This window comes from Rutidosis leptorrhynchoides, chromosome 1 (assembly GCF_046630445.1).
Source record: "Rutidosis leptorrhynchoides isolate AG116_Rl617_1_P2 chromosome 1, CSIRO_AGI_Rlap_v1, whole genome shotgun sequence".
Lineage (NCBI taxonomy): Eukaryota > Viridiplantae > Streptophyta > Magnoliopsida > Asterales > Asteraceae > Rutidosis > Rutidosis leptorrhynchoides.
This window is the reverse complement of record NC_092333.1, coordinates 418,303,651-418,447,829: the sequence shown is the minus strand read 5'-3', so window position 1 is coordinate 418,447,829 and position 144,179 is coordinate 418,303,651. Positions and strand designations below refer to the sequence as shown.

At 33.6% G+C, this 144,179-nt stretch overlaps 3 protein-coding genes and 1 pseudogene across 3 annotated transcripts; 3 read left to right on the top strand and 1 right to left on the bottom strand.

The window, feature by feature from the left end:
- The first annotated feature begins 39,817 nt into the window (after nt 1-39,817).
- LOC139872056 (3-oxoacyl-[acyl-carrier-protein] synthase I, chloroplastic-like) lies at nt 39,818-44,231 on the top strand. Its single transcript, XM_071859864.1, has 7 exons — nt 39,818-40,402; nt 41,737-42,168; nt 42,437-42,610; nt 42,766-42,879; nt 43,297-43,398; nt 43,488-43,554; nt 43,944-44,231. The coding sequence occupies exons 1-7, from the start codon at nt 39,938-39,940 to the stop codon at nt 44,009-44,011; spliced, it is 1,422 nt and encodes a 473-aa protein (XP_071715965.1). The 5' UTR covers nt 39,818-39,937; the 3' UTR covers nt 44,012-44,231.
- A 2,526-nt stretch (nt 44,232-46,757) lies between these two features.
- Nucleotides 46,758-51,683, top strand: LOC139872051 (DNA replication licensing factor MCM3-like). Its single transcript, XM_071859853.1, has 16 exons — nt 46,758-46,830; nt 46,923-47,029; nt 47,114-47,322; nt 48,282-48,412; nt 48,494-48,732; nt 48,814-49,050; nt 49,186-49,340; nt 49,415-49,623; nt 49,709-49,874; nt 49,956-50,149; nt 50,322-50,381; nt 50,481-50,570; nt 50,654-50,817; nt 51,085-51,165; nt 51,283-51,424; nt 51,508-51,683. Exons 1-16 carry the CDS (start codon nt 46,765-46,767, stop codon nt 51,565-51,567), a joined length of 2,310 nt encoding a protein of 769 aa, XP_071715954.1. The 5' UTR covers nt 46,758-46,764; the 3' UTR covers nt 51,568-51,683.
- A 4,522-nt stretch (nt 51,684-56,205) lies between these two features.
- LOC139901942 (tyrosine decarboxylase-like) lies at nt 56,206-118,303 on the top strand (annotated as a pseudogene).
- A 3,098-nt stretch (nt 118,304-121,401) lies between these two features.
- LOC139872045 (eukaryotic translation initiation factor 1A-like) lies at nt 121,402-122,230 on the bottom strand. Its single transcript, XM_071859838.1, has 2 exons — nt 121,729-122,230; nt 121,402-121,635 (listed from the first exon to the last, which is right to left on the bottom strand). Exon 1 carries the CDS (start codon nt 122,165-122,167, stop codon nt 121,730-121,732), a length of 438 nt encoding a protein of 145 aa, XP_071715939.1. The 5' UTR covers nt 122,168-122,230; the 3' UTR covers nt 121,402-121,635; nt 121,729.
- Nucleotides 122,231-144,179: the final 21,949 nt, after the last annotated feature.

The window sequence follows — 144,179 nt, the reverse complement described above, 5'->3', positions numbered from 1 at the left end:
TTTTCTTTTCAATATTAGTTCATTTGGACGAAGCCTAACATATCAGAAGCCTTGTTTTATCATTTTAGAGTGCTACCTTGACCCTAACTCGTATCGGGATCAACCAATGTCATAAATCATCAAAATTCTTTGCAGATCATTCTTCCGATACAAATTCGCGCATCTTGGCTTATCACTTGTAGATCACCTTCATTATCTTCGATTCTAGAGCGTTTTAAGTGATATTGCGATAGATATATATGATGTTATTGAGCAATATCAAACCTCGACCAAATTCCAATGATTCACGAACCATTAAACGAACAAAAAAGATTATATATACGCATATATATTATAACTTGATAACGTTAACGAAATATTAAGTATAAATACTTTACAATATAGTATTTGGTTCCATATGTTTGTCGATGGAATTCCATAGTAATCAATTGATGTAGTTTTCTACTGTACGAAAACACTTTTTCATATAACAGGACTTGTTTATCCAAACTGCCTTTGAATAAACAAACGTAAGTTGAATACTGGTTGAAACGTGTATTTAAAACGTGTTCATTAAATATATGTGTTTTCAAATTAAGTCTACGGTAGTAACACCCGCCTAGTGACGCAATTGATATTTAAAAACGATTAGTACTTGCATCTATTTAAATTCTTAAAAAGAAAAATGTTACGCGCTAAACTATTTTCCTAAATGAAATAAAAATAAACTTTGAAAAATAAATAGTTTTGAAAAACTAAATGTTATATTGTTAGATGAAAGATTTTGGACACAAATTTAGATTTCTAAAAATGTATATATATATATATATATATATATATATATATATATATATATATATATATATATATATATATATATATATATATATATATATATATATATATATATATATGTATATATATATATATATATCTATATATTTTAACCTCATCATAAAATGTCTTAATTTAAAATAAAATATTTTGGTAAACAACGAGTCACTGATTTATAGAAGCAAATGACCACGACGCTCAAATTTTATAAGATACATTTTTACAAAGTAATTTATTGATGAATAAATCAAATTATTACTAAAGGTACACGTCGCGTAACGTAAAAGGCTAGTTTTCTAAACGTACAAGAGTGCGCTCAAAAAACTGAAAGTGGTACATGAGTCGTGAGACCACGTCCGTGTCATTTTTGTAAAAATTATATTTTTATCATGAACGTAAATATAATATAATATATAATTAATTATATAAATTAAATATATTATAAAATCTATATATAAAAAAAATTGGTAGATGTTCATATATTAGTATGACTCGATGTGTGGCCGTAATTTGCGATACTCATTTACTTTATCACTCCGTAATTTCGGAGTTAATGGGTCCAGAAAAAATTCTATAAATCTCGAAGTTGATTTCACAATTCATATATCCACTTATCTCCTTGATTACTCCGTAACATTTATTTAATTTATTATTTTATTTATTATTAAAGATTATTATTATTAATCTATTGATATTAATATTAGTAGTAATATTATCAGTATTATACATAAAATATTACGACGAGGTTATGAGCGAGTTATTTCAAGACAAGTTTTATGAGTAGGATAGGGTTAAGAAAATTATGGGTTATAGCTATGGAGGTGATGGGTATGGTTCATGGGTATGCTCGTGAGGTCAATCTAGTGTTTATTATCTCCGTTGCGTTTACGTACCTTTCCTGCAATATTGAATCTCAATAATTATATGTGAGTACTCATAATTTAATTTTTACATACTAATAGTGTATCCCTGACTAGTGGTCGAGTACATAGGATTATGCATGCTTGTATTTTTGATATTGCCATTAGATATGATATGTTGAATCCTGAATTAGTTACATATGCGGTTGAGATAAGGTATAAGATATGCATGTCGTTGGAAAGCTAGCGAAAAATTAAGAACTTTTCATTTAGATGTCGAATGGTTTCGATGAACGGATTAGAAGTTATAACTAATTGAATTTTTGTAAAAATGATTATTATTATCGTCGTTATTATCGTCGTTCTAGTTTTATCAAATTATTATTATTATTATTATTATTATTATTATTATTATTATTATTATTATTATTATTATTATTATTATTATTACTATTATTATTATTATTATTATTATTATTATCATTATCAATAAAAAGTATTATCATTAAAAATTGTTATTTTTATCGTTAAAGTTATAATTAGTATTATTATTATTATTAAAATAGTTATTAGTAATATCATTATCATAATATTTATTATTAGTATTATTATACTTAAAACTAATATTTGTAACACTTAATTATTTTGATTACTATTATATTCATTAAAATAAACGTGTTATAAAAGACGATTTAAGAAGCTATCAACAAATTGATTAGGAGATAATGAGTATGGGTATCATGATGAAATTTAAAATATTGAAAGACATTGATTTAGATAAAATTATCGTTTTTCATTATTTTTATCACTGATATTATTAAAAGTATTATTAACATTTAAAAATATCATTTTTATGAAAATTATTATTTTTAAGAGGAATACCATTGTTAATCAAAAAATTTATTATTATTATTATTATTATTATCGTTTTATCATAATTTCATTCTTAAACATAAAAATTAATATTTTTATTAATAAGATAATACTAATTATTATTACAAAGTAACACAACTTTTATCTACTATTATTACCAATGTTAATTTATCAAATAAATAAGTAATACAAATAATATAATTACCTTAATGAAATCTATCATAATATTTTCATGAACTCTATAAATTTTATTACTTAAGGTATATAAAAGTATATTTTTATTATAATAAATGAATTATATTATTTACTCTAATAAAATCTTTTAAAAAAAAAATTTTAAAAAAATATAAACGACGATATTTAAACTATATAATAATCATGTATAAATTTTGGAAATCATTTTTGAGTCAAATTGACTTTTGTGACTTTTGCATATTAGTCTCGAGCATTAGGATTGTGGTACACTATGACTTGACTTAAATTGTTAAACAAATATTGACCAACATATAAATATATATGCTTAATTTAGGTTCGTGAATCTGAGGCCAACCCTGCATTGTTCAATATAGTCATATGTATTTTTACCACAAAATACATTAGGTGAGTTTCATTTGCTCCCTTTTACTCTATACATTTTTGGGACTGAGAATACATGCGCTGCTTTTATAAATGTTTTACAAAATAAGCACAAGTTCATGAAACTACATTCTACGATTGTTTTGTTATACCGGATATCTGTACTTATTATTATTATGCTTGGTAACCTAAGAATTAGTGAAAAACACTAATTGACGCGAATCCTAAAGGTAGATCTACGGGCACCAACCACCCCCACTTTCGAATAGTGGAAATGCTTTAGTACTTCGAAGGGTTCTTGTCATACATTTGAATAGTGGAATGTATGATGCCAGATATCTTAAGCACTCTATGTTAAGGTCGGTTACCAGGCGACTCATCGTATGAATGATTTTTGCAGTTGTAATGATCCTGCGCATTTAATTAAATGAAATTTTGTGGCTTATTAAATATTATAATTATTATATAGAAATTAAATCAATGAACTCACCAACCTTTTGGTTGACACTTTAAAGCATGTTTATTCTCATGTATTAAAGAAATCTTCCGCTGTGTATTTGCTCATTTTAGAGATATTACTTGGAGTCATTCATGACATATTTCAAAAGACGTTGCATTCGAGTCGTTGAGTTCATCAAGATTATTATTAAGTCAATTATAGTTGGATATATTATGAGATGGTATGCATGTCATCAACTTTCGATGTAATGAAAGATTGTCTTTTCAAAAACGAATGCAATTTTTGTAAAAATATATCATATAGAGGTCAAGTACGTCGCGATGTAATAAAATTTTGTGAATCATTTGTAATCGATATGGACTTCGTCCGGATGGATTAGGACGGGTTACCACAGCAGATACGCTAAGATATGAATTTATCTATACACTATTCATGCAATCAATGCAGTAAGATGTGTCCAGACTAAGAATGATAAGCAGGTAATTTCCTAAGGATGATAAGCAGATGATTTCCGACTAGAAATGATAAGTAAAACTTTTGACATGCAGACACGGTCGAATTCCAGACCCACTAATGCATCTAAACAACTACCTGTTAGACACACTAATGCAAGACCTGGTTCGCTAAGACCACCGCTCTGATACCAACTCTAACGACCCATCCTAATCCATCTGGATGAATACATTACAATTGGTTACATCGCGAGGTACTTAACCTCTATATGATACATTTTACAAACATTGCATTCGTTTTTAAAAGACAAACTTTCATTACACTGAAATTTGATGGCATGCATACCATTTCATAATATATTCAACTATAATTGACTTAATAATAATCTTGATGAACTCAACGACTCGAATGCAACGTCTTTTATAATATGTCATGAATGACTCCAAGTAATATCTCTAAAATGAGCAAATGCACAGCAGAAGATTTCTTTCGTACCTGAGAATAAACATGCTTTCAAGTGTCAACCAAAAGGTTGGTGAGTTCATTAATTTATCATAAACAATCATTTCCATTATTTTAATAGACCACAAGATTTCATTTTTCCATAAATATGTATCTCATATCAGGCATTTCGCAAACTGCAAAGAGATAAAAATCATTCATATGGTGAACACCTGGTAACCGACATTAACAAGATGCATATAGAATATCCCCATCATTCCGGGACACCCATCAGATATGATAAATTTCGAAGTACTAAAGCATTCCAAATTCCAGAATGGGGCTTGTGGGGCCCAATAGATATATCTTTAGAATTCGCATCAATTAGGCGTGCACTAATTCTCAAAATTAGTGATGTTCCTTAATTCTTAGGCTACCAAGCAAAAAGGGGCATATTCGGCTTCGATCATTCAACCATATAATGTAGTTTCAATTACTTGTGTCTATTTCGTAAAACATTTATAAAAATTTCGCATGCATTCTCAGCTCAAAAAAATATAAAGGGTAAAAAGGCAAATGAAACTCACAATACTGTATTTTGTAGTAAAAATACATATGACGACATTGAACAATGCAGGGTTGGCCTCGGATTCACGAACCTATATCATTTGTATATTTATTAATATACATAATTGTAACTGAACCAATTTATTTATTATATCCTTAATTTATATCTTATGTATATTTAATTTACATATTTTATTTAACTAGTGGTTATCTTTCATTATAACATATTAATAATAATAATTTATATTAGGGTTTATATATGATAAAATATATATGTATATTAATTGATATATTTTATATATAGCTTAGTTACTATCTTTTTAATAATAAAATTATAGTGATATGTAATATTAATATTCTTGTAATGTATTTTTATATAAAAATATTTACTTGTAATAATACTAATAATAATAACTATGAATATAACAATTTTACTACTAATGATAATAATGATAATAATAATAGTCATAATCATAACAATAATCATAATACATATATTAATAGTAAAAAGGATAAAATTAATAATAACCATATTAATAATACTAATAATACTTTATGATATTACGTAGCAATAGCAATAATGATAATAATATTAATTATGTTAAGGATGATAACAATAACTTATCACTAATAACAATACTTAATAATAATAATAATAATAATAATAATAATAATAATAATAATAATAATAATAATAATAATAATAATAATAATAATAATAATAATAATAATAATAATAATAATAATAATAATATATGAAGGATACAATTTACAATAATCTCAATAATACTTATAAATGTACTAATGTTATTATCATTCTTAATACTTATAAATATAAATATGTTATTATTAATAATAATAGTTATAATACTTAACAATAACATTAATAATATTAATCTTTGTATTAATAACGATACTTAAAATGATAAAATTAACAATAATTATATAAATAATACTTATACTAATACTAATGATAGTAATAATTATAATACTTATAAATATGGTATAATAATAATAATTAATTATAAGTATGGTAATAATAACAGTAATAATAATAACATTAATAATAATCATAATAATTAATAATAATAATACTAATAATAATAATAATAATAATAATAATAATAATAATAATAATAATAATAATAATAATAATAATAATAATAATAATAATAATAATAATAATAATAATTAAGAGTGTATACCCTTTAAAAGTATTTTCCAAAAAAAGGGTTGCGCGAGACGAGACTCGAACCCAAGACCTCTCGTTAAACCGAACCCACAACAAACCATCTGCTCCAATCCGTTTATCTGTTTTAAAACCCACCCTAAATATTTATATCCTGTATATCTATCTGTTTATGTTCTTCATCACCATACATCACGACCAGAGATAGAATTCAACCCGTGAACAACCAAATTCCTAACAGCGAGTTTTAAATTCAATTTAAGTCTCTTAATTGTAACAGGCATGTCTTGGGTATAAGTGGCGTGGATTATTAGAGAACATAAAAAAAAATTGACAGATAAAGCTCGCTTAAAAGCTTGATGAACTCTAACTTCAATCTCGATTTCTAGCAGCTTTTATCTTATGATTATAACATGAAAAATGTCTTAAATCATTTAGAGAAACTTTTGAAATTATCAATTATAATAGAAATTACCTCAAGAACTTCAATTTGATTTTTGAACGATGTTTGACTTTTTCTCATAAAAACTTTGACTTCAAAAATTCATAAACATACGAAGGAATTAAAGGCTGTAATTTTACAGATAGCTCAAATGGGTTATTCTCAACACTTCTGCATTATTTGATTTTGAAATTGATTAGAAATCGAGCTGTTGATTAAAGCATATAAAGAACAGAGCAGGCTGTGTTCTTCGTTGTTTTATTTTTAAATTAAACAAAATTAAAACTGTAAAAAAAGGTTTTTGTAAATTAGTTGGTAGTGTAGGTCGACTGGTATTCATTTAACAATGCCATTGATTTAGCTTTAAATCAAATAAGTTAAGTGACAGATAGTACACAGATAAGAAAAATAAGGAAAAACAATAAAAGGAAGAAAGTGACCTCAAACTGAATTTGGAAGGTACCGTGATCTTAAATTCGTGATTTGTACGATTAACTAGAACGTTTATCAATTAAGGAGACAGGAAACAAAATTTAGAACAATGAGATTGTGATAGGAACAGAATGTGTATTTTCCTTATATATATATATATATATATATATATATATATATATATATATATATATATATATATATATATATATATATATAAATTGTTGTATTTGTATTGATATATGTATATGTATAATCGTATTTTACATATATATGTTTTTATAAAATTTGATTTTTATATATCTAGTTATATATATCAGTTTATATATATAATTCTTAATTTTTTTGATAATTACTACATATATTAATAATATTACTAATAATTAATAATATTACTAATAATATTATTGATAGTAGACTTAAATGATAAATAATAATATAATAATAATGCAACTTAAACATATCAATTTTCTTTATATATACATATTTTATATTAGAAGTAATAATATTACTAATACAAATATTAATATTAATATTAACAAAAACAATTATAATGAAAGTAATGATAATAATATTAATATATCAATTTATTCAAGCTTGTAACTTAATATACTACTATATAATACTGCTACATGTAATAATTTAGATATACAAGTTATATATATACTAATTTCATATCTATATATTTTATATCAGAAATAGTAATATTAATAATACAGATATTAATATTAATATTAATAATAATGAAGATAACAATAATAATATATAACAATTATGTTTAAACTTGTAATTAAATTCAATATATTACTATTATATATTATTATTTATGTCATATGGATAATATATTCTATGATAATATATCTTGAATATTTAATTCAATTCGAATGATTAAATTGTATTTTATTATTTCAAACTATTATATATACTATTATTTATTTATATATATATATATATATATATATATATATATATATATATATATTATTTATAACAATTGTTCGTGAATCGTCGGGAATTGTCAAAGGTCAAATGAATCTATGTAAACAGTTCAGGGTTTTCGAGTCTCAATTTAATAGACTTTGCTTATCTTATCGAAACCATATAAAGATTAAGTTTAAATTTGGTCAGAAATTTTCGGGTCGTCACAAAATCTCTCACGGTTGTAATGCTTCATTTATTACTTTAATTCCAAAAAAGCGGACCCGATGTGTTTAAAGGATTTTCACCCGATACGTCTTATCGGTAGCTACTACAAGATTGTGGCGAAGATCCTTTCCACTAGGCTTAGAGGGGTGATCGATAAAATTGTAGGGATCGAACAAAGTGCTTTTGTTAAAGGTAAATCTATTCTAGATAGTATAGTTATCGGTAATGAACTTGTAGAGGATGTAAAGAGAAGGAATGCGAAGTGTTGTATTTTCAAAGCAGATATAGAAAAGGCATTTGATAGTGTGAATTGGAAGTTTCTTTTAGACATCATGTACAATATGGGTTTTGGGGAAAAGTGGAGGCGATGGATGAGAACTTGTTTTGAATCGGCATCTATCTCGGTTTTGGTAAACGGGTCGCCTACTAATGAGTTTAAACTTCAATGGGGCATTAGACAAGGTGATCCTCTTTCACCATATTTATTTATTATTTCTAGCGAAGGTTTGAATTTGTTGACGAATATAGCGATTAGAGATGGGTTATTGCGGGGAGTAGGCGTTGGAACCGACAAAGTTAATATCTCCCACTTGCAATTTGCCGACGACACCATTTTATTTGGTGATTGGGGAAGGAGAAATATAAGCAATATTCACAAAACATTAGCATGCTTTGAGAAGATGTCGGGTTTGAAGGTAAATATGGCTAAGAGTTCGCTTTTTGGAATAGGAGTTCCATATGCTGATGTTGAAAATATGGCATGTGTTTTTGGGTGCAATGCGAATAAGCTGCCCTTTACATACCTTGGCATGCCAATCGGGCAAAACATGAATTAAAAAGAGGCATGAGAATTGGTGTTTAAAAAATTCAGAAAACGGTTGGAAGGCTAAAGCGTTGTCTTTCAGTGGTCGGTTAACCCTCATCAAAGCAGTGCTTAGTAGCTTACCCCTTTATTACTTCTCGTTGTTTCGGGCTCCCTCGAGCGTCCTCAATCTCCTCGAAAGTATCTGCTATAAGTTTTTCTGGGGCGGGTCGGGGGAAAATTCTAAACTTGCTTGGGTAAAATGGGAGACTATACTTAGTCCTTACGGGGTGGGTGGGTTAAATATCGGGTCTTTAAAATCAAAAAAACATTTCTCTTTTAAGAAAATGGTGGTGGCGCTTTAGGGTTGAACAAAACTCTCTATGGGTCAACGTAATCAAAAACATTTATGGGCGGGACGGGGGGTTGGGTCATCTCAGTACTAACATCTCTGTTCGTGTCAATCATCATTCAGCGTGGTGGAATATATTAAAAATCAGTGCAGATTTCAGCAAGTTGGGCTTAAACGTTGAGGCACTTTTCGAAAGAAAAATTGGTGGCCGCCATGATATTTCATTTTGGGATGACTTATGGCTTGGGATAACCTGCCTTTAGGATGATTTCCCAAGACTGTACAGACTGGACAGGTACAAGGAAACACATGTTTCTGATCGGGTGGCAACAGTAAACGGGTCACTATGTTGTTCGTGGGATTAGTGCAGAGCTCCTTCAGGCAGACTCAATCGTGAGATTGATAGGCTGACGAATCATATTTTGGTTAACGCAAGTATTGGGGAAGGTAACAGTGTATCGGTTAACAAATTGAATGGGAAAAGTGTGTATGTTACAAGTCTAGTTGCAAAGATTATTGACGACAAATTTTTAGCCGGGAACCAAAGTAACACCGAAACCCTTCGTAACAAATTCTTACCGCAAAAAATTGGTATATTTGTTTGGAGGGCTTTGAGATCTCGTATTCCGGTTAGGGTTGAACTTGAGAAACGTGGCATTGAAATCGATTCTAATCATTGTCCCACGTGTGATAACGATTTAGAGTCGACGGAGCATGCTATATTCTCGTGCAAATTTGCAAAAGAGATTTGGGAAGGTATTTTTAAATGGTGGGGAAAATCTTTTCCTAGCAATCTCTCTATTGGGAACTTTATTCATGGTAACGGTATCGTTGGCCTTTGGGGTTCTTCTAAAACAATATGGCAAGCAATCGAATGGGTAACTGGATATCATATATGGAAAAATAGAAATCAAAAGGTATTTAAGAATGATAGTTGGGCGGCTCCGAAAATTGTTAGCGAAATCCAAGTTAAATCGTTTGAATGGATCAAGAATCGTTCGGGTTTAAATACATTTAAGTGGCTACAATGGCTTCTCAACCCAAGCTCGCTTTGTTTTCCTCTTCAAAATAATTGTGATCCGGGTTGAGCTACTGTTCGTGTATATTTTTGTGTCATGTCGTGTATGTATATGTGAATATTCTGGGTCATAGCTAGTGCATTTAGGTTGTGAGGTTTTCTTACATACTGTGATTGTATATATGCTGTAGGTGGGTTGCAAATGCTCCATTGCACCCACTCTAACTCTCTGTACAGATTTTTTTTTAATATTTTGGCTTTTCAAAAAAAATTGCTTATAAAATTTGTTCATTTTAGTAATTTTACATGCTAAGTTATCAAATAATTCGATTTATCCAAACACTCAAAAAATTGGTTATCTAATTATTACGAAATTAAAGAGCATAATCAAATCCAAACATCATTTAAAAAAATCACGTTTTGATATAGCTGATTATCTGATTATGATTATCTAAAACGCATAATCAATTTTCAAGAAGCCAATCCAAACACCCCTTATATACTATTAGTCAAATAAATATAATGTAAAAATTTGACTGATACAGATTTAAAACAAAGATCAATATACAAAAAAAATCAATATTACTACACTTTTGATCTAAGTGGCGAAAATGTGCAAAAAAGCAAGAGCACAGGGACAATATGAGTAATATACAGTATATACTCATGTACAACGATTATTTTTTCAAGACTAAACGAAATACAAAATGTACGAGAATGATTTGATTATAGACCATGGACCGTACTAAAAATCCTCGGGTATGTTCGTTTCCGGTCCGGTTCGGTCCGGTCTTCGGGTTTTTTCGGTTCTTCCCGTACCATGCACACCCCTAGTTGCAAGAGTTGTATAAAGTTTCTTTGCATTAATGCTAACTCTACGTAAAAACAATATATATATATATATATATATATATATATATATATATATATATATATATATATATATATATATATTGGTAAGATCAAGAGGGAAGTAACCATTCGGGGGGAAGCGGGGGGAAGCAAAAACTTTTTTTTTTTCTTTTTTTGAAAAAACTTTGTTCACGAACATTATAGATGAGATGAAAATATGAACATTTAGTAGAGACACTTTGTGATAAATGTTTTTATTTTGGCGGGAAAACGCTCGAAGAAGTAATATATAACAATTATCGTGTTTTTCGAGCGTATTTTGAGGTTTTAGCTATTGGGGTTTAGATATTAGGGTTTAGATATTAGGGTTTATAGGGTTTAGATATTAGGGTTTAGAAATTTAGGGTTTAGGGTTTAGATTTAGGGTTTAGATTTAGGATTTAGATTGAGTTTTTAACACGAACGGTTTAGAGTTTAGGGTTTAGGGTTTGGTGTTTTGGGTTTATGGAATAAACCCAAAACACCAAATCCTAAACCCTAAACCCTAAACTCTAAACCCTAAACTCTAAATCGGGCTAAATTTTACTTCACAAAATATGAAGAAAAAAAAAACGTTCATATTCTTCACGAACAATATTATCTTGAATGTTATTTTTGTCGATCGTTTTCCCGCCTAAATAATAACATTCATCACGAAGTGTCTCTTCTAAATGTTCATATTTTCGTGTGATCTTGATGCCGGGAAAAAAAATTTCAAAAAAAAAGAATTTTGCTTCCCCCCGCTTCCCCCCGATTGGTTACTTTCCCATTGATCCTGCCCATATATATATATATATATATATATATATATATATATATATATATATATATATATATATATATATATATATATATATATATATAATTTTTTCCGTTTTTTGAAAAAACTTTGTTCACGAACATTATAGATTAGATGAAAATATGAACATTTAAAAAAGACACTTTGTGATGAATGTAATTATTTTGGCGGAAAAACGCTCGAAAAAAAAAATAAAAACATTTAATGCATTGAATGTTTTCCTGCTGAGTGTTTTTTAAGGGGTTAGAAATCAGGGTTTAGAAATTAGGGGGTTATAAATTAGGGTTTAGCTATTAGGGTTTAGAAATTAGGGTTTAGGGTTTAGAAATTAGGGTTTAGATTGAATATTTTAACACGAACGGTTTAGAGTTTAGGGTTTAGGGTTTTGGGTTGAGGGTTTACGGAGTAAACCCGAAAATCCAAAACCCTAAACCCTAAACTCTAAATCGAGCTAAATTCGAAAAAAAAACACTTCACACATGATGAAAACAAAACGATGCAAATAAACTCAGCAGTAAAACATTCACTGCATTGAATATTTTTTATTTTTTTTCTTCGAGCGTTTTCCCGCCAAAATAATGACATTCATCACAAAGTGTCTTTTTTAAATGTTCATATTTTCATCTAATCTATAATGTTTATGAACAAAGTTTTTTCAAAAAACGAAAAAATAAAAAAATAAAAAATTTGGTTCCTCCTTCCCCCCAAAAAAGTGCTTCCCTCTTGATTATGACCCTATATATATATATATATATATATATATATATATATATATATATATATATATATATATATATATATATATATATAGTGGCGAAAATACATCGGGGCAGGGGGCGCCCGCCCCAGTGGATTTTTTTTTTCAGTATAAAAATTTGGGTTTTTCGACTTTGCCTCCGGTAGATTTTTTTTTTGCCCCAAAACCTACATATTTTGCCCAAAAACCTTTGAATTTTGCCCAAAATTCTTCAATTTTTGCCCCAAAACCTTCAAATTGTGCCCAAAAACCTTCAATCTTTGCCAAAAAACCTTCATAATTTGCCAAAAACCTCAATTTTTTGCCACAAAACCTCCATATTTTGTCCAAAAAATTGCTACGGTTTTAATTTTTTTTTCCCCAGTTAAAAAAAATCCTAGTTCCGCCACTATATATATATATATATATATATATATATATATATATATATATATATATATATATATATATATATATATATATATATATATATGTAGCGACCCGACCAAATCATGTTTGACGGCGCCGTCTACTTAGGTCCCGTTACGTGGTCATAAGTCTTTAAAACAACGTTTGACCAAAAGATGTCGCATTCATTTCAAAAGTAAAGATTGTTCCCTAGTTTACAAGAATTGTTCATCCAAAAGTTACGTCACAAAGTTAAGTACAAACGAAATCCTATACGACACAGTTTTAAATAAAGTCAAAAGACGCTCCATGTATGCACATATACTCGACATCCAATGCAAGTATCAAATAATGAGCGGAAGCATGTATCATGTATCGTTCAAGGACCTGAGAAAAACATAGAAATCTGTCAACGAAAACGTTGGTGAAATCATAGGTTTAAGTAAGTAAGTACAAGTGAACCACAAGATTTGCATCAATGAAATAATAGTAATACATTCCAAAAGTTTGTTTCACGAGCACCCAATTATCAATGCTTAACATTCCTTCCATAGAACCCCATCTCTTAGTGCTAGAACATACACTATTTCTCGAAAATATATTTCATTCGTAAACGGTAGCGAACCGTTTGAATGAGGGTTTGTCAAACCCATATGGATCCACACAACATAAGTTCTCGCTTACACCCGGCAAGTGTAACTAATGATAATCGAATTGAGGATTTTGTTCTAAACTCGTATGTAGAATGTTTGTTTTCCTGTACTTGTGTTCACTTAGTAAAGAAATGTTTATGTTTTCTCATCCCAAATGTAAGTTCAAAAAGAGTAAAAGTGGGACTATGATCTCACCTTGAGTGCACGAGTAGTAAAGTACTTCAACAAGTAAACGTGTGCAAAGAACAATGCTAGTCTTGACCTAAACAATAGGTTGTATCAATAACGGTAAACACGATAGGTCAAAGATGTTCAATTAGTCCTATGGCTCGTTAAGACTCGATCATAATAGCATGTGAATCAAATTGTCAAGTTTCATGCAAGATACAAGTACAGAAACAAGTTAGGAAGGTTGCATAATCATTTGGTTAAGTTTGACAAAAAGTCAAACTTTGGTCGGTCAAAGTCAACGAAAGTCAACACGTTCGGGTCGGGTCCCGAACTATTTTTCTGAGGTTTTTATTCATATATAAGCATGTTAGAACAAGTCTCATGTGAATCGGAGGTCCATAGTGTGCCAAACATTTTTCGTATTTTGACCAAAGAGGTCAGAGCCTGGACACGGCTTATGCCGCGCCGCGGCCCACAATTGTCGCGCCGCGACAATACACGGGAGCTGGTACCTGGCCAGTTTCAAATGTTCAAGTCTTGATCCAAAATTCGTTTTAGCACAAAATGCAAACCGTAAACATTTAGAACTCGCACCTTATATCGTTGGAAAGCTCTTTTGACAAGGAACATAACTAAACATGTTTCATCAAACAAAAACATCACTTCCAATGACCGATTTCTCGTCATGTGATCATTTAAAGTCCATTTTCAAGTTTCAAGTTCACAAAATGCATTTTAAGTTTCGGGAATCCAATTCACACATATGATATGCCGTTTTGAAGGTAATGAAACATGCATTACAACTAAATACTAACAATTAACATTTCATGGTATTCAAGCATCAAAAAGTTCATCTCAAGAACGATCAAACCCTAATCAAGAATCACAAAATCATTAATCATGTTTTTGAAGTTTTACAAATCAACCTACACATCAAAATGAAGCTAGTGATACTAGTAACACAATTAAAACATGAACTTTAACAATTTAACAACATTTAATCTTCCAAAATCAAAGATTAAGCAAACCCATTTTCAAGTGTTCAAACTAGTTACTCAAAACAACAAATCGAACAAACAAAACATATATTCATGTTATACACGAGCCATAGACACTAATTAACACTTTTATAATTCAAAAACATCAAGAACACAAAATCTAGTAATTTTAGAAAGTTACCCAAATGAGATGAAATTGGTATCAAGTCGAAGAGGATGAAGAGAGGATTCCAAATATGTAATTTGTTTTGATGTTAGCCTCCAAATCCGAAATTAGATGATGAATCTTGGTTGAGTTCTTGAGAGGAAAATGGAAGTATGAAAAGAGAGAAAGAGAGAAAATGAGAGGAGGAGGTTGAAGGTTTGACTAGTTGACCTAGTCAAATCTTTGGCCTCTTTGCAAGTTTAGTCCCTCTAGTTCGGGTGCGGGTGCGTGAATTACCTAGACGAGATATTTTTAAAACACGTATTAACGGGAGATGTTATAAATATATAACGGGATTTAAATAGTTAAACGGAAAAGTAAACGGAAAAAGGCGGGATGTTACATTACCTACTCCTTAAAAGAAATTTCGTCCCGAAATTTAAGTAGGCGTAGTAGTCGTTGTTTCTTCCTCGGAATCCTGCGTTTCCGGAATTGGGAATAAATGAGGGTATTTCTTTTGCATTTGATCTTGCCTTTCCCAAGTAAACTCGGATCCTCTTTTGGCGTTCCAACGGATTTTAACAATCGGGATTCGGCTTTGTTTCAATGTCTTGACGGAGGTGTCCACAATTTCAACCGGTTCCTCCACAAAATGAAGCTTGTCATCAATAGTAAGTTCCTCGAGAGGGATGACGATATCGGGTTCGGCAAGACACTTTTTCAAGTTAGATACATGGAAGGTAGGATGAACGGAGTTCAATTGAGGCGGAAGATCTAAACGATAAGCAACGTTTCCAATACGCTCCAAGATTTCGAAAGGACCAATATACCGCGGATTTAGCTTCCCGCGTTTCCCAAAACGGATTACACCTTTCCAAGGTGCAACTTTTAACATTACTCGGTCACCGACTTGAAATTCGAGGTCGTTGCGTCTTTTGTCGGTGTAGCACTTTTGACGACTCCGGGCCGTCCGGAGCCTATCTCGGATTTGTACGATCTTCTCGGTGGTTTCGTGAATGAGTTCGGGTCCGGTGATTTGCACGTCGCCTACCTTGGCCCAACAAAGAGGTGAACGACATTTGCGGCCATATAGCGCTTCAAAAGGTGCGGCTTTAATACTCGCGTGATAACTATTGTTATAAGAGAACTCGGCGAGAGGTAAGTGCTTGTCCCAAGCTTTTCCGAAATCAACCACGCAAGCTCGTAACATGTCTTCCAAGGTTTGAATTGTACGTTCGCTTTGTCCATCGGTTTGAGGATGATATGCGGTGCTCATGTCTAAACGCGTTCCCAATGCTTCTTGCAATGTACCCCAAAATCTAGAAACGAAACGGCCATCTCGGTCGGAGATAATCGATAAAGGTACACCGTGTCGGGCTACGATCTCCTTAATGTAAAGTTGTGCAAGTTTCTCCATTTTGTCCGTTTCTTTCATGGCAAGGAAATGTGCGGATTTGGTGAGACGGTCAACAATAACCCAAATGGTATCATAACCGCCCGTCGTTTTTGGTAGTTTGGTGATAAAATCCATCGTTATTCTTTCCCACTTCCATTGCGAGATCTCGGGTTGTTGAAGTAGTCCGGATGGTCTTTGGTGTTCGGCTTTGACTTTGGAACATGTCAAACACTTGGAAACATAAGTAGCTACGTCCCTTTTGATGTTCGGCCACCAATATAGTTGTTTAAGGTCGTGGTACATCTTATTGGCACCGAGGTGAATCGAGTATCGTGACTTATGGGCTTCATCTAAAATAAGGCTTCGTAGGTCCCCATAACTAGGCACCCAAATCCTTCCAGCGAAATATCGGAGTCCGGTCTCCCTAATTTCGAATCGAGAGACGAGAATGTTCAAGAGCTCGTGTGAAAGGTTTTCATCCTTGAGGGCCTCATCTTGGGCTACACGAATTTGACTATTGAGGTTGCTGTGAATGGTAATGTTTAAAGCTCGGACACGAAGAGGCACCGCTCTTTCTTTTCGACTTAAGGCATCGGCTACTACGTTTGCCTTCCCGGGATGGTAACGAAGCTCGCAATCGTAATCGTTCAAAGTTTCAATCCACCGTCGTTGTCTCATGTTTAGTTGCTTTTGATCGAAAATGTGTTGGAGACTTTTGTGGTCGGTAAAGATAGTACTCTTGGTTCCATAAAGATAGTGTCTCCACATTTTAAGTGCAAAGATAACGGCTCCGAGTTCGAGATCATGCGTAGTGTAGTTTCATTCATGAATTTTGAGTTGTCGGGAGGCATAAGCAATGACTTTCTTTCGTTGCATCAATACACACCCAAAACCATGTTTCGAGGCATCGCAATATACAACAAAATCATCATTGCCTTCGGGAAGTGACAAGATAGGAGCGGTGGTTAGCTTTGTCTTCAAGATTTGGAACGCGAATTCTTGCTCGGTCGCCCAAATGAATTTCTTTCCCTTGTGAGTTAATGCGGTTAGAGGACGTGCAACCAAAGAGAAGTTTTCGATGAATCTACGATAGTACCCGGCGAGACCCAAGAATTGACGAATGTGAGTCGGAGTAGTAGGAGTTTCCCATTTACTAATGGCTTCAATTTTTGATGGATCGACTTTAATATCTTGGTCACTTACAACATGACCAAGAAATTGAACTTCCTTCAACCAAAATTCACACTTGGAGAATTTGGCATAGAGTCTTTCTTGTCTTAAAAGTTCAAGCACAAGTCGGAGGTGTTCCTCGTGTTCTTCTTCGCTTTTTGAATAGACCAAAATATCATCGATGAACACGATAACGAATTTGTCAAGATACGGTTTGCACACGCGGTTCATAAGATCCATGAACACCGCCGGTGCGTTGGTGAGACCAAATGGCATTACAAGAAATTCATAACTACCATAACGAGTTCGGAAAGCGGTTTTGGAGACATCTTCCCCCTTAACCCTTAATTGATGATAACCCGAGCGGAGATCGATTTTTGAATATACGCAAGACCCTTGTAATTGATCAAAGAGGTCATCGATGCGAGGAAGAGGATATCGGTTCTTAACCGTCAATTTATTTAGTTCACGATAATCAATGTACATTCGTAGGGATCCGTCTTTCTTTTTAACAAACAAAATCGGAGCGCCCCAAGGTGAATGGCTAGGTTGGATAAAACCACGGTCAAGTAGTTCTTGGATTTGACTTTGCAATTCTTGCATTTCGGATGGAGCAAGTCTATACGGTGCACGTGCTACGGGTGCGGCTCCCGGAATAAGATCGATTTGGAATTCAACCGGTCGATGAGGTGGAAGACCCGGCAATTCGTCGGGAAATACATCGAAAAAGTCACTAACAATAGGCACATCATCGATATGCTTCTCATCGGACTCGACTTTCTTAACGTGGGCAAGGATCGCAAAACAACCCTTACGGAGTAGTTTTCTAACTTTAAGGCACGAAACGAGGTTGAGTCTGGTGCAACTCTTATCGCCATAAACAATCAAAGGTTCACCATTCTCGATAGGAATTCGGATTGCGTTAAGATCACAAAGGATGTGAGATTTCGTTTTGACTAACCAATTCATACCGATTATTACATCAAAGCTTCCTAGTTCCATGGGTATCAAGTCAATTTCAAATTCCTTACCCAAAATGTTTAACGTACACCCCCGGTAATATGTGTCGGCACTTAATTGTTTCCCGTTAGCCACTTCAATGGTATAAGTGGTATCTAATGGAAGAGGTGGAGTGCTAAAAGAATGAGTCAAAGTCTTGGATACAAAGCATTTATCGGCACCCGAATCGAATAAGCAAGAGACATAAGAATTGTTGAGAAGAAACGTACCCGTGACTAGTTCAGTGTCATCCCGGGCTTCCTCGGTGTTGATGTTGAAAGCTCGGCCGCGCGTGTTGGGGTTATCTTTCTTCTTTGGGCATGCATTTCTATAATGACCCATTTGGCCACATTCGTAACAAGTGCCCGTCTTTGGTGCATTGGGCCACTTTCGAGCGATGGGAGTGGCACTTTTACAATCTTTGGCCTTATGACCAATTCCTTGGCACCGATGGCAAATTAGCTTACTACATTCACCAAAGTGATGTTTGTTGCATTTGTTACAAAGAGGTAGAATTCCGGCATAACCCTTCTTGCCGTCGGAGGTGAAAGATTTCTTGGCAAAGTTGTTGTTGCTTGATTGGGGAGCTTCCCATTTTCTTTTGTTGTTACCCGACTTGTCCTCGACTTTAGGTGCCGGTACTACGATTTCGTCCACTGTCTCTATCAATTGGCGGGCCATGTTCAAAGCTTCTTGATGATTAGGGGGTTTGGATGACATTACTCCGTGTTTGATGCTCTTTGGAAGACCATCCATGTAAAGTTCAACCCTTAAAGCTTCGGGGTTCACAAGATTTGGGCACATCAAGGCTAGTTCGGAAAATCGTTGATTATAAGCCTTGAGATCATTTCCGATCGCCTTTAAAGTTCTTAGCTCTTGTTCGAGCCTTCGGGTTTCTTCACGAGGGAAATATTCGACAATCATCTTTTCCCTCAAGTCGGCCCAAGAGAGGGCGTGAGCTTCATCGGTACCCACCGATTGTACATAAGTATTCCACCATGTAAGAGCGACACCGGCGAAGGTGTGAGTGGAGTATTTGACCTTGTCTTGGTCCCGACAACCGCTTATGCTAAAGACGGCTTCCGTTTGCTCAAAACATCGGGTGAGCATGACCGGTCCCCCGGTCCCATCGAAAGTGTGAGGTTTGCACCCCATGAAAGCTTTATAGGAGCATCCCTCGTTTGAGTTACCAGCCCCATTGTTGTTGTTGTTGTTGTTGTTGTGGTTGTTGTTATTGTTATTGTTGTTAGAAGAGTGACCGGCCATGGCCGCATCTACGGCGGTAGCTATCATCCGTTCGAGAGCTTGTTCGGGAGTTTCATTGCGGCGTACACGACGAGGAGCCATTGTTCCTTCAAGACACAAGAATATCATTGATTAGTATTTTCAATAATACTAACCGTGATATAGAATAAAGATAAAGAGAAGTTTTTCCTCGACTCGCCTTAAATTCTTTATGCCATAATGTCGGAACGTTCATATGAGTCACCGTAATATAATCCCGGAAATTATATTACCCTGATTCATATGTGCATTCGACATCATTTCATATTGTAGTGACCCGAACTTTTCCATGTTTATATATATTAATTGAGATTGATATTTATATGATTAAATGTTTCCAACATGTTAAGCAATCAAACTTTTTAAGACTTGATCAATTGAAATATGTTTCATATAGACAATTGACCACCCAAGTTGATCGGTGATTCACGAACGTTAAAACTTGTAAAAACTATATGATGACATATATATGGATATATATATATAGTTAACATGATACTATGATAAGAAAACATATCATAAAGTATATTAACAATGAATTACATATGTAAAAACAAGACTACTAACTTAATGATTTTTAAACGAGACATATATGTAACGATTATCGTTGTAAAGACATTTAATGTATATATATCATATTAAGAGATATTCATACATGATAATATCATGATAATATAATAATTTAAAATCTAATTTGATATTATAAACATTGGGTTAACAACATTTAACAAGATCGTTAACCTAAAGGTTTCAAAACAACACTTACATGTAACGACTAACGATGACTTAACGACTCAGTTAAAATGTATATACATGTAGTGTTTTAATATGTATTTATACACTTTTGAAAGACTTCAATACACTTATCAAAATACTTCTACTTAACAAAAATGCTTACAATTACATCCTCGTTCAGTTTCATCAACAATTCTACTCGTATGCACCCGTATTCGTACTCGTACAATACACAGCTTTTAGATGTATGTACTATTGGTATATACACTCCAATGATCAGCTCTTAGCAGCCCATGTGAGTCACCTAACACATGTGGGAACCATCATTTGGCAACTAGCATGAAATATCTCATAAAATTACAAAAATATGAGTAATCATTCATGACTTATTTACATGAAAACAAAATTACATATCCTTTATATCTAATCCATACACCAACGACCAAAAACACCTACAAACACTTTCATTCTTCAATTTTCTTCATCTAATTGATCTCTCTCAAGTTCTATCTTCAAGTTCTAAGTGTTCTTCATAAATTCCAAAAGTTCTAGTTTCATAAAATCAAGAATACTTTCAAGTTTGCTAGCTCACTTCCAATCTTGTAAGGTGATCATCCAACCTCAAGAAATCTTTGTTTCTTACAGTAGGTTATCATTCTAATACAAGGTAATAATCATATTCAAACTTTGGTTCAATTTCTATAACTATAACAATCTTATTTCAAGTGATGATCTTACTTGAACTTGTTTTCGTGTCATGATTCTGCTTCAAGAACTTCGAGCCATCCAAGGATCCATTGAAGCTAGATCCATTTTTCTCTTTTCCAGTAGGTTTATCCAAGGAAATTAAGGTAGTAATGATGTTCATAACATCATTCGATTCATACATATAAAGCTATCTTATTCGAAGGTTTAAACTTCTAATCACTAGAACATAGTTTAGTTAATTCTAAACTTGTTCGCAAACAAAAGTTAATCCTTCTAACTTGACTTTTAAAATCAACTAAACACATGTTCTATATCTATATGATATGCTAACTTAATGATTTAAAACCTGGAAACAAGAAAAACACCGTAAAACCGGATTTACGCCGTCGTAGTAACACCGCGGGCTGTTTTGGGTTAGTTAATTAAAAACTATGATAAACTTTGATTTAAAAGTTGTTATTCTGAGAAAATGATTTTTATTATGAACATGAAACTATATCCAAAAATTATGGTTAAACTCAAAGTGGAAGTATGTTTTCTAAAATGGTCATCTAGACGTCGTTCTTTCGACTGAAATGACTACCTTTACAAAAACGACTTGTAACTTATTTTTCCGACTATAAACCTATACTTTTTCTGTTTAGATTCATAAAATAGAGTTCAATATGAAACCATAGTAATTTGATTCACTCAAAACGGATTTAAAATGAAGAAGTTATGGGTAAAACAAGATTGGATAATTTTTCTCATTTTAGCTACGTGAAAATTGGTAACAAATCTATTCCAACCATAACTTAATCAACTTGTATTGTATATTATGTAATCTTGAGATACCATAGACATGTATACAATGTTTCGACCTATCATGTCGACACATCTATATATATTTCGGAACAACCATAGACACTCTATATGTGAATGTTGGAGTTAGCTATACAGGGTTGAGGTTGATTCCAAAATATATATAGTTTGAGTTGTGATCAATACTGAGATACGTATACACTGGGTCGTGGATTGATTCAAGATAATATTTATCGATTTATTTCTGTACATCTAACTGTGGACAACTAGTTATAGGTTACTAACGAGGACAGCTGACTTAATAAACTTAAAACATCAAAATATATTAAAAGTGTTGTAAATATATTTTGAACATACTTTAATATATATGTATATATTGTTATAGGTTCGTGAATCAACAGTGGCCAAGTCTTACTTCCCGACGAAGTAAAAATCTGTGAAAGTGAGTTATAGTCCCACTTTTAAAATCTAATATTTTTGGGATGAGAATACATGCAGGTTTTATAAATGATTTACAAAATAGACACAAGTACGTGAAACTACATTCTATGGTTGAATTATCGAAATCGAATATGCTCCTTTTTATTAAGTCTGGTAATCTAAGAATTAGGGAACAGACACCCTAATTGACGCGAATCCTAAAGATAGATCTATTGGGCCTAACAAACCCCATCCAAAGTACCGGATGCTTTAGTACTTCGAAATTTATATCATATCCGAAGGGTGTCCCGGAATGATGGGGATATTCTTATATATGCATCTTGTTAATGTCGGTTACCAGGTGTTCACCATATGAATGATTTTTATCTCTATGTATGGGATGTGTATTGAAATATGAAATCTTGTGGTCTATTGTTACGATTTGATATATATAGGTTAAACCTATAACTCACCAACATTTTTGTTGACGTTTAAAGCATGTTTATTCTTAGGTGAATATTAAGAGCTTCCGCTGTTGCATACTAAAATAAGGACAAGATTTGGAGTCCATGTTTGTATGATATTGTGTAAAAACTGCATTCAAGAAACTGATTTCGATGTAACATATTTGTATTGTAAACCATTATGTAATGGTCGTGTGTAAACAGGATATTTTAGATTATCATTATTTGATAATCTACGTAAAGCTTTTTAAACCTTTATTTATGAAATAAAGGTTATGGTTTGTTTTAAAAATGAATACAGTCTTTGAAAAACGTCTCATATAGAGGTCAAAACCTCGCAACGAAATTAATTAATATGGAACGTTTTTAATCAATAAGAACGGGACATTTCAGTTGGTATCCGAGCGTTGGTATTAGAGAACCAGAAAATTTTCATTAGTGTGTCTTATCGAGTTTGTTAGGATGCATTAGTGAGTCTGGACTTCGACCGTGTTTTCTTTAAAAATGATTGCTTAACATTTTTGTTGGAAACTATATATTTTTAACATATGAATATTATGTGATATATTAATCTCTTAACGTGTTTGATATTATGTGATAGATGTCTACCTCTAGAACAAGTCCCATTGACTCACCTAATAATAATGAAGAGTCAAATGTAAATTGGAATGATTTGTGGACTGATTCACAAGTTCCCGAAGAGGAACCGGAAGAAGAGTCGGAACCGGAAGAAGAATCGGAACCGGAAGAAGAATCGGAACCGGATGAAGAAATAGAACCGGTGGGGGAAATAATAAAACGGTTAAGTAAAAGAAAATCCTCAACCAACCAACCAAAGTTAATTATGGTCAATGGTGTTTCCGCCAAGGAAGCAAAATATTGGGAGGATTACCAATTCTCCGATGAATCGGATTCCGACGAGAATTCCGATGATGTTATAGAAATTACCCCAACTGAATTTAAAAAGGCAAAAGAAAATAATAAGGGAAAGGGCATAAAAATAGAGAAATCTAATTCCAACCCCGATGAACTTTATATGTATCGTCAACCCCCGAAGTCCTTAAGTTGTAACAATGACCCGGGAACCTCTAAACCACCAGGTTTTTCTAAACCAATGTGGACAACGACGGCTCGTATTAGGGGAACATCATATATCCCTAGAAACTTGGCAAAACGAACCAAAACCGAAGAAGAAGAAACGAGCGAGTCGGAATAAGATAGTTGTATTCGTGTGGTGTAATATATGTAATATAGTGTTCTTATGCTTTATGATATATGTAAAAATTGCTTGTATTAATAAGTATTTTTTTATGAATCTAACTCTTGTCTATTTTACAGTTTAAAAACACAAAATGGATAGACAACCCAATATTTTAAGAGACCTACCCGGAGACATGATTGATGAAATCTTGTCTAGAGTCGGCCAGAATTCCTCGGCACAACTATTTAAGGCGAGATCAGTTTGTAAGACATTCGAAGAACGTTCCAAGAATGTCTTGGTTTATAAGAGACTTTCGTTTGAAAGATGGGGGATATCACATTGGGAAACCCATAAGTTACGATGTGTTTACTTTGACGCATATATTGCGGGGAACCCAAATGCTATTTTACGCAACGGGTTAAGAAATTATTTTGACTCAATATATCCGAATATTGGACTTCGTGATTTAGAAAAAGCGGCTAACATGCAACATAAAGAAGCATGTTATGCTTACGGATTAGTAATGTTCGCTTCTCACCAAAGTGAGAACAAGAACATCGGGCTACAACTATTAAACAAAACGTTTCCACAAGTGACGGAGTCGGTAATTGGGGTAAGAAATGAGGTTTTTAGATTATTACGGGACTGTTGGACATTACGTAACCCTCGTCCCTTTGATGACGTTACAACAGGCTGTCTTATCAACGGCCATAACGGTTATGTTGCACAAGACCAAGGATGGGAAGTAGTCCTAGTAAAACCAGAATGCATGACTTGTTTCTGGACGTATGAATTACGTGTCTTTATTGTCTTTGCTGAACGACTTGTGTACTAGCTAGAATTGTCTTCACAACTATCTTGTATCAAAGTTATTGTGTGCTATATTTCATGCTTTATGTAAAATAAGCGGTATTGTAAGTTTGTAAAATATTGTATAAAAGTTTGAACGCGAAATATTATTATAATCAGTTTTTCATATAGAATTGTAGTAGTTGAATTGTATATTAGCTACTAAGTATGAACTTAACGGGTAGGTACTACCCGAATTTAAACTTATAAAACGCTAATATGAAGAAAAAGCTTTTATAAATGAGTTCATATTATGCTACGAAATACTATTAACTACTCTTAATATTCTGTATGATTAACTTGTTCCATTTGACTATTTTGAAGGAAATGGCACCGACTACTCGACACACCGTGAATATGAATGAAGAGGAATTCCGTACTTTTCTAGCTTCAAACATAGCCGCAGTACAGGCTGCGCTACATACCAACAATAACCTTGGATCTGGCAGTACAGGAAATCGTGTAGGATGCACCTACAAAGAATTCACTGCCTGCAAACCTTTGGAATTTGATGGAACCGAAGGACCGATCGGATTGAAACGGTGGACCGAGAAGGTTGAATCGGTGTTTGCCATAAGTAAGTGTACTGAAGAGGACAAAGTGAAGTACGCTACGCATACCTTCACAGGTTCTGCGTTAACATGGTGGAATACCTATCTAGAGCAAGTGGGACAAGATGATGCGTACGCACTACCGTGGTCAGCATTCAAGCACTTGATGAACGAGAAGTACCGTCCCAGAACCGAGGTCAATAAGCTCAAGACAGAACTTAGAGGGTTACGAACCCAAGGATTTGATATTACCACGTACGAAAGACGATTCACAGAATTGTGCCTATTGTGTCCGGGAGCATTCGAAGATGAGGAAGAGAAGATCGACGCGTTTGTGAAAGGATTACCGGAAAGAATCCAAGAAGATATAAGTTCACACGAGCCCGCCTCCATACAACAGGCATGTAGAATGGCTCACAAACTAGTGAACCAGATTGAAGAAAGAATTAAAAAACAGACTGCTGAAGAGGCCAATGTGAAGCAAGTCAAAAGAAAGTGGGAGGAAAACGGTGATAAGAATCACCAATACAACAACAACAGCAATTACAACAATAATCGCAACAATTATCCCAACAATCGCAACATCAATCGCAACTACAACAAACGGCCCAACAACAACAACAACAACAACAACAGCAACTACAACAATCATCCCAACAACAATAATAACCGCAACAACAACAACAATCAGAAGCAGCTATGCCAAAGGTGTGAAAAGAATCACTCGAGGTTCTGCACCAAATTTTGCAACAAGTGTAAAAGAAATGGTCATAGCGCGGCGAAGTGTGAGGTCTACGGACCAGGGGTTAATAGAACGAAAGGAACAAATGGTGTCGGAATGAGTAATGGCGGAGCAAGTAGTGTCGGAGCAAGTTATGCCAATGTAGTTTGTTATAAATGTGGAAAACCAGGCCACATTATTAGAAATTGCCCGAACCAGGAGAACACGAATGGACAAGGCCGTGGAAGAGTTTTCAATATTAATGCGGTAGAGGCACAGGAAGACCCGGAGCTTGTTACGGGTACGTTTCTTATTGACAATAAATCTGCTTACGTTTTATTTGATTCGGGTGCGGATAGAAGCTATATGAGTAGAGATTTTTGTGCTAAATTAAGTTGTCCATTGACGCCTTTGGATAGTAAATTTTTACTCGAATTAGCAAATGGTAAATTAATTTCAGCAGATAATATATGTCGGAATCGAGAAATTAAACTGGTTAGCGAAACATTTAAGATTGATTTGATACCAGTAGAGTTAGGGAGTTTTGATGTGATAATCGGTATGGACTGGTTGAAAGAAGTGAAAGCGGAGATCGTTTGTTACAAAAATGCAATTCGCATTATACGAGAAAAAGGAAAACCCTTAATGGTGTACGGAGAAAAGGGCAACACGAAGCTACATCTTATTAGTAATTTGAAGGCACAAAAACTAATAAGAAAAGGTTGCTATGTTGTTCTAGCACACGTCGAGAAAGTACAAACTGAAGAAAAGAGCATCAATGATGTTCCCATTGCAAAAGAATTTCCCGATGTATTTCCGAAAGAATTACCGGGATTACCCCCACATCGATCCGTTGAATTTCAAATAGATCTTGTACCAGGAGCTGCACCAATAGCTCGTGCTCCTTACAGACTCGCACCCAGCGAGATGAAAGAACTACAAAGCCAATTACAAGAACTTTTAGAGCGTGGTTTCATTCGACCAAGCACATCACCGTGGGGAGCTCCTGTTTTGTTTGTCAAGAAGAAAGATGGTACATTCAGGTTGTGTATCGACTACCGAGAGTTGAACAAACTTACCATCAAGAACCGCTACCCACTACCGAGAATCGATGACTTATTTGATCAACTACAAGGCTCGTCTGTTTATTCAAAGATTGACTTACGTTCCGGGTATCATCAAATGCGGGTGAAAGAAGATGATATTCCAAAGACTGCTTTCAGAACACGTTACGGTCATTACGAGTTTATGGTCATGCCGTTTGGTTTAACTAATGCACCAGCTGTGTTCATGGACCTTATGAACCGAGTGTGTGGACCATACCTTGACAAGTTTGTCATTGTTTTCATTGATGACATACTTATTTACTCAAAGAATGACCAAGAACACGGTGAACATTTGAGAAAGGTGTTAGAAGTATTGAGGAAGGAAGAATTGTACGCTAAGTTTTCAAAGTGTGCATTTTGGTTGGAAGAAGTTCAATTCCTCGGTCACATAGTGAACAAAGAAGGTATTAAGGTGGATCCGGCAAAGATAGAAACTGTTGAAAAGTGGGAAACCCCGAAAACTCCGAAACACATACGCCAGTTTTTAGGACTAGCTGGTTACTACAGAAGGTTCATCCAAGACTTTTCCAGAATAGCAAAACCCTTGACTGCATTAACGCATAAAGGGAAGAAATTTGAATGGAATGATGAACAAGAGAAAGCGTTTCAGTTATTGAAGAAAAAGCTAACTACGGCACCTATATTGTCATTGCCTGAAGGGAATGATGATTTTGTGATTTATTGTGATGCATCAAAGCAAGGTCTCGGTTGTGTATTAATGCAACGAACGAAGGTGATTGCTTATGCGTCTAGACAATTGAAGATTCACGAACAAAATTATACGACGCATGATTTGGAATTAGGCGCGGTTGTTTTTGCATTAAAGACTTGGAGGCACTACTTATATGGGGTCAAAAGTATTATATATACCGACCACAAAAGTCTTCAACACATATTTAATCAGAAACAACTGAATATGAGGCAGCGTAGGTGGATTGAATTATTGAATGATTATGACTTTGAGATTCGTTACCACCCGGGGAAGGCAAATGTGGTAGCCGATGCCTTGAGCAGGAAGGACAGAGAACCCATTCGAGTAAAATCTATGAATATAATGATTCATAATAACATTACTACTCAAATAAAGGAGGCGCAACAAGGAGTTTTAAAAGAGGGAAATTTAAAGGATGAAATACCCAAAGGATCGGAGAAACATCTTAATATTCGGGAAGACGGAACCCGGTATAGGGCTGAAAGGATTTGGGTACCAAAATTTGGAGATATGAGAGAAATGGTACTTAGAGAAGCTCATAAAACTAGATACTCAATACATCCTGGAACGGGGAAGATGTACAAGGATCTCAAGAAACATTTTTGGTGGCCGGGTATGAAAGCCGATGTTGCTAAATACGTAGGAGAATGTTTGACGTGTTCTAAGGTCAAAGCTGAGCATCAGAAACCATCAGGTCTACTTCAACAACCCGAAATCCCGGAATGGAAATGGGAAAACATTACCATGGATTTCATCACTAAATTGCCAAGGACTGCAAGTGGTTTTGATACTATTTGGGTAATAGTTGACCGTCTCACCAAATCAGCACACTTCTTGCCAATAAGAGAAGATGACAAGATGGAGAAGTTAGCACGACTGTATTTGAAGGAAGTCATCTCCAGACATGAAATACCAATCTCTATTATCTCTGATAGGGATGGCAGATTTATTTCAAGATTCTGGCAGACATTACAGCAAGCATTAGGAACTCGTCTAGACATGAGTACTGCCTATCATCCACAAACTGATGGGCAGAGCGAAAGGACGATACAAACGCTTGAAGACATGCTACGAGCATGTGTTATTGATTTCGGAAACAGTTGGGATCGACATCTACCGTTAGCAGAATTTTCCTACAACAACAGCTACCATTCAAGCATTGAGATGGCGCCGTTTGAAGCACTTTATGGTAGAAAGTGCAGGTCTCCGATTTGTTGGAGTGAAGTGGGGGATAGACAGATTACGGGTCCGGAGATTATACAAGAAACTACCGAGAAGATCATCCAAATTCAACAACGGTTGAAAACCGCCCAAAGTCGACAAAAGAGCTACGCTGACATTAAAAGAAAAGATATAGAATTTGAAATTGGAGAGATGGTCATGCTTAAAGTTGCACCTTGGAAAGGCGTTGTTCGATTTGGTAAACGAGGGAAATTAAATCCAAGGTATATTGGACCATTCAAGATTATTGATCGTGTCGGACCAGTAGCTTACCGACTAGAGTTACCTCAACAACTCGCGGCTGTACATAACACTTTCCACGTCTCGAATTTAAAGAAATGTTTTGCTAAAGAAGATCTCACTATTCCGTTAAATGAAATCCAAATCAACGAAAAACTTCAATTCATCGAAGAACCCGTCGAAATAATGGATCGTGAGGTTAAAAGACTTAAGCAAAACAAGATACCAATTGTTAAGGTTCGATGGAATGCTCGTAGAGGACCCGAGTTCACCTGGGAGCGTGAAGATCAGATGAAGAAGAAATACCCGCATCTATTTCCAGAAGATTCGTCAACACCTTCAACAGCTTAAAATTTCGGGACAAAATTTATTTAACGGGTAGGTACTGTAGTGACCCGAACTTTTCCATGTTTATATATATTAATTGAGATTGATATTTATATGATTAAATGTTTCCAACATGTTAAGCAATCAAACTTTTTAAGACTTGATCAATTGAAATATGTTTCATATAGACAATTGACCACCCAAGTTGATCGGTGATTCACGAACGTTAAAACTTGTAAAAACTATATGATGACATATATATGGATATATATATATAGTTAACATGATACTATGATAAGAAAACATATCATAAAGTATATTAACAATGAACTACATATGTAAAAACAAGACTACTAACTTAATGATTTTTAAACGAGACATATATGTAACGATTATCGTTGTAAAGACATTTAATGTATATATATCATATTAAGAGATATTCATACATGATAATATCATGATAATATAATAATTTAAAATCTCATTTGATATTATAAACATTGGGTTAACAACATTTAACAAGATCGTTAACCTAAAGGTTTCAAAACAACACTTACATGTAACGACTAACGATGACTTAACGACTCAGTTAAAATGTATATACATGTAGTGTTTTAATATGTATTTATACACTTTTGAAAGACTTCAATACACTTATCAAAATACTTCTACTTAACAAAAATGCTTACAATTACATCCTCGTTCAGTTTCATCAACAATTCTACTCGTATGCACCCGTATTAGTACTCGTACAATACACAGCTTTTAGATGTATGTACTATTGGTATATACACTCCAATGATCAGCTCTTAGCAGCCCATGTGAGTCACCTAACACATGTGGGAACCATCATTTGGCAACTAGCATGAAATATCTCATAAAATTACAAAAATATGAGTAATCATTCATGACTTATTTACATGAAAACAAAATTACATATCCTTTATATCTAATCCATACACCAACGACCAAAAACACCTACAAACACTTTCATTCTTCAATTTTCTTCATCTAATTGATCTCTCTCAAGTTCTATCTTCAAGTTCTAAGTGTTCTTCATAAATTCCAAAAGTTCTAGTTTCATAAAATCAAGAATACTTTCAAGTTTGCTAGCTCACTTCCAATCTTGTAAGGTGATCATCCAACCTCAAGAAATCTTTGTTTCTTACAGTAGGTTATCATTCTAATACAAGGTAATAATCATATTCAAACTTTGGTTCAATTTCTATAACTATAACAATCTTATTTCAAGTGATGATCTTACTTGAACTTGTTTTCGTGTCATGATTCTGCTTCAAGAACTTCGAGCCATCCAAGGATCCATTGAAGCTAGATCCATTTTTCTCTTTTCCAGTAGGTTTATCCAAGGAAATTAAGGTAGTAATGATGTTCATAACATCATTCGATTCATACATATAAAGCTATCTTATTCGAAGGTTTAAACTTGTAATCACTAGAACATAGTTTAGTTAATTCTAAACTTGTTCGCAAACAAAAGTTAATCCTTCTAACTTGACTTTTAAAATCAACTAAACACATGTTCTATATCTATATGATATGCTAACTTAATGATTTAAAACCTGGAAACAAGAAAAACACCGTAAAACCGGATTTACGCCGTCGTAGTAACACCGCGGGCTGTTTTGGGTTAGTTAATTAAAAACTATGATAAACTTTGATTTAAAAGTTGTTATTCTGAGAAAATGATTTTTATTATAAACATGAAACTATATCCAAAAATTATGGTTAAACTCAAAGTGGAAGTATGTTTTCTAAAATGGTCATCTAGACGTCGTTCTTTCGACTGAAATGACTACCTTTACAAAAACGACTTGTAACTTATTTTTCCGACTATAAACCTATACTTTTTCTGTTTAGATTCATAAAATAGAGTTCAATATGAAACCATAGCAATTTGATTCACTCAAAACGGATTTAAAATGAAGAAGTTATGGGTAAAACAAGATTGGATAATTTTTCTCATTTTAGCTACGTGAAAATTGGTAACAAATCTATTCCAACCATAACTTAATCAACTTGTATTGTATATTATGTAATCTTGAGATACCATAGACACGTATACAATGTTTCGACCTATCATGTCGACACATCTATATATATTTCAGAACAACCATAGACACTCTATATGTGAATGTTGGAGTTAGCTATACAGGGTTGAGGTTGATTCCAAAATATATATAGTTTGAGTTGTGATCAATACTGAGATACGTATACACTGGGTCGTGGATTGATTCAAGATAATATTTATCGATTTATTTCTGTACATCTAACTGTGGACAACTAGTTATAGGTTACTAACGAGGACAGCTGACTTAATAAACTTAAAACATCAAAATATATTAAAAGTGTTGTAAATATATTTTGAACATACTTTAATATATATGTATATATTGTTATAGGTTCGTGAATCAACAGTGGCCAAGTCTTACTTCCCGACGAAGTAAAAATCTGTGAAAGTGAGTTATAGTCCCACTTTTAAAATCTAATATTTTTGGGATGAGAATACATGCAGGTTTTATAAATGATTTACAAAATAGACACAAGTACGTGAAACTACATTCTATGGTTGAATTATCGAAATCGAATATGCCCCTTTTTATTAAGTCTGGTAATCTAAGAATTAGGGAACAGATACCCTAATTGACGCGAATCCTAAAGATAGATCTATTGGGCCTAACAAACCCCATCCAAAGTACCGGATGCTTTAGTACTTCGAAATTTATATCATATCCGAAGGGTGTCCCGGAATGATGGGGATATTCTTATATATGCATCTTGTTAATGTCGGTTACCAGGTGTTCACCATATGAATGATTTTTATCTCTATGTATGGGATGTGTATTGAAATATGAAATCTTGTGGTCTATTGTTACGATTTGATATATATAGGTTAAACCTATAACTCACCAACATTTTTGTTGACGTTTAAAGCATGTTTATTCTCAGGTGAATATTAAGAGCTTCCGCTGTTGCATACTAAAATAAGGACAAGATTTGGAGTCCATGTTTGTATGATATTGTGTAAAAACTGCATTCAAGAAACTGATTTCGATGTAACATATTTGTATTGTAAACCATTATGTAATGGTCGTGTGTAAACAGGATATTTTAGATTATCATTATTTGATAATCTACGTAAAGCTTTTTAAACCTTTATTTATGAAATAAAGGTTATGGTTTGTTTTAAAAATGAATACAGTCTTTGAAAAACGTCTCATATAGAGGTCAAAACCTCGCAACGAAATCAATTAATATGGAACGTTTTTAATCAATAAGAACGGGACATTTCACATATAGTCAAGGTGGCGTGTCAATCAAATTAAACAACGTGAGATTAAGATGAACTAAGAGTAGATACGAGTAGAAGCGTTCGAGTATAAATGCACAAGTAGTCAAGTAATTCCTACTTCAAGTCTATATGCCAGTTGTAGTCTAGACTCACCAATGTACCCTATGACTCAGGGTCGACACCAATGAACTCTAAATCCCTACAACCAACGCTCTGATACCATCTGTAGCGACCCGACCAAATCATGTTTGACGGCGCCGTCTACTTAGGTCCCGTTACGTGGTCATAAGTCTTTAAAACAACGTTTGACCAAAAGATGTCGCATTCATTTCAAAAGTAAAGATTGTTCCCTAGTTTACAAGAATTGTTCATCCAAAAGTTACGTCACAAAGTTAAGTACAAACGAAATCCTATACGACACAGTTTTAAATAAAGTCAAAAGACGCTCCATGTATGCACATATACTCGACATCCAATGCAAGTATCAAATAATGAGCGGAAGCATGTATCATGTATCGTTCAAGGACCTGAGAAAAACATAGAAATCTGTCAACGAAAACGTTGGTGAAATCATAGGTTTAAGTAAGTAAGTACAAGTGAACCACAAGATTTGCATCAATGAAATAATAGTAATACATTCCAAAAGTTTGTTTCACGAGCACCCAATTATCAATGCTTAACATTCCTTCCATAGAACCCCATCACTTAGTGCTAGAACATACACTGTTTCTCGAAAATATATTTCATTCGTAAACGGTAGCGAACCGTTTGAATGAGGGTTTGTCAAACCCATATGGATCCACACAACATAAGTTCTCGCTTACACCCGGCAAGTGTAACTAATGATAATCGAATTGAGGATTTTGTTCTAAACTCGTATGTAGAATGTTTGTTTTCCTGTACTCGTGTTCACTTAGTAAAGAAATATTTATGTTTTCTCATCCCAAATGTAAGTTCAAAAAGAGTAAAAGTGGGACTATGATCTCACCTTGAGTGCACGAGTAGTAAAGTACTTCAACAAGTAAACGTGTGCAAAGAACAATGCTAGTCTTGACCTAAACAATAGGTTGTATCAATAACGGTAAACACGATAGATCAAAGATGTTCAATTAGTCCTATGGCTCGTTAAGACTCGATCATAATAGCATGTGAATCAAATTGTCAAGTTTCATGCAAGATACAAGTACAGAAACAAGTTAGGAAGGTTGCATAATCATTTGGTTAAGTTTGACAAAAAGTCAAACTTTGGTCGATCAAAGTCAACGAAAGTCAACACGTTCGGGTCGGGTCCCGAACTATTTTTCTGAGGTTTTTATTCATATATAAGCATGTTAGAACAAGTCTCATGTGAATCGGAGGTCCATAGTGTGCCAAACATTTTTCGTATTTTGACCAAAGAGGTCAGAGCCTGGACACGGCTTATGCCGCGCCGCGGCCCACAATTGTCGCGCCGCGACAATACACGGGAGCTGGTACCTGGCCAGTTTCAAATGTTCAAGTCTTGATCCAAAATTCGTTTTAGCACAAAATGCAAACCGTAAACATTTAGAACTCGCACCTTATATCGTTGGAAAGCTCTTTTGACAAGGAACATAACTAAACATGTTTCATCAAACAAAAACATCATTTCCAATGACCGATTTCTCGTCATGTGATCATTTAAAGTCCATTTTCAAGTTTCAAGTTCACAAAATGCATTTTAAGTTTCGGGAATCCAATTCACACATATGATATGCCGTTTTGAAGGTAATGAAACATGCATTACAACTAAATACTAACAATTAACATTTCATGGTATTCATGCATCAAAAAGTTCATCTCAAGAACGATCAAACCCTAATCAAGAATCACAAAATCATTAATCATGTTTTTGAAGTTTTACAAATCAACCTACACATCAAAATGAAGCTAGTGATACTAGTAACACAATTAAAACATGAACTTTAACAATTTAACAACATTTAATCTTCCAAAATCAAAGATTAAGCAAACCCATTTTCAAGTGTTCAAACTAGTTACTCAAAACAACAAATCGAACAAACAAAACATATATTCATGTTATACACGAGCCATAGACACTAATTAACACTTTTATAATTCAAAAATATCAAGAACACAAAATCTAGTAATTTTAGAAAGTTACCCAAATGAGATGAAATTGGTATCAAGTCGAAGAGGATGAAGAGAGGATTCCAAATATGTAATTTGTTTTGATGTTAGCCTCCAAATCCGAAATTAGATGATGAATCTTGGTTGAGTTCTTGAGAGGAAAATGGAAGTATGAAAAGAGAGAAAGAGAGAAAATGAGAGGAGGAGGTTGAAGGTTTGACTAGTTGACCTAGTCAAATCTTTGGCCTCTTTGCAAGTTTAGTCCCTCTAGTTCGGGTGCGGGTGCGTGAATTACCTAGACGAGATATTTTTAAAACACGTATTAACGGGAGATGTTATAAATATATAACGAGATTTAAATAGTTAAACGGAAAAGTAAACGGAAAAAGGCGGGATGTTACAATATATATATATATATATATATATATATATATATATATATATATATATATATATATATATATATATATATATATATATATATATATATATATATTACTTCAGACTTGTAAAGGAGTTATTAAAGATCAGACGCAAGCTACACTTGGTTCATATGGTTCGGTTTTTACATACGATGTCGAAGTTGATTAGATCTTATAAAGTTTGTCATTCAACAAGAGCTTTTACAAAGTTGTTATTCAATGAGAGCTTCCATTCAACCACTTCGACAATGAAAAGCTTACGGGGATAATCAAAGCATCGATTGTAATCGCAATATTAAAGAGTAAGTCGTACTACTCTTAAATGTGATGCTTTAAATTATGGCAAGCCGCTAAAAATGATATAATTGATTTTTTTTCGAAAATATAAATATAATATTTCTATAACTTGAGATGTTTGGACCGCACCACATGGAACGACCAAATCTTATTTAGCCGTTACCGCTCATAGGTATAATTCATATTCGTGGTTATTAATACACGGACAATTGCTTATAAACTGTTTGGTTATCCGCATACGAGTAATAATTAAAGAAAATTTTGCATGACACTCTAGTTGAATACCACATCCGTTTCATTATACATGTCCACTTACTTTTTACAAACAATTTTACAAAATTTCACTAACTTCATTCTACACCAATCAGAAATCTTCTCTCTCTAAAATAATATCATTCTGATTTGTTGAAACACGAATAGGACATTTGATATAAAACAACCCAAAATGAAAAGGTGAACATTTGAAGTGGAATGGAGGGAGTATAATTTATCTGATAAAAGTTTACAATTTCGCTAGATAGTGCATCTAATATAATAGTTCTATGAATATGTTCAAATTACGTTTAAATTGATCTTAAGTGGTGTTTTTTTAATCCAATTGTGTTGCTCATGTTTAAATTTTGTCCGTGCAAAATTGCTTAAAATATAATAGTGAATTAGAAACTAGATTTAGGAATTTATTAGTAAAACTGTAAAAGCAACCAACGAAAACATAACTATATAACTTATCGACATCGATGTGGTGAATCTTAGCTACGATCTTGTTTTGATAATGATACTAGTTGCAATTCTACTTGTATTATGTTTGAAAATATATTATGAAAACGTGAATTTAAATGGGTTTTAAATATAGATTACTTAATAAATGTTTGAGCGAGCCGTTTGTAAACTAAGAACGGGATCAACTAGAATCATTAGCAAATTTTTTACAAGTTTTTAAAGAGGTGACGACACAATTATCGGATGTTTATTACCTAACTAACCCATAAATGTAAACCAACTTTATAATATGATGGAAAAATAGCCGACCTCAACTAATCGGCCGTTTAGAAACATGATTTAAGCTATAAAATATAAATTAATAAACTATATGCAAGTTTACCTCTGATTTTACTTGTTTGCCGCAATTAATCCATGTCTAAATAAAATTTAGTAGGGTGAAATTTTTGTTTGAGAGAATACTACAAAATTTAGAGTTAACCTATGGTCTAAATTCTGACGTATGGTGTAAATGAAGATGAACTATATAAATAACCAAATTTGTCGAAATTAACACTTTTGAATAATTCTTTGTAATTTAAGCAATAAAATATGGTCAACAAGAAACCCAACGAATTTCAGGCCGGATCCTCTCGAAGGCTCTGATACCTTAATATAACATTTTATAATAGTTTAAATGAAGATGATAGCAAGCATCAAAGAACAGTGGCACCCACAAGTGAGTTGAAAAACTACAAGGCACACTTTTTACTATCCACCATCGGTCCCAAACATTTTAACAACTTTGACATTTTGGCTTGGTGGAAATAAAAAAAGACTAATATCCAATATTAGCTGCTACGGCTTGTGACTTATTAGTCGGTCAAGCTTCGGTGGTAGCTTCTGAATCCGCATTTTTTATTAGCGGTCGAATTATATCGGTAAAAGATCAAGACTTACTCCCGAATCCGTGGAAATATATGTATGTTTGAAGTATTATTTGGACAGGTAGATATGATACAAAATGAGACAATATTGGAAGGTCATTAGGCGAATACGTTGAAAAAAATTTAATAAGAAAAGAAGAAAAATCCGGAATATCACCTCCAACGACCGAGACCAAATTAGATAAAGATGAATTTGAACCCTTTAACGTTGAATAAAATATAGCGCAAATGTCGGATGACTTATTTCATGATGATTAAACTATAACGAGTGATGGCAATGCCAAAACTCGATATATTTTAATCACTAGTATATTTTCGGGTTATTGTCATGCCTCGAAATGTATTAGGTTTTGTTTAACTGTATTTTTTATAAAAACCATTAATAATTATTTATATTATTTGTAGATGTTTAAGCGTTAACTTCCATTTATATTGTTTCATGTATTTATAGTTGTTTAAGTGTTATAACCTATGCTTATTCTGTTTATATTTATATATTATTGTTGTTTAACTATTATAAAAATCGAACTGTTAATAATTGAATCAGGGAAAAAACAGAGTCGAATCCAGAAAAAAGCGAAAAAATCAATTCTGAAAAAACAACCTCGAATAAACCGATCCAGAAAAATCGGAACCGCAATTGGAAGTAGAAAAAACCAGTTTTTCGAGAACTGATTTTATTTAGATTTTATTTAAGCAAAACTGATTCCAAACCGATTTATGTGCACCTCTACTTGCATGTTTTCGTATGGTGTTCCCTTTTTTAACCCGCCAAATCACAAATCTTCCTTATATTATACTAGCGAAAACATTTTATAAAACAACAATAGTTAGAATTACAACAACAATAAAAGGTAACTCAAGATTAAAATAATATAATCAACTTAACTTTAGCGTTTAAAATTATACTAAATGTACAAAAGTTTCTAGAAAAACCTGTCCAAAAACCCGAACTCGGTTCACAGAAAATCCGGCTCTTCAGAACCGGTTCCGTTTCTCAATGCTCGAACCGGTTCTACCGGTTCCTAAGTTCGGAATATGACTTGGTAAAAACTGTATTTGAAAAAAAATACCTGGTTAATACTGGTTCTCTGCTACTGGTCGAATTCTTTAAGAAATAGAGCCGTTTCTGGTCGTTTTTTGAATTTTTTTTAATGCGTTTGAACTATTTTACCCCACAAGTTTAGTATAAATAGATGGTATTGATTTTGGTTGAAAACACATCAACAAACACTTTCAAATGTCTCTCTAATCTCTTCTCAATTATCTATTTCTTTCCTACTAATCCTAGAGTGTATCAGTCACAATCCCAAGCGTCCGCTTCTGGTTCCATTTTAGTTGAAACATCTTCACGCCAAAATTACACCAACAATAATTTTTCAACGGTTAATGCTACTACTCGAAACCAAGAAATTTGGTCTCATTTCAACTTGTACATTATAAATGATAATAAAAAAGGCTCATTGCAAACACAAATTACCAATTACTAATTATCGATTACCAATTACCAATACAGACGTTATTATATACTTATATACTTGAATATAAAATAAGTGATAAAGAGAGAAGCAGACCTCACTCACCTCACTATGTTCCACACTCAAGATGGAGCGAAAACTTGCTTTGTGTAAACAATGTCCTTGCTCCTTACATGGACTAGTCAAAGACGATGACCTATTACCATAACAACTTAGTTTATTTGCAAAAACGTCAGTATAATTTAATTATTTAACAAATTTCATTTTGTTGTTTTAATATAAAAATATTATTAAAATTAAACATTAGACAATTGTATTCTTGCGTTGGCCAAACATTTGACAAAAAACCAAGATTTGGTAAGATACTAAGATCTACTTGTACTCTACTAATTTATTCGACTAAAAACACTCGACGAGCACACACACAAACACCATATCCTTAAACCCAAACAGTCTCCCTCAAAACATCCGTCAAATTCAAATCCACCCAAAACCAACAATCTCACTCAAATCTTTCAATTTCAATTATTAAAATCATCATCATCATGCAATCTCAAGCTCTTCTTCAATCCACCCCACTTCGGGTCACCCCACTTGACCCGATTCACAAAACCATCAATCTCAAATCACCATCATTCACTTCCACCACCACCACCACCACCACCCGTCGCCGCGCCGTCATATCCGCCGTCGCTAACGCACCCAAAAGAGAAAAAGATCCGAAGAAACGGGTCGTCATTACGGGTATGGGTTTAGTATCCGTATTCGGAAATGATGTGGATACTTACTATGATAAGTTATTAGCTGGTGAAAGTGGAATCGGGTTGATTGACCGGTTCGATGCGTCAATGTTTCCGACCCGGTTCGGTGGTCAGATTCGTGGGTTTAAAGCAGATGGGTATATTGATGCTAAAAATGATAGAAGACTTGATGATTTTTTAAGATATTGCATTGTTGCTGGTAAAAAAGCTCTTGAACATGCTGATCTTGGTGATGATAAACGCAACACGGTTTGTATATGTATATATTTAATTTAATCATTTAATTAATATTATTGTTGTTTTTTGAATCTGGTTGTTATTTGGGAAATGTATATTGCATGAGTTGAATTTTATGAATGTATGTTGAAAAATTTAAAGTTTTGATTTTGTGTTTAAATTGAGTAAAATTTACTGAATGAAAGCTGTGTTTGAGTGATGCCCATTAAGCATGAATGCATTAGTTGTAAAGATTAAAACTTTTCAAGTAAGATTAAAGCTTTTTAAGTGTTAAAGATTTTAACTTTTAATTGCTAATGGTTGTTACTCTATTAATGTTAAAGATTTGAACTTTTTAGTGTTACAAATTTAAACTTTTTTAGTGTTGAGATTTAGACCTTCATACTGTAAAATATTTGAACTTTTTTAGTGTTAAAGATTTAATCTTGCTCAATAAGATTAGAATTTAATGAGTTTCACTGTAAAGATTTGAACTTTATAGTTGAAGACTATGATTTTTGATGTTCTCTTATTATTTGGGGTTAAGTAATTAGATATGGTATAAGAGTTAATGAGTATTTGTAAAAAAGTTGATTATCAAGATTATTGTGGATTTTTGAGATTAATTTGGGGCTACACCAATGGTTATTCAATTCTTTAAGTTGTGTGTAACATAGTGAAATATTTAAGAGGTTTGTGCGCATAAGTGGTTCACGTGCGTATAGTAAAAGAGTTTGTGAAGCGTGTAATAAGGATCATGTGCAATGTGCACTAGATCACTTTGTTGGAAAGCAATGTTAAGTGCATGATATTCATATGATATTTACTAAATCTTTCAATTCACGTTTTTTTGGTATGCGGTTAATAATCAATTAGACAGACGTTAAGGGCAAAATGAAGTTTCAAGTTTATGTGCATGTGTCTACACTCTAGCAAAAGTGTTGTAAATGGCATGAATGTTAAAATCTAAGACTTCCGAAACTACTTGCCCTAAAGATATATGAACAAAAGGTGGCAAGATGAGTGGGTCGGGTACAAGTTAAAACAGGGTTGGTTTGAAGTGAGCCAATTTACAGCGTAGGTCAAAATGGTTTTGATCGAGTGGAACGCCAACAACCTTTAAACTTTTTCTTACTAAAATGTTGGTGAACAATTATGTGTTAATTTTACAAATAATTACACTTGTAATCTATACCTTTGACTAAAAATGATTTATAGTCGGTTGATGCGTTTAACCAATTTGGCTAGTATTTTTTTTTTTTTTTTGTTAGGAGGTGACACAAACGCAGTATATGCTTATCATTATGCTCTTTTGAGAAAAAAAAATATACACTTTTTCATTCTTTTTATCCATGTGCTACGTGAAGATTGATAAAAAGCGTGCTGGTGTTCTTGTTGGAACGGGAATGGGAGGACTTTCGGTGTTTTCTGACGCAGTTGAGAATCTTATCGGAAAAGGGTACAGAAAAATCACACCTTTTTGCATTCCTTATGCCATAACAAACATGGGGTCCGCGTTGCTAGCTATCGATCTAGGGTTTATGGGACCAAATTATTCAATTTCAACTGCGTGTGCTACTTCCAATTACTGCTTTCATGCTGCTGCAAATCATATTCGTAGAGGGGAAGCTGATATGATGATTGCTGGTGGGACCGAAGCTTCGATTATTCCTATTGGATTGGGCGGTTTTGTTGCGTGTAGAGCCTTGTCTCAAAGAAACGATGACCCACAAACTGCTTCAAGGCCGTGGGACCAAGATAGAGACGGGTTCGTTATGGGTGAAGGTGCTGGTGTGTTGGTAAGTTTGCTAACCGTAGAGGTTGTAAAATATTTGACTAGGTATTGGTTTGAAACGGACGGGTTGGATCGGGTTGACCCATCAAGTTGTCAACACTTAATATATCCAATGCCTTTTTCTTTTATAAATAAGTATAAGTATTGGATATGATTATAAAATGATTGTATTAAGCTAATAATAGGTTTTTTTGGACAATACAATTAGGAAGTTGCATGTATTTTGACCTATTAGAGGTAAATTTAAACTAAAATTGACCTAATTTTTACAGGTTATGGAGAGTCTGGAACATGCAATGAAAAGAGACGCACCGATTTTGGCCGAATATTTGGGAGGTGCCATAAATTGTGATGCGTATCATATGACCGATCCGCGTTCAGATGGACTCGGTGTTGCTTCCTGTATCGAGAGTAGTTTGAAGGAAGCTGGTGTGTCAATAGAGGAGGTACTTCAATATTGTTTCACTCGATTTGTTTTAATTTTAAATTTTGACACACAAGTACATTTCCAAAAATAATGTTTCATATATAATATTATTTTCTCTAATAAATGTGACATTATCAAATTGTATATTATTATTAATGTGAATATTGTTTTTAGGTTAACTATATCAATGCACACGCAACTTCAACTGTGGCCGGTGATCTGGCTGAAGTAAATGCTGTAAAGAAGGTATTCAAGAACACTGCAGGAATCAAAATGAACGCAACCAAGGTAACCCTTGTAACTAGTATTATATATTATATTACCGTGTGTAGTGCCTACCCTAATAGAATAAGAAAAGTTCGAAAGTGACAAATAGGCGGGTTGGGTAACGGTTCAACGGACTCTTTTTGATTCGGGCTGAACTTTGTTGGGTCGTTTTCAACAGAATATGTTTTCATCTAATTTCTTTTTAAGGATTAATGTTTCAAGTATGATATTGATTATAGAAGCTATGTTATTTCAATAATATTAATGCTTCTTTTAAAATCTTATTAGGAAGTTTTTTGCACTATAAGCGTCTTTTAAGAAAAGTTTTGTGATTTTTATTTTATAATCCATTGGAGAAAAAACCCAATTTGACACAAAATGGGTAGAAATTGCTACCTTAAAATTTGCTAAACGGTTGTTGGTTTGGTTATATTTCAGTCTATGATTGGTCACTGCCAAGGTGCTGCTGGTGGTCTAGAAGCCATTGCTACTATTAAAGCCATTCAAACAGGGTGGCTGCATCCCTCCATAAATCAATTCGTACGTTATTCTTCTTTTTTTTTCCTTCCACGATTGTTCCTTTGTCCTTCTATTATTTTGAATCTAAATATCGTGTTTTGTATGTGTAGAACCTGGAGCCTGCTGTTGATTTCGACACGGTTGCAAACCAAAAGAAGCAACATGAAATCAACGTTGGTGAGTTTGTCTGTTTCTTTTTTTTTTTTTCATTTGTGAATCATAAAAGTGGAAAAATGGGCGGGTTTGGCAACAGGATAGAACGAGTCATTAATTATCATTACAAGTCTAAAAGGGACCACCCACGTAATTTTTTCTTACTTTCTATAAAAATTTGTAAATTGTACAAGTAGTTGGCTCTTGAAATATGGTTTTCACACAATTTTCAGTAATTTTTTTTTTTCAAAAAAAATATTAGGAGTATTGATGCCTTAAAGGTACATTTCAGGCAACTTATAGACTGTTTGATAACTTACTATCTGTTTGATAACTAAATGGGTCGAAATTGTCACCTTGTGTTTTACGTTTGTAGTTTGTTGACTGATGGGTGATGTTTTTGTAATGTGCAGCTATTTCAAATTCGTTTGGTTTTGGTGGACACAACTCTGTTGTAGTATTCTCTGCTTTCAAGCCTTGAATTAATTTGGTGGGCTTTTTTTGTTTAATGAGGTTTATAATTTATAAAACTGTTGTTCAATGTTTGTTGGTGGCTAATTTAGACTTTTTTAGATTTGAGTTCGAGTACATTTTTGAGATTTAGAGGCTAGCATTGGATTCAAACACGTTTTTTCATATTTGTATTTGTATTATTACGGAGTATTTATTTATTTGGTAAATTACCCCAGTTTTGTATGGCGTTACCCTTACCCATCAAGTGGTCAACATACAAATCATCTTTATACTTGTACAAGTGTTTCTCTATTACAATTACAACATTACAACAATGATAATAAGTTGCAACTAGAGTAATCTAATTAACTTAAGCTTAACGTTAAAAACTATAATAATAAGTCTAGTAGTATTTTAAAGAGATCATAATATTAATATACTAGCATCGAGCATATTTGGTAGAACTAGCTGGTAGCTGTTAGTTTTTTTATATATATTTAGTTGTTTAGAGTAGCTGAAATTCTCAAAATAAAAAGTAAAAATGACAAAAAACTAGAAATTCTCAAAATAAAAAGTAAAAATGACAAAAAACTAGAAGATAAACGCTAGTTCTAGTAGCTTTTAATTTTTTATCTCCTTCAAAAAATTTTAAGCTCTTGCAACCAAACAAAGTTTTTTATTTGATATGAGCTTTTTCATAAAAGTTATAAGCTCCCAAAGCTCCAATTAGCTTGTTGCCAAATATACCCATTAAGTGACAATTTATGGACAATATGTATAATATATATTCACTCCGTTCCAATTCTATTGTCCAATATTTTTTTTTAAATCTCCCAAATTAATTGTCCATTTTCATTAAAAGAAAAAAATAATGTGATAAAGTTCTGTCCCCTACTTTATACATGTAATACAAAAATATACGTAAAAAGTAAGGGGTAAAACTGAAAACTTAACAAAAAAGTATGCGTCATTAACTTTTTCTTGAACCGTGTATTTATTGTCTGGAGACAATAGATTTGGGACGAGTGAAGTAAATGTTTATATTCCTGATGGTAACGTTTTTGCGGAGATAGAAGTAACAGTTTTCATTTAGTGATGACAATGGATGTTTCATCTATGAATATTCATCTGATCTATTTATAATGGATGTGGATGATTTAAATATTTTGTGGGTCGGGTATGAATGATAATTTATCATCTATGAATATATCCATTATCACTCGTAATACATCTATACATATATATGTACATGCTAAAATATATGCATATACATCTACATATTAATATACATATACACTAATACACATAACCTATAAATTTTAATTTATTAACAAAAATAAGTGTTCTTAAAGTTACAATTATTTAAATGTTACTAATAATATTAAACAGTACACATTTAGATTATTAGTTTAAACATACATTTACTTATATTGTAACATATTTTGTTCAACTGAAGTTATACTCGAAGACAAATTACAATCAAAACACGTGTAATAAACAAAAAACATCAAAATTTTAAATTTACGCTTGTTATAATATATATTTAATTTTCAAAATCGTAACTATATTAATTATCCAATGAAAATCCATTAACAATTACACACGAGTCAACCAACTTCATAAGATTGTTTGTATAGGGTGTTTATTAGTTTAGTTTCCGAGTATCTTTATTTATTCGGTTCCCTATGTTTGTACAGTTTGTATGGTTTTGAATAATTATTAAGGCCACTCACTATCGTAACTAAATTATTCACCCTCTTAACTATAAAATCAGCATTCAGCGCCACATCAACACCAATATCCTATAACTAACTCATAACTAAACACTCTCTATCATGGCTAAAACAATACTCCTCTTAATATACAACGTACAAGCAATAAAGTATCAAGTTCAACAATAAAAAGACACTGGGACTCACAATTCCTATAACTAACCTAAACACTTTCGTTAAATTGATGGCTAGTGTGGGTAACTAACGCGGGTAACTAGCTTATGCCTATGGTTAGTTACGAGTAATGACGGGTAATGAGCCGGTAATGAACTGTAAGGAGTGGTCTAATGGTGTCAATAATTACTCCGTATTATTTATTACATTCTGTCTCAAAATAAATGTTTATCCCTACAAATTAGACAGTTTAAATTTGTTTTTTTTTTTTATAAGAGTTAAGTTTCACTTTTAATTTAGACACAGACATATATTTTAAAAATGGTAAGGTAAGGAAAAAAAAAATCTAACTTTGATTATTTATTTTTGGAAGTGAAGGAAAAATTAAAATGACAGGTGAATGATAATATGTCCTCTATCAAAATTATTACATCTATCAAATGTATGTATTATTTGGTTATATAGTACAACGGTAATCTATTCTATTAATACATACTGGATTTTTTAGTGGATAATAAAATAATTTAAATGGTGGAAAAATAACTCCATTTACTATGGGACGAGGTCTCAAAAGTAAATAAGTTCCACTGAATTACTGGTTAGATTGATCAACAATTTGTAAGATCATGTTAATTTAATAATACACTATTGGGTTACAGGCCCAAAGTTTAACATCAACTTTGGGCTTGATACGGTATTTAACTTTTTATTGGCCCACTTATTTTTCTTTATCACGCGGGAAAATAACCATCCTACATTCCATCTTTTCCCGCCAAAATCCATCACTTACCTTTCCCGCCAAAATCACTCACAGATTTAGGGCAAAAATTCCACCCTTTTTATTTCTTCATCCCTCTTCAATCAAACGTTCCTTCTACCAATTAATCATACAAGCATGGACATCAGTGACGAGCTTAGGGCTTCCAACAAAAAAGCTTTCAGTGAACAGTTTCAAACTAACGTAATTCACTTTAACCTAATTCTGTTCACATTTGTCTTCGTGAGTATATATATTTGTGTTTACAGTCTAATTTTTATTTTTTCCATTTACAGGACAGTTTAGATGAAGATATCAGGAAAATGATCGACGACGGACGTCACCGTTTGATTTTTCAGATCTCTCACCTGTATCAACGCGGAGCTAATGATTTGGCTCGAGGGTAATATATTGAATAAAATCTGAAATTGAATTTATGTAAGTTTGTTGTGAGTATGATATAATGATTTGTGTTTTTGTAAATTAGGTTGTTACGAAACCCTAGCGAATATATACAGTCGTTATCGGATTTTGTAACAGAAAGAACACGAAGTATTGCCCCGAAGTATTTGAATGAAGGGGAACAAGTGTTGATTGGATTTGATGGACCATTTGTTTCGAGGAAGGTTACACCTAGAGATCTGCTTTCTGAATTTATTGGCTCTATGGTTAAAGTTGAGGGGATTATTACCAAATGTAAGTTTTAATTGTCTTGATTTTTTAGTAGTTTCAGCTTTTTATCTGTGTTTAAGTACTGTGGTTTATGGTTTATGCTCTGTTGTATTATGATGATAAAATTAGCACATTACGTGCCTCTAAATTGTTATCATAAATCATAATACCATCTGTCCTCAAAAGTATTCACCCTTATCTGGGTAACATGAAAAAGGAAAAGTAAAAAAAAAAAAAAAAAGATCTACCAAAGCAGATATTTTTTTTTTACTTTTCCTTTTTCATGTTAAAATTGACACAATCCATATTTTGGATTTGCATATTATCTTCATAAAGCATCACTGGTGTCACTCGTTAAAAGCCAATTTTTTTTTACTAGATGGCTTTACAGTATCCACAGGTGTCAGTAGTTTAAACCCCAAAAAAATTTCCCACTAGATCGTATATTTCACTTGTAGTACGTGTTACCGGTCTGAACCATATAGGTCAGCCCTAATAAAGCATTTTCGGGCTAGTTGATGACATATTGTTTGTGATTTAGGACTCATACTATGGTTTCTATCTGTATGCAGATTCTTTCCGTATCTTAACCGATATAATCTAACATTTTTCTCTTATAGGCTCTCTTGTTAGACCGAAAGTTGTGAAAAGTGTTCATTGTTTTACAATTGTTTTGATTTTTAATAGTTTAAGTTTCTTATCTGTGTTTAAGTATTGTGGTTTATGCTCTGTTGTTTTATGATGATAAAATTAGCACATTACTTGCCCCCAAATCGTTACCATCTGTCCCAACCAGGAAAACCTCCCCTGTTTTCATATTGACACAATCCATTTTGTTGTATTTGCATATTATCTTCATAAAGTATCAGTGGGCTACATGACAGACATATAATTTGTGATTTAGGACTCCTACTATAGTTTCTATTTTTATACTGAATTTTGCGGTATCTTAACCGATATAATCGACCATTTTTCTCTTATAGGCTCTCTTGTAAGACCGAAAGTTGTGAAAAGTGTTCATTATTGCCCTTCAACTAAGCAGTTTACATCTCGTGAGTATCGAGATATTACATCTACTGTGGGTTTGCCAACCGGTTCCGTGTATCCTACCCGGGTAAGTCCAACTCTTTACAATGTGTCACATTTCACATTTGGGAAAGTTTTTAATTATCTCATTGATATTATTTTGCCGCAGGATGACAATGGCAATTTGTTGGTAACTGAGTATGGTCTATGCAATTACAAAGACCATCAAACACTATCAATGCAGGAAGTACCTGAAAATTCAGCTCCTGGTCAACTACCAAGAACCGTTGATGTCATTGCAGAAGATGATCTTGTTGACTCGTGCAAACCTGGAGATCGTGTAGCAATCGTTGGAATATACAAAGCTATTCCAGGAAAAAGTCAAGGCAGTGTTAATGGAGTTTTCAGGTTCACTTAACTAAACTATACTTTTTTTTTTCACTTGCACTTTTGGAAAATTTGAACTTAACTGTCTGTTATGACGTGTAGGACCGTGCTTATAGCAAACAACATATTTCTGCTGAATAAAGAGGCAAATGCTCCAATGTTTAGTACAGAGGACCTCAAAAGAATTAAGCAGATAGCTGCGAGAGAAGATACATTTGACCTGCTTTCAAGATCACTTGCACCTTCTATTTATGGACATTCATGGATTAAAAAAGCAGTTATTTTACTAATGCTTGGTGGAACAGAGAAGAATCTGAAAAATGGGACTCACTTAAGAGGGTAAGAATCCATTTATCTTGCGTTATCATGAAACTTGTTTTTTCATAGAATATCAAGACAGAAATTGCTTTGTAAATCATATATTTTATACTACATTATATATCATGTAAATGACCTGTTTTATGACATCTGCAGTGACATTAACATGATGATGGTAGGGGATCCTTCTGTTGCAAAGTCACAGCTTCTTAGGGCCATTATGAACATTGCGCCTTTGGCAATATCGACCACAGGTCGTGGTTCTTCAGGGGTGGGTTTGACAGCTGCAGTTACGTCTGATCAAGAAACAGGTGAGAGTCTGCTTTTGAACTTGATAAAAATGAATTAGTATCTTTTAACTAAACTTTTTTTTTAAACTTTATAGGAGAAAGAAGGTTGGAAGCTGGTGCAATGGTTCTTGCAGACAGGGGTGTGATCTGCATTGATGAGTTTGACAAGATGAACGATCAAGATCGTGTTGCAATACATGAAGTTATGGAGCAGCAGACTGTAACAATTGCAAAAGCTGGCATCCATGCATCGTTGAATGCTCGATGTAGTGTTGTAGCAGCTGCTAATCCCATCTATGGAACGGTAACCACTTCAACGATGTTTGTTACTGTCATGTATAATCTATGACCAATCCTTAACTTTGTATATGTTCCTTAATGGTATGCAGTATGATCGTTCAATCACTCCTACTAAAAATATCGGGCTTCCTGATTCCTTGCTGTCTCGATTTGATTTGCTTTTCATTGTATTGGACCAAATGGATCCCGTTATAGATAGACGCATCTCTGATCATGTTTTGCGTATGCACCGTTTTCGCTCTGCTGCAGATGGAGGTGGGCTTGAGTCTTTCGTAGGATATTAGTTATTATGTCATGTTGTAATTTGCCTAACGTTAAGAAAACGTGATTCTATAGGTGAGGATTCAATGTCAATGTATGGAAGGGAGGATGAAGCTGACGTGGATACTTCTATCTTTGTCGAGTATGATCGAATGCTACATGGAAAAACAAGAGGCAGGAGGCCTCGCGATGAAACGTTGAAAATCAAGTTTCTTAAGAAGTACATACATTATGCTAAGCACAGGATTACACCAAATCTTACCGATGAGGTATTCCTTTTCTCAAAGATATGCACTTCACATGCTCATTGATTGAAGTGGCAAAATGGGTGGGCCATGTGGGTTGGGTAAAAGTTGCTGACTGTTACTCTGCTTGGGTCATTAATCTCATTTTATCCGTTTTCACTTATTTTTATGACTCATATGAATACTTGTTGTTCAGGCATCCGAGTATATTGCAACTGCATATGCAGAGCTCAGAAACACCGGTGGCAGTACTAGGGTTTGTGTTGACCAGTCAACTACATGTTTATTTATGCATTAATATCATAATATGTTTAGTTCTCTAATCTGAATTTAGAATTTTTTTTTAATTATGTAGACAGGAGGAACTCTCCCAATAACTGCAAGAACCCTGGAGACTATTATTAGGCTTTCTACAGCACATGCTAAACTTAAACTGAGCACACAGGTACCCCTTAATCGCTACCTCATATGTGTGACTTGGCTTGCTTAATTTTTAGATGACTTGATGGTTCCGTTTTTGTGTTGCAGGTTTTGAAATCTGACGTTGAAGCTGCCTTGAAAGTTCTCAACTTTGCCATTTACCATCAAGAGCTGACTGATATGGAAGAGCGCGAGCAACAACTGGAGAAGGAGCTGGAACGAAAGCGCAAGTCTGACCATGATGGAGATATTAACGGTGACAGAAATACAAGGTGAGTGGGTCACTAAGTATAGGTGGCAAAATGGGTGGGTCAGTAATGGGTCTTATCAGGTACTTGTATGGTATGGGTGGTTAGTGTTGACATGTTACTTCTATATTACCTTTTTCACTCGCTCAACCACTTAATAGGTAATGTATAACCTGAATCGATGCCCATTCATAAAAAAATGGGTCAAAGCCACCTTTATAAAATAAAATTGAATTTTTGTTTTGTATTTAATTAATCATTTATCATTTATATACTTATTTTCCTTTTCAGGGCTGCAACTGAAACTGAAACTGAGACTGAAGCAATGGATGTAGACGAGCCTCCAGTGGCACAACCTACCTCATCTGAAAGGTCTGTTCCATATCTGTTACAGCTTAAACCCATTGTAATATATCTATATCGTATCTATATATACACTTTATAATTTATATGAACAATTAAGTTAAGATATGCCTTTTTGTTGTGTAGGGTTGCTGCGTTTAGGTCTGCTTTTGAGCAGCATCGACATGAAACGCGTTTTGAGCAAATAAGTATAGCAGAAATTGAACGGGTAGTTAATGTTGGGGCAGTAGTACCATACCAGAGGGCAGAGATAATGACTCTTTTAGAGGTATTCATTTTTAGCCATTTTGCTTAAAATGTTCACAGTTGTAAGTGTGAATTATTTAAAAATCGTATGCTTTGTGTGTGCAGAGCTGGCGGGAAGAAAGTAGGGTAATGATCGTTGATGATATTGTTTATCCCACATACTGAAGGGAGCTGTCTGTTGTTTTTCATGAATGTTTTATTGCCTTGAGTGTTGTAACTTCATAACACACCCAATGTGAACTTAACATCTAGTTGTTGTTACTAATCAAGTACTTGATCTGCTACCTCTTTTTAAAGTTATGTATGGTGTTATCTTCTTTAAGTTATTTTGTTGAATTTGCCAAAATTAGTTAACACCTTCAATTTATAAAGTGCTTCTATGTTCAAACAAAGGCGTAAACGTAATTACTTGGCTATAGCTAATCATTTGGTTACTGATATTTATTATAAAATAACGTTCATTTCAATTTATACCGAACATTGGGTACCAAAGTAGAGTCAAACTCTAGAAATCAGAAATACAATTTTGGAACATAAACTGTCATAAAAAGAAAATAGATTAATAGGAAACATGCTTGCAAAAGATTCAATGCCTTAAAAAAGGTAAGCCACCAAAGACACAAAGACTGCAAGAAGTGCAGGTACTTGCAGCGCCATTCCAGCGCTCTCCATTGAAGGGGATGGTGCGAGTGCGGGTGCGGCTGCAAACTCCTGAGCCATGGTTCCTGAACTGGTGAAGGCCATCAGGACTACCATCATGATGGTTAGAGCAGTGGCTAGCTTCACACTTTCTATTTTGGGTAAGCTTTATTTGTGAATATCTTGCAGCTTGAAATTAAGTTTTTTAGTAGCTTGTGTGAGTGGATGTAAGTGTATGTTCGATTAATGACTTTTATAGGTGGTGATTAGTGGGATTAGTGGGATTAGTGCAGGAATCTAACAGCTAATCGTATGGGAAATATTATTTTAAAGTTAAAGGTACAGTTGTTCGACAGAAAGTGGGTATCAAGCAAACTTCTTAAATTATATGAGTGAACTTAATCTGGCCATTGTCTGTTAGGCTGGAAAAATCCATACACCTTATTAACCGAAAGATGACTCACAACTTCATACAATTGATCAAAGAAATAGAAAGCTTCAAGATCAATTAGCATAATTAATCATATATTTTTAAAACATCACCTCATTACACTTTGAGTAGACATCAACTATATGTAACACTTTTGGGACAGCTCTTTAAGAATTAAAAGACTTGTTGAATAACCTAGTAGACATTTCAAAGGATTCATTAAACATGAATGAAAATTTCAAAAAAACTAACAGTAATAAAAGACATCTGTTATCAACTTCTTGAATTCATTTGAATTGAAGAAGCTCTCGAATCACCTGGAATTCGTCTGATTAAGAATCGGACTCAAAGAATGAATCGAATTGACTACTATATTGATATTACACAAACGATAAGGGAGAAAGTTGTGTCTAAACTCTAAAGTCTAAACACAAACACAAATCAAAAGCTAATTCCATCTCTAACCAATTAGCTATTTATATCTCAACTAATTGAACTAAGCTAACTACTTTTCTGTTACAATTCAGTTATTGCTAATTGTTAACCCATAACAACTTCTGCAAATGCCGTGCCTGTGGTCCTTTTTAGATACACAATCACATCTGAACAGCTTGTAGTAAAAAGTTACTTCAATTTTGTTTGTATTTATCAAATAAATAGAAGTAAGTCATATACAAAGAGTGTAGATAAACCCATACACAAGAAGTTGATTTTCATGAGGCTATTAGTTTGATTCATCTAATGGAAAAGAATTTGTCTTTTGTTCTGATTTTAATAGGTCTGCTAATAAAGACACTTTCAATATCAACATAGTATTTTTTTTTTTTTTTTTTATTATTTTTTTTTTTTTTGTTTTTTATCAACATAGTATACAAGGTTACTCTTCCTCAGTTTCATTTAACATGATATTTTTTGTTTTGGCAAAAATAATGAAGACTATTATAAAAATGGAAAACGTTTTTGAAACGAAAACGAATTCAACGAGAGATGCAAGAAAGAAACTCCGATGAGGCTAGTACCTATAAAGCGCTAAACAAAATAACTATTGATACCGTACCGAGACTCAGCTAACTTAAACCGAACCAATTACAATTACAAACAAACAGTAGTATTAAAGAAAGCAACGAATCATGTAGCCATAAAATCGAATTTAGATATCCTTTATGAATACGTCAAATTCTTCCATTTTAGCGCCTTGAACCAATTTCTTTTTAAGCTTTTGTTGGTTTTTGTTTCATTTAAAGGTATAACTTGATTTTTGTTTCATTTAAAGTTATAATAATGACTGCATACTTTTCGTACTCTTTTAAAATTTGAAAATAAGCTTTAGTTGTGGAATATTATTAATGTGTATATCAAATGTTCTCTTCTATACTAACTGTCAGTGCTTATAGTAGTTAATAAATTAATAATATTACTTAATATTTAATATTAATATTACAGAAACTGAGCAACTTCCAGTAATGTGATCCATGTGGTTGTTATTATCAATGTTTCTGAGAACATGTATTACTAGGAATAAGAGTACATGTAATCATATGATTCATATCTCTGTATATATTAGAAAATGAATGGATTAAAAGACAATGAAGGTTCTAATTTAGTTATATTTGCTAAAAATTGTAATTGCTTTTACTCTCTGTTCTTTTTTTGTAATCTCATAAACCAACTATGAACCAAATTTCCTATGATTTTTTTGTGTATGAAGTAATTGGTCTTGAAAGCCCTTTTTATTCTCGATGTTCATCTTCAAGAAATCGCTTAATTATCCATATACATATGGTTAATGACTGATACGTTAGTAGAAAGCTTAGTTTTTTTTTTTTTTTTTCGTTCAGAACACACCTCACCTCAACACGCAAATATGTTTTTGGTGCATAACTTTGTACAGTCTGGAAGACAATGGGCAAATATGTTTTAAATTTTCAAAAATTTTGCTTTGTTGACCACAGCCCCACATTTAATCAAATAATTATGTCTTTACATTAAAAACAATACTCACCATATAAGATTAGCTGTTAGATTCCTCTATTAATCTCCACTAAACAGCCTCTATAAAACCCTTTAAGTTCCACTACTCTTTCTTCACACTCAAACAGACTCAAAACCCCTTACTTTCTTAACAAGTAAAAACACACAAATTATTTTTTTTTTTTACCAAAATGGTAAGTTTCAAGCTAGCCACAACTCTCACCGTTACAATGATGGTCCTCATGGCCTTAACCAGTTCAGGAACCATGGCTCAGGAGTTTGCAGCCGCACCAGCACCATCCCCGTCAATGGAGAGCGCTGGAATGGCATTGCAAGTTCCTGCATCACTTGCAGCCGTTATGTCATTGGTCGCTTACCTATTTTAAAGTTCCTTTTTCGATCTAGTATTTTTCATCTATTAATAACATTTGTTTTCTTTATGACTTTTTGATATCTCAAACTTGTATTTCTAGAGTTTTACTCTACACTTGTATCGGAATTTCTTTTGTTGATTTTATTATTGTGATTGAGAATTACATTGGAGGGTACTAATGAGGAATTGGTATGTAGTATGTACCACCATGCATAAATCTGTTCTGCATCAAGAAATTTATCCTGAAAATACTTAATTACTTCACAGCTTATGAAATCGCAAATGCTAGTAAATTGAAGTGTCAAACTGCTACTATTGTTTGATAATATCTATACACCAAGTAAAATGGTAAAATTATATTTATATTATACACTTAAAAAAGATGGACAAACGGGCTAAGTATTCAAGTTTGTTTCAGTTTTGAGTATTAAGTAATTACCTCCATTTCAAAATGTTTAAAGGTACTTTTGTTTTAAACGACCGTAGAGATAACTCGGGCGTTGCTGCAGAAATGATTTAGTTCCATACTTTTATAATTAGAATTCGCAAATCGATGATTTGTACAAACCTTTTAGTAAATGAAAAGTAAAAAAAGAAAAAAAAAACACATATATAATCCACTAAAGGTTATTAAAAAATTTGAAAAAAAATTCCATTTAAAATAAAAAAAAAACATTTGAAACCGCATATTGCTTCGAGAGAGTTGTCAAGTTAAAAAATTCAAATAATATATATACAATACATAAGTTTGTTAGATTTATTTACGTTAAAGTTTTCATATATATGTAACGTAACAATACAACAACAACAACAACAACAAAAACGAACACTGCATATACGAGGTATGAGGGAGGTGAGATGTAGACAATCCTTCCCCTATCCTAGAATAAAGACAAATCATTTCTCCACCCGAAGTGAAACACTTCAAGAGTGGAGAAAGTCATCTCTCTTAATGTTCTATGTTCTATGGATAAAGAGATTGCTTCCAAAAGGACCTCCGGCCTATAAGTAGGAAAAACTTTAAAAAAAATTAAAATATACTGTATAAAAAAAAATGAGACACCATGAAAATGGTAGAATCAAATTTCCATGGATTTTAAATCCAGACTGAAATTAAATTTAGGCTCTAAGTGACAGTCAAGTCGCCAATAAATCGACGCTTGCTGTTGACTCGATTAATGTAACATAACAATATTAAATAAAAAAAGATAACATAACACGGCATTAATAGAACATGTGAACACCAATATCCACTTGAAATGATACACACACATATATATCGCAAAAAAAAAAAATTAGTCGTTTGAGTTAATAAATATGAAAAAAAAAAAAAAAAAATTAAAATATAATAAATGAAGAAAAGTAAAATAAGATCAGATTAGAAAACATCATGAATCCTTTAGACCCAATAGAATTCAGGAGGCAAGGTCATCTTGTGATAGACTTCCTAGCTGATTATTACCAAAATATACACAACTACCCTGTAAGAAGCCAAGCCAAACCTGGTTATTTACTAAAATCTTTGCCTAATTGTGCACCATTGTGATAATTTGATATTTAGAAAGCTGATAACTGATCTTTGTGTTGATTAAATTGATACAGATTGAATTGGTTACAATGCTTACAAGATACAGTGTTTTATACATAAGTTGTTCTAACAGCTAATTCTAAATATGGGATGGCTCCAATATCACTTTGGAACCCCATGTACAAGAAGGGAAATCTGCTGAATTGTAGTTACCCTTTGACCCGTTTTGTTGTCTGCTAGTTGACCCATGTGACTTGCCAAAAAGGGAAGTGACGAGATTAAAGTCTGATCCCAATAAGTCAAATAACCAAAAATGGTTATTTGACTTTGTTGTCTTTTTGTTGTAGTGACTGTATTCTAACACTCCCCCTCAAGTTGAATATTTGGGTTTTCAATATTCAACTTGCCAAGAACATCACTAAACAATCTCCCATTGACTGACTTGGTGAGGATATCTGATGACGTAGGGTTTAGCCCAATTAGGGTCTACACAATTAACTTGGGCCCCAAGTCAATTAACCCTAATTCCCATCTATAAATATGGGGCACAACCTACATCAAGTTCACACGCTCCCAATCGCATACACCCTCATGCGGTCATTCGATCACACCGCAACTCCTCCACCACCGCAAGTCCGCAACGCATACGGCAGTTCTCGCCGGATCTTCTCCACGATCTCAACACTAGGGTTTTTACCTACGGGTCTTGTAGGGTTTTTTCTCCCTTTGCCGTCGATAGGGTCCGACTATCGACCGGCGGGCAATTCGTTGGCCACCCTCCCGAGATCATCATCTCGGGTACGGGTTATTCACGGTAACCGGACCGGAGATCAACGACGTTGACGCCTAAAAAAAACCCTTTCGCATTGATGTCCGTGTGTATTTTTTCCCTTGGAAAAAATATGCATGAACATTTGGCGCCCACCGTGGGGTACGATGCATTATGTCTCGTGTTTCTACCGTCTATCGTTCGTTTTGAGAAGGTTTGTCTTTTCTTATTGAGCTTTTAATTCGTTATATGCGGTTTAAGTACATGAATATTTAGCGCAGATGTTCGCGCGCTTGCGCAACTGTCCATGTGCTTTTGTCCAGGTTACGCACACTTCGCGCACAGTTGTCAGCGACTTTAGACGCAATTTTCATGCGGTTTTACGCATGGTAGTTCACGCGGTTTCCCTGCGCACTCTGCATGCGGTTCTTTGCGCATCTGTTCGCGGGTTTACGCACAGTTGTTTGCGCAGGCTCATGTGAACTTATTTTCCGCAGCATAATGAGAAGTTCGATACGATACTTGACAAAAATATCATACCGAACTTGGGGGACTTGATGACGCAGGGTTTAGCCCAATTAGGGTCTACACAATTAACTTGGGCCCCAAGTCAATTAACCCTAATTCCCATCTATAAATATGGGGCACAACCTACATCAAGTTCACACGCTCCCAATCGCATACACCCTCATGCGGTCATTCGATCACACCGCAACTCCTCCACCACCGCAAGTCCGCAACGCATACGGCAGTTCTCGCCGGATCTTCTCCACGATCGCAACACTAGGGTTTTTACCTACGGGTCTTGTAGGGTTTTTTCTCCCTTTGCCGTCGATAGGGTCCGACTATCGACCGGCGGGCAATTCGTTGGCCACCCTCCCGAGATCATCATCTCGGGTACGGGTTATTCACGGTAACCGGACCGGAGATCAACGACGTTGACGCCTAAAAAAAACCCTTTCGCATTGATGTCCGTGTGTATTTTTTCCCTTGGAAAAAATATGCATGAACATCACTAAACAATCTCCCATTGACTGACTTGGTGAGGATATCAGCTAGCTGGTCTTCTGATCTGATAGATGGGAGAGAGATGATTTCATCGTCTAACTTTTCTCGGATAAAATGACGATCTATTTCCACATGTTTAGTGCGGTCGCGTTGAACTGGATTTTCTGAGATGGCGATAGCTGCTTCATTGTCACAGAAGATTTGAATCGCTTCCTTTGGAGGAAAGCCAATTTCTGTTAGCAACTTTTTGATCCATAAAGCTTCGACTACTCCTTTTGCTATTCCTCTAAATTCTGACTCGGCACTTTCAAGTGAAACAACCTTTTGTTTCTTACTTCTCCATACCACTAGATTACCCCCGACGAGTGTAAAAAAATCCGGATGTGGATTTTCTATCTCCTTTTTCTCCAGTCCAGCTCGCATCAATGTAAATTTGAGTCTTTAAATGTCAATTTCCTTTAAAAACAACTCCATGATCCGCTGTTTTCTTTAAATATCCGATTATCCTCAACACAGCTTCCATATGATGAACTTGTAGTTGGTGCATAAACTGACTCACAACTCCTACTGCATGTGCTATATCTGGTCGGGTATGAGCAAGGTATATGAGTTTTCCCACCATCCTTTGATATTTCCCTTTATCAGAAAGTTCAGCCTCATCTTCCATATACAACTTTTGATTTGGAATCATAGGAGTATCCGCAGGTTTGCAATCAATCATACCTGTTTCTACAAGAAAATCAAGAACGTCAAGAAAATCAAGAACGTATTTCTTTTGACAAATAAATATTCCCTGTTGTGATCTTAATACTTCAATCCCAAAAAATATTTGAGTTTGCCTAAATCTCTCATTTCAAATTCTTTAATTAAGTTTGATTTTAAGTTAGAAATTTCTTCTTTATCATTTACTGTTATTATCATATCATCCACATAAATGATTAAGCAAGTAATTAATTCTCCTCTTCGTTTTAAGAAGAGAGTATGATCCGAGTTGCTTTGTTTGAAATCATATTTTTTTCAAAAATAACGTGAATTTTCCAAACCAAACCCGTGGAGATTGTTTAGGCACATACAAAGATTTTTTAGGTCGACAAACTTCCCTATCATTAAAGTTTCCTGCAAAACCTGGTGGAGCTTCCATGTACACTTCTTCCTTTAGTTCACCATGGAGAAAAGCATTCTTCACATCAAATTGATGAAGTGCTCAGTTTTCATTTGCAGCGATTGAAAAAGAACTCTGATAGTATCAATTTTTGCCACTGGGGAAAAGGTTTCAGAATAATCTATACCATAGGTTTGAGTGTATCCTTTAGCAACAAGACGAGCTTTATATCTCTCAATGTTGCCATCTGATTTGCATTTTATCGTAAACACCCTTCGACATCCTACAAGTTTTTTCCTTGAGGAATCGTACATTTTTCCCATGTATCACTTTTCTTAAGAGCTTCTATCTCTTCTTCCATAGCCTTTCTCCATTTGTCAGATTTCATCGCTTGATCAACCGTACCTGGAATCTCTTCAGAATATAGAGCAGAGTTAAATTTTTGTGCTTCATTTGATAGGTTTCCTTGTGCAATATTAGCAACTGGGTATCTTGATCTTTGAGCTTCTTTTTCTGGTGAATATCTCTTTGGTGGTGCCCCTCTGTTGACTCTCTGTGGTGAAACATATTCGTCTGTGGTATTAGCGGGAGTCGGATTGTTTTGTTCTCCTTGTTCATTGCTCGAGGAGTTTTCATTTGGTTCGATGTTTGGTATTTCGAGATCAGGGTTTGGTGATTCGGGATCAGGATTTGGTGATTCGGAATCAGGATTTGGTGGATTTAGTGGATTCGGTGATTTGTGATCAGGATTTGGTGATTCGTGATTAGGATTTGGTGTTTGAATGCTGTCAGGTTTAGGTAGCCAAGATATCCAACTAAGAGTGTCATTATCCTCTTTTTCCCCTCACTCGTGAGTTGGGTATTATAGAAGTATTCGGTTTCTATAAAGTCGCAGTTCATCATAGTGAAGACATGTCGTTTCTATAACATCGATGCTGTTGTGTAACGACCCTGGATTTTCCAACATTTATTTATTAATAATTATTATTATTAATACGTGTGATTAAACAAATGTATGTTATTACATTTACATGTTGCCATGATACACTATACTTGACTTTTAAGTGCCCGAAACATCTTTGTGACACCCGAAACTTCACGAATAATATTTTTAGAGTATTATTTACATTCATGATTAGTTTTATTAATCATTTTAATTAACTATGGTTATTAGTTAATTACTTGGGCCTTTAGTAGTGTTAATGGACTTTTAATTGGATTAACTTGTTACTACTTGAAACTTGGGCTTTATTTAATGTTAGTGGACTTAAAGAGCCCACCCTACATCTTAAAGGAGTTAGTTAGCCCATTTATGTATGTAAGTATTACTTTGAATTTAAACTAAATTGGTTATGTTACATGGAATCTAGTTATCATCTAATCCCCATGCATGGCCATCCATTAACCACCTTTAAGGACAACTTCATACTAGTAACCACAAAACAACTCTCCCCTCCCTTTTTTCTGCTGTAAAACCGTGACTTTGGGTGGTGCACAAAAGGATTCAAAACTTTTTTTTACATTACTTGTTCACTAGTAAACCTCATTCATCTCACACACTTTTACTTGCTTTCATTTTTACTCTCCTTTCTCTCAAGGTTTCTTTCTTTCTTGTAAGTAACTTGAGACAACTCTTTCTTCTTTTCTTCTTGCTAAAACCGAATTCATACATGCATAATCATCATCATTCTTTGTTTGATTCATCTTTTGTTACTTGTAGTTTGATTACTTTGTTGTTGTTACTTACTTACTAGCTTTCAAGAATCAAACTTGTTAGTTTGATTCTTCATTTTATCTTGTTAAAATAAGAACAACAAGAACATATACTTTCAAGTTATGTTCTACATTTATTATTTTTAAAAAGCTTTATGTTCATGTGTTGATAAACTCATACTTGTAACTCATGTTAGTAAACTTTAAAAGTTTACTTTCTTAAAGATCAAACTTTGGTTTGAATCTTTAAAGTATGAACAACCATGAACAAATTACATGTTTACTTAGTTTACTTCTTGCACTTTAATTTCATGTAATTAGTTTAAATGGTCAAGTACTACAAGTTAGTCTTGATCTCATTAATCTTGAACTAAAAGTCAACCTTGAAAGTTCAAGAACACACAAATAAGTTTTCTTTAAATATAACTTTGTATACTTATGCTTGATCTAGACTTTTGGGTCTTGGATCTTCAAGATCTAAATAAGAACTATGTTCTAGTACTCATGATCTTGATTAGTTAGTTAACTTTCAAGTTTATAGTTCAATATTTCTTTTATAGTTCATGTAAGTGTCAAACCTAAGACTTTGATGTAACTTTGGTTCATCAAACTACATGCAACTCTTAAGTGAGTTGTGCTTCATGTCTTAGACTTGCACTAGTATTATGATGGTCAAGACTTGGTTAAGATGATGTAGATACATCAATGAGTTGTACACTTGAAGCTATATGCATCAAGGATGAGCACCATGATGAACATCAAGCACCAAGACCACCGGAACTCACTTAAACTTACTGTTTCTGTCCAAACCCTACTGACCTGCTGTTTCTGTAACAGACCAGTAGACCTGGGCTACTGAGACCATGATTTTTAGATATAACTTTTCGAGTAGATAACTTTTCATATAGGACTCTTCTTAATCCGAGTTACGGTTTAGGATTTATGGCCCTCCGATCGTCACTATGTCCTTTAACGTTGTGCAGAAATTTCTGACCTACTCGCACTTAGACCGTCGCCACGGTCAAACCAAGACGAGTTTGCTTCTGTAAATTTTACCACACTTAAGGGACTCATATACGAAGCCATGGCCACTGGTCTCACCTTAATTCAGTAAGGGTAGAGGCCGTGGTGACTGATCAAAGTCAGCTTTTGTTTTAAACTAGTTTCATGAACGAAACCTACTTTACACCTTTTGTTAAAAGATGAATGATGATGACCCTTAAGACCTTATTTACATACTTTTAAACATTTTCAGATGATTTACTGACTTAGTACTATTTGTCTTAGGTTGAGGACCTTCGGACCGATTACTTGCACACCTTTTCCGAACCGAATTTACGACTACATTATCATTGTGAGTTATAGCATTCCCTTTTTACTTTAACTTATTTTGGGAACTGAGAATACATGCGGATTTTATGTTTTACATACTAGGCACGAGTACTTAAACTTATATATGTGTGGGTTATACAACGGCATAAACATTCCCTTTAGCTCGGTAACGTTTAATCATTGGTTTTTGAACCGTGAACGCGAATCTTAGATATGGATCCATAGGGTTTGACATCCCCACTCGGGCTAGTAGCGCTAGCATTTAACCAGTGTTTAAATACTTCGTAAACATACGCACTTGCCAAGTGTACTTTCAGGGGGTATAAACGTTAAGTTAGTTACCAAGTGCCCACGGTTAACATATACCTTATCTTACTGTTTTGAAACGCTCTTTGTAGCACTGAAATCTCGTGGCCTACCTTACTTACTGTTATACTTAAACTATAGCTCACCAACCTTTGTGTTGACGTTTTTAAGCATGTTTTTCTCAGGTGCTTGAGGTTAGCTTCCGCTGTGTACTAGTCGTGCTGTAGACACCCGCTGCTTAGAGTTGTTATCGCATGAACTACTTTACATTGCATTCAAAATTTAGTACTTTTGAACTATGACTTGTAACGACCATTATGGTCACATACACTTATTATTTGCTTCTACTTAGTGAAGCATGCTTTTGAAATGTAAAACATTTGATGTCGGTTATGACATCACCTTTTTATCGTGAATGCAACTTCTTTAATTAAAGCATATAGTACTTGACCTTGTAATGATCCTGTTGTTGATGATTCGTACACGATGGTTTTGTACGGGGCATCACATTTAGTATCAGAGCATTGGTTGTAGGGAATTAGGTTGCATTAGTGAGTCTAAGACCGACCCGAGTAGGATTCACTAATAGGACTAATCTACAACTTGCTAGTTTACGTGTTTCCGCTGAACTTACTGCATGCTGCTGCTTACTGTTACTGCTATATGCCGTATGCTACTACATGATTTCACTACTGTATGATATTACTTGCTTTCGATTGCATGCTACCTTCGTACAATTTGCTGTTATTGCCATGCTACTTATTGTTATACATGATTTAAACTGTTGGCCTAATACATGCTTGCTTTATGACTTACTGACATGGAAAATTTATTTTCCTTGTTCAGATGTCGGATGTACCACCTGCTAGCATTTTGGGAAGTTAGACTCTTCAGCTACTCCACCTACCACCGTTGCCGATCCACCGGTCCCGCTACCCATTAGTGATCCCGGCGCTTCTACTTCCGGAGCCAGTAGTAGTACACCTGCCCCAGTGGCTGCTTCCGATGGACACGTAGGCCCTACGGAGATTCCAGCTCCGTCTGCTCCCGGACCCTCGGGGTCACAGCCCCGCATCGGTGGGATTGAGATTCCCGCGGAGTTCGGGGAAGGGCCATTTCGTAACCATATGCGTATGCCTTGCCGACGCACTCCCGACGGACGTTTAGTGCCGATTCCACCAGGCAGACACAGACAGATGTTGGCCGCCTTCGGACTGCCAGTTGAGCCACCCGTGTCGCCACCACATGATTCAGACGACGGGTCTTCCACTGATGCTCCTTCAGACGACACCTCTTCGGATGACTCCAGTGACGACGAGGACCCTGCTGATATACCTATACAGGAACCCTCCACCCCGCCGAAGAAGCGGTACCGTCTTGATGGCACCGTTATTCCAGGGGTGAATGGAGGTCGTGCTTTCACTGACGCTTTTGGTCGGCGTCGGAGGGTTACTGCCCGTAAGCGGCTTGTGCCATACCCTGCCGACCCACTCATACGTAAGGCACCTCGTTACGTGCTGACTATTTCTGGAGCCGGGACATCTGAACCTCGTTTCGTGAGGGCTGCACCACCTGCACCACCGGCACTATCTGCACCACCGGCACCATCTGCACCACCGGTACCACCTGCACCACCAGCACCGCCTGCCCCACCAACTCCCACTGTCAAGGAATTGACAAGGGAGGTGGGAATCCTCCGAGCTCGGGTTACTGAGCTCGAGGAGCAGTTGGCTCAGGTTTTAGACATCCTACACCCACCTTCACCGTAGGACTTTTGTATTAGATTTCATGATGTAATCTAGTTGTAGCTGTTGTATTATTCATGTATTGTACGGACTTACTCAGATGTATGGAACTTATTATTATTAATGGAACTTTGCGTTATTTAATTTTTGCACGATGTTCTATTTACATTACTGTACGATGATTCTGTAGTATTTATACCTAGATGCGTTATTTAATAACATGTGATGTTTTGATTCCATGTTGGTTACTATATACTATATTATTACTTATTGAATACTGGATTTTGACTTGAGTCAAAATTTTTGTTTAGAACATCATGGCTAACGGTCGATCCACACCTACTGCTGCTCAAATTGAAGAGATGATCCAAAAACGTGTAGCCGCAGCCCTAGCAGAAAGAAACCTCCAAGCTCCACCGCCACCACCACCGGTTATCCCACCCGTTCGAAATGGGTGTACTTACAAGGAATCCAGAGCTGCAAACCACATAAATTCAGTGGAACCGAGGGACCGGTTGGTCTCAACAGATGGTTCGAGAAACTTGAATCAGTATTCCGAGTTAGCAACTGTTCGGAGGACAACAAGACCAAATTTGCTTCGTACACGCTATCTGACGGCGCGCTAACGTGTGGAACACGTTAGCTCAAGCGAAAGGCATTGATGAGGCGTATGCTACACCATGAGAGGAATTCAAAGCTGCTATGATTGATGAGTATTGTCTGAGGACCGAAATCCAGAAGATGGAAATCGAATTTATGCAGTTAATGGCCGTTGGGAACGACCTTGATGGTTACAACAGGAGATTTTTGGAACTAGCTCTTATGTGTCCGACAATGGTCACCCCGGAATTCAAGCGTATGGAGAGATACTTCTGGGGACTCCCTAAGTCCATCAAAGGGAACGTCACATTGTCCAAACCACCAAATATTCCCGAAGCAATGCGCATGGCGCATACCCTCATGAATCAGATTCTCATTGATGAGCCGGAGAAGGCTAAGTTTGAAGCTGGTAGTAGCGAAAAGCAAAAGTGGGATAACAACAACAACAACAACAACAACAACAACAACAGGGGGAGAACCTATGACCAGACCCCCGCCAAGAGGCACAACAATGGTGGAAACCCCAACCCCAACAACAACACCAACTCCAACTCGAACTACAAAGGAACCTTACCACAATGCAAGCGGTGCTACAAGCACCATACTGGATATTGCAATGTTGTCTGTGAGAAGTGTCAACGGGCTGGGCATATCGGAAAAGACTACAAGGTCACCACCTTGAATGGGAAGCCGAACCCCACGAGGCCGAAGAAGTGTTACGAATGCGGGCAGATGGGCCATTTCAGAAATGCGTGCCCAAACAAGCGAAAAGACGGAGGACCACCGCGAGGTAGAGCTTTCAATGTTAATGCAAGGGATGCACGCGATAACCCCGACTTGGTGACAGATATATTCAAAATCAACAATCTTTTAGCTTCTGTCTTGTTTGATACTGGTGCGGATAGAAGTTATGTATGTAGACATTTTTGCGATAAGATTAATTGGTCATTAGTCCCGTTAAAAGAGAGTATGCTTGTCGAGGTCGCCAATGGAAAACTTGAAAAAGTTGACCATATTAGTCGTGGAGCTATTATCAATATAGCTGGTGCAGATTTTGAAATTGATTTGATACCTATCAAACTGGGAAGTTTTGACGTGATCGTTGGTATGGATTGGTTGAGCAAGTTAAAGGCCGATATTATCTGTGAAGATAAAGCACTTCGCATACCACAAGGAGATGGCGAACCACTGGTTATCTATGGAGAGAGATGTACCTCGAAGTTGAACCTCATTAGTTGCGTGAAAGCGCAAAAGATTATGAAGAAGGGACGTTTTGCTGTCCTAGCACATGTGAAAGCAGAGGAAACTGAGGTGAAGAGCGTGAACGACGTTCGAATTGTGAACAAATTTTCCGATGTCTTCCCAGAGGAATTACCTGGATTACCGCCGCAGAGAGCCGTAGAGTTTCAGATTGACTTAGTGCCAGGAGCTGCACCTGTAGCTCGCGCACCTTATAGACTCGCACCTTCTGAGATGCAAGAATTACAAAGCCAACTACAAGAACTACTTGACCGAGGGTTTATCCAACCAAGTTTCTCGCCTTGGGGCGCACCTGTGTTGTTTGTGAAGAAGAAGGATGGATCCTTCTGTATGTGTATCGACTACCGTGAGCTCAACAAATTGACAATCAAGAATCGGTATCCTCTTCCACGAATTGACGATCTTTTTGACCAACTACAAGGATTGAGTGTCTACTCAAAGATCGATTTGCGATCCGGCTATCACCAGTTGAGGATGAAGGAAAGTGACGTGATGAAAACTGCATTCAGGACCCGTTATGGTCATTATGAATTTCTCGTGATGCCATTCGGTTTGACAAATGCACCTGCCGTGTTCATGGATCTCATGAATCGTGTCTGCAAGCCGTACTTGGATAAGTTTGTTATCGTCTTCATAGATGATATCCTCATCTACTCAAAGAGCGAAGAAGAACATGAGCAACACCTCCGACTAGTACTTGAACTCTTGAGACAAGAGCAACTTTACGCCAAATTCTCAAAGTGTGAATTTTGGTTGAAGGAAGTTCAATTTCTGGGTCATGTTGTGAGCGACCAGGGTATCAAAGTTGATCCCACCAAGATTGAAGCTATCAGCAAGTGGGAGACCCCCACTACTCCGACTCATATTCGCCAATTTTTAGGTCTCGCCGGTTACTACCGAAGGTTCATTGAAGGATTTTCTCTGATTGCGCGTCCTTTGACCGCGCTGACTCACAAGGGCAAGAAGTTCATTTGGGAACCCGCACACAAATTAGCATTTCAAACTTTGAAGAAGAAGTTAATCACCGCACCTATCCTATCACTTCTTGAGGGCAGTGACGACTTTATTGTTTATTGTGATGCATCGAAGAGTGGTTTTGGTTATGTACTGATGCAACGATCAAAAGTTATTGCCTATGCCTCCCGCCAATTGAAGATTCACGAACGGAACTACACTACTCACGATCTTGAACTTGGAGCCGTTGTCTTTGCGCTCAAATTGTGGAGACACTATTTGTATGGAACTAAGAGCACTATCTTCACCGACCACAAGAGCCTCCAACACATCTTCGATCAGAAGCAATTGAATATGAGACAGTGTCGATGGATCGAGACGCTCAACGACTACGATTGTGAACTCCGTTATCACCCTGGCAAGGCCAATGTTGTAGCTGACACTTTAAGCCGAAAGGAGAGGACGGAACCTCTTCGTGTTAGGGCTCTGAACATCACCATCCATTCGAACCTCAACAGCCAGATTAGAGTAGCCCAAGATGAGGCTCTCAAGGAGAAGAATATATCTCACGAACATTTGAACATACTTGTCTCTCGATTCGAGGTTAGGGAGTCTGGACTCCGATGCTATGCCGGAAGAATTTGGGTACCTTATTATGGAGATCTACGAAACCTGATACTTGATGAAGCACACAAATCGAGATATTCGATTCACCCTGGAGTGGGCAAAATGTACCACGACCTTAAAGAACAATATTGGTGGCCGAATCTTAAGAAGGACGTTGCGACTTATGTTGGTAAGTGTTTGACTTGCTCGAAGGTTAAAGCCGAGCATCAGAGACCTTCTGAGTTGCTTCAACAACCGGAAATCCCACAATGGAAGTGGGAAAGGATAACGATGGATTTCATCACCAAGCTACCAAATACGGTGGGCGGATACGATACTATTTGGGTTATTGTTGACCGCCTTACCAAATCTGTACACTTCCTAGCGATGAAGGAAACTGATACAATGGAGAGACTTGCTCAACTTTACATCAAGGAGGTTGTATCTCGTCATGGTGTACCTTTATCGATCATCTCCGATCGCGATCCCCGTTTTGCTTCTAGATTTTGGCGTTCTTTGCAAGAAGCCATGGGAACCCGTCTTGACATGAGTACTGAAATGTCCCGTTCTTATTGATTAAAAACGTTCCATATTAATTGATTTCGTTGCGAGGTTTTGACCTCTATATGAGACGTTTTTCAAAGACTGCATTCATTTTTAAAACAAACCATAACCTTTATTTCATAGATAAAGGTTTTAAAAAGCTTTACATAGATTATCAAATAATGATAATCTAAAATATCCTGTTTACACACGACCATTACATAATGGTTTACAATACAAATATGTTACAACAAAATAAGTTTCTTGAATGCAGTTTTTACACAATATCATACAAGCATGGACTCCAAATCTTGTCCTTATTTAAGTATGCGACAGCGGAAACTCTTAATAATCACCTGAGAATAAACATGCTTAAAACGTCAACAAAAATGTTGGTGAGTTATAGGTTTAACCTATATATATCAAATCATAATAATAGACCACAAGATTTCATATTTCAATACACATCCCATACATAGAGATAAAAATCATTCTTATGGTGAACACCTGGTAACCGACATTAACAAGATGCATATATAAGAATATCCCCATCATTCCGGGACACCCTTCGGATATGATATAAATTTCGAAGTACTAAAGCATCCGGTACTTTGGATGGGGTTTGTTAGGCCCAATAGATCTATCTTTAGGATTCGCATCAATTAGGGTGTCTGTTCCCTAATTCTTAGATTACCATACTTAATAAAAAGGGGCATATTCGATTTCGATAATTCAACCATAGAATGTAATTTCACGTACTTGTGTCTATTTTGTAAATCATTTATAAAACCTGCATGTATTCTCATCCCAAAAATATTAGATTTTAAAAGTGGGACTATAACTCACTTTCACAGATTTTTACTTCGGCGGGAAGTAAGACTTGGCCACTGGTTGATTCACGAACCTATAACAATATATACATATATATCAAAGTATGTTCAAAATATATTTACAACACTTTTAATATATTTTGATGTTTTAAGTTTATTAAGTCAGCTGTCCTCGTTAGTAACCTACAACTAGTTGTCCACAGTTAAATGTACAGAAATAAATCGATAAATATTATCTTGAATCAATCCACGACCCAGTGTATACGTATCTCAGTATTGATCACAACTCAAACTATATATATTTTGGAATCAACCCCAACCCTGTATAGCTAACTCCAACATTCACATATAGAGTGTCTATGGTTGTTCCAAAATATATATAGATGTGTCGATATGATAGGTTGAAACATTGTATACGTGTCTATGGTATCTCAAGATTACATAATATACAATACAAGTTGATTAAGTTATGGTTGGAATAGATTTGTTACCAATTTTCACGTAGCTAAAATGAGAAAAATTATCCAATCTTGTTTTACCCATAACTTCTTCATTTTAAATCCGTTTTGAGTGAATCAAATTGCTATGGTTTCATATTGAACTCTATTTTATGAATCTAAACAGAAAATGTATAGGTTTATAGTCGGAAAAATAAGTTACAAGTCGTTTTTGTAAAGGTAGTCATTTCAGTCGAAAGAACGACGTCTAGATGACCATTTTAGAAAACATACTTCCACTATGAGTTTAATCATAATTTTTGGATATAGTTTCATGTTCATAATAAAAACCATTTTCTCAGAATAACAACTTTTAAATCAAAGTTTATCATAGTTTTTAATTAACTAACCCAAAACAGCCCGCGGTGTTACTACGACGACGTAAATCCGGTTTTACGGTGTTTTTCGTGTTTCCAGGTTTTAAATCATTAAGTTAGCATATCATATAGATATAGAACATGTGTTTAGTTGATTTTAAAAGTCAAGTTAGAAGGATTAACTTTTGTTTGCGAACAAGTTTAGAATTAACTAAACTATGTTCTAGTGATTACAAGCTTAAACCTTCGAATAAGATAGCTTTATATGTATGAATCGAATGATGTTATGAACATCATTACTACCTTAAGTTCCTTGGATAAACCTACTGGAAAAGAGAAAAATGGATTTAGCTTCAACGGATCCTTGGATGGCTCGAAGTTCTTGAAGCAGAATCATGACACGAAAACAAGTTCAAGTAAGATCATCACTTGAAATAAGATTGTTATAGTTATAGAAATTGAACCAAAGTTTGAATATGATTATTACCTTGTATTAGAATGATAACCTACTGTAAGAAACAAAGATTTCTTGAGGTTGGATGATCACCTTACAAGATTGGAAGTGAGCTAGCAAACTTGAAAGTATTCTTGATTTTATGAAACTAGAACTTTTGGAATTTATGAAGAACACTTAGAACTTGAAGATAGAACTTGAGAGAGATCAATTAGATGAAGAAAATTGAAGAATGAAAGTGTTTGTAGGTGTTTTTTGTCGTTGGTGTATGGATTAGATATAAAGGATATGTAATTTTGTTTTCATGTAAATAAGTCATGAATGATTACTCATATTTTTGTAATTTTATGAGATATTTCATGCTAGTTGCCAAATGATGGTTCCCACATGTGTTAGGTGACTCACATGGGCTGCTAAGAGCTGATCATTGGAGTGTATATACCAATAGTACATACATCTAAAAGCTGTGTATTGTACGAGTACGAATACGGGTGCATACGAGTAGAATTGTTGATGAAACTGAACGAGGATGTAATTGTAAGCATTTTTGTTAAGTAGAAGTATTTTGATAAGTGTATTTAAGTCTTTCAAAAGTGTATAAATACATATTAAAACACTACATGTATATACATTTTAACTGAGTCGTTAAGTCATCGTTAGTCGTTACATGTAAGTGTTGTTTTGAAACCTTTAAGTTAACGATCTCAATTAATGTTGTTAACCCATTGTTTATTATATCTAATGAGATGTTAAATTATTATATTACATGATATTATGATATATTAATATATCTTAATATGATATATATACATTTAAATGTCGTTACAACGATAATCGTTACATATATGTCTCGTTTCGAAATCCTTAAGTTAGTAGTCTTGTTTATATGTATATAACTCATTTTTAATATACTTATGGAGATACTTACTTATCATAATATCATGTTAACCATATGTATATCCATATATATATATCGTCATGTCGTTTTTACAAGTTTTAACGTTCGTGAATCGCCGGTCAACTTGGGTGGTCAATTGTCTATATGAAACATATTTCAATTAATCAAGTCTTAACAAGTTTGATTGCTTAACATGTTGGAAACATTTAATCATGTAAATATCAATCTCAATTAATATATATAAACATGGAAAAGTTCGGGTCACTACAGTACCTAACCGTTAAATAAATTTCGTCCCGAAATTTTAAGCTGTTGAAGGTGTTGACGAATCTTCTGGAAATAGATGCGGGTATTTCTTCTTCATCTAATCTTCACACTCCCAGGTGAACTCGGGTCCTCTACGAGCATTCCATCGAACCTTAACAATTGGTATCTTGTTTTGCTTAAGTCTTTTAACCTCACGATCCATTATTTCGACGGGTTCTTCGATGAATTGAAGTTTTTCGTTGATTTGGATTTCATCTAACGGAATAGTGAGATCTTCTTTAGCAAAACATTTCTTCAAATTCGAGACGTGGAAAGTGTTATGTACAGCTGCGAGTTGTTGAGGTAACTCAAGTCGGTATGCTACTGCGACACGATCAATAATCTTGAATGGTCCAATATACCTTGGATTTAATTTCCCTCGTTTACCAAATCGAACAACGCCTTTCCAAGGTGCAACTTTAAGCATGACCATCTCTCTAATTTCAAATTCTATATCTTTTCTTTTAATGTCAGCGTAGCTCTTTTGTCGACTTTGGGCGGTTTTCAACCGTTGTTGAATTTGGATGATCTTCTCGGTAGTTTCTTGTATAATCTCCGGACCCGTAATCTGTCTATCCCCCACTTCACTCCAACAAATCGGAGACCTGCACTTTCTACCATAAAGTGCTTCAAACGGCGCCATCTCAATGCTTGAATGGTAGCTGTTGTTGTAGGAAAATTCTGCTAACGGTAGATGTCGATCCCAACTGTTTCCGAAATCAATAACACATGCTCGTAGCATGTCTTCAAGCGTTTGTATCGTCCTTTCGCTCTGCCCATCAGTTTGTGGATGATAGGCAGTACTCATGTCTAGACGAGTTCCTAATGCTTGCTGTAATGTCTGCCAGAATCTTGAAATAAATCTGCCATCCCTATCAGAGATAATAGAGATTGGTATTCCATGTCTGGAGACGACTTCCTTCAAATACAGTCGTGCTAACTTCTCCATCTTGTCATCTTCTCTTATTGGCAGGAAGTGTGCTGATTTGGTGAGACCATCAACTATTACCCAAATAGTATCAAAACCACTTGCAGTCCTTGGCAATTTAGTGATGAAATCCATGGTAATATTTTCCCATTTCCATTCCGGGATTTCAGGTTGTTGTAGTAGACCTGATGGTTTCTGATGTTCAGCTTTGACCTTATAACACGTCAAACATTCTCCTACATATTTAGCAATATCGGCTTTCATACCTGGCCACCAAAAATGTTTCTTAAGATCCTTGTACATCTTCCCCATTCCAGGATGTATTGAGTATCTAGTTTTATGAGCTTCTCTAACTACCATTTCTCTCATATCTCCAAATTTTGGTACCCAAATTCTTTCAGCCCTATACCGGGTTCCGTCTTCTCGAATATTAAGATGCTTCTCCGATCCTTTGGGTATTTCATCCTTTAAATTTCCCTCTTTTAAAACTCCTTGTTGCGCCTCCTTTATTTGAGTAGTAAGGTTAGTGTGAATCATTATATTCATAGATTTTGCTCGAATGGGTTCTCTGTCCTTTCTGCTCAAGGCGTCGGCTACCACATTTGCCTTTCCCGGGTGGTAACGAATCTCAAAGTAGTAATCATTCAACAATTCAATCCACCTACGCTGCCTCATATTCAGTTGTTTCTGATTAAATATGTGTTGAAGACTTTTGTGGTCGGTATATATAATACTTTTGACCCCATATAAGTAGTGCCTCCAAGTCTTTAATGCAAAAACAACTGCGCCTAATTCCAAATCATGCGTCGTATAATTTTGCTCGTGAATCTTCAATTGTCTAGACGCATAAGCAATCACCTTCGTTCGTTGCATTAATACACAACCGAGACCTTGCTTTGATGCGTCACAATAAATCACAAAATCATCATTCCCTTCAGGCAATGACAATATAGGTGCCGTAGTTAGCTTTTTCTTCAATAATTGAAACGCCTTCTCTTGTTCATCCTTCCATTCAAATTTCTTCCCTTTATGCGTTAATGCAGTCAAGGGTTTTGCTATTTTGGAGAAATCTTGGATGAATCTTCTGTAGTAACCAGCCAATCCTAAAAATTGACGTATATGCTTCGGAGTTTTTGGGGTTTCCCACTTTTCAACGGTTTCGATCTTTGCCGGGTCCACCTGGATACCTTCTTTGTTCACTATGTGACCGAGGAATTGAACTTCTTCCAACCAAAATGCACACTTTGAAAACTTAGCGTACAGTTTTTCTTTCCTCAATACTTCTAGCACTATTCTCAAATGTTCTTCGTGCTCTTGATCATTCTTTGAGTAAATAAGTATGTCATCGATGAAAACAATGACAAACTTGTCAAGATATGGCCCACACACTCGGTTCATAAGGTCCATGAACACAGCTGGTGCATTAGTTAAACCAAACGGCATGACCATAAACTCGTAATGACCGTAACGTGTTCTGAAAGCAGTCTTTGGAATATCATCTTCTTTCACCCGCATTTGATGATACCCGGAACGTAAGTCAATCTTTGAATAAACAGACGAGCCTTGTAGTTGATCAAATAAGTCGTCGATTCTCGGTAGTGGGTAGCGGTTCTTGATGGTAAGTTTGTTCAACTCTCGGTAGTCGATACACAACCTGAATGTACCATCTTTCTTCTTGACAAACAAAACAGGAGCTCCCCATGGTGATGTGCTTGGTCGAATGAAACCACGTTCTAATAGTTCTTGCAGTTGGCTTTGCAGTTCTTTCATCTCGCTGGGTGCGAGTCTATAAGGAGCACGAGCTATTGGTGCAGCTCCTGGTACAAGATCTATTTGAAATTCAACAGATCGATGTGGAGGTAGTCCCGGTAATTCTTTCGGAAATACATCGGGAAATTCTTTTGCGACGGGAACATCATTGATGCTCTTTTCTTCAGTTTGTACTTTCTCGACGTGTGCTAGAACAGCATAGCAACCTTTTCTTATTAGTTTTTGTGCCTTCAAATTACTAATAAGATGTAGCTTCGTGTTGCCCTTTTCTCCGTACACCATTAAGGGTTTTCCTTTTTCTCGTATAATGCGAATTGCATTTTTGTAACAAACGATCTCTGCTTTCACTTCTTTCAACCAGTCCATACCGATTATCACATCAAAACTCCCTAACTCTACTGGTATCAAGTCAATCTTAAATGTTTCGCTAACCAGTTTAATTTCTCGATTCCGACATATATTATCTGCTGAAATTAATTTACCATTTGCTAATTCGAGTAAAAATTTACTATCCAAAGGCGTCAATGGACAACTTAATTTAGCACAAAAATCTCTACTCATATAGCTTCTATCCGTACCCGAATCAAATAAAACGTAAGCAGATTTATTGTCAATAAGAAACATACCCGTAACAAGCTCTGGGTCTTCCTGTGCCTCTGCCGCATTAATATTGAAAACTCTTCCACGGCCTTGTCCATTCGTGTTCTCCTGGTTCGGGCAATTTCTAATAATGTGGCCCGGTTTTCCACATTTATAACAAACTACATTGGCATAACTTGCTCCGACACTACTTGCTCCGCCATTACTCGTTCCGACACCATTTGTTCCTTTCGTTCTGTTAACCCCTGGTCCGTAGACCTCACACTTCGCCGCGCTATGACCATTTCTTTTACACTTGTTGCAAAATTTGGTGCAGAACCCCGAGTGATACTTTTCACACCTTTGGCATAGCTGCTTCTGATTGTTGTTGTTGTTGTTGCGGTTGTTATTATTGTTGGGATGATTGTTGTAGTTGTTGTTGTTGTTGTTGTTGTTGTTGTTGGGCCGTTTGTTGTAGTTGCGATTGATGTTGCGATTGTTGGGATAATTATTGCGATTATTATTGTAATTGCTGTTGTTGTTGTATTGGTGATTCTTATCACCGTTTTCCTCCCACTTTCTTTTGACTTGCTTCATATTGGCCTCTTCAGCCGTCTGGTCTTTAATTCTTTCCTCAATCTGGTTCACTAGTTTGTGAACCATTCTACATGCCTGTTGTATGGAGGCGGGCTCGTGTGAACTTATATCTTCTTGGATTCTTTCCGGTAATCCTTTCACAAACGCGTCGATCTTCTCTTCCTCATCTTCGAACGCTCCCGGACACAATAGGCACAATTCTGTGAATCGTCTTTCGTACGTGGTAATATCAAATCCTTGGGTTCGTAACCCTCTAAGTTCTGTCTTGAGCTTATTGACCTCGGTTCTGGGACGGTACTTCTCGTTCATTAAGTGCTTGAATGCTGACCACGGTAGTGCATAAGCATCATCTTGTCTCACTTGCTCTAGATAGGTATTCCACCATGTTAACGCAGAACCTGTGAAGGTATGCGTAGCGTACTTCACTTTGTCCTCTTCAGTACACTTACTTATGGCAAACACCGATTCGACCTTCTCGGTCCACCGTTTCAATCCGATCGGTCCTTCGGTTCCATCAAATTCCAAAGGTTTGCAGGCAGTGAATTCTTTGTAGGTGCATCCTACACGATTTCCTGTACTGCTAGATCCAAGGTTATTGTTGGTATGTAGCGCAGCCTGTACTGCGGCTATGTTTGAAGCTAGAAAAGTACGGAATTCCTCTTCATTCATATTCACGGTGTGTCGAGTAGTCGGTGCCATTTCCTTCAAAATAGTCAAATGGAACAAGTTAATCATACAGAATATTAAGAGTAGTTAATAGTATTTCGTAGCATAATATGAACTCATTTATAAAAGCTTTTTCTTCATATTAGCGTTTTATAAGTTTAAATTCGGGTAGTACCTACCCGTTAAGTTCATACTTAGTAGCTAATATACAATTCAACTACTACAATTCTATATGAAAAACTGATTATAATAATATTTCGCGTTCAAACTTTTACACAATATTTTACAAACTTACAATACCGCTTATTTTACATATAACATGAAATATAGCACACAATAAATTTGATACAAGATGGTTGTGAAGATAATTCTAGCTAGTACACAAGTCGTTCAGCAAAGGCAATAAAGACACGTAATTCATACGTCCAGAAACAAGTCATGCATTCTGGTTTTACTAGGATTACTTCCCATCCTTGGTCTTGTGGAACATAACCGTTATGGCCGTTAATAAGACAGCGTGTTGTAACGTCGTCAAAGGGACGAGGGTTATGTAATGTCCAACAGTCCCGTAACAATCTAAAAACCTCATTTCTTACCCCAATTACCGACTCCGTCACTTGTGGGAACGTTTTGTTTAATAGTTATAGCCCGATGTTCTTGTTCTCACTTTGGTGAGAAGCGAACATTACTAATCCGTAAGCATAACATGCTTCTTTATGTTGCATGTTAGCCGCTTTTTCTAAATCACGAAGTCCAATATTCGGATATATTGAGTCAAAATAATTTCTTAACCCATTGCGTAAAATAGCATTTGGGTTCCCCGCAATATATGCGTCAAAGTAAACACATCGTAACTTATGGATTTCCCAATGTGATATCCCCCATCTTTCGAACGAAAGCCTTTTATAAACCAAGGCATTCTTGGAACGTTCTTCGAATGTCTTACAAACTGATCTCGCCTTAAATAGTTGTGCCGAAGAATTCTGACCGACTCTAGACAAGATTTCATCAATCATGTCTCCGGGTAGGTCTCTTAAAATATTGGGTTGTCTATCCATTTTGTGTTTTTATACTGTAAAATAGACAAGAGTTAGATTCATAAAAAAAAATACTTATTAATACAAGCAATTTTTACATATATCATAAAGCATAAGCACACTATATTACATATATTACACCACACGAATACAACTATCTTATTCCGACTCGCTTGTTTCTTCTTCTTCGGTTTTGGTTCGTTTTGCCAAGTTTCTAGGGATATATGATGTTCCCCTAATACGAGCTGTCGTTTTCCACAACGGTTTAGAAAAACCTGGTGGTTTAGAGGTTCCCGGGTCATTGTTACAACTTAAGGGCTTCGGGGGTTGACGATACATATAAAGTTCATCGGGGTTGGAATTAGATTTCTCTATTTTTTTGCCCTTTCCCTTATTATTTTCTTTTGCCTTTTTAAATTCAGTTGGGGTAATTTCTATAACATCATCGGAATTCTCGTCGGAATCCGATTCATCGTAGAATTGGTAATCCTCCCAATATTTTGCTTCCTTGGCGGAAACACCGTTGACCATAATTAACCTTGGTCGGTTGGTTGGGGATTTTCTTTTACTTAACCGTTTTATTATTTCCCCCACCGGTTCTATTTCTTCATCCGGTTCCGATTCTTCTTCCGGTTCCGATTCTTCTTCCGGTTCCGACTCTTCTTCCGGTTCCTCTTCGGGAACTTGTGAATCAGTCCACGAATCATTCCAATTTACATTTGACTCTTCATTATTATTAGGTGAGTCAATGGGACTTGTTCTAGAGGTAGACATCTATCACATAATATCAAACGCGTTAAGAGATTAATATATCACATAATATTCACATGTTAAAAATATATAGTTTCCAACAAAATTTGTTAAGCAATCATTTTTCAAGTAAACACGGTCGAAGTCCAGACTCACTAATGCATCCTAACAAACTAGATAAGACACACTAATGTAAAATTCTGGTTCTCTAAGACCAACGCTCGGATACCAACTGAAATGTCCCGTTCTTATTGATTAAAAACGTTCCATATTAATTGATTTCGTTGCGAGGTTTTGACCTCTATATGAGACGTTTTTCAAAGACTGCATTCATTTTTAAAACAAACCATAACCTTTATTTCATAGATAAAGGTTTTAAAAAGCTTTACGTAGATTATCAAATAATGATAATCTAAAATATCCTGTTTACACACGACCATTACATAATGGTTTACAATACAAATATGTTACAACAAAATAAGTTTCTTGAATGTAGTTTTTACATAATATCCTACAAGCATGGACTCCAAATCTCGTCCTTATTTAAGTATGCGACAGCGGAAGCTCTTAATAATCACCTGAGAATAAACATGCTTAAAACGTCAACAAAAATGTTGGTGAGTTATAGGTTTAACCTATATATATCAAATCATAATAATAGACCACAAGATTTCATATTTCAATACACATCCCATACATAGAGATAAAAATCATTCTTATGGTGAACACCTGGTAACCGACATTAACAAGATGCATATATAAGAATATCCCCATCATTCCGGGACACCCTTCGGATATTATATAAATTTCGAAGTACTAAAGCATCCGGTACTTTGGATGGGGTTTGTTAGGCCCAATAGATCTATCTTTAGGATTCGCGTCAATTAGGGTGTCTGTTCCCTAATTCTTAGATTACCAGACTTAATAAAAAGGGGCATATTCGATTTCGATAATTCAACCATAGAATGTAATTTCACGTACTTGTGTCTATTTTGTAAATCATTTATAAAACCTGCATGTATTCTCATCCCAAAAATATTAGATTTTAAAAGTGGGACTATAACTCACTTTCACAGATTTTTACTTCAGCGGGAAGTAAGACTTGGCCACTGGTTGATTCACGAACCTATAACAATATATACATATATATCAAAGTATGTTCAAAATATATTTACAACACTTTTAATATATTTTGATGTTTTAAGTTTATTAAGTCAGCTGTCCTCGTTAGTAACCTACAACTAGTTGTCCACAGTTAGATGTACAGAAATAAATCGATAAATATTATCTTGAATCAATCCACGACCCAGTGTATACGTATCTCAGTATTGATCACAACTCAAACTATATATATTTTGGAATCAACCTCAACCCTGTATAGCTAACTCCAACATTCACATATAGAGTGTCTATGGTTGTTCCGAAATATATATAGATGTGTCGATATGATAGGTCAAAACATTGTATACGTGTCTATGGTATCTCAAGATTACATAATATACAATACAAGTTGATTAAGTTATGGTTGGAATAGATTTGTTACCAATTTTCACGTAGCTAAAATGAGAAAAATTATCCAATCTTGTTTTACCCATAACTTCTTCATTTTAAATCCGTTTTGAGTGAATCAAATTGCTATGGTTTCATATTGAACTCTATTTTATGAATCTAAATAGAAAATGTATAAGTTTATAGTCGGAAAAATAAGTTACAAGTCGTTTTTGTAAAAGTAGTCATTTCAGTCGAAAGAATGACGTCTAGATGACCATTTTAGAAAACATACTTTCACTTTGAGTTTAACCATAATTTTTGGATATAGTTTCATGTTCATAATAAAAATCATTTTCTCAGAATAACAACTTTTAAATCAAAGTTTATCATAGTTTTTAATTAACTAACCCAAAACAGCCCGCGGTGTTACTACGACGGCGTAAATCCGGTTTTACGGTGTTTTTCGTGTTTCCAGGTTTTAAATCATTAATTTAGCATATCATATAGATATAGAACATGTGTTTAGTTGATTTTAAAAGTCAAGTTAGAAGGATTAACTTTTGTTTGCGAACAAGTTTAGAATTAACTAAACTATGTTCTAGTGATTACAAGTTTAAACCTTCGAATAAGATAGCTTTATATGTATGAATTGAATGATGTTATGAACATCATTACTACCTTAAGTTCCTTGGATAAACCTACTGGAAAAGAGAAAAATGGATTTAGCTTCAACGGATCCTTGGATGGCTCGAAGTTCTTGAAGCAGAATCATGACACGAAAACAAGTTCAAGTAAGATCATCACTTGAAATAAGATTGTTATAGTTATAGAAATTGAACCAAAGTTTGAATATGATTATTACATTGTATTAGAATGATAACCTACTGTAAGAAACAAAGATTTCTTGAGGTTGGATGATCACCTTACAAGATTGGAAGTGAGCTAGCAAACTTGAAAGTATTCTTGATTTTATGAAACTAGAACTTTTGGAATTTATGAAGAACACTTAGAACTTGAAGATAGAACTTGAGAGAGATCAATTAGATGAATAAAACTGAAGAATGAAAGTGTTTGTAGGTGTTTTTGGTCGTTGGTGTACGGATTAGATATAAAGGATATGTAATTTTATTTTCATGTAAATAAGTCATGAATGATTACACATATTTTTGTAATTTTATGAGATATTTCATGCTAGTTGCCAAATGATGGTTCCCACATGTATTAGGTGACTCACATGGGCTGCTAAGAGCTGGTCATTGGAGTATATATACCAATAGTACATACATCTAAAAGCTGTGTATTGTACGAGTACGAATACGGGTGCATACGAGTAGAATTGTTGATGAAACTGAACGAGGATGTAATTGTAAGCATTTTTGTTAAGTAGAAGTATTTTGATAAGTGTATTGAAGTCTTTCAAAAGTGTATAAATACATATTAAAACACTACATGTATATACATTTTAACTGAGTCGTTAAGTCATCGTTAGTCGTTACATGTAAGTGTTGTTTTGAAACCTTTAAGTTAACGATCTCAATTAATGTTGTTAACCCATTATTTATTATATCTAATGAGATGTTAAATTATTATATTATCATGATATTATGATATATTAATATATCTTAATATGATATATATACATTTAAATGTCGTTACAACGATAATCGTTACATATATGTCTCGTTTCGAAATCCTTAAGTTAGTAGTCTTGTTTATATGTATATAACTCATTGTTAATATACTTATGGAGATACTTACTTATAATAATCTCATGTTAACCATATGTATATCCATATATATATATCGTCATGTCGTTTTTACAAGTTTTAACGTTCGTGAATCGCCGGTCAACTTGGGTGGTCAATTGTCTATATGAAACATATTTCAATTAATCAAGTCTTAACAAGTTTGATTGCTTAACATGTTGAAAACATTTAATCATGTAAATATCAATATCAATTAATATATATAAACATGGAAAAGTTCGAGTCACTACAAGTACTGCTTATCATCCTCAGACTGACGGGCAAAGTGAACGAATGATTCAGACCTTGGAGGACATGCTGCGTGCATGTGTTATCGATTTTGGAAAGGCCTGGGAAAGGCATTTGCCACTCGTCGAATTCTCGTACAACAACAGTTATCACTCTAGCATTAATGCTGCACCTTTTGAAGCATTGTATGGCCGTAAGTGCCGATCTCCTATTTGTTGGGCCGAAGTAGGCGAAAAGCAAATCACCGAACCCGAGGTAGTCCACGAAACGACGGAGAAGATTGCTCAGATCCAAGCTAGACAGACTGCCCGTGATCGCCAAAAGAGTTATGCCGATCTTAAACGTAAAGACTTTGAATTCAACGTTGGTGATCGTGTAATGTTAAAGGTTGCACCTTGGAAAGGTGTGATCCGTTTTGGAAAACGTGGAAAGTTAAACCCATGATACATTGGTCCTTTTGAAATCTTGGAACGTGTTGGACCCGTTGCATACCGTTTGGATTTACCAGCACAATTGAGCTCAGTTCATCCTGCCTTCCATGTGTCAAACTTGAAGAAGTGCCTTGCGGTACCGGAACTTATCATACCACTGGAAGAACTTACAATTGACGACAAACTTCACTTTGTGGAAGAACCTGTTGAAATTATGGATCGTGAGATCAAAACTTTGAAACACAACAAGATTCCGATCGTCCGAGTACGATGGAATGCCAAACGAGGACCTGAGTTTACTTGGGAACGAGAGGATCAAATGATGCGGAAATATCCTCACCTTTTCCCGACTCCTCCATCTACCTCAGCTTAAATTTCGGGACGAAATTTTCTTTAACAGGTGGGTAATGTAACGACCCTGGATTTTCCAACATTTATTTATTAATAATTATTATTATTAATACGTGTGATTAAACAAATGTATGTTATTACATTTACATGTTGCCATGATACACTATACTTGACTTTTAAGTGCCCGAAACGTCTTTGTGACACCCGAAACTTCACGAATAATATTTTTAGAGTATTATTTACATTCATGATTAGTTTTATTAATTATTTTAATTAACTATGGTTATTAGTTAATTACTTGGGCCTTTAGTAGTGTTAATGGACTTTTAATTGGATTAACTTGTTACTACTTGAAACTTGGGCTTTGTTTAATGTTAGTGGACTTAAAGAGCCCACCCTACATCTTAAAGGAGTTAGTTAGCCCATTTATGTATGTAAGTATTACTTTGAATTTAAACTAAATTGGTTATGTTACATGGAATCTAGTTATCATCTAATCCCCATGCATGGCAATCCATTAACCACCTTTAAGGACAACTTCATACTAGTAACCACAAAACAACTCCCCCCTCCCTTTTTTCTGCTGTAAAACCGTGACTTTGGGTGGTGCACAAAGGGATTCAAAACTTTTTTTTACATTACTTGTTCACTAGTAAACCTCATTCATCTCACACACTTTTACTTGCTTTCATTTTTACTCTCCTTTCTCTCAAGGTTTCTTTCTTTCTTGTAAGTAACTTGAGACAACTCTTTCTTCTTTTCTTCTTGCTAAAACCGAATTCATACATGCATAATCATCATCATTCTTTGTTTGATTCATCTTTTGTTACTTGTAGTTTGATTACTTTGTTGTTGTTACTTACTTACTAGCTTTCAAGAATCAAACTTGTTAGTTTGATTCTTCATTTTATCTTGTTAAAACAAGAACAATAAGAACATATACTTTCAAGTTATGTTCTACATTTGTTATTTTTAAAAAGCTTTATGTTCATGTGTTGATAAACTCATACTTGTAACTCATGTTAGTAAACTTTAAAAGTTTACTTTCTTAAAGATCAAACTTTGGTTTGAATCTTTAAAGTATGAACAACCATGAACAAATTACATGTTTACTTAGTTTACTTCTTGCACTTTAATTTCATGTAATTAGTTTAAATGGTCAAGTACTACAAGTTAGTATTGATCTCATTAATCTTGAACTAAAAGTCAACCTTGAAAGTTCAAGAACACACAAATAAGTTTTCTTTAAATATAACTTTGTATACTTATGCTTGATCTAGACTTTTGGGTCTTGGATCTTCAAGATCTAACTAAGAACTATGTTCTACTACTCATGATCTTGATTAGTTAGTTAACTTTCAAGTTTATAGTTCAATATTTCTTTTATAGTTCATGTAAGTGTCAAACCTAAGACTTTGATGTAACTTTGGTTCATCAAACTACATGCAACTCTTAAGTGAGTTGTGCTTCATGTCTTAGACTTGCACTAGTGTTATGATGGTCAAGACTTGGTTAAGATGATGTAGATACATCAATGAGTTGTACACTTGAAGCTATATGCATCAAGGATGAGAACCATGATGAACATCAAGCACCAAGACCACCGGAACTCACTTAAACTTACTGTTTCTGTACAAACCCTACTGACCTGCTGTTTCTGTAACATACCAGTAGACCTGGGATACTGAGACCATGATTTTTAGATATAACTTTTCTAGTAGATAACTTTTCATATAGGACTCGTCTTAATCCGAGTTACGGTTTAGGATTTATGGCCCTCCGATCGTCACTATGTCCTTTAACGTTGTGCAGAAATTTCTGACCTACTCGCACTTAGACCATCTCCACGGTCAAACAAAGACGAGTTTGCTTCTGTAAATTTTACCACTCTTAAGGGACTCATATACGGAGCCATGGCCACTGGTCTCACCTTAATTCAGTAAGGGTAGAGGCCGTGGTGACTGATCAAAGCCAGCTTTTATTTTAAACTACTTTCATGAACGAAACCTACTTTACACCTTTTGTTAAATGATGAATGATGATGACCCTTAAGACCTTATTTACATACTTTTAAACATTTTCAGACGATTTACTGACTTAGTACTATTTGCCTTAGGTTGAGGACCTTCGGACCGATTACTTGCACACCTTTTCCGAACCGACTTTACGACTACATTATCATTGTGAGTTATAGCATTCCCTTTTTACTTTAACTTATTTTGGGAACTGAGAATACATGCCGATTTTATGTTTTACATACTAGGCACGAGTACTTAAACTTATATATGTGTGGGTTATACAACGGCATAAACATTCCCTTTAGCTCGGTAACGTTTAATCATTGGTTTTTGAACCGTGAACGCGAATCTTAGATATGGATCCATAGGGTTTGACATCCCCACTCGGGCTAGTAGCGCTAGCATTTAACGAGTGTTTAAATACTTCATAAACATACGCACTTGCCAAGTGTACTTTCAGGGGGTATAAACGTTAAGTTAGTTACCAAGTGCCCACGGTTAACATATACCTTATCTTACTGTTTTGAAACGCTCTTTGTAGCACTGAAATCTCGTGGCCTACCTTACTTACTGTTATACTTAAACTATAGCTCACCAACCTTTGTGTTGACGTTTTTAAGCATGTTTTTCTCAGGTGCTTGAGGTTAGCTTCCGCTGTGTACTAGTCGTGCTGTAGACACCCGCTGCTTAGAGTTGTTATCGCATGAACTACTTTACCTTGCATTCAAACTTTAGTACTTTTGAACTATGACTTGTAACCACCATTGTGGTCACATACACTTATTATTTGCTTCTACTTAGTGAAGCATGCTTTTGAAATGTAAAACATTTGATGTCGGTTATGACATCACCTTTTTATCGTGAATGCAACTTCTTTAATTAAAGCATATAGTACTTCACCTTGTAATGATCCTGTTGTTGATAATTCGTACACGATGGTTTTGTACGGTGCATCACATGTTGAGTCCCTAAAGTAATTAAGGATTTAATTATGACAAAACAGCAGATATGTACACTAGAATGTTATGTGCAGCCAGCACAGGTTTGTTTATGTATAGACAGCAAATATTGATGTGTCGAGTGTTTAGTATGCTGCCTGGTCTACCAGCACAAGGTGGGCAGTATTCTTCAATTAGCACAGGATGTGTACCCAGTAAATCATGAAGATCAAGTGACTCAGCATAGAAGAACTAGCATGGCTGGTAAGCAGCTTACTACATAAGACAGCTATGCTCCATTACAAGCATAGTGATTTTTTGAGTGGTCTACATCAAGTGTACTATTCAACAGAAGTCGAAGAAAAAGTTGAACAAAAAAGGACACGCGTCGGCAGCTGACAAATGACCTTACAAGACCATGTGGGAATGTAAAAGTTTAACGCATGTGCATACATGTGTTATTCTTTATCAACGCCTAGGGAACACAACATTCTATTTGTTTAATCAAATAGTGGTGCCAAATCAAATTGGGGTGTTTCTGCAAATAGCTACCAAATAGGAAAGAAGAGAGCACGCTCTCTGATGCAGTTGTCCCCACAAGTACAGACATCCTATGTACCAGTGGACTATAGAACAATTACATGGTTAAAAGGACTACTATAAATAGAAGTATCCACTATTGTAATAACTAGTGGTGTGGGTTATATTTATTAAGAGTCCAAATATCTGTAATAGCTTAGAACATACTCATAGCTATAACTTAGGTAAATCTGTATCTGTTGATGCATTTTCTGTAAGTCCCTAGACATCTATCCTATGTTTGTGATTAGTACTTCAGTTTATGAGCTATCATGATCGCTCGTTATTATCCTATCCGTGTTTATATGTGGTTACAGGTACTGCAGGAACGCGATATGGAAGTTTGACTATATTAGACTCAGTCAGACGTACGAGTGAAGCCTCACTCGTACAGCTGATAAGCTCATACGTACGAGTATGCTGAGCTGAGTCACAAACCTAATCTGTGTAAACATACACGAGTGTGTGATCACCCGTACGGCTGAGACAGCCTACTCATACGAGTGAGGGCTGACTCGCACGGTTGAGTCAACAACAGGGGTATTTAAGTTTTATGTTCTTCATTTTAGGTAAAGCCTCTCATTTTACACACACATCACTCAGATCTGGTAGCCTGTCCGATTCTCTATCAACCCAATGTGACAACCCAGAAATTTCTGACCAAATTTAAACTCGATCCTTATATGTTTCCGACACGATAAGCAAAGTCTGTAATGTTGAATCTCAAAAATTTTAAACTATGTTCATACATTCATTAAACCTCGACCAAATTCCGACGATTCACGAACCATTAAATGAACGAGTATGATTATATATGTATATATATTATAACTTGAAAATGTTAACAAAGTATTAAACGTATAATACTTTACATGAACATAATTGCTTCAATATGATTATCTATGGGATTAGGAGATAATATCAAATGATTGATTTGTCAGATACAGTGTATGATTACGAGTCTCTGTTGAGAGGTCCACTTTGATTTAGCAAACCTTTCCTTTTTAACGGTATTCAGAATAAATGGTAATGTGTTTTACATGTAAGAACAAAAGTGTCAAATATTGAGAATTGGACAAAAGTTAGTGGAGAACTGAATTTTATAATATTCGACTGATCTATTTTCAAACAATTTCAAAAACCGAATTATTGTAATCTGTTATTTATAAAGGTAAATTGATTATATAGAATTAGCAGAATTTAAGCTTTATATTATAAAGGCATATATATAGTGTCTCTTAAACGAAAACGTTTTTTTTTTATATAAAAGACTTTTATTATTAAGAACGTATTATGACATAACAACTTCTACTATTATAACCTTTGTAATAAAATGATTTTGAATAGAAAATAATTTGATTATAAAAATGTCTTTATGAACGTTTGTATATAAATGAATTATATCAATTTTAAACTTTAAAATACAAATGTTACGAAATAATATTTCTTATTATTTAAACGATTTCAAAATATATAAGTTTTGAATATCATTAGTTTTGAAAAACTATATATTATATTGTTAAATAAATATTTCAAAGTTATATATATATATATATATATATATATATATATATATATATATATATATATATATATATATATATATATATATATATATATATATATATATATTTTAACTTAGTCATAAAACGTTTCGATAATATGTATATACAACGAGACGATGATTTATAGAAGCAAATGACCAAAACACTCAAATGCATAAGTTACACTTCGTGTAATATAGTTTACTAATGATTTAAGTCTATATTTTGATAAGGGTATGAGTCATTAAACATAAAGTGCTAGTTTTCTAAGCGTACGAAAATGAGTTTGAGAAATCGAAAATGGGACATTAGTCGAGTGACAACGTCCAAGACAATGGAACTAATTTTATACGCTAACTATACATGTAAATATAATATAATATTTAATTAATTAAATAGATTAAATATATTTTTATATATATATATTATTAAATCGGTGTCGACAGAATCAAACAAGGGTTGTGAGCTGGAAAGAAGAGCCATGCGATCGCATGGCATCCTCTCCCATTACCCATGTGATCGCATGGTGTGTTTGGTGAGCCAAGTTCCCTATAAATCGAACGTTTTTCAGTTTCATTTATCCCATTCATCCATCTATCTATCGTGTACTCTATATCTATATATATATTTATATTATTATTATTATTATTATTATTATTATTATTATTATTATTATTATTATTAATTATATTATTAGGAGTATTAGTATTATACATAAAATGCTACGACGAGGTCATGAGCAAGTTATTTCAAAACGGGTTTTACGAGCGGGGCAGAGCTAAGGAAATTATGGGTAATAGCTATGGAGGTTATGGGTATGATTCGGGGGTATGCTCGTGAGGTCAATTTAGTGTTTATCATCTCCGTTGCGTCTACGTACTTTTCTGCAATATTGAATCACAATATTGATATGTGAGCACTCATAACTTAACTTTTATATATTAATAGTGTATCCCTGACTAGTACTCGAGTAGATATGATTATGCATGCATGTATGTTTAATATTGTCGTTAGATAGATTATGTTGAATCCTGAATTAGATACATATGCTACTGAGATAGGGTATATGATATGCATGTCGTTGGAAAGCTAGAGAAAAATTAAGAACTTTTCATTTAGATATCGAATGGTTTCGATGAACGGATTAGAAATTATAGTCAACTGAATTTTAGTATTATTGTTAAAATTATTATTTTTACTATCGTCGTTATTATCGCCGTTATTATTATTATTATTATCTAATAATAATAATTATTATTATTAATATCAATATTATCATTATTAATATATGTATCATTATTTAAAAATCGTTATTGTTATTATTGTTATTATCATCAAAAATTATTATTAATATTATCATCATTATTATTATAATTACTAGTATTATTATTAATATTATATTATAATACCTATTAGTATCATTATTTTTAAAACTAATATTAGTATTATCTAATTATTATGAGTACGATTATTATCATTATTATGAAAGCGATATAAAAGAGGATTAAAAACTATTAATCAAATCGATTAGGAAACAATTAGTATATGTATCATAATGAAATAAAAATATTGTAAGTTATTGATTTAGATAACGTTTTCATCATTATTATTATGAAAAGTATTATTAATATTAAAACTATAATTTTTATAAAAATTATTATTTATAGGAATATCATTGTTAATATAAAATATCATTATTATTATCATTTTAGTGTTATTATTAAAAAAATTATCATTTTATCATAATATCATTTTTAGTAAATATAAATATTGTTATTGTTATTAGTAGAATAATAATAATTATTATTACAAAATAATACAACTTTTACTTATTATTGTTATTTTCGATATTATTTTATCAAATAAATATATGATACAAAGATATTTTACTACATGTAATATAATTACATTAATAACACCTATCATTATATTTCTATGATATTAAATGAACTTTATAAATTTTATTACCTAAGATATATAAAAATATATTTTTATTATATTAATTTTAATATAAAAATTTATTTATTAATAAATGATTATATTATTTACTATAATATAATCTGTTAAAAATATTAAATATATAAAACGACTATATTTAAGTTATATAATAATCATGTATAGGTTTTGGAAGTCATTTTGGTCAAGTTGACTTTTGTTGACTTTTGCATATTAGTCTCGAGCATTAGGATTGTGGTACACTATGACTTGACCTAAATTGTTAGACAAATATTGACCAACATATAAATAAATATAATTAATATAGGTTCGTGAATCCGAGGCCAACCTTGCACTTGTTCAATGCCATCATATGCATATTTACTACGAAATACAATATTGTGAGTTTCATTTGCTCCCTTTTTAAATGCTTTTGCAATATATATTTTTGGGACTGAGAATACATGCGCTACTTTTATAAATGTTTGACGAAATAGATACAAGTACTTGAAACTACATTATATGGTTGGATTATCGAAATCGAATATCGCCCCTTCAAGTCTGGTAACCTAAGAATTAGGGAAATGACCCCTAATTGACGCGAATCCTAAAGATAGATCTATGGGCCTAACAAACCCCATTCTGGAATTTGGAATGCTTTAGTACTTTGATTTTAAAATGTGATTTTGATTGCCGTTATATAGCATACTTGCGAGTATGCGGGGGATATTCTATATGCATCCTTGTTAGTTCGGTTACCAGGTGTCCATCATATGAATGATTTTTATACACTTGCGAGTGTAATGATATTTATGAAAAAATGAGAATCTTGTGGTCTATTAAAATTATGGAAATGATCGATTATGTTAAACCAATGAACTCACCAACTTTTTGGTTGACACTTTCAAGCATGTTTATTCTCAGGTATTAAAGAAATCTTCCGCTGTGCATTTGCTCATTTTAGAGATGTTACTTGGAGTCATTCGTGGCATATTTCAAAAGACGTTGCATACAAGTCATTGGGTTCAATAAAGATTATTATTAATTAAATGACAGATTAGGTCATTTATAGTTAGGATATTATGAAATGGTATGCATACCTGACATCTTTTGATGTAATGAAAGTTGTCTTTTAAAAACGAATGCAATGTTTGTAAAATGTATCATATAGAGGTCAGATACCTCGCAATGTATCCATATGTTATTGTATTCGTCCTTATGGATTAGGACAGGTCGCTTCACCCAAATCACTCAAGAGGTGAATAATAGCTCTAGGTGTTAATCTAATCACACATCCATTGTTGTGGTTTGACTTAATTAATCCCAAAAAGCACAATATTCACTAGAATAGTTTGATTCACTAATTCCGCCTTTGTGTGAGTTAAACCTGTTGATTTCGAAGTTTCTAGTCATGTTTCATCAGTATCAACCAATTATCATTCTTCCAAGGATAGTTGATTCTTTGTGATTTATATCAATAAAGAATAACCGTTGAAAATTACCTTTGACTCTTAATTATATTACTTGTTTGAATACCAATTGATTAAACTGTTAAGATAATAAAAAAGAATTGTATTCACCCCCCTCTACAATACTCCTGTTGTTAATCAAGGGACCAACAAATACCCCTTTTGATTTATGACATAACCAACCATAACACATTTTTCGGCACATGTATTAAGTTTAGTGCGCTCAGTTTTAGGAATGTGAACAAAGACAGAACACACAAAAACCTGTGGTTCAATGTTTAATGAAGTTGGTAGAGTGTGAAATTTAGACAAAGTATCTCTAGGAGTTTTAGTGCCCAAAACCTTAGTAGGTAATCGGTTAATGAGATAGGTGGCAGAAGCAAGAGCTTCAGGCCAAAAAATCTTTGGAACCTTAGAGGAAATAAATAAGGCTCTTGTCATTTCTAAGAGTAGTCTGTTTTTTTTCGTTTAGCTACTCTATTTTGTTCGGGAGTATGGGTGATAATGCTAAAAACGAACATATATTTCATAGCATTATTCCTCAAGAAAGACAAGCTTTTAGTTGCAATTGTTCTATTTACAAGAGATATTCGTTTAAATAATAAAAGGTGAAGACAAAAGACAGATTCGACAAATTGAAGACGCAAACGACCAAAAAGCTCAAAAGTACAAAAGACAATCAAAAAGGTTCCAATTATTGATAAGAAACGTCTCGAAATCACAAGAGTACAAGATTCAAAACGCAAAGTACAAGATATTAAATTGTACGCGAGGACGTTCGAAAATCCGGAACCGGGACTAGAGTCAACTCTTAACGCTCGACGCAACGGACTAAAAAATACAAGTTAACTATGTATATAAATATAATATATTATATAATTAATTATATTAATTATATATATATTATATATATATAATAAAAACCGTCGGCAGCAAGAAACTCCAAGGGTGTGAGCTGTAAATACCTCTCCGCGACTCGCGGAGTTTTAAGGGCATTTTGCCGCGAGTCGCGGAGCCCCAAAAATCAAGTCTGGCTATAAAGCCAACCGAATTCTGATCAAATTAAACACATCTTTTTTCTTCCTCTTCATACGTAAATATATTTATATTTATAATTTATATTTTAATTTTAATTATAATTCTAATAATAAGGGTATGTTAGCGAATGTTGTAAGGGTGTAAGTCGAAATTCTGTCCGTGTAACGCTACGCTATTTTTCATCATTGTAAGTTATGTTCAACCTTTTTACATTAATGTCTCGTAGCTAAGTTATTATTATGCTTATTTAAAACGAAGTAATCATGATGTTGGGCTAATTACTAAAATTGGGTAATTGGGCTTTGTACCATAGTTGGGGTTTGGACAAAAGAACGACACTTGTGGAAACTAGACTATGGGCTATTAATGGGCTTTATATTTGTTTAACTAAATGAAAGTTTGTTAATGTTAATATAAAGATTTACAATTGGGCGTCCCTATAAATTACCATATACACTCGATCGGACACGATGGGCGGGGTATTTATATGTACGAATAATCGTTCATTTAACCGGACACGGGAATGGATTAATAGCCACTAGAATAATTAAAACAGGGGTGAAATTACATTCAAGGGTAATTGGTGTAATTGTTAACAAAGTAGTAAAACCTTGGTTTACACGCAGTCGATAACCTGGTGTATTCATTAAACAAAGTATTAAAACCTTGTTACAATTCGAATCCCCAATTAGTTGGAATATTTAACTTCGGGTATAATAATAATTTGACAAGGACACTTGCAATTTATATTTATGACTGATGGACTGTTATGGACAAAAACCAGACGGACATATTGAATAATCCAGGACAAAGGACAATTAACCCATGGGCATAAAACTAAAATCAACACGTCAAACATCATGATTACGGAAGTTTAAATAAGCATAATTCTTTTATATCATATTTAATTTCCTTTATTTTATATTTAATTGCACTTCTAATTATCGCACTTTTATTTATTTTATTTTATCGCACTTTTAATTATCTTACTTTTTAATTATCGCAAGTTTATTTTATCGCACTTTTATTATTCGCAATTTCATTATCGTTATTTACTTTACGCTTTAATTTAAGTCTTGTATTTATTTTATATTTTACATTAGGTTTTAACTGCGACTAAAGTCTTAAAATCGACAAACCGGTCATTAAACGGTAAAAACCCCCCTTTATAATAATAATATTACTTATATATATATTTGTATTTTTATAAAAGTAAACTAATATAGCGTTGAGCTTTGTTTAAAGATTTCCCTGTGGAACGAACCGGACTTACTAAAAACTACACTACTGTACGATTAGGTACACTGCCTATAAGTGTTGTAGCAAGGTTTAAGTATATCCATTCTATAAATAAATAAATATCTTGTGTAAAATTGTATCGTATTTAATAGTGTTTTCCTAGTAAAATAATAACTATTTTATATACACCTCGCTTCGCATCAAGTATATTTTTGGCGCCGCTGCCGGGGAAAACTCTTAAACACCGGAAGCGCAACGCTAATAAAAAAAAAAAAAAAAAAAAAAGATTTTTAGTTACTTTTATTAAAAATTCGCTTTTGTAAAAATACGTTTTAATTATTCAAAAATATAAAAAGAAAAACAAAAATATATGTATTTTTAAGATTTTGTAAATATTTAAGTTTTATAAAGTTTCTTTATTTCTATTTTAGTTTATAAAAATATAAGTTTTATTTTAAAATCTTTTAATTATTTAAAAAACAGAAAACAGAAAATAAAAAAAAAATAAAAATAAAAAGAAAAACGCGTAAAAAGATAAATCTGTCAGCTCAAATTCTGAACCCCGCGACTCGCGGGGTTTTATTCTTTAATTGCCGCGACTCGCGGAGGGTTTCTGACAGGCGACAAGGAAGCCCTAATCGAGCATTAATTACGGGATATTATTAATAATTAATATTATTATTATTATTTTTAGTTTTAGTTTTATTTTTACTTTTTATTTATTTATGTATTTAGTATTAATTAAGTTTTTATTAAATTGTAAAATTAGTAGTTTTATAAAATAATTAATATAAAAATAATATTTTTATAAAAATTGTACTTTTTACAACTTTTTGTATATTTTTATATTTTGTACCTTTTTAATCGTTGTAGCGTAATATTTGTATTTTTTAGCTCATATTTAATTTTAAACTTAGTTTTTGCTATAGTTATTTTTACTCCTAGATTTTTAGGCTTTGCCGTAGAATTCCTTAAGTGCTTTTTCTTTAGACTAAGATTTAGGTGCTTTAGAATTTTGCGACGCCTTTTTAAATTTTAGTTTCTTTTTTAAGTTATTTCCATTTGGAATTTAGTTTTTCCTGTAAGCTTTAATATTTTTAGAGACCTTTTACTATGTACCAATTATCATTCCAATTAGTAATTTCAATTTGCGATTATAATTTTAAGTTAGTTGTAGTAATAAGGTTAAATTAGTTAAGTATTTTTAAGTTTTGATAAGTTTCTTTTATTTTTCCGTCACCTTTTATTTTTCAACCATTTTTTCTTTTTCGACATTTTTCGACGCGCAATCTTTTTCTTTCTTATTTCTCGCCATTCTAGTTTTTAGGACTTAGATTTTTATTCTACTTCTTATCTAAATTTCTTAAAATTTCGAAAATTTATTTTAAGTGGTTAAATTGATAGACATCAAAATTTTCTGGTTCGTAGTAATAGTTGGATTTGTACGTGGACCGGGTTATTGGAGCCAAACAGTCCTCAATTATATTGAGACCAAACGAATCCTGCCCCTCTGCTGCATCTTTTGGCTATTCGAAACGTGGGCAAAATCAGAAAAGTCTATTGATTGGATAACTTATTATAATTTTTCTTTCCTTTTAAAAACTAATAGGATATTCTGTGAATGCACCGAGCAAGACGTTCATCACCTTTTGTACGTTCACCACCTGTAACTCGATCAAGACATCGTTTAACAAATATAACCGCCGTTGATTTTTCTTTAGAATCGTCATCCAGTAGACCAAGTACTTCAGTTCAAATTTCCGATAATCCATTTTTTGAACCCAACCTCACAATTGAGAATCCAGAAAATATTCAGGAACGGTTCATAGATCCTGAACCATTAAACTTTCCTCCGGAACCACCAATCATTCAAACAGAGATTGTTGAGGAACGAACCATTAAATCTGAAGCATCTAGTGATACCGATTCAACAAATTCAATTATGGACAATCTGGAACCTTTAAGTATGGAAGACCGAATGAGAGCTAAACGCACTGGCCAAGGTCACGCAATTACTCATCCAGACATTAATGCGCCAGATTATGAAATCAAAGGACAAATTTTACACATGGTGACTAATCAATGCCAATTTAGTGGTGCGCCGAAGGAAGATCCAAATGAACATCTACGTACCTTTAATAGGATCTGCACACTATTTAAAATCCGAGAAGTGGAGGATGAACAGATATATCTCATGTTATTTCCCTGGACTTTAAAGGGAGAAGCCAAAGATTGGTTGGAATCGTTACCTGAAGGGGCGATCGATACATGGGACGTTTTAATTGATAAATTTCTTAAACAATTCTTTCCTGCATCTAAAGCCGTAAGACTTCAAGCAGAAATTGTTACGTTCACACAGAAGCCAAATGAAACTCTATATGAGGCGTGGACAAGATATGGAAAATTGTTAAGAGGATGTCCGCAACATGGTTTAGACACCTGTCAAATAGTACAAATATTCTACCAAGGATGCGACATCACTACAAGAAAAGACATAGATATAGCAGCTGGTGGTTCTATTATGAAGAAAACCGAAACTGATGCGTACAAAATTATTGATAATACTGCTTCCCACTCACATGAGTGGCATCAAGAAAAAGATATCATTAGATCATCTAAAGCAGCTAGAGCCGATTCTAGCCATGACTTAGATTCCATTTCAGCAAAGATAGATGCTTTCGAAAGACGAATGGAAAAGATGACTAAGGATATTCACTCAATACGAATTAGTTGTGAGCAGTGTGGAGGACCACATTTGACAAAAGATTGTCTAAGTATTGAATTAACAATGGAACAAAGAGAGAATATTTCATACATAAACCAAAGGCCTGGAAATAATTATCAGAATAATTATCAACCGCCAAGACCGATTTACAATCAAAACCAGAATTATAACCGAAATATTCCATACAACAACCAACAAGGTCCTAGCAATCAACAAGTATCCAATAATACTTACAATCAGCAAAGACCGAATTTTCAAAACAAACCACCACAACAAACCGATGATAAAAAGCCGAATTTAGAAGATATGATGACAAAGCTAGTTGAAACTCAAACGCAGTTTTTCACATCTCAAAAACAAACTAATGAACAAAATGCTCAAGCATTTAGAAATCAACAAGCTTCTATTCAAAATCTGGAACAAGAAGTAAGTAACCTAGCAAGGTTAATAGGTGAAAGAAAACCGGGAAGTTTACCTAGTGATACAAATGCTAACCCCCGGAATGAAACAGCTAAAGCTATTACCACAAGAAGTGGTACAACACTTAAACCACCTGAAATACCTGTAACTTCTGATGAAACTATTCCTACTCCACAAGAACCACAACCTGATCAAGATAAGGAAAAAGAACCGGTAGTTGAAAAGGTTAATGAAGATAACACAGTTAAGGATAAACCTTATGTTAAACCATACCAACCACCACTTCCTTATCCGAGTAAAATGAAGAAAGAAAAACTTGAAGCCGAGCAATCCAAATTCTTGGATATGTTTAAACAGATAAATGTAAATCTTCCTTTCATTGATGTAATTTCAGGAATGCCTAGATATGCTAAATTCTTGAAAGATCTAATCACGAATAGAAAGAAAATGGAAGAACTTTCGGCTGTTACTATGAATGCAAATTGTTCAGCAGTGCTGTTGAATAAGATACCAGAAAAACTATCTGATCCAGGAAGTTTCACAATTCCATGTTTTCTGGGTAGTCTTAGTTCAATAGAAGCATTGGCAGACTTAGGTGCTAGTATAAATCTAATGCCGTATTCACTATACGCTAAACTAGACCTTGGAGAATTGAAACCAACAAGAATAAGCATACAACTAGCCGATCGATCAATAAAATATCCTAGAGGGATAATGGAGAACATGCTAGTTAAAGTTGGTACTTTAGTATTTCCAGTAGATTTTGTTGTTTTGGACATGGAAGAAGATTCTCAAGTTCCTCTCATATTAGGAAGACCATTCTTAAACACGGCTAAAGCAATGATAGACGTGTTCGGTAAGAAACTGACCCTAAGTATAGAGGATGAGAGTGTTACCTTTTCAGTTGATAGAGCAATGCAACAACCACAATCTGCAGATGATACATGTTATTATATTCAAACTATAGATGCACATGCAGAATTATTAGAAGAATTTCCAGAATTACAAGGAACAGGAGAATGTTCTTTAGGAGAAGGTAATGAACCAATTGATGAAGCTGAAATGTTAGCTACACTTATAGCTAATGGATATGAACCAACAACAGAAGAAATTCAAATGCTAAAAGAAGAAGACAGATATCGATATAAATCATCGATAGAAGAACCTCCGAAATTAGAGTTAAAGCCACTTCCAAACCATTTGGAATACGCTTATTTACATGGTGAATCTGAATTACCTGTAATAATATCGTCTTCTCTTACTGAAAATGAGAAATCACAACTCATTTCTGTGTTGAAAGCTCATAAACCAGCCATTGCATGGAAGATTCATGATATTAAAGGAATAAGTCCTTCGTATTGCACACATAAAATCCTTATGGAAGAAGGTCATAAAACGTATGTGCAACGCCAACGAAGACTAGATCCTAATATGCAAGATGTAGTTAAGAAAGAGATTATTAAACTGCTAGATGCAGGTTTAATTTACCCAATTTCTGATAGTCCATGGGTAAGCCCAGTTCAATGCGTGCCTAAGAAGGGTGGCATGACTGTCATCACAAATGAGAAAAATGAGCTTATTCCTACTAGGACTGTAACAGGATGGCGTGTATGTATTGATTATAGAAAATTAAATGACGCCACCAGAAAAGATCACTTTCCCTTACCTTTCATAGATCAAATGTTGGAAAGATTAGCCGGAAATAGTTACTATTGTTTCCTAGATGGATTTTCCGGATATTTTCAAATTCCAATAGCACCCGAAGACCAAGAGAAAACCACATTCACGTGCCCTTATGGTACTTTTGCTTACAAACGCATGCCATTTGGACTTTGCAACGCCCCTGCAACCTTTCAAAGGTGTATGATGGCGATTTTTCATGACATGATAGAAGAATGCATGGAAGTATTCATGGATGACTTTTCAGTCTTCGGTGATACATTTAAATCATGTCTAGTTAATCTGGAACGAATGCTAATTAGATGCGAAAAATCAAATCTAGTACTTAATTGGGAGAAATGCCATTTCATGGTTAAAGAAGGCATCGTTCTTGGACATAAAATTTCAAAAGAAGGAATTGAAGTGGATAGAGCTAAAGTAGATGTAATTGCTAAACTTCCACATCCCACCAATGTTAGAGGAGTTAGGAGTTTTCTAGGGCATGCCGGTTTTTACCGACGTTTCATAAAAGATTTTTCTAAAATTGCCACTCCTATGAATAAACTCCTAGAAAAGGATGCGCCATTCATCTTTTCAGATGAGTGTATCAAATCTTTTAATATTCTTAAAGAAAAACTCACTAATGCGCCGATCATGATAACACCAAATTGGAATCTACCATTTGAACTAATGTGCGATGCAAGTGATTTTGCAATGGGAGCCGTTTTAGGACAAAGGATTGAAAAACGATTTCAACCTATATATTATGCTAGTAAGACATTACAAGGAGCACAAACGAACTATACAACTACTGAAAAAGAACTCCTTGCTATTGTCTTTGCTTTTGACAAATTTCGATCATATCTCGTTCTAGCAAAAACGGTGGTCTATACCGACCATTCTGCTCTTAGATACCTATTTTCAAAACAAGATGCTAAACCAAGATTAATCCGTTGGATCTTACTCTTACAAGAGTTTGATATTGAAATCCGAGATAAAAAGGGAGCAGAAAATCTCGCCGCTGATCATCTTTCTCGTCTTGAAAATCCCGAATTAGAAGTTCTGAATGAATCGGCCATACAAGACAACTTTCCTGATGAATATCTATTGAAGATAGATTATAAAGAAATCCCATGGTTTGCAGACTATGCAAACTACTTAGTTTGTGGATTCCTTGAAAAAGGATTATCGTACCAAAGACGAAAGAAATTCTTCAGTGATATAAAACACTATTTCTGGGAAGATCCACATCTGTTTAAAAGTTGTCCCGATGGAATAATACGCCGATGTGTATTTGGAGATGAAGCTAGTAAAATTTTAAACCATTGTCACACAGGACCAACAGGAGGGCATTATGGGCCTCAACTAACAGCAAGAAAAGTTTATGAAGCTGGATTCTATTGGCCTACAATTTACAAAGACGCACACCTTCTTTGCAAATCCTGTGATGCATGTCAAAGGACCGGAAAAATAAGTCAACGTGATGAAATGCCACAAAATGTCATCCAAGTATGTGAAGTATTTGACATTTGGGGTATTGACTTTATGGGTCCATTTCCAAAATCTCATAATAATCTATATATACTCGTAGCCATTGATTATGTATCTAAATGGGCGGAAGCACAAGCTCTCCCAACTAACGATGCACGAGTTGTAGTCAACTTTTTAAAACGTCTTTTTGCAAGGTTTGGAACACCGAAAGCTTTAATAAGTGATCGGGGTACTCATTTCTGTAATAATCAACTTGAGAAAGTTCTTAAAAGATATGGAGTAACTCATAAAATCTCCACCGCATATCATCCACAAACAAGTGGACAAGTTGAAAATACCAACCGAGCTTTAAAACGTATTCTAGAGAAAACCGTAGGATCAAATCCGAAGGAATGGTCCATTAAATTGGAGGATGCACTCTGGGCTTTTAGAACAGCCTACAAAACTCCAATTGGAACCACACCTTTTAGACTTGTGTATGGAAAAGCATGTCATCTTCCAGTAGAAATTGAACACAAAGCATTTTGGGCTTTGAAGACATGTAATCTTGATTTACATGAAGCCGGACGTCTACGATTAAGTCAACTAAACGAATTAGAAGAATTAAGACATGAAGCATACGAAAATTCGTTAATCTATAAAGAAAGAACGAAGAAATGGCATGATAAAAGAATCAGAAGTTCAAAAGAATTTAAAGAAGGAGACAGAGTTCTTCTTTTCAATTCACGATTCAAGCTATTTCCTGGAAAATTGAAATCAAGATGGTCTGGACCATTCATAGTCAAAAGAGTTTTCCCATACGGAACGATAGAATTGATAAATTCAAATGGGATTGAATTTAAAGTTAATGGTCACAGAGTTAAACATTACATACAGGGTCCGATGGAAGTCGACAACGAAGTTAATCACAATTTCGACACCACAGCTAACTAAGTGTGGGGAGAATCAAGTCTTTAAAGGATAATATGTATTTCTGTTAGAGTTAGATTGTCTGTTTTCGTTAGTTCTCGAAAATGGAACACGTATGGTCTTTCCCTAGCAGACCCTAAAGAACTAGTCTTCTCCCCCCATTCTGAATTTTTATTTTTTTAGGTTTTTACGAAATGAAGACTGCCTGTGAATTAAACCATGGTCTAATGCTACACGCTTTGATCACTAAAAGAAATAATGACATACTACCGAGTGAATTAGTATCAGTAATCAGAGAAAGAATGGACGGAGTTAGAAAAGGATCCAGATGCGAAGATAATAAGTTACAATTTGGTAAAGGAAAATCAAAATCCGCAGCGAAAAGAAGAGCACGACACCTAGAAAGATGTCACAAATGCGGAAAATGGTCACATGGAGGTAAATGTTCAAATAATCAAACCTATTCAAATACCGAATTTGTTACTTTATGCAGAGACGGACCGTTCATATGTTTAGAAGAAAAGACAATGAATGCTCGAGGTTACGCCTATGCAGCCATGGAAAACCAATTAAACCGACTATCTTATGAATATAATAGATCATATAACTAAGAAATCTATTTCACAGGTATGTCTGTACAGTTTTTATTTTTATTTTTATTTTTAACCTTTTGATAATAAACGCTAATTTGTTCGCTAAAAAGTATTAAATTGGTATTAAATAAAATTAGGTTTGGCGACCGAAATTATTGATATCATTCAAAAATTTATTACATCACTGCGAAATTTAACGTTTATTCTTAAGGTATAAATATCTTTAATCAATCAACCCAAAATATTTCAAAAATTCGTCATGAGTTAAATTAGGTCTTGGAACCGAAATTACTTTACCGAAAAGAGGGGCGCATATTTTTGATAATATTTGATTGATTAAAGTGGGATAAAAAGACAAAAAGATTTTTAATTTTATTTTTACCATGTTTTTAAAATTAATATTTAAATCTTAAATTAATATTGTAAACTTTGTAAAAACAATATATTTAAAATTATAAATATTTGAAAAATTAATATAAGTTTGATATGAATTTATAAATTTTTAAATTAAGTTTGGTGTGAATTTTTAATATGAAATTTTAATTTTATGCATTTCAAATTTTGAGTTTGGTGTGAAATTTTAATTTTTAATTTTTAATTTTGAATTTTATATTTAAGTTGTGTGAATTTAAAAACAAAAATTTACTTTATCTCATTAAGTTAAGAATATGATTTTTAAAATTCGTCGTAAGCTGAAGACTAGGTCTTTGAACCGAAATTGCTTTACCCGAGGGAGGGACGAGAACTTTTATTATCATTATTTTTAATCTTATTGATTTAAAGTATGCCAAAAACATTAAAAAAAACCCAAAAAAATCTTAGCTTTTAAAACAATCGCTACAAAAAGACAAATTTTAAAATTTTGTCGAGGGACGGACTAGGACATCGATCCGAAACGACCTCGTCCTAAATAACAAGGGAAACAAAATTTTAAAATTAATTTCTTAATTGTTTTATAAGTTAAAGATTATATAAAAAAAGAAAAAAAAAAAAAAAAAAAAGGAGTTTGCAGTGCAAAACCTCCGCGACTCGCGGAGAGACCGGATTACAGAAAAAAAAAAATAAGAGCTGCAAACGATCAGTTCACTCCCACAAACAAAAACACAGAAAAATACTGCGAAAAAGAACCCGAAAAAACCCGAAAATCACCTCCAAAAATCTCAATTTTTAACCGTTAATCACCAAATTTTTTGCTAAAATCATGTTGAGAAGGATGATATCTAAGAATTACTCAAGAAAAACGGTAAATTTCTACACCTAAACACCATTTAATTCGAATTTTAGTGTTCTTGAGCTATTTTTCCCCAATTTGATTTTGATGCTTTTTAGTGTAATTAGACTTAAATTGTTTATGTATTATGCTTGTATAACCTAGATTGATGCTGTTTAACATGATTAGAAGCCTTAAACTTCAAATTTTGAATAATCTAGGGTTTGTGTTCTTGAGCAATTTGGGGCTTTTTGATATAAACAGGTTATGGCCGATTTTTGTCATGAATTGTTGCTAAATTGAGTAGTATAACATGTCTAGGTAGTTAAATGATCCAAACTTTGAGCCTAAACATGATTTTGAGAATTAAAGTGGACTTTTTCAAGTCCAAAATTCATGAACTTGATTTTTGAAAGATAATGCCATTTGAGACTTGTTTATTTGCTAGTAATGATTATTTTGACATGTTATTTGAGTTGAATGCTTATGAACTTGGTGAAAATTTTCGTATATGCTTATTTGAAAAAGTGTAGATTTGATAAAAATGTGAAAATAAGCTTAAGTTTGATATAAATTAATAATGTCATTGTAATTATTTTGATTGATGATTTTGCTGACACTAATGCATATTTGGATGCACAAAATTTGTGTTTGATGTGTTTTGCAGAATGAAAGGGGTGAATCTTCATCCCAAGCCCGCCATGCTCCTGCTGAGAACTTGGAACAACAGGAGGTAGATAACTACTACAAGCAGGATGTACCTCATCCAGTCATGACCTTTTCAGATATGCACTTGGAACAGTTGCACCCGAACCTGAGATTTGACAGACTTTGGATAGATTATCCAAAATATCAACGGGGTTTGCATACTCTTCACTCTAAGGTTGTTGAGGTACCGAGGGTCATAGAATGGGGACCCTTGGAAGCTGTAGAATTGGCCGGGCCAATTAGGGAATTACTGGTACAGAGGTATGGTAATTCTTCTTTTAATGACTGGATATGTTTATTCACCATACGCAGACCTGTATATAAAGTATGGTGTGAAGAGTTGTTATGTAGTATAGAGTTGAATGATCGGGTAGCTAGTTTAACCGATCGTTCTTTTATTAAATTTTTGTTAGGCGGTTCGATGCGCCACATGTCTTTACTGGGCATGGCTCAGGCTTTACGTATATATACGCCTGAGGAGTTAGCGTCTGCCGATTGTAGAGGATTGATACTAAACGGTAGAAAGATAGATGAGAATTTTGATACACACGGTGTGTGGAGTCAAATGACAAGCCATCACCGTTTCAAAGGGGGAGACTACTCTTATTTGGATATAGATAGAGCCGAATTAAGAGTAATACATAGGTTTTTAGCTAATTCGATTACACAAAGGGGTAAAAACAAAGAAAAGGTAAATGAACAAGATTTGTTTTACCATATGTGTATTCGAGACCCACACAGCGCTGTAAGTATACCATATTGTGTGGGTTATTATTTATCAGCTATGGTTCGGGGGATGCGTCCACATAGCATAATAGGAGGTGGTATTTTTATTACTTTGATTGGTGAATATCTCGGTGTGGATATAAGTCGGGGGGGATTATTAGTAGAAGAGCCGGAACCCCGCGACACTATAGGTTTAAATGTATACCATGGTGCGAAAGTTTTGAAGCGGTGAAATAACGCCGCAGTACGATACAATGGTAGACATCCACAGGTAGAGAGAAACCAGGAACAAGGTAATGTAGGAGGGGGGAATGAGATGCAAGAAATGCATAGGTTTATAGCTTCTCAGGAATACGAAAATGCTAGACAGAGAGCATTTGAAGATTGGCAAGTTCATCAGAACCAGATCATAGCGCATTGCCAACATATAGGTAGAAACTATATTCCTACACCGAAACCCGTCTTCCCTCCTTGGTCGATAGAGATGCAGCCACCATATCCTACGTATGACCCTGCCGAAGCATTCTATAGCACTTATGGTTATGCGTGGAACCCCTATTGGTACCAATATCATCCTTAGTTTACTTATTATTTTTTATTATTTTGTAATTTGTAATTATTGATACATTTAATATTTTTGTTAATATTGTAATCATTTTTATAATTATCTAACTTTTATTCTTAGATTTTAATAATTTTTGAATGTGGGGTAATAAACCAAACTTCAAAAATATGTATATATGTTTGCAGTTTATCTTATGTACACAACAGGGTAAAACAACGCATTTTCAAAGACTGGCATTAAGTTCAGCAAAAGCAACTAATTTTGACGACAAGATGCAAAATACATGTGAAATAACAACAAGACGGAATGAACAAATGATGTGCACCATTTATCATTCAGCAAACAAACGCCAATATATTTGGAAACTTTGGTAAAAATTTAATCATTTTCACACAAATCACCCTCAATAATATAATTTGTTACTGATTTCTTGCAAATGAGGGCATTGCAAGATCTTAAGTGTGGGAAGGGATTAAATTCTTTCGGATTTTAAAATTTTTATATTAAACACTTGGTTACCATTAAAAATACTAGTAAAGCAGTAGTTGTATTAGAATCTAGTGCTCTCTGATAAAAAAGAACAGCCCTAGTCTTATATACTGACTACCCAATTCTAGTAAAATTTTTCAAAATTTTTCAATTAAATGAATTCAAATCATGTTTATACATATTTATGAACGATAAAACTAGGTTTTAACACCGAAATTATTGTTACCTCGGAAAGGACATAAATTGAGAAACAAACTAAAATGTTAAAATTCATTTAAAATGGAATAGAGGACGATAAAAAGGAAAATAAAAGCCAAGTGTGGGAAAATTTACCAAATTATTTTAAACATATGTCACATATATTTGTAACAAATAACTGAAAATACTTTTGCTTTGAACTAAACTAAACTGTTTTACCCGATGAAAGAAAAGAAGAGATGGATCTACACGATGAATCAATTCCATCATTAAAAGGAAGTAAAGTCTTCCGAAAAAGAAACGCGCTTCTTGATTTAGGTCATGAAGTTGTCGTCCAGACCAGCTGTAGGTTGACAAAAAATCTAGAAAAGTCATCACTAAAATCAGCAGGAAATCCACGGACCTCAGCATAAAACAGGGTCGCCAAGTGGTCAGATTTATCCTAACCATGAGAAGGATTTATCTCGTACAATGGGGGGGCACCGTGCAAATTAGCTTGATAAGACTAATGAATCAGATCCCCAGAAAGGATAATCTCCTTAAAGATTAAAAATCAGCTTTTAAGCCTGATATTACTCAATCCTTGAGATTGACCTTAAAGATTGAGAATTACAAACTCATGGAATTCAATGATATCTAAACTCGAGCTTAAACGAGAAAATATTTTGATCAAAATTACAAACCGATTTGTTTTCTGAAAACCCTATTTTCAATGCGTTCATTACCATTGAACGTAAAATCCTAGGAATTCACCTGGAATTCATTAGGTCACCTGAACTAAATCGGGTGTCAACCGTAAGAACGGTGGTTGCATAGCATGGTCAAAGACATGACTTTGTGCCAAACCGACAAATTATAAGGGTGAGCTTTACTATTGCTCCTACCAAGGATAGTAATTGCGTCCGACACGTTATAAACCATAATCAAAAGCATGTCACGAGACATTGCCTTAACAGTTGCTTGTTCAACGCTTTCCTTTACAACCGGACGGTAGTTTGCCGAAAGGTAATATACGGAACAAGTAAACTGGACGTGTTGCTTTCCAAATACAAGGTTAGCAAGTGGGTGACACAAAACCGCAAGTTTTGAGCTAAAATTTTCAAATCTGTAACCCACCAAACCCACAAATATTTTGCAAACACCGGTAAAGGGTTATTCCGGAAAACTTATCTAGGGTAAAAACTAGATTTAATTTTCAAAAGATCAAATGTTTTCATAAAGATCCAATTTCCTTAATGGATCTAAATTTTTATAGTCATGTGGGACTGTAAACCATATCGTTACTACCATTGTTTATACCGCCGTATAGAAATCACTGATGTACAAAGTGTGAAGAATAAAGAAGTGATTCTAGTATTTCAAGACGATATTGCTTGAGGACAAGCAACGCTCAAGTGTGGGAATATTTGATAATGCTAAAAACGAACATATATTTCATAGCATTATTCCTCAAGAAAGACAAGCTTTTAGTTGCAATTGTTCTATTTACAAGAGATATTCGTTTAAATAATAAAAGGTGAAGACAAAAGACAGATTCGACAAATTGAAGACGCAAACGACCAAAAAGCTCAAAAGTACAAAAGACAATCAAAAAGGTTCCAATTATTGATAAGAAACGTCTCGAAATCACAAGAGTACAAGATTCAAAACGCAAAGTACAAGATATTAAATTGTACGCGAGGACGTTCGAAAATCCGGAACCGGGACTAGAGTCAACTCTTAACGCTCGACGCAACGGACTAAAAAATACAAGTTAACTATGTATATAAATATAATATATTATATAATTAATTATATTAATTATATATATATTATATATATATAATAAAAACCGTCGGCAGCAAGAAACTCCAAGGGTGTGAGCTGTAAATACCTCTCCGCGACTCGCGGAGTTTTAAGGGCATTTTGCCGCGAGTCGCGGAGCCCCAAAAATCAAGTATGGCTATAAAGCCAACCGAATTCTGATCAAATTAAACACATCTTTTTTCTTCCTCTTCATACGTAAATATATTTATATTTATAATTTATATTTTAATTTTAATTATAATTCTAATAATAAGGGTATGTTAGCGAATGTTGTAAGGGTGTAAGTCGAAATTCTGTCCGTGTAACGCTACGCTATTTTTAATCATTGTAAGTTATGTTCAACCTTTTTACATTAATGTCTCGTAGCTAAGTTATTATTATGCTTATTTAAAACGAAGTAATCATGATGTTGGGCTAATTACTAAAATTGGGTAATTGGGCTTTGTACCATAGTTGGGGTTTGGACAAAAGAACGACACTTGTGGAAACTAGACTATGGGCTATTAATGGGCTTTATATTTGTTTAACTAAATGAAAGTTTGTTAATGTTAATATAAAGATTTACAATTGGGCGTCCCTATAAATTACCATATACACTCGATCGGACACGATGGGCGGGGTATTTATATGTACGAATAATCGTTCATTTAACCGGACACGGGAATGGATTAATAGCCACTAGAATAATTAAAACAGGGGTGAAATTACATTCAAGGGTAATTGGTGTAATTGTTAACAAAGTAGTAAAACCTTGGTTTACACGCAGTCGATAACCTGGTGTATTCATTAAACAAAGTATTAAAACCTTGTTACAATTCGAATCCCCAATTAGTTGGAATATTTAACTTCGGGTATAATAATAATTTGACAAGGACACTTGCAATTTATATTTATGACTGATGGACTGTTATGGACAAAAACCAGACGGACATATTGAATAATCCAGGACAAAGGACAATTAACCCATGGGCATAAAACTAAAATCAACACGTCAAACATCATGATTACGGAAGTTTAAATAAGCATAATTCTTTTATATCATATTTAATTTCCTTTATTTTATATTTAATTGCACTTCTAATTATCGCACTTTTATTTATTTTATTTTATCGCACTTTTAATTATCTTACTTTTTAATTATCGCAAGTTTATTTTATCGCACTTTTATTATTCGCAATTTCATTATCGTTATTTACTTTACGCTTTAATTTAAGTCTTGTATTTATTTTATATTTTACATTAGGTTTTAACTGCGACTAAAGTCTTAAAATCGACAAACCGGTCATTAAACGGTAAAAACCCCCCTTTATAATAATAATATTACTTATATATATATTTGTATTTTTATAAAAGTAAACTAATATAGCGTTGAGCTTTGTTTAAAGATTTCCCTGTGGAACGAACCGGACTTACTAAAAACTACACTACTGTACGATTAGGTACACTGCCTATAAGTGTTGTAGCAAGGTTTAAGTATATCCATTCTATAAATAAATAAATATCTTGTGTAAAATTGTATCGTATTTAATAGTGTTTTCCTAGTAAAATAATAACTATTTTATATACACCTCGCTTCGCATCAATGGGCACAAGAGGTTTGGTGGATAATTTCATTTTGTTCACAAAAAAGTTTCATGGAGGTATTGACAAACTCACCTCCATTATCAGATCGTAAGATTTGTATATTTTTATTAAATTGAGTTTGTACCATTTTATAAAAGTGAGAGAACTTCTCAAAAACTTCTGATTTATGTGTTAAAAAAATAAATCCATATCATTCTCGTATGATCATCAATAAACAAGACAAAATACCGCAAATTTTTACCCCCAATAATCGGATCTGGACCCCACACATCAGAATGAATTAAAGCAAAAGGTACAGCTTTTGGCCAAAATACAAGTTTCACAATTTAAGACAACATTTGACGGAAACAAACTAGGAAATAAAGTGTGACGACCCGGAAAATTTTGACTTATTTTGAACCAAATTCTCGACATGATTTAATATTTCCAACACGATAAGCAAAGACTGTTAAGTTGAATCTAAAAAATTTTAAACTATTTTCATATATTCATTTACCCTTCGACCATTTCCGAGGATTCACGAACAATTAATTGTAAATAGATATGTGTGTGTGTGTATATATATATATATATATATATATATATATATATATATATATATAAATAATTGGAAATATAATATTAAATATTATATGTTGTTGTTATTAAAATTAATTATGTAAAATAAAATAAAAATATGATATTATGATAATTATTATTTAAAACATATCTATATATATAAATAAAGTATGTTAAATATATATTTTGTGATTTTGAATTTATTTAGTAAACAACAGTAACACTCAATTGCCATTCGATGGATATTAAACAAGTTAAAAACGAACTTAGGTGATTTTAAAAATAACGGTGATTCAAAAATGAGTTATATAAATTATAGGCTTATTAGAAGTATATTTGGGAGCTATTTGTTAAATTTGAAAACTTTTTATATTTTACCTGGGATCGAGCGCGGATAGTGATTTAAATTTTAGTCAATAAATTTAAACAGTTAATGACCGATTTTTTATATACAATAATGACTAAAATAAATAAATATAATTAATATAAAAATTTAGAATTTTTCGAAAGACTTTTATCCGTCACTAATTATCAACGGGGCGCGACATAACACTACGTGAAAACGGTCGGTAACTAAATGTTAATTAAAGCGGCTGCTATGCTGTTGAATATACATTATAAATCTTGAATTATTTGAAAAAGTTAAATGTTTTTGTCTGTTTTTGTCTGCCACTTTTACCTATTCTATCTAGTTTATATATGTATATACATACAAATGCACACACTTTCACTCCACCAAACACCTTAATCTACTTAGTTTATATTCTTTTCATTGATCGAACGAGACCCACTTGAGTTTCCTTTCTATTTTCTTTCTATATCAAGTGCCCTACCATCTGTTCCTTTTCAATTCTCATTCTGTTTCATTTCTAATCATCAAGAGTATAGAAATATTATAATATTATTATTAATCATTATTATTACATGTCTCTTATTTATATTTATATACATGTGTGATAGTTAGAATCATCAATATAATCCATCATCAATTCCAATCACCTACTGATACTTCTTTCGATGTTGTTACTCTCGTCGCTCGTGTTGTACTTCGAATGAAAAACATGAATAATACAATTATCCTACAAACCATTGTTCACCACTTCATTCTTATTATCAAGAATAAACATAAACACGATCACACAAACATGATGCTGTTGCACCATCGATGGCAGCCACGAGACCATTGTTTCTGGTTACTGTTCGGTTCATGAGCCATCACCATAACTGTCTCACTCAACCACCATCCTTGAACACCCCACAAACACCACCACAGACGCCATCGATCCACCATCATTTCACGATGAGAATCACCACCATAACATCACCACCCTTAGTTGACACCTTATACCACCGGGAGACACCATTAACCACGACACCAAACCCCCCCCCCCCATCATCACCTTTACATTTCCTTTTTGTTCTTGTTTACTGCTGAAACCATCCACCAACACCTTGAATAACACCCACCAATACCATCGATGTACATCATCAAGAACCAAACGTCCCTTCCATGTTCTTGTTTCTAGTCGTAAACCACCACCTCACCACAAACCACCACCATAATGATCACGAAGATGATGAATGGAAGATGGTGACATGAAATGATGATGTTGTGTAGCGAATGATGTGTTAGCAATTAAGATTATGATGATGGATATTATTATGATGATGATGATGATGAAGATGTTAAATGAGTTTAGAAGAAGACAGACACATAATGGGTTAAAGTATTTAATGTATGAATTAAATCAAAAAGTAACCAGCGGAACAGTGGTTGGGTGTATGTTTGTTAGACGAGAGGTCGCGGGTTCGAATCTGGGCAACGACATTTTCTTTTTTTAGGAAGCTTATTAATACTTTCAAGGTAGTATTATTATTACTATTATTATTATTATTATTATTATTATTATTATTATTATTATTATTATTATTATTATTATTATTATTATTATTATTATTATTGTTATTGTTATTATTATTATTATTATTATTATTATTATTATTATTATTATTAATATTACTATTATTATTATTATTATTATTATTATTATTAAGATTATTATTACTAAATTACTAAATAAATATTATTAATATAATTATCATTATTATTATTATTATTAATATTATTATTATCATATCATTATTATTATGAATATAAGTATTATTATTATCACGATTATTAAAAGTAACATTTTTTATTAAAAAATATCATTTTATTAAAAGTATCATTTCTCTCATTATTATTATTATTATTATTTTCACTATGGTTATAGATACAAGTATTATTATGAAAATGATTAAGTTACAATTTAAATTAATTATTAATAAAATTATTATTATCATTGATATTGATATTGATATTATTATTATTACTTCATTATAATTATAGTATTATTATTACTACAAATAAAATGACTAGTATTATTATCAAAATTAGTATTATCATTATTATATCTAATTATTATTATTATTAACACTATTTTAGTATTATTAAAGTCATTATTTTAACAAATCAAAAGTTATTTATATAAAAATATATCTAATACATATATAATAACTATATAAATATTACATACTATTTTGTTTTTTTTTAAAATAAAATGTTATTATTTATTATTATATAATATTAATTAAGTTACATATAAGATATAAATATATTTTAATATAATCAGATATATAGATATTATTATTAATATCATATAGAAATAAATACTTAAATATATAATATTAATATGACATATATATATATATATATATATATATATATATATATATATATATATATATATATATATATATATAACATTTCAAATAACAAATATATTACTATAAGTAATATATTATATAATTTATATAATTAATATATATATATATATATATATACTAGTTTGATTATTATTACATGTTAATTATATGTGTTAATATATATAAAAGATATAGGTTCGTGAATCCGAGGCCAACCCTGCATTGTTCAGTTCCGTCGTATGCATATTTTTACTACAAAATATTGTATCGTGAGTTTCATTTGCTCCCTTTTTAAATGCTTTTGCAATATATATTTTTGGGCTGAGAATACATGCACATCTTTTACAAATGTTTGACGAAATAGACACAAGTACTTGAAGCTACATTCTATGGTTGGATTACTATACCGAATATCGCCCCTTTAACTTGGTAACCTAGGAATTAGGGAAATGGCCCCTAATTGACGCGAATCCTAAAGGTAGATCTATGGCACCGACCAGCCCCAGTCAGAGATATGAACTGCTTTAATACTTCGATTTATATATATACTGATTGCGATTGCCGGTATATATGGCATACTAATCACGAAGTGCCGGTATGCGGGGGATATTTTACATGCATTATGTTAATGTCGGTTACCAGGTGTTCATCATACAAAGATTTTTATACAGATAGCTATATGCCTGTATGTTATTTATGAAAATGAAATCTTGTAGTCTATAAAAAATATTGAAATTATTGTTTATGATAAACCTATGAACTCACCAACCTTTTGGTTGGCACTTTTAAGCATATTTATTCTCAGGTATTAAAGAAATCTTCCGCTGTGCATTTGCTCATTTTAAAGATATTACTTGGAGTTATTCATGGCATATTTCAAAAGACGTTGCATTCAAATCATTTGAGTTCAAAAATATTGTTATTAAATAAATGACAAATTAGTCATTTATATTTAGGAAACATGATAATATCATTGGTATGCATATTTGTAACTTTCGTTGAAATAAAAGTTTGTCTTTTAAAAGAATGCAATGTTTGTAAAACGTATCATATAGAGGTCAGTATCTCGCAATGGGACCAGATGTTATGTATTCGTCCAGGTGGATTTGGACGGGTCGTATATAAAGCATGTAAATATCCGGCTGACGGATGACCCAATCTTCTATGCCATAACCAGCCTTCCCTCGTAGGTGTTCCGTAAGCAAGTGATACTGTGCCTTGTTGAGAAACCTCGTCAACATAGTATAACCCCCCCTTTTTCAGTGCCACGTCCAATCAACAGTCCTGTCCGGATGTCCTGCAAGATGCAGAAAGTCGGATACATAAGGACTTTACAGTTTAATTCTTTTGTGACATGACTTACCGATAACAGCTTATGAGATAAAGCTGGAATATATAGACAGTTAGGTAATTTAATAGTCGGGGAAATTTCAATCGTACCGCCAATTTTAACTTGAACAAGTTCACCGTTAGCCGTTTGAATCTTATCTTTTCTAGGTTTCGTTTTGAAAATAATGTCTTTTTCGTCGAAAGTCATAGTATCCGTTGCTCCACAATCAAATATCCAAGATTTAGTTATAAAAGTATTTGCGACAACGTTTACTTCGGAAGGATCATTTTGAATTTTTGTTAAAACATGGTATTTATTTGGGCACGGAATAGGGTTGGGTTCGTTGTGTATGCTATTGTTAATTTTGGTTATACTATTGGGCCTAATATTAGATCCTAGCCTGTCTGGCCCACCATGTCCATAATTAATCCAACCTACTTTTGTTTGTGGATTTAATCTAGTGGGCTTCTCTATTTTCGGCCCAATATTACTTCCCTTATGTTTTAACCAAGCTTTACTATTTAATCTAGTAGGCTTTTTATCCTTTGTCCCAATATTAATCTCTTTAATTCTTAACCTGGAACTACCCGGTTTAATATTATATCCAGTTTTTATCTTTTCCCAACCCACATCGAGCCTTTCAATATTATCTTCCCCAAACACTTTATTCATTCCTTTATCCCTAGAGGCAACTCTAACTCTAGATTCTTTTTCTATGTCTGTAAATAAAGAGATAAATGGTTTGAGGTTTGTACCGTTGGTCTCTGTGATGGTTGTTGCAATACCACCGTAGCCGTGGTCTGTGGTGGTGGTGGTGGTGGTTCCCTCAGCCGTCGTTGCCATTGCTGCTTTGCTTTTGATGGGTTTTGTCCACCATTCTGGAAATCCTTTGATTTCAAAGCATTGATCTATGGTATGCCTTGATTTTTCACATCTTGTAAATTTAAGTTTCGATTTGTCGATTTTTGGTGGAAAACCACTTCGGTGGGTTTTGGTTAGATGAACTGAGGATTCTTTGCCATCAATTTCTACCAACCCGGTTGCAATTCCATGATTGGTTGAAGATTCACTTGGTGATAACCCTAAAATTTGGCGATGAGCTGCTTTTTTTCTTACGGCGGCATTGGCTTCCTCCGCCGTTGGTAATGGGTTTGAACGAAGAAGGTCTCTCTTGATTGTATCATGTTTTTGATTAAGGGCTTTTCAAAATTGAAAAAGCTTCTGTTCAGCCCTAAACTTGTTGTATTTGATGATGTCTGATGAATTTTTCATAGGATTGGGGTCTCGAATCTCGAACTCACCCCATATTCCTTGCATCCGGATCCAAAGCTCTTCAAGATTTAAGTTGTTTTGTTTCATCTCTGTGGCTTTGACATATAGATCATATGTGTGTAATTTGTCACCACTACTATAGGTAGTAATTAATGCCTCCCATAGTAGTTTGACAGTTGAGAAAGAAGTGAGATTGTTGGCCAAACTTGGTTCGATATTTTGTTTCAACCATGAAAAAACGATTAGATCCTCTCTTCCATTGTTCGTATGATTCGTGGTTGTAAGTAGGAGGATTAGTGGTCAGGTGAGCAAGGAGTGCCTTGGATTTACCTCCAATAGCAACCCTCATCATTCTGGACCACAAAGAGTAGTTTGAGCTGTTAAGGTTCAAACTAATTTTTAATGTATCTGAAATTTTAGGCTGCTGAAAACTCATATTATTTCTCAGCAGACTAGCTAATTGGCTTGTTAATTCATTGAATTGGTTTATGGATTGAATTGAGGGTGGAGAATGGTTGCCGCCTTCATTATGCATGGTGGCAATTTTGAAACAGAAAAAGGTAAATGATTAAGTTAAGCAGGGTGTAATGATCCTTGGATCTACACCTTCAGCTCTGATACCATGTGATGTGTAAAATCTAGTATATAATATATCTCTGGAAAATACCGGTTTAAAGATTACTACACACTAACGGGCAGTGTACCCGATCGTGCAATAGTATAAAGTTGGTAATTCCGAAATCGTTCCAAGGACAGTTTAAACGTGAGAATTAAGATTGCAACTAATGGAAATAAACTAAGTTAATCTATGAAAATTTAAAGTACGAGATAATTGGTTTTTGTGGCTATTTAACGATTAGCCAAATCAAAGATAGATCAAAAGTAAAAGACAATATTTTTAATTTTTAAGTTTAATTAAATTAAATTGCAGACTCAACGAAAAATAAAGATAATTGAATTCAATAGATAAAAGAATGTTCGCCTAGATCTCCTATTCGCAGTGTCGGATGATTTGTTATTAAGCACTAGTTCTATTTATCAATACATGCAACTACAGAGTCGGTTTACCCAGAGTTCTCTTTTAGCAAACACGTCAAACTAGGATTTATTGGCTTAGGGTTCCTTTTACCAAAGACCTCTTTCGTTTGTGACTTAGTAATTAACTAATTATAAGATTAAGATTCAATTTGTTACGCGTTCGCTCCACACAATTCACCCCTATTTTGTTCAATTTATGTTACCCGGTTTACCCCCTTGGTCCAGTAAGCACCCAATTGGTTAAGACAAATCAATTGGAAATTAGTTCACTAAATTGAAACAGGGTTCCCTTTGTTCAAACATGATCACTAATCAAGCCTAGTAACAATAATCAAATCCCATAAGAATGGTTCTTAATCAAAACTCATAATTATCATGTATCAATCAAATTAAACGTTTAAGTATCATCCAAACACATACGAATATTCAATCTAGACAAACATTAAAGAACTTAGCCAACAATCATGGCTAAAAACAAAATCACAAATAAACAATTAAGAGTATTCATTATGTTGATAAGAATTAAACCTAATGAAAATTGTGTTCTTGAATGATGAACGGATCGAGATGCGTTTCCGGAATGATTGAGTTGATCGAATGATATTGGGGTTCCCCAATAATCACCAAAATTCGCCCAAAAGCTGCTGGAATTCGTCTGGATGGAATTATGATTAATTAGGGTATTTTTCGGGCTTAAATACCTTCCAAATTCGACTGGGCCGACCTACTGCCGCGCCACGACCCCATTTGTCGCGCCGCGACATTTAACTTGAGCTGGGACCTCCTTAAATCCTTTCCTGATCTTGAAAATAAGCAAACGCCGTGTCACGGCCCCATTTGTCGCGCCGCGGCTCATAACTAGTTCTGAACCCTTCTTTAACCCTTAAACTGATATCGAATGCTGTTGATTTCCTCGCCGCGGCCATATACGTCGCACCGCGGCTTACTGTGTAACCTGATATCTCGTTCATTTTTTCTCTTTTTCCTTACTTTAAACTAACTCAACACCTCATTAACCAATATGTTCTTCACACTTCCAACCTCGGCGCACCAATAATAATAACCGGTTAACAAAGTACCTCAAAAACTCCAAAGAATGCAACTCTTCTATATTAAGCTCTTCAAACTCGGACATTCTCAATATTATCAAAATAAACACCAAATCGTATCCTAACGGACTAAAATGTGATCGATATCGCTAAGAAAAACGTGTATAAAATATGCGATATCACCATGATAATTTGATATTTAGAAAGCAGATAACTGATCTTTGTATTGATTAAATTGATACAGATTGAATTGGTTACAATGCTTACAAGATATGGTGTTTTTTACACTAGTTGTTTTAACAGCTAATTCTAAATATGGGATGACTCCAATATCACTTTGGAACCCCCATGTACAAGAAGGGAAATCTGCTGAATTGTAGCTGCCCTTTGACCCGTTTTGTTGTCTGCTAGTTAACCCATGTGACTTGCCAAAAAGGGAAGTGATGAGATTAAAGTCTGATCCCAATAAGTCGAATAACCAAAAATGGTTATTTGACTTTGTTGTCTTTTTGTTGTAGTGACTGTATTCTAACACATTGAACCCTGAATCAATTGATACTATACTCAAAGATGTGAATAGGGATGTTATTCCAGGCATAACTCATTGGCAAAGTCCAAACTTTTTCGCCTATTTTGCATCCAGTGGTAGCACTGCAAGTGTTTTTGGGCGAAATGCTAATTAACGGATTCAACTGGATATCTTTCCCTGCTGCAACTGAACTAGAGATCGTTGTAATTGGAATGGCTACTAAAACTACTTGAGCTTCCTAAATGCTTTTAGTTCTCAAGCAACAATGGTGGTGGTGTTTTGCATGGCAGAACGTGCGAGGCCTTCATTTGTACGTTACTTGCGGCAAAAGAAAAGACTCTTGATCGAATTGGAAATGAAAACTTACATAAACTTTTTTTAAAGGCAACAATATATTTCATTAGCTATAAACGTATTTACATATATACAAATATACAAAGCCTACCAATCAACAGTAAGGCAACCAATTGAACTAACTCGCAATATTACACAAGATGATCTCGAATCTATTCTAAAGCTAACCAATTCCTGTTTTGATCGAAAAGATTGAGTCGATAGATGCACTACTTGAAAACTTACATTCATCTATTGTTCTGATCAAAACCATTTTTCCTTGCATAAGGCAGCCAAGATTGTGGGAATCAAACGTGAGAATATTTGACAAGTCTTGACAACAAAGAGTGCAAATTTTCAACTATGCCCACAATCACTTCAAGAGTTGATTGAAAAAGATGTTAAAGATGGGATGATTCCAATGTATTTATGTGCTACAATTGGGACAACTTCAACGACATCCGTTGATCCATTAAGATCGTTGTGTGAGGTGGCGAAAAAATATGATATGTGGGTCCATGTTGATGCTGCTTATGCTGGAAGTGCATGCATTTGTCCCGACTTCGTCCAGTTATTGATGGTGTAGTGTGCAAGCTCCTCCAGCTTTAATGCACACAAATGGCTGCTAACATATCTTGCTTGTTGTTAAGCCGATCAATTAACCCTATATAACCAAAAAAAAAAAAAAAAAAAAAAAAAAAAAAAAAAAAATTAACCATCTCAACAACAAATGGGTCAATTCTACTTGACAACCGCTTTACTTTTCCACGTCTTTGTGATCGGCTTAACAATCACTATTCGTTTTTTCATCTATTGATGAAAAAACTTAGTTTTAATGTTATTGTTTTTAGCCAAAAAAAAAGAGAGAAAAAAAATCTTGCTTCTTGTTGCTTATGGGTAAAAGACAAATCTGCCCTCACAAAACCTCTCAGCACAAATGCAGAGTATACTTGAGAAACGAAGCGAGTGAGTTGAAGTGTGTTGTGGATTACAAAGACTGGCAGATACCGTTAACACGAAGGTTCCAAGCTTTGAAGATATGGATGGTTTTACGAAGCTATGGCATGATCTGATTGAGGGAAGTAAAAAGAAAACATGTAAAAATGGCAAAAAAAAAGATTTTGAGGGGTTTTTGATGAGCGACAAAAGGTTTGAGATTATAGTTCCTAGACAGTTTTCGAACGTTTGTTTTCGAGTAAATCCCTATGTGATTGGCCAGAAGTATGAGAATGATCATAAAGCAAATGAGTTTAACAAGAAATTACTTGAATCGTTGAATGCAACAGGATGTGTTTACATGACACATTCGGTTGCTGGAGGAGTTTATTTTATTAGATTTGCTGTTGGGGCAACTCTAACTGAAGATAAGCATATCCAAATGGCTTGGGAGTTGGTTAAGGATCAACCGACTTCAACAACAAATGAGTAAACTAGTCTAAATATGTATTTGTATTGTTTCTTTTAAACTTTTAATGTGTGTCATTGAAACTTTTCAACACTTATTCTTACCAATCATAGGCAACTCTTTCAATTTATCATTCTTTACTCACAATTGTGTGGAGTTGAATGTCAGCTACATAAGCATAGACCAATTCCACAAACGCAGATTACTAACGCTAATAATAATAATAATTTTGTAGAAAATCATCTTTTATCATTATTTATGCTTTTGCTTTCTAAATGATAAGCGATACAACCATCAAACTTTATGTTTACTTTATAGATACCAATACTCCACTTTGAATTTTGATACATATAAGCTATACCCTCCTTTATAACTTTTTGTTCTTAACTGATACGAGTACCAACCTAACACAACTTGCCTTCTAAATGCCAATGTGTAATAACGGTAAAATTTGCTTACAACTCATTTGACGCGAAAGCAGCCCACCAACAAAATTAGCTTGAAACCTGCCAACCCATTTAATTTTCAGGTTGGTCTCGGGTCAAAGTTTGGGTTAACAGGTCACCCCACATGTCCAAAGCTAATTCATGTAATTTGACCCGTTTAAGCAAAGCCAACGCGCCAGCTGCCAACTGGTACTAACTTCGAAACTCACCAACCAGTTTAATTTTTCAAGTTGATTTCGGTTTAACCCACCAATTCAAAAGTAACACAATTAATTCAACCCGTCTAGCAAAAAACTAATTCGCACAATTAATTCAAAGGGATCCGTCCCGAAGGTAAACATCAATCGGCAATCCACCCCACCACGCTAAGTAGGCCTAGTACTGATACTTGTAAAGCCGCTAGCCGGAAATAAATACTATCAACAAATCCCAAAATAAAATGCCACCAATCAACCCTTTCACATAAATGGGTTATGAATCATAGATATGTTCGTACAAGAAGATATTTACCATGTTAAAGAAAAAACGATGCTCCTTAAATTCAAGGCATGACGGCACTAGTTACCCTATTTGATCCAGTGTGATTCACAATCACTAGGGATGCAGCATGTATGTAGGTGTCATGGGTCAACATTTTCCTATCGCTCACACCCAAAAGACACTTGCAAGCCCCAAGTCTTATGGTTCAATGTGCAAACCAGAAAAACTTTTTTTCCTAAACGAGATGCACGGTGACATCTCTTTGAAGTCATAGCCTTGCTACCTTAGGTTGGATGCCAACAGTCCAGTGGCATGTTATTTTTTCAGTTAAAACTTTTACTCCGTATAACACATAGTAATGTGCAAACTAGTCACCTGCCTACCTAAAATGATATTAATGGAGTCCTTGAGGACCCCCAACCAGGTAGCATTTTAATCCAGTTTGAACCAGGTTTATAACTTTCTACTTTTTCCGTTATTATTTTTATGAACCGCAACTTAAATTTAAACAAAAACAAAATATAAAGGAATCGGTCACTAGCTTGAACTATAGGGATACCAAGCATCCAAGCTGATGACCGTCTAGTAACATTTTATCCGCCTTTAGTACTAATCATAACAAATTCACGAGTCATGCATAGTTTTACATCGATGCATAACCCCTACCATAATCTTACGTTTATTGGTAGGTCAACCTGTAAATGATGTATATATGCTTACTATATCACAAACTAAAGGTTAACTTAATCGATTCAATGGCATCCACATAATTTTAGTGTTCAACCATCTTCGCATTTATTATCTTTTTCCTTGATATAATACAAATTGATTCACATATACTTATAACGCTGAATCTCAAAAATATCTAATGAATCCTTGTTACCTGTATATTTAACCTCTGACCAACTGAAAGTGTCAAGATTGATAACTTTCATATAAGAATAGACAATATCAACAAACTGGTATGCATATCTAATCAACTAACTGTATATTGAACCTCTGGCCAACAGACATGGCCATATGCATAGAAAACTTTGAAAGATATAGACAAGCAGCTTGACAATTTGGCATAACACAGAGACCGAACCATCCTTAATCCTAGTATTCAACGAATGTGGCATATAACAGACTGTAACTTGAGATTGTGCCACCCAATTTCTAAGAACAAGTGAAATTACCCAACTATCTTACTATTTCCTATATTGACCAAATCTATACACCAAATAAGTGGACCATTGCAACCTATTCTACAACATTTTTGTCTTATGCTGAGGCAACCTAGAAGCCAAGTTACATCAATCCTCAATTACTAGAGCTAACCTCTTGTTAAGAAATTATGTGATCTTATTAAGAGGCTAACATCTTACAAAATGGCAAAAAAATACTAGACGGTGACGGTGAATATGAGAACTATTGTTCTCACTTGTCGCAGTTTTGGTGTTGTACATTTTTCATTCATATTTGTACTTTGGGAATTAATTAATATAGTGGATCTCACTTATTAAGAATGATGACGTTATAGAATAGATGTTATAAAAATGATCCACAATTGTTGAGGAAATTGTAAAGTCGTACAAAACACGATAGATAGGTATCATATTCAGGGAATCTAACCACTTTCAAGACGCTTAAAGTTTAGGAGGCAAAGTGATTCTCACTCAACTACTGAGACAGAATCAGATTCAACATAACAACTACAATCAGCTTTACCAAGACTTCCCTTAGTTAGAGTAATGCAAGAAGATTATCCTACAGGTTAAAAGTTTGCAAACACGAACCAAACTGTAAGACGTCTGCCATATGTGGTTGTGATAAACATAGAAACAAGCATAATTCAATTAAACATATAGACAAGCCAGAAGCTAGCAAATACAAATGACATCAAACTGACACTCGACACATACATCAAACGACACTCGACACATCAACTCTGACGACTAACGAATATAACGAAAAAACACGAGAAACTACACCACAAGCTTTTTTAAGCCACTTCAGTTACTTAACAGCCAAGGTCTTCACAACTTAGAGACTAACAAGCTTTTTTAAACTTGTATATATATGCAGACTTACACTTACATCAAGGATCCCCAAATCACTGAGAAGGCTAGACTACACAGCAGAATTATTAGATAACAAGTCCAGAAAATATATCCAACTACTTGTAATTAAATCCCAATTAAACACCACACATCAAACTTAATAAAGTCCATCAATTTATTGAACATTTGAAAGTATAAGAAATATCACAAATAACACAAACCATTTATGCATAAATCTCATAACTCAATAGCTTACACATAACCTTATAAAAGAAAAATCACATTCAAAGAGCTCATGTTATACACATAATCTTATAAAGTTTCACCTTTTTCTTCAAGCTCCCATAAATTCATTAATTGACAACAGAATCCAATCCAATCCAGACATCTACAAATCCAAAATTCAAGTAATTAAGCAACAAAACCACTCAACAAATATACATATAAAAGTATAACCAAAATATAAGCACAAATTACAAACCCTAGATTTTGTCAATATCTTCATCTTCAAACTCAATATAATCATCACCAGCGTTATCATCTTCTTCATCAAGTCCACCAGCAATACCTTCATTGAGCCTAATATTCTCCGGCAACTCACCGTAAGCTTTCAATAACCTAGCTTCATCAGGCATGTATTTGAGGATGACGTCAGCCTTATCATCCTGATAATCACGTAAACCGACTAAGATGATGTCACCAGCAGCGATCCATACTTTTTTGTGCATCTTACCACGGATATGAGAGAGACGCTTTGTGCCGTCGATACACATGGCTTCACAACGCCCGTTACCGAGCATACGAAGAACTTGTGCGTATTCTTGACCGTCTTCTTTGAAAACTAATTCACGTTTTTCATCGTCGGCTTCGTTCTTACCTCTTTTGCGATTCTTTCCTCCCTTTCCCTTGTTCTTCGGCATAGCTGGTTGATTTGATTGGATGAAACGTACTGAAACCCTAGATTTTGAAATATGCTTTGGTAGGTTAATTTGCCCCAATTTGATTGTTTATATGTTAGATATCTTACCCTCTACACCCCTATACTATGAAACAAGAACAAAAAAGACTCGCTATGTTTTATTTTAACTTCTGACCCTTAAGGTTTAGATTATGTCGTTTTTGGTATTTATAATTTAGGTTTATGTTTGTCATCAAATGATTATGATTATCGGCTTATTGATAATTTGTCATAGGCTAAACAAAGGTGGTAGTTTATTTATTTTTCTTTCAAATTAAGTAACGAAATGTTTAAGTAAAATAAATATCATGAATATTAATTTAAATATATACGATAAGGTGTATTAGAGTATATGATATATTAGTGATCAAACAAGATAAAGTTGACTTGGGAGAAATTATACTCCGTATTATTACTTGGCCTACAGGAGTATATTACAATTACATTACAATTATACCCTTAGAGTATAGAAAATTACTTTTCACGGGATTTTCTATTGGAAAATGGCAGTTTTGTCTTTTTACATTATAATGTCAGCTTATTATCTAGAAGTCTCTCACCCATTCCATTTGTTACTTTCAGTTCCTAAAGTTTTCTCCCTTCTGCAACTCCAATGGATTGTCAAGAGGATAACTGCTGCTTATAACTAAACCACAACGAATCCTTCTCATCTAATTTGCTAAACCCAATGAATCTCTTATCATCTAATTTCCTTAATAGTAGGAATCGGCACCAGCAACAACGAAGCGACGACAGTGGGTTGTCACCACAACAACAGCGAACGACGGTAGTCGGTTGGCACACAATAATAGCTAACGACAACAACAACAAATGATGATGGATGATTCTAGGGATTTTGCTTCGGTGTTTGATTTGGGATTGGTAAGTTTAGGGTTTCTTTGAATGATTTTAATTCGTTATACTCTATTTATATAATTATAATTTGTGGTTTATGTGTTTTGAAAATTGTATATTAGCATATATGTATTATTGAAAATTATTTCAGGTGACTATCAAGATAAAGTGATGGATTGTTTTGTGTATGAGATAATTTTTATAATTCACACTCTACTTATCTAGGGCTTTACATATCATGTTTAGTAACATAATTGTTATATAAAGTCATTGTCTTTTATGTTTGTCCCTAATAATGATGATATAAAAAATGGCAGGTTGTTGCTAAGCAACTTCAAGTGTGTTACGCTTTATATTTCTTCTGCATGTACTTTTAGTTCCCTTTCTATCAATTTTCTTAACTTATCAATGTTTACATTTTCTCTGCATATGTATATCATGTTTTCATTCCTTTGTTAAATGATCCTTAAAGTAGTAATACAAATGATTCATAATGTTTGAGGTGCAAGAGTGTGTTTGGACATTATAAGCTTACTAGATGTCAATTAGATATTTTTATCATGTACCATATTTTATTTTTAGTTAATCATCAGTGATGAATCAATAAAGGCTTTCCAATTTGTACTGAAGCGATGGATCCAACAGCTCATCCTTTGAAGCCTTGCAAATTTACTCAATTCAAAGCAACGTCAGTTAATTAATTATTACTTTCTATGTTTTTATTTTCCATCTTTACAAAAACAAGTATCTTTGTACTTCAAAATATTCAAAATTAATAAACAACTATATGTTTGTCTCCAACTTAATGTTGTAGATATCAACAGTTTTCAACACTGGGATTACACATCAATCGGCAAAGAGACCAGCTAGCAGATATTCCAAAAGAAAGGCGATTCTACCCATTATACCGAAGAAATCAAAATCAGAAGCACGCTCATCATCCGCACCCTTTCAGGTTGAACTGTACTAGCCATTATATCATCATCTTCATCATCTTGATATTTACAACATTAAGATGGAAATAAATGTATCAATCAACCATGAATGAAATCTGTTCTGAAATGTTCCGTGGTTTATAATCGACTATGTTGTTATTTGATTACCCTATTACTGGAACAGTATTCAATGAGGTCAATCATTGAGTCATTTTTCCCTTCTCAGCGTCAGACAACTTAAACTCTAAATTAATATATTAAATGCAGGTCCGCCATGATTGTGGGCTGACGATCCTTGGTTCTGGTCTTCAAGGTGTGACAGGAACATGGATTTAATACTACCTGCATGTTCTTAACACATTCTGATACTACTGTTTTGGGTCAGGTTTGTTTTCACTTCAGACTAATTGGTTATATTGACTACATATAGCTATGTTTATCTTTTGATGGATTGGTGTTATAGATCGGTTTGCTTTAGTTAGTTGTTTCAACACTTCTTTTCATGTTATAGTTTACATGTTTAACTTATGATTACCTTTTGGTGTTGGTCTGAATAAGTAGTACAAGAATATATGTATGTATACTTTTATAGATACGTATGATGTGTTTTATTTAGCTGTTAGCTTTCTGTTGGGATTAGCGTTTGCAAATGCTGCTTAAAAAGGTTGTCCCCATTCGTTTTTGGAGCTTCAAAGAGGACTAATGTTTGGCATGTATCATACTTATATAACAATCAATATGTCAAAATTCAATGACTTTCCTTATGATTGAAATTGTATTTGGTGTTAAGGATGTGTAGAGACTTCATCAATAAACAGTTTGTTTTATTGATTTAGTATAATTATATACGCATATACGTATATATATTACAATTATATCATTAGAGTATATTTACTTACATTACAACCTATCAGCTGCTGCATATTTTAGGAGTCAAGCAGCAATTACAATAGTGGGTCTTAATCGTGACAATAACGAGTGTAGTAACAACTATTGATTGTGAATGCATTAGCCATGACTAATCATAACCTGATCGATCCAGCATCTCATTGTCTTGAAGACATCGATGCGTGTTCAGCTAAATGTGAAGTTAACATTGCTGAAGAATGGCTTGAGAAACTTCCGCCTGAAACTTATGATGAACAATACGTGTTGAAACAAAATGCTAGATGCGGGGTTTTGAATAAACATTTGAGGTTAGGATGTCAAGATGTACTTACACAAGAGATGCAAGGTATGGTTGTTAACGTTCCTGAAACTACGCCATGGGATACCCCTTAAGTAAGTGTTTAATTGTTGCGGCATTATTACAGAGTTATTCGATTTACATTAAATAATGCTGTTTAGTAATGATATCGATTTGTACTTCTATTTGTTACGATTACAGCTTTTGAATTTGTGCCAATTGAATGTTGTTTTAATCTTTTGAATTGTATGACTAATTTGATTTCGGGTTAAGTATGTTAAAAATTACTAATGCATGTTTCAATTCGTATGTTACACCTGCATATTCAGTTAAGTAACTATGCTTATGTATGGCTTGCTGAATGTAGATAATTATGAGAAGAGAAGGTTATAATGTTGTTAGTGACTTGGTATGTGGATTGTGTAGCATGATAGTGTTAAAGTATTTGCTTCCCTTTAATGATTAGTTATTGGCGAAGGAAATTTGAAAACTTAGATAAACAGTTTGGTGGTATACTTATGGGATAACAAGTATAGTCACTACTCCACTTTTATATTTTTTACCTCATAATTCCTGATCCAAATTTAAAGTTATACTTATTGTGACAACCGGAAATTTCCGACCAAATTTAAACTTTAATTTTTATATTATTCCGACACGATAAGTAAAGTCTGTTAAACTGAGTCTCGAAATTTTTGAACTGTTTCATATGTTCAAGTGACCTTCGACCATTTCCGACGATTCACGAACAACTTGTAAATAGATATGTATATACTTAAATATATATAGATACAATAATTTGAAATATGAATTGAAATATTATATGATGTAATTGTTAGAATTAATATTGTAAAATAAAATAATATATAATAATTATTATATATATATATATATATATATATATATATATATATATATATATATATATATATATATAGTTTCGAATTTATTTAGAAAAAGATAGTAACGCTCAATTGTCATTCAATTGATATTAAACAAGTTAAAAACAAACTTATATGATTTTAAAAATAATCGATGGTTCAAAAATAAGTTATATAAATTTTTCGACTTTTTTATCCGTCACTAATTAACTAACGAGCACGAAATAATATCCGTATGAGTGGATGTCGACACTAATAAAACAAACTGCATGGCTGCTATCCTGTACTACTTTAATTATTGATTTTGTGTCACTAAGTGTTTGATATAGATTATGATTATTATCCTATTATATAATATATACATATAACATAAATAGAAACAATGCAGTTATAAGTCAATATCAATCTATATTCATTTTACTGTACTAATTGAGATTAATATTCGATAACTATTTAGTCACAATATATGATTGATAGATGACTGTTATTATGATACTGTGTTAGATTTTCTTTAACTTAAATTCTATATTCTATATACACATGTTCATATATAGAGGACAATTCATTCTATCAATTACTCGATCAACCTTCACCACCTTTATGTACCTTGGAACAACCCCACCATACCCATCTATCTCTCTTTCTCTATACATTCAAGCACCACCATTCCCATCACCATAAGACAATAATTACGCGAAATCAGATATAAATCTAATCAACTTTTTGATTTTTATTCTTTTTCCTAATTTCCCTTGATTGGTATCTTCACTATATGAGTTTTGTTTTTGTCTCACTATTATATCCGTGATATTAATTTATGTATTGAAAGTCATTGCTTCTATCATTAACTCATTCATACAATGAGAAAGATATTAGCCATCACCCTTCTCCTTCTTCGCTCGTTCGTTTTCTGCCCGAAGAACAAACACCTACAATCACCTTGCTTGATCCACCTTCAGCACAACCGTCCTCCATCGACCTTCTTTATGTTTCAAACACCAAGCAACACCACCACTTGTTATGTGTGTTTCTATCTTAAATGAGATCAAACACCATCATAAAACTATCCTCCACCCTAACCACCACTCTAGACCATCTTCCATCACAAAACACACTACCACCACCATGATCATAAAACTGATAAAACCCATCTCCTATATATTGTTTCCCCTGCTCAAATAACAACACAAAACCTATCATTAGAGGAGAAGAATTCAACATCATCATGCTGCGTCTATGACTGGTACTTTCGATTGTCCATCACAAAGTTCTCATCAGGCATCACTAAGTCCTTCGCCACATGATTCACTCAATTTAGATGAACCTGAGGAGGACTATGCAGCTGAACCACTAGATCGAAGCAACAGGAAAAGATCAAGACATCTATTACCGTATAGGAATCACAATCTTAGATTCCTGGTGAAGAGGCAAATCTGGTATGTATAGGTGAGGAAAATATTGATAACCTTTACCAAACCTACGACTATTGCTGCTAGTATTTATTCCTGTTTCTGTTGAAAGAACATAATCGCCATCATCAACGAATCAATACGATTGTGTTTATAATTTCTACTCCGAATACTTGATAAAAACCACCCAAACATAGAACCTGTTACAGCTCCTGTCATCTGCTTCTTTTCAAATCTTGTTTTCTATTTTTTTTTCTGTTTTGTTCAAACAACCACCTCCATTGCCACTCAACATCACACACCACTCTCCACCTATTTCTGTTTTATTGTCATCATCAAGAACCCCCACCGGAGCACCATTTAAACTTGAGAATTCTGGCTGCTGTACAGCGAAAACAGTAATTCGATATAGAGTGATAAAGATAAGGAAGATGACTAGGAAGCTATGTACACCGAATGATTTAACTTCTATCGTGTGTTTCTTCTTTTTCCTTAATGGCCGACAATTATATTAGAAAATAAACCCACTTGCAATGCTACTAAACAATTGATTAAGGCCTTTTCTTTTACAACCGATATATATATATACATACGTACAATCCAGCAGGAAACTTAATTAGGCCAGTGGGTTAACTTGTGAATACAATCAATTATTCTAATGGGCTTATCCTTGGGCTCCTTAATTTTAGATGGACACCAATAATAGAAGAGAAAACGATGATGACGTACGTTTATGATGAAACTCGACTAGATAACAAAAGTTTATCTAATCACGATAGATTATGTTAATGATGATGTGATCGTGGCGATTAGATTATATGATGATGATGTATTAGGATGATGAATGAAGTTAGTAATAGTTAAGATGATGATATAGATGACATGGGATGATGCTTATGATAAAGATATATGAATGATGTCGAGGATGATAAGGATAAAGACAATGATAGTGAACGTTTATGATGATATGCGTGAGGAGGTTATTAAGATAACATTTATTATGATCTGTGATCATAATTATGAGATATGGATATAATGATGATAACGATGATAAATGTTTGATGATAATAAAGAAGATAAAACAAATTCGAAGGAGTTAAATAATTAAACGTGCTTGATATTATAAGACAGCCACAAGACAGACGAATGGTTATGGTTGTGTTGGTGGTGAGCGAGAGGTCTCGGGTTCGAGCCTAAGTTATGACATTTTTGTATAAGAAGGAGAAAAAGACAGACATTTGTATTAGGATAAATAGATTTGGTGAATCCATTAAATCAGAAGTGAGGTAACAAAGGAATGGTTAAAGGCATTATCAGGATAGCGGGACGTCGCGGGTTCAAACCCGGACTTGAGCATTTTTCTTAAGGACTACTTCTTTGAGGTAGTTTACTTATTATTATTATTATTATTATTATTATTATTATTATTATTATTATTATTATTATTATTATTATTATTATTATTATTATTATTATTATTAAGGTTACTAAAATCATTATTTTCAATATTAACATATAATTATTATTATTATTATTATTATTATTATTAAAGGATAGTATTAGTATTATTATTAAAATTATTATCATTAAAATTATTATTATTATTATTATTATTATTATTATTGTTATTATTATTACTATTATTATTATTATTATTACAAGAATCGTTATTATTATTATTATTATTAATAGAATTGTTTATATAACAAATTAATTATTTTTGATATAATACCAATTACAAAATGACCATATATAAAATATAACTGAAGACATAAAACATAAGTAAAGTATATATATTTATATAACTATAACACTTAACATACATAAATATTATTATGTGATTATGTGTGTTAATATATATACAAATAATATAGGTTCGTGAATCCGAGGCCAACCCTATATTGTTCAGTTTCGCCGTATGCATATTTTTACTACAAAATATCGTATGGTGAGTTTAATTTGCTCCCCTTTTAAATGCTTTTGCAATATATATTTTTGGGACTGAGAATACATGCGCTTTTATAACTGTTTTACGAAATAGACACAAGTAATTGAAACTACATTATATGGGTAAATGATCGAAGCCGAATATGCCCCTTTTGCTTGGTAGCCTAAGAATTAGTAAACCGATCTACTAATTGACGCGAATCCTAAAGATAGATCTATTGGGCCTAACGAACCCCATCCAAAGTGCCGGATGCTTTAGTACTTCGATGTTGTTTTTATCATGTCCGAAGTATTTCCCGGAACGATAGGGGATATTCTTATATGCATCTTGTTAATGTCGGTTACCAGGTGTTCACCATATGAATGATTTTTGTCTCTATGCATGGGACGTATATTTATGAGAACTAGAAATGAATTTTTTGTGGTCTATTAAAATGATGAAAATGAATGATTATGCTAAACTAATGAACTCACCAACCTTTTGGTTGACACTTTAAAGCATGTTTATTCTCAGGACTGAAAGAAATCTTCCGCTGTGCATTTGCTCATTTTCAAGATATTACTTGGAGTCTTTCATAGCATATTTCGAGAACGTTGCATTCTAGTCATTGAGTTCATCAAAGATTATTATTAAGTCAATTTATAGTTGGGTAGTGGATATTATGAAATGGTATGCATGCCTGTCAATTTTCGATGTAAAGAAAGTTTGTCTTTTAAAAACAAATGCAATGTTTGTAAAATGTATCATATAGAGGTCAAATACCTCGCGATGTAATCAACTATTGTGAATCATTTATAATGTATATGAACGGGTCCTTTTAGTTGGTATCAGAGCGGTGGTCGTAGCGAACCAGGTCTGCATTAGTGTGTCTAACTGATAAGTCGTTAGGATGCATTAGTGAGTCTGGACTTCGACCGTGTCTGCATGTCAAAAGTTTTGCTTATCATTTTGTGTCGAAAATCATCTACTTATCATCCTTAAGAAATTACCTGCTTATCATTAATAGTCTAGACACATCTTGCTACATTAATGGCATGAGTAGTGTATAGACAAAATTCATATCTTAGCGTATCTGCTAAATCATATCTTATCGTATCTGTTACTTTAAACTTTGCCTGACATATCCCGCAAATTCCTCCGTAATCTACGAAATCTTTTGATCTATATGTATAGATATCCTATGTAAATAGAATACCATCCGATATCCAGAAAATCATTTTATATCAAAAAATCTTTTATCCAATCGTACGAAATGGAATTTGTCATCAATTCAAGTCACTCGGATTCCGAAATGGAATCCCATTCCATCTCCGAAAGCAGTGTGACCGGAATGGATCAACCAATCAGCCATCATCTATTATGGATGAATTGGGGATGGGTTCGTAGCCTCCTTAATCATTGGAGACAAGAAGAAGGCGATCCTTTCCATCCACCACATTGCCCTCTTGACGAAGAACCTGAAGCACTTACCGGCGAACCTGTCCGAAACACCATTTTCTCTCTCATTTCCAGAGTATCTCGTCACGATTATATATTACATCAAATTTTAGATTTTATTTATCCGCTCGTCCGAACCGACAATCACCCCGGTGTAATAGAAAAAGTCAACGAGCTTCGCGCTCGGGTAGTGGCTTTGGAGAATATGGTGCAGAGATTACAAACACCAGCAGCAGCACCAGCAGCATAACCAGTACCACCATCATCAACGCCAACAGTACCATTACCACCTCCAACCACAACGACGTCGTAAACCTCAACTTCATAATCTGTCCCACGAGCATCAACGTCATACGCACCATAGAGTACCAACAACAATAACTGACGAAGTACTAATTCATAACTTCATTGGAGAAACATTCCGCGGCGATTATGCAATCTCTAAAGTCTTAGAGATTATCTAATCTAGCCCTAACCATAAATCAGTTAAGCAAACCAAAATGATAGAAGGAATAGTAGAAAACCTGACAATAATGGTGTGTGGTTAACAAGCTAAACTTGTTTTACCAACAGCATCAACAGTACCGTCAGCGTCACCAGCATCGTCAGTACAGTCAACATCAGAATCAACAACACCTATAACATCACAAACTCTGTCAGTTCAAGAATCACTGTGGACATCATTACGAATAAATGACGCGTATATTGTATCAACGAGTTATGAAGAATTAACTCATTCCCTCTGAAGAAATTATATCTATATTATATATATATATATATATATATATATATATATATATATATATATATTTTGAAATAAAAAAAAATCTTTCCGTGCTAAGCTATTGTGTGTGAATCTTAACTACTCGGTTAATTCATATTACAAATATGCAATAATGTACGTCCTTCGCCCGCAACTTAACCATCGTTAACTACAATCTCTGTCTCAATTCTAACAAATTTCAATTCATAATAAATCAAGGATATATTTGATTTTACACCTTCATCATCGATGTAACCGAAACTTTTCAGATAACATCATTCGTACTTTGCGAAGTTCACAAGAATTTAACGAAAACCAACATCACGCCTCAAAAAATAGCAAAGTATTGATTCATAATTTCAATATTATTGAAGAAATACTTATGTAATCTCTAAAGCATTCAAGGGATTATTCAATTCTAGTTCCAACCGTAAATCGAATGAGTTTAACTTAGTATTAACTCATTAAAATCTATGTTACATCTGAAGGGAATATATACATATATATTTTCATAAAGACCGTAATAAAATTCTTTTGTACAAAATATTAATTGTGAAATTTTTTTAACGGGTAAGTAATACCCGAGAGATATATACATATTCACAATTAATATGTTACATTCTTCGAATCTGATTAAACAAATTATCAACTATACTTCCTACTTTCACAATAAAATACATTCTTTCATAGAAATCAAAACAACCATACTCATTCAAACTCAATTACATATTCTGATTTTGAAACCTTAGAATTCAATTCGAGATATAACCGGTACCATCACTTTTAGATTCCTACATCTTTTAAAGCTATATTTTGATTTCAAAAATGTGTTAGAACATCAAATGTATATTAACGATTATAATCCGTGTTCAAACCCTTTAAAAATTTCTGAAGACACTTCAAATAATGAGCAATCGAGATGATGATCCAACCACATATTACCCACAGTTATGTACTTAAAAAGCTCTCGAAATCAAAGTTATAATTCAACATATATCTGTGTCAAATCCTTTAGCATTTATTAGCAAAAAAAATGACTTTTCAATTCCTTTCCAAAGTAGTCAGTTTTGTCACAGCTCCAGCAAGTCAACTTCGACTCTTCATTCGACGCAACCTTATTATAACCCTGATATATATGCGTGCTCTTTTATTGTTACTGGGGAACCTTTCATATTCCACTACATTAGCAATAAACTTATTCACAACTTCGCTGATCTTTAACCTTCTGAAGAATCATTATAATTACCGAAACCCCATCATTTACTCATTCGCATCTTGTAACGAGAATTGCCATACGAAAAATCGAGAATTAACAATCAGTATTTTGAAATCTCGCAGCATGTCTACGCCAACAGTTAAATGTGTGTATATATATATATATATATATATATATATATATATATATATATATATATATATATATATATAACGTCTATCTTCTGGACTTAATTTGAATGTGAAGTTTCTGAAAAACACTCCGAACTACAAATTGGTTCTCCGAAAATGGAAAAAATGCTGATAAAGCAGCAAAAACTATAAACGACTTTAACAGTAAAAGTTTGATGATAATGAAGAAGTGTGCTGGCAAAGCGCAGAAAAAGAGAAGTCTTGGAATTGAAAACCGGATTGAGCAAAGTATGAAGGAGGCTGTGGACAAATCACAAATACTGAACCTGACTTCAAAGGATCCAAATGATTCAGTACCTGCTGAAGTCATTAACGAATACCTTGCTCCTGACTCTAAACCCCTGCGGACAATATTCTTCATCATCCTCTGATATTAGAAATTCTAAGATATCATCGTATCTTTCACTATAAATATCCTCCATATTTCTGAAGATATTTTCTTAATTATTCTTATCTGAAATCATTTACCTCTTCTCGCTATCTGTATTACATCATAAAAGAAACTATTTTAGTTTCTAAATTCTGAACATTCGAGTTTAAAATAGGAATATTTTTTTTTTTTGAAGTAGTGTTGGGAGCTGAAGCATGAGTTAGTATAATATAATGACACTTGATCAACGTGATTATATTACAGTAAGTCATGATGAGTTTCTAAATGGAACGTGATGATTCACAGATCATAATATCATCATGTGCCATGTTATACGACTCTTGTATTCTATTTAACCTCTAAAATATCAAGAAAATATTTCTTGATGATTCGGTCTTTTCCGAGGTATTCTGGTAATTTGACAAGTCAAAATCGTGCCATTACAATTTCCTTCCTAGAATATTAACAATGTTCATTCCGAAATTCATATCTGCGAATTCTGGACCATTACAAGCGGTGCTTAATCGCAAGAAGAAGAAATGAAAGGACAAATTTACGAAATAGAAATTGGGGTATAAATCGCAGCAAATAAAAGAGAGCATTAACTAGAGATGACAATGATTATGGGAGACAGAAGTAGAGACATCGAAACATAAAAGAAGATATAAAATCCAACAACCACCCAGAAATTATAAACCGTATATATCGATGCAAATAGCAATATAAAGACACGGGAGAACTAAAAACACTATAAACCCAAGGGTATAGTAAAAGTAAATAGATTCTTCCTGCGGCAGATGAAAAAGAAGAATGACAGATATGAAGGTAAGAAGTATATCAAGAATCAGAACTGGATGGAGCATATTGACAAATACTTTAAAGTAGGAGCTGAGGGAGAAAGAAGAGAAGGTGTGAGTTGTAAGGAAATGAAGGGAGTGGGTTTATAGTAAAATATCCAACAGAGCAATCAAAATGGATGATCGCATTTAAAGCGGATCCTAATTTCCTTAATAAAATCTTATTACGAAGATTTTCTCCAAATCTCTTGAACTTGGAAATCAATCCTATCTACGTCAAAAGATATGACGAATCTATACCTACTCATTTCACTCTTTTGGTAATAGCTTCACTCGTACTCTTCAAAAAATAAAATAAAAAATCAAATGGTTTTATCCATATTACTCAATGATGATAAAACCCTAATCTTCAGCTTATATGTGTCATGAAAACATACTTATTGTCAGCCATGACCATCCCAATCAAATTTCGGGACGAAATTTCTTTAACGGGTAGGTACTGTGACAACTCGAAAATTTCCGACCAAATTTAAACTTTAATCTTTATATTATTCTGACACGATAAGCAAAGTCTGTTAAACTGAGTCTCGAAATTTTTGAACTGTTTCATATGTTCAAGTGACCTTCGACCATTTCCGACGATTCACGAACAACTTGTAAATAGATATGTATATACTTAAATATATATAGATACAATAATTTGAAATATGAATTGAAATATTATATGATGTAATTGTTAGAATTAATATTGTAAAATAAAATAATATATAATATATATATATATATATATATATATATATATATATATATATATATAAATGAAGTATATTGAGTATATATATATATATATATATATATATATATATATATATATATATATATATATATAGTTTTGAATTTATTTAAAAAACGGTAGTAACGCTCAATTGTCATTCAATTGATATTAAACAAGTTAAAAACAAACTGATATGATACTGTGTTAGATTTTCTTTAACTTAAATTCTATATTCTATATATACATGTTCATATATAGAGGACAATTCATTCTATCAATTACTCGATCAACCTTCACCACCTTTATGTACCTTGGAACAACCCCACCATACCCATCTATCTCTCTTTCTCTGTACATTCAAGCACCACCATTCCCATCACCATAAGACAATAATTACGCGAAATCAGATATAAATCTAATCAACTTTTTGATTTTTATTCTTTTTCCTAATTTCCCGTGATTGGTATCTTCACTATACGAGTTTTGTTTTTGTCTCACTATTATATCCGTGATATTAATTTATGTATTGAAAGTCATTGCTTCTATCATTAACTCATTCATACAATGAGAAAGATATTAGCCATCACCCTTCTCCTTCTTCGCTCGTTCATTTTCTGCCCGAAGAACAAACACCTACAATCACCTTGCTTGATCTACCTTCAGCACAACCGTCCTCCATCGACCTTCTTTATGTTTCAAACACCAAGCAACATCACCACTTGTTATGTGTGTTTTTATCTTAAATGAGATCAAACACCATCATCAAACTATCCTCCACCCTAACCACCACTCTAGACCATCGTCCATCACAAAACACACTACCACCACCATGATCATAAAATTGATAAAACCCATATCCTATATATTGTTTCCCCTACTCAAATAACAACACAAAACTTATCATTAGAGGAGAAGAATTCAACATCATCATGTTGCGTCTATGACTGGTACTTTCGGTTGTCCATCACAAAGTTCTCATCAGGCATCACTAAGTCCTTCGCCACCTGATTCACTCAATTTAGATGAACCTGACGAGGACCATGCAACTGAACCACTAGATTGAAGCAACAGGAAAAGATCAAGACATCTATTACCGTATAGGAATCACAATCTTAGATTCCTGGTGAAGAGGCAAATCTGGTATGTATAGGTGAGGAAAATATTGATAACCATTACCAAACCTACGACTATTGCTGCTAGTATTTATTCCTGTTTCTGTTGAAAGAACATAATCGCCATCATCAACGAATCAATATGATTGTTTTTATAATTTCTACTCCGAATACTTGATAAAAACCACCCAAACATAGAACCTGTTACAGCTCCTGTCATCTGCTTCTTTTCAGATCTTGTTTTCTATTATTTGTTTTCTATTTTGTTCAAACAACCACCTCCATTGCCACTCAACATCATACACCACTCTCCACCTATTTCTGTTTTATTGTCATCATTAAGAACCCCCACCGGAGCACCATTTAAACTTAAGAATTTTGGCTGCTGTACAGCGAAAACAGTAATTCGATATAGAGTGATAAAGATAAGGAAGATGACTAGGAAGCTATGTACACCGAATGATTTAACTTCTATCGTGTGTTTCTTCTTTTTCCTTAATGGCCGACAATTATATTAGAAAATAAACCCACTTGCAATGCTACTAAACAATTGATTAAGGCCTTTTCTTTTACAACCGATATATATATACATACGTACAATCCAGCAGGAAACTTAATTAGGTCAGTGGGTTAACTTGTTAATACAATCAATTATTCTAATGGGCTTATCCTTGGGCTCCTTAATTTTAGATGGACACCAATAATAGAAGAGAAAACGATGATGACGTACATTTATGATGAAACTCGATTAGATAACAAAAGTTAATCTAATCACGATATATTATGTTAATGATGATGTGATCGTGACGATTAGATTATATGATGATGATGTATTAGGATGATGAATGAAGTTAGTAATAGTTAAGATGATGATATAGATGACATGGGATGATGCTTATGACAAAGATATATGAATGATGTCGAGGATGATTAGGATAAAGACAATGATAGTGAACGTTTATGATGATATGCGCGAGGAGGTTATTAAGATAACATTTATTATGATCTGTGATCATAATTATGAGATATGGATATAATGATGATAACGATGATAAATGTTTGATGATAATAAAGAAGATAAAACAAATTTGAAGGAGTTAAATAATTAAACGTGCTTGATATTATAAGACAGCCAAAAGACAGACGAATGGTTATGGTTGTGTTGGTGGTGAGCGAGAGGTCTCGGGTTCGAGCCTAAGTTGTGACATTTTTGTATAAGAAGGAGAAAAAGACAGACATTTGAATTAGGATAAATAGATTTGGTGAATCCATTAAATCAGAAGTAAGGTAACAAAGGAATGGTTAAAGGCATTATCGGGATAGCGGGACGTCGCGGGTTCAAACCCGGACTTGAGCATTTTTCTTAAGGACTACTTCTTTGAGGTAGTTTACTTATTACTTATTATTATTATTATTATTATTATTATTATTATTATTATTATTATTATTATTATTATTATTATTATTATTATTATTATTATTATTATTATTATTATTATTATTATTAAGGTTACTAAAATCATTATTTTCAATATTAACATATAATTATTATTATTATTATTAAAGGATAGTATTAGTATTATTATTAAAATTATTATCATTATTATTATTATTATTATTATTATTATTATTATTATTATTATTATTATTATTACAAGAATCATTATTATTATTATTATTATTAATAGTATTGTTTATATAACAAATTAATTATTTTTGATATAATACCAATTACAAACAAATATATATATATTTTAATATAACTCTATGTATGAATATTGATTATTTTACAAAATGACCATATATAAAATATAACTGAAGACATAAAACATAAGTAAAGTATATATTTATATAACTATAACACTTAACATACATAAATATTATTATGTGATTATGTGTGTTAATATATATACAAATAATATAGGTTCGTGAATTCGAGGCCAACCCTACATTGTTCAGTTTTGCCGTATGCATATTTTTACTACAAAATATCGTATGGTGAGTTTCATTTGCTCCCCTTTTAAATGCTTTTGCAATATATATTTTTGGGACTGAGAATACATGCGATTTTATAACTGTTTTATGAAATAGACACAAGTAATTGAAACTACATTATATGGGTGAATGATCGAAGCCGAATATGCCTCTTTTGCTTGGTATCCTAAGAATTAGTAAATCGATCTACTAATTGACGCGAATCCTAAAGATAGATCTATTGGGCCCAACGAACCCCATCCAAAGTACCGGATGCTTTAGTACTTCGATGTTATTTTTATCATGTCCGAAGGATTTCCCGGAATGATAGGGGATATTCTTATATGCATCTTGTTAATGTCGGTTACCAGGTGTTCACCATATGAATGATTTTTGTCTCTATGCATGGGACGTATATTTATGAGAACTGGAAATGAATTTCTTGTGGTCTATTAAAATGATGAAAATGAATGATTATGCTAAACTAATGAACTCACCAACCTTTTGGTTGACACTTTAAAGCATGTTTATTCTCAGGATTAAAAGAAATCTTCCGCTGTGCGTTTGCTCATTTTCAAGATATTACTTGGAGTCTTTCATAGCATATTCCGAGAACGTTGCATTCGACTCATTGAGTTCATCAAAGATTATTATTAAGTCAATTTATAGTTGGGTAGTGGATATTATAAAATGGTATGCATGCCTGTCAATTTTTGATGTAAAGAAAGTTTGTCTTTTAAAAACAAATGCAATGTTTGTAAAATGTATCATATAGAGGTCAAATACCTCGCGATGTAATCAACTATTGTGAATCACTTATAATGTATATGAATGTGTCCTTTCACTTATAACCCTTCAACCTTTTAATTATCCAACTTAAATCTGCAACATTCTTTTGATTTCATTTTTCGAAATAACCCACATTAAATAATTGTTATTCCAATCGTTCGCGGCAACGCGCAGGTTCACCGACTTGTTATGTTCAATTGAGTAAGTTTCTTTTACTCAATTTACTCCATTCTATTTTTTTTCTTGAACGACTAAAACTTTATTAACGGCTAGCGAGGAGCTATAGCAAAAAAAAAAAAATTACAAAAAGGAATGACGAACTAAGCATACAAGTGAAAAAGAAAAAATAACAAAAAATTACAATGGATCACTTTGCAAGGTTGTCCATGTAGGAGCCTGATGTGCGTTTATTATACTTATAAAAATGGGACAAAAGCGTTCAATTTACTAACACACAAATGGGCAACGAATCTCAGTCATATGTAGCTAGTTAAAAGTAAGTCCGGTCGATCGACAAAGAGTAATGTGTTTTAGAATTCGATAATCAAGTAATATTACCGTAGTAGAAAAAGGGGGAGTTTTGTTTTAATTTTGACAATATAAAAATACGTAAGTAAAGCGAATAGACAATTATAAAGAAATGCTGACGTAGATTGTATGTGACGACCCGGGAATTTTCGACCAAATTTAAACTTAATCTTTATATAGTTTCGACACGATAAACAAAGTCTGTAATATTGAAGTCTCAAAAACTTTAAACTGTGTTCATGTATGAAATTAAACTTTGGATATTTCCGACGATTCACGAACATTGCATGTAAATAAATATGTATATATATATACGTATATATAGGTATATATAATATTGCTTGTATTAATATATATATATATATATATATATATATATATATATATATATATATATATATATATATATATATATATATATATATATATATATATAACAATAATTAGAGATATTAAATAAAGTATTATATGATTTAATGATTTGAATTTATAATTAAATTGTTAGTTAATATATATTTATGTGATTCGAAAATAAATGGTTTTGAATTCATTTAGGAAACAATAATAACACTCGTTTATCATTCAAAAGGTTAAATTCGAACTTATGTAATTTTAAAATAAACGGGGATCCGAAAATGAGTTATATAAGTTATAGGCTTATTAAAAATATATTTAGGACCTAAGTATTTAATTTTAACACTTTTTATATTTTACCCATAAATGAGAGGGACAGTTGATGTAATTTTTATTTAATAGTTAATGCTCGAATCTTATACCATAATGACCAAAATAAATAAATATAGCTAGATTAAAAATATGTGATTTTTCTGAACACTTTTTATCCGCTACTGTTTAACAACGGGGAACGAATTACACTGTGTAAACTATCGGCATATAATATCTGGCTTATGATTTGTGCACGTTTAATTATTTAGACTTTATATTATATTATTACATACATGAGCTGTAAACACCTTTAACATTTGATATTCATAAACCTTACACTATAATTCGTTATAAATACATATATACATCTTCTTATTATGGAAAGACACCCACTAATAAAATCTACACCCATCCCACTTCTTTCTTCTTGTTTCTTTATATATTTTTTTTGTTGACCTCCCATTATCTCCACCGCTACCATAACAATAACCTACCATCTTCAAAAACTCATTTGCTAACTATAACTTTAGATTACCAAAACAAAACCAAACAAAGTGCTGGATGTTACAGCAATTATTTTTTTTCAAACAAAAAAAGCAGTTTTGATAAGCATGAGTCTGTTGGGCCAATAATTGAAAACTGAATTGGGCTAATAATTGAAAACTGATTTGGACTGTTAATTAAAAAGATGGATTGGGGTGCTAATGGGGTATTTAGGATTTAAATTGGACTAACAAATTTTGGGCTTTTAATGAACTTCAAGTTTAGGTATAAATAATTATTTTTTTTAAAATTATTATTTTTAACATTACTATTATTATCATTATCATTTTTACTACTAGTATCATTATTATTATAACTATATTATTATTATTATCAATATTACTAATAATAATATTATTATTATTATTACAATAAAAATTAGTTATATAAAAATATATTTAACAAAAACTATATTAATATTCTTATAATAAATATTAATTATTTAGTTAAAAGCATACAAAATAAATATACTAATTAAGTTATTAACAAAACATATAATTTACTAAGATAACATTTATATTACTAATAATATATAATTTTGTTCTATTACAATTATGCATGTTAATATATATATAAATGATATAGGTTCGTGAATCCGAGGTCAACCATGCATTGTTCAATATCGTCATAAGTATTTTTACTACAAAATACAGTGTGGTGAGTTCATTTGCTCCCTTTTACTCTTTACATTTTTGGGACTGAGAATACATGCGCTACTTTTACAACTGCTTTACTAAATGCTTTTGAAATATATTTTGAACTGCGAATACATGAACTGCTTTTATAAATGTTTGACGAGATAGACACAAGCAAAACATTCCTCGAATGAATTATTATGCAGACAGAAGTTCTGCGGATTATTGTTGAATTATGTGGACATGATAATTGCCACCGTTGAATTATGTGGACATGATAATTGCCACCCTTGAATTATGTGGACATGATAATTGCCACCATTGAATTATGTGGACATGATAATTGCCACCAATTGATATGAATGTTATGTATCGAGAGAATGATTTTATACACAGGTTATGTGTATGTTATTTTGTGCACAAGATATGTGTACGGTTACTAAGATTTATGAAAGATGATTTCGTACGCGAGAAAGGTGTACTGTATTTAAAAGATATCGCATGTACATTACTGGTGGGTATAGGATTCGGGCCCATTTGTACCATGCAGGAATTAAATCTTGTGGTCTATCAAAATGATGAATTTTATTGTTTTATGATAAACTTATAATTCACCAACCTTTTGGTTGACACTTTAAAACATGTTTATTCTCAGGTGTGAAAGAAATCTTCCGCTGTGCATTTGCTCATATTATATGGAGTCGTTCATGGCATATAGAGGTCAGAACCTCGCAATGGGACCAACTATTGAAGACTTCGTCCAGATGGATTAGGACGGGTCACTACAGGTGGTATCAGAGCGATGGTCTTAGCGAACCAGGCCTTGCATTAGTGTGTCTAACTGATAGTTGTTTAGATGCATTAGTGGGTCTAGACTTCGACCGTGTCTGCATGTCAAAAGTTTTGCTTATCATTTCGTGTCGAAAATTATTTGCTTATCATCCTTAAAGTCTAGACACGTCTTACTGCCTCTATTGCATAGACAGTGTCGAGATAAATTCATATCTTAGCATATCTGTTATTGTTACCTTTGCCTGACAGCATCCGTAGATTCCTCCGTAACTTATGAGATTTTAGTATTATATATGCATATGTAAATTATGTATTGCAGGGTACTAATCTACATCCAATAATCTATTTCTTATCGAAAAATCCTTTATTCAATCGTACGAAATGGAACTCGCCACTAGTTCAAGTCCCTCGGATTCCGACATGGATGTTCACCTAAGCTCCGAAAGCAACGTCACCAGAATGAATCAACCAATCAGCCATCCCCAATTCATCTGGTGGGTTCGTAATTGACTTAATCATTGGAGACAAAAAGAAGGTGATCCTTTCCATCAACCAAATTCACCTCTTGGCAAAGAACCTGAAGCACTTACCGGCGAGCCTATCTGAAACATCATTTTTCAGCCTCATTTCCAGGATATCTCGCAATGATTATATGATATCCCAAACTCTAAACCTTATTCATCCGCTCGTTTCGACCGACAATCATTCCAGAGTAATAGCAGAAGCCAACGAGCTTCGCGCCCGAGTTGTAGCTTTGGAAAATATGGTGCAAAACGTACCAGCTTCAGCAACATCACCGGCACCAACAGTACCATCAGTAATAGCACCAGTACCATCAACAATCCATGCCTCAACATCTCATTCTGTACCTCGAGTATAATCATCGTTCTACGTATCGTTCTACATCGATTATCTTCGTTCTTCATGGCGATTAAGTAATCTCTAAATGTTTTAGAGATTATGTATTCTAGTTATAACGGTAAACCAAATGAGTTTAATATCATATTAACTCAATGAATCCATGATTACATCTGAAGAAAATATATATGTATATATGTTTTCATAAAGATTGTAATTAAAAATTCTTTCGTACAAAGTGTTAATTGTGAAAATATTTTAACGGGTAGGTAATACCCGAGGAATATTCAGATTTCACATTAATAAGTTACAATGTACATTCTTTGAAGTTGATTCAACAGTCGTTTACTATCCTACTTACATCCACCGATATACCAATCTGTTCACCACAGAGTAACCATATTCATCCAATTTCATATTTGGATTTTGATTTATCAGAATCCAACAAGTGGCATAATGAAGAAAACATTTGAGAAAATAAAATTTGTTAGAAACAAACAAATTAACTATGAGGAATTTTGTTAAGAATCCATGCTAACTATTCCTAGCTAACTGTTCCTAGCTAACTGATTACATTTTATTTATCGCAGTTTATTTATCGCAATTTAATTATCGCAATTTTATTTATCATCATTTAATTTCTGTTATTTACTTTACGCATTTAATTTATCGTCATTTAATTTCTGTTATTTATTTTACGCACTTTAAATATCGGGACACGTATACAAGGTTTCGACATATCATATCGACGCATCTATATATATTATTTGAAGTCACCATAGACACTTTATATGCAGTAGTGATCGAGTTCTCTATACAGGGTTGAGGTTGATTCTACAATAATATATAAACTTTGAGTTGTGATAGAGTCTGAGACATGTACACGGGTCACGATACATATTAATTAATTCGAATATTATATTTTAAATTATATATGAATTATTGAATTGCAAACTGTGAACTATCAACTGAGGACTACCAATATTGGATAATTAAAATGGATTAAAATATTGATTATAACATATGAAATTAAACAACTCTTCAAGTTTGCCACTTGATATCATCTTAAACCTCATTTGTATCTTGACTATTACAATCTGTGTTCAGATCTTTCATGATTCTTGAAAACACCTCAATCGAGAGGATGAACCAACCGCACTTCATCTACGGGAGAAAAGATTGATGCATATAGTTATGCACCTGAAAAACTCTCGGAAACTGAGTAAACATTTAACACGTAGCTGTGTTAATTCCTTTAGCGTTATTATTACCCAAAACAACTTTGCAGTTTTTTTTCAAAATAGCCAATTTTGT

Excerpts from the sequence above, each read along its gene's own strand:
- LOC139872056 (XM_071859864.1), top strand. The coding sequence starts at position 39,938 with ATGCAATCTCAAGCTCTTCTTCAATCCACCCCACTTCGGGTCACCCCA. Across the intron at positions 43,399-43,487 it reads ATCCCTCCATAAATCAATTC|AACCTGGAGCCTGCTGTTGA; the intron begins GTACGTTATTCT and ends TTGTATGTGTAG. Across the intron at positions 43,555-43,943 it reads GCAACATGAAATCAACGTTG|CTATTTCAAATTCGTTTGGT; the intron begins GTGAGTTTGTCT and ends TGTAATGTGCAG.
- LOC139872051 (XM_071859853.1), top strand. The coding sequence starts at position 46,765 with ATGGACATCAGTGACGAGCTTAGGGCTTCCAACAAAAAAGCTTTCAGT. Across the intron at positions 50,571-50,653 it reads AACTTAAACTGAGCACACAG|GTTTTGAAATCTGACGTTGA; the intron begins GTACCCCTTAAT and ends TTTGTGTTGCAG. Across the intron at positions 50,818-51,084 it reads AACGGTGACAGAAATACAAG|GGCTGCAACTGAAACTGAAA; the intron begins GTGAGTGGGTCA and ends TTTCCTTTTCAG.
- LOC139872045 (XM_071859838.1), bottom strand. The coding sequence starts at position 122,167 with ATGCCGAAGAACAAGGGAAAGGGAGGAAAGAATCGCAAAAGAGGTAAG.